We start from the raw sequence: 132,152 nt of genomic DNA on the forward strand, positions 1-132,152 counted from the left end.
TTGTCAACCTTTGCATGGTTGCTAACTGCAGCTAGTCCTTTTACTCCAGTAAGGTTCTCTGGAATTCCACACAGACCAAAACCACCAATCAGAACTGTTGCACCATTGGGTTTGTGTTTTACAGCTTCCACTGGAGTACTGGTAGAAAAATTGCAAACACGTCCCTGGGACCAGGCACCCCAGAGGCATGGGAAGAGGCACAGAACCACAGCCCACAGGAGAGTAGTTTGAAGGCAGCCATCTGTGAGCTGGAGCACATCTGAGTATGTCAGTGTGCCTGGCCCAGGTTGCCGCCAAGTCACTGGGAAGGAACCGCCTACCAGGTGCTTGAATGTGCATCCAGTAACATCCTTGAGGCTGCCTGTACAAAGGGCCAGCCACACACTGCCTGCTGCTGGTTTATAAATAAGTGAGGCTGGGAGGGGTCCTCACTGGGGAGTGGAGGCTCTTGTCACAGTGTGGGCTGGTTGCAAAGGTTCATGGCCTCATAGTGGCCGGTTACTCTCCTGGATCTTGATGTGTTTGAGGCAGCTGTGCTGAAGTGCCCTTGGCCCTGCAGCCCCTAGGCCAGCCTTTCAGCTTTGATGGGGTGCAAATGGCCATCTTCCACTAGGTCAGCAATGATCCTTGGCCTGGGGTTCAGTGTCCTCCAGGGATGGGGTGGGGGTGTCCTGAGGGGCTTGCTACTTTTCCAAGCCATTGTGCTGTGAATGTGTGAGCTGAGGAGGGAGCATGCTTTTCTTCCCATGCCAGTGCAGCATTTTCAATTCTCAAGTTGACCTAATTTTTATAGACTGGACATGTACCACATGGACATACTGGTACAGTAGGCCAAGTGCCTTATGCTGACCATCTCTATATGCTGCCCAGTTTGCTATAGTCCCTTGACTGGTCAACTTACAAAGGTTCTATAGTAGTTAAAGTGAACACACTGCCTGAAGGAATTTACATGTTCAAAGCAATCCCTATAAAAATATCAATGTCCTTGTTCATGGAATTAGAAAAAGCAATTCTTAAGTTCATAAGGAACCAAAAAAGACAGAAAAGACAAAGCAATCTTCAACAAAAAGAAAAAAATTTGGAGGCATCACATTGCCTGACTTCAAATTATACTAGAAGGATATAGTGGCCAAAACACTATGGGACAGTGCATATAAAAATAGTCATGTAGATCAATGAAACATCATGGTGAACGCAGAAATTAAGCCACATACAGCTAACTGATCTTTGACAAAATTGACAAGAAGAAACACTAAGGAATATTTGACACTCTTTCAACACATGGTGTAGGAAAATTGAATTCTCATATGGAAAAGAATGAAGTTAGACCTATGTCCCCACCATATACAAAAATAAATGAATTAAACACTTGAATGGGAGACATGAAATTTTAAAAATGGGAGAATAAAACCTGGGAAAACTTTTCTGGATGTTAGTCTAGGCAAATAATTCATGATTAAGACCTCAAAAGCACAGGCAATAAACAAAAATTTTAAAGTGAGACTTAATGAAACGATGAAGCTGCACAGCAAAAGAAATGATCAACCTAATTAACAGAAAACCTACAGAATAGAAGAAAACATTTGCAAACTATACATCTGACAGTGAACAAATATCCAGAATATACAAGGAACTCGAACAACTTGACAACAACAGAAAACTGTTACCCCCATTTAAACCCAGCCCCGGCCAAAAACTGCAAAAAAAATTAAAAAATAATAATAATAAATAAAAAAAGACAAAAGATTAACATGCCAGGGAAAATTTAGAGTAAAAAGAACTCTTATACACCATTGGTGGGAATGAAAATTATTGTAACCTTTATGGAAAACAGTATGGAGATTTCACAAGGAACCAAATTAGAACTACTGTATGATATAGCAATCCCACTTTGGGGTTCCTTTGTCTTTTTATTAGATCATAACTGTGTACATTACTGCATGTATGGGGTACAATGTGCTGATTTTATATATCGTTTGGAATATTTACATCAAACTGGTTAACATAGAGTTCACCTCACTTATTTAATTTTTGTGATTAGACATTTATACTTTACTATTATTTGGCATGTACCCTTGCAATATGCACAGTATGTGAGGTCCCACCAATTACCTCCTGCCACCTATCCACCCCACCCCCTACCTTCGCCCTCCTCTTCTCTCCTTCTTTCTGGACCACAATTGTGTTTTATCTTTTGTATGAAAGTGTGGGTGATTATATATTGATTTCATTATAGTATTGAGTACATTGTTTTTTTTTTTTTGTTTGTTTGTTTGTTTTTGGTCCATTCTTGAGATATTTTACTGAGAAGAATATGATCCAGATCCATCCCTGTAAACATAAACCTGGTAAAGCCTCCATCTTTTTAATGGCTGCATAATATTCCCTGGTATACATATACCATAATCCACTTTTGGGTGTCTTCCCAAAGAAAAAGAAACCAATACATTAAAAGGACACCTGCACTAATATGTTTATCCAACATATTGCCATTATAGTAGCAAAAATATGGAATCAACTAGAGTGTGCATCAATGGCAGATTGGATAAAGAATATGTGGGGTATATAAACAATGGTATACTATTGAGATGTAAAAAAAAAAAAAAATGAAATCATGTCTTTTTCAGCCATATAGATGAAATGCAGGCCATTACCTTAAGTGAAACAACTCAGACACAGAAAGACAAATCCTGTATGTTCTCACTTGTTAAGTGAGAGCTGAATAATACATGTACACAGGAGCAGAGTGTGGAACAATGGATTTTGGAAGGGGGAGGAAGGTGGAGGATAGGAGGTTGCTTAGTGGGTACAATGTGCATTGCTTCAGTGACATGTATATGGAAAGCCCTGACTTCACCACAATGCATTATATCTATGTAACACAATTGTACTTATACCCCATGAATACATACAAATAACAATAAGTGGGAAAGAGTTAAAAATACAGTAAAATTGAAAAAGAAGACATACTGACTTCTTCAGTTCTATACTCACCATAGGTGAGATAGGCCTAAAGCCGTCAGAATCAGTATCCTGAGCAAAATGTCAATTCTAGTATAAATCCAAGGAAAAAAGCCTCAATAGAAGATAAAGAGCTTTATGCAGATCTTTGTATGTTGATTAGTGAGTGCTCTCCTTCTTGCATTTGAAATTATTATGTTTCCGACAGTGTTTGCCGAGTCCCTTTAGCGAGATGTTATAAATTACCTATATGGCTGCTCCCCTTGTGCTTCCCATTGTGTACACCTCCCTGAAGTCGGGTTTCCTTGTCCTTATTCCCTCAGGCAGGTAATATTCCAGACTTAGGTGCAATAAAATCCTAACCTGAAAGAAGGTCTAACGGGGTTTAAATTTGTCGAGTCTCAAAAATGAGTGTTGTCAGTTGGAAAAAAAAATAGATGAAATAACCATGCAGTTAAACTATGAGTCTCTTACCTGAGAGCATATATATAGACAGAAAATGTGACAAGTCAAAAAATATTCAGGTTTGGAATAGATAAGTCTAGAACGCCAAGCAGTAAGAATAAAATTCTGATCCTCAGATGTTTTCCTCTACTCCAAATCATAATTATAATTCATATTACTATGATGATTTATGTACATACATAATTTCAAATTATTATTTGTATAACATGTTTTTCTAGTACATGTACTAGCATGGCCATATTTGTATATTTTTAAAAAATCTTGAGTTATTTCTATTTCCATTTCCTAGATGTTTTGCGGCTTTAGAATCATGCTTCCACTTTTCTTGCACCCTTCAATGAACCTCAAAGTCACTATGTGGGGTACCAAAAAAGATAAAGATATTATTGAACTCAAAGATTTTACTGCCCTGAACACATACACCAATGGTTTCACTGATTGTGAATTAAGACTTTCTGAAGACTCCCAATTATTAAAAATAAAACTTCATACCTTGTATTTTTGGCCAGGGCCAGGTTTGAACCCACCACCTCTCGCATACATGGGGGCCGCACCCTACTCCTTTGAGCCACAGGCACTGCCCTCATGCCTTATATCTTTTATCAGATTCCCAGTGGTTGGAATTTATTTCCTTCCAACCTCAAATACATGATCTTTTATTATGATTCCTGCCGCGCCCACGGCATTACCGCTGAAGCGAGGCGGTGCTGACCGGCGTTTAGAACGCCGGTAAGGAGGCTTGTGCTCCACGGAGCTTCGCCCCCAGCGACCCCTGCACAAACGGCATCAGAAACGGTGCTCTACGTGCCAAGTCGCCCGCAGGAGCTTGAACGACCGTGGCAATCTTTAAAATTTATCACTTTGTTTTTCTTTAGCATAGGTCTGTGTGCTCTGACACTAATCACAATGTACTTTCTCAAGGCTGGACCCCCTATTGCACTGCAAGATGAGGTAAGGCACGAGCTTGCTAGACTCAATGCCGCCTATAAGTCAGGCACTAAGACGTTTAAGTAATAAATACCTTCACAGTAAATACCAATGATTTCAGACAATGTATAGATGTTTTATTAAAAGAAGAATCATTTATAACTAGAATAGACAATGATCATATACAAATCAAAATAGTACAATCACGCAAAGACAGGGAAAGCAGGATAAACAGAAAAGTAAGAAATTATGCCAGCCTTCCCTTTGTCTTGAGCAGTTAGCAAGAAAATGTAAACCTTGTTATCTCTGGAAAGAGGAAGAAGCAAACAACTTCACAACCATGCTGAGACCAGCTCTTTTATAGTGAGTTAAACTTTGTACTGTTTAGTCTGGAAATGCTTTTAACTGTTATCAACAAAAGACAAAGCAATTAAATTGTTGTTGAAAATGTCTCGAACAATCAGAGCTTACCTAAGCATGAGAAACTGCAAACATAAAGGAAAAATCTGTAAATGATTGTAACTCTCCCACTAACTCAAAATAACTCTTGTGTATAACGCCCCCTGCCTGTAAGAAAAAGTGTATAAATACTTACATACTTTCACAGTAAAGTTACAGCTGCATACTCCAACCCGTGGTGTGTCAGACTGTCATTCCTGCGCCGACCTCTCAACATTCCTCGCTCCTTCTCCCTGCTCTCCCTCAGACTGAAGCCCACCGACTGGGTGGTCCGTGGCAGATTCCAATTTGCTGGTCATTGTGTACATTCATCTCTCTCATACGAGACCATATGAGTATGTGTATAGACATGGTCTTAATTTCTTTTCACATTACAAACAAAGTAATGGCAGCATACACATCTGCCTTTCAAAATTTCTGAGTAGAAGATGATGGAGGTTGACATATTTGGACATTAGCTCTTTTTTTGTTTCCAGATACAAGGCAAAAATAAAAATGGATGGCTTTCAAAATGATTTTTGAGCTAGTAACTTGATAATTTAACATGTATTTAACTTAAGTATATCACACACAAATGTGCATAATTTATAAATATAAAACAGTGAATTTTTAAAAGAAAACATTCAGAAAACCCTTTACTATTGTCTCATATGTCTGCATGTGGTCATTATCCCCTTTCTAAACTTTAAACATTTTACATTACTTCTATTGCCATAAATTATCTTTGCCTATTTTGAAACTTTACATAAGTTGAGTTACAGGAAGTACTCTTTTATATAAGGCCACTTATAATCAACATTCACATTTGTAGAGGTTTTTTTTTTTGTATGTTACATGTAGAAATAGTATATTGATATTTTTACTGTAAAATGGTATTAAAATTTGTTTCTATGATTATACCATGATTTCATTTATCTTTGGCTTTCTCAGTAAGCAGGCTGAGAAATAAAGGCTTCAAATATACATATATACACATACATAATATTTCTTTTACTTTTTAAAGAAAAAACTAAGAATTTTCTATGCAGATCTCAGTTTTCAATGCCTTTATTAAAAGGAATCCACAGACTAAATAAAGAACTTTGATAGCTAACATTTTAAACATTAATAAAGGTTTATTTCTAGTTCTGAAAGAGCAAAATTATTGAGTGAAGTCATCAAATACAGAAGTGAATGTCAATGTAACAATAATTGAATGGAAGTAAATTAAAAATAAAAGGCATTATAAAATTTAAAGACACAACAGAAAAAACAAGCTCCTTTCACTTAATTCCATCTCTATCAAAACAAGAAAAAAAGACAACACATCTCAACCAAAGGTGTTGAATTCTAAATGTAGTATTTTCTCTTAATATAAAATGATAATTTGAAGAATTATCCTACACTTCATTCTGCCTCTTGTCTTGGCAACATTTCAGGGTGGAAGAGAAAGACTGCAGTTCTTACAAGGCCAGGCCTGTGCTTGATTCGTCTCTATAACTCCATTATCTACCACAGCGTCTTTGCCAGAGTGTTCAATAAATGCTCTGAGTGAAGAAAAAAAGTGTATATGTGTGTGTGTATATATATATATACACACACATATATATATATATATACACACACATATATATATATACACACACACACACATATATATACTTACATATTTTTTCCTTATACATGCACATACATACTAGGGAAAACTGATATAAGTATTTAAGCGTCTACTGTCAGCAATGGATACAAGACAATCTGCTTTTTATATTACTATAAAATTCTACTAATTCAGTATTAATCTGAATTTTAGTTATAATCTAATGATAATTTGATATTTCGCTCCATGTGGATCTAATTATAATTTAATAATTTTAGATTTTAAAATGAATGAGAATGCTTTAAGCACCTTTTTTTCTTATTATAGCTACTACCTGATCAGATCTAAAATTATTCTGGCTAGAATACAGTATATATAAACAAACACGTATTTGAGTGAGCCCTACAAACACTCATAGGTGGTTTAAAATTATTAATGGAACAGGCCCATTTAGGATTGGTGGACATAGATAAATTCTAGCACCGTAATATTTATATTTTGAAGGGAAGAAAATTAGTACTATGTACCAGGCATTCAACACACAAAAATAGAATTGTGTTAGTCTTCGTGTCTCATGTTCCATAATCACTTTACTTATTTACTCTTCTAGACCTATCTAGAAAGCTCAATGTTTTCATGTTTAACTGCCCCTTGAAACCAGCGAAAGCAAAAAGAAAACTTTAAGACCACCAGAAAATCTAAAATACAGTAAATAAGTACTATAGTAATACTCTTCTAATAACATGAGGACTACTAAGATAATTTTCAGATTTAAATGAGAAATTTCATTCTAAAATGAGGATAGAAAGGGAGAATACAAAACGCAATTATTAAAAAAACATGAACCTTGATTCAGATATAATTGTTCTTTCAACAAGATCTGGACACTTTAATTTAAAATTAACTAATAAATCTCAAATCTGTATTGTTTTTAAGATTATTTTGTTTAAAAATAACACATTGCAGACTTGGTTCCTCCCCCTCTGCTGGAAGCTCCAGTGCTTTGTATTCCTTCATTTTTTTTTATTAGTATTAGATCATAGCTGTGTACAGTAATACAATCATGGGGCACCATACACTGGTTTTATAAACAGTTTGACTCATTTTCATCACACTGGTTAACATAGATGTTGGTGTGGATGTGGAGAAAAGGGAACACTTCTACACTGCTGGTAGGAATGCAAATTAATACATTCCTTTTGGAAAGATGTTTGGAGAACACTTAGAGATCTAAAAATAGATCTGCCATTCAATCCTATAATTCATCTACTAGGTATATATCCAGAAGACCAAAAATCACATCATAACAAAGATATTTGTACCAGAATGTTTACTGCAGCCCAATTCACAATTGTTAAGTCATGGAAAAAGCCCAAGTTCACATCGATCTACGAATGGATCAATAAATTGTGGTATATGTACACCATGGAATATTATGCAGCTTTAAAGAAAGATGGAGACTTTACCTCTTTCATGTTTACATGGATGGAGCTGGAACATATTCTTCTTAGTAAAGCATCTCAAGAATGGAAGAAAAGGTATCCAATGTACTCTGTATTCCTTTCTATCTAATAAATCCTATCTTAAAACTGAAAAAAGAAATAACACATTTTAGAATTAAAATTCCCATTGTGCTAAAAGGGAGATTGGGAAGGCCATGAGAGGCCAACTAAGGTCTGTACAACTGGATAGAAGAAGAAATTGGGTTGACTCACCAAGCTCTGTCTCCTTAAGCTGGACCCTTGCTTTGCACAGGCCTGTCCCAGGCACTGTGGGGGAGCTATGCCTCATCATAGGGGTGGAGGCTGAGCAATCAGCAGCCCAGAAACCTTTTGGAAGGATTTTCTGAAAAGGAAGCCCAGGAAATGGACCCCTAGAGGTGACGTCACTTCCTAGGCAATAGACCCCAGCAGAACCTGCAACCCTGGGAACCAGAAACTCACATTCCAGAGACAGCTCCCTCCCAGCTCCTTTGGCAGGAGTTGTCCAAGGGATGTTACTGCTCTTTCCTGACTGCCCAAAGCCCTGGGCTCAGGAAGCCCTGATGGGAGTCTTTTCTAACACTGAAGGTTGTGGCTCAGCTCTCACCAGTGACATCTCAGGTATTTTGGCAGGAAGGGCCCAAGATAACACAGGATGGCCCAGGGCAGGCCAGGACAGATGAGACCACCTCTCTGATCTCACCTGGGAAGTCCCATCACATTTTTCTGCGAGAAGAAGTGGCCACAGGGGTAGCTGGTCCTAGGTGTGAATGGGCAGTTGGGGTTAGGGCCCTGGTGGCCCATCATGCTCATGCCCAGTCATGGCTGGCAGGTAGGGGTGCTGGGTGTTGCTCTTCAGCCCTAATGCTCTTCCTGAGCCCTCAAAGTCTTATTTTCCTTCATTCTGGGTTGGAGATCAGTACAGACTCAAGTCTGTCTGTGATCTGCAGAGCAAAGGGTAACATGTGCAGAAGGAGCAGGAATGAAAAAGAAAAAAAAGGGAAGAAGAAGAAGAAAGAAGGTAGAAGGAGAAATACCGGCAGACAGAGCCATCACTGTCATGCCTCCTGGACCAGCTGCAGGTCATCGTGCTTGCACAGCTCCAGGCAGGAGACTGTGCAGGAGCTGACTAGGGGGTCACCATCACCCACAGAATCTCCTTGGGTGAGAGTCAGATACACCACACAGCCACCAGGAGTCAGCTCTGGCTCAGCCTCCTGCCAGATGCTATCCTGGAGATCTTAGTAACTCCAAGGTGTGGGGGAGTGAGGAGAATGTAACTAAATGTGTATTGTTCATTTGCATTCATTTTGAAAAGGAAACAAACAACAACAACAAAAAAAAAGACACAGGGCAGGAACTACAGGAAAGCCATCTTAGGGGAGGTTTCATTTTATTTTATTTTTTTGTTTTTATTTTTTTATTAAATCATAGCTGTGTACATTAATGTGATCATGGGGCACCATACACTTGTTTCATAGACCGTTTGACATTTTTTCATCACAGTGGTTAACATAGCCTTCCTGGCATTTTCTTAGTTATTGTGCTAAGACATTTACATGCCACATTTACTAAGTTTCACATATACCCTTGTAAGATGCACCGCAGGGAGGTTTCATTTTAAAAATAAAGACATCAAGTTAAAGGGATTGGATGGGAAAGTAGCAGTGAGGGGCTAGGAAAGATGACACAATCAGTAATATTTTCCTACAGAGCAGGAAAGAGGGGAATATAGTTGGACAAAATCAAGGAGACAAGTTTTCAACTTAAACAGATTTGTCCCTCGTGGGATTTACTCCAATGATATTTGTTGACTTTGTGACAGTAACTTGAAGCATTTCTTTAAATCACCAGGGTAGTAAGAGGTGAATCCATTTGAAAAAATTCATGGGGAATGTGAGAATTTACAAGATTCAAAAGTCTTGGGGCAACATCTGAAATTTTTATGAAGATAACAAGACATGTTAGGACACCAAATAAATTTAATGGTCATTGGGTGACTTGTGATGCTATAACTAAAACTGGTTGACTTTTTTTTTTTTTTTTTTTTTTGTAGAGACCAAGTCTCACTTTACTGCCCTCGGTAGAGTGCCGTGGTGTCACAAGGCTCACAGTAACCTCCAGCTCTTGGGCTTATGTGATTCTCTTGCCTCAGCCTCCCGAGCAGCTGGGACTACAGGCGCCCTCCACAACGCCCGGCTATTTTTTTGTTGCAGTTCGGCCGGGGCTGGGTTTGAACCCACCACCCTCGGCATATGGGGCTGGCGCCCTGCTCACTGAGTCACATGTGCCGCCCAAACTGGCTGACATTCTAATGATGTCCTGTGACACAGCCATGGGAAGGGTAACATTTGGAGTCAGTTGGGACTGGAATCCTGATCACTGGAAATGGTGAAAATTGGAGAGGCATGATAATTTTGTTATTCTACGTGTATGTCAGATGCATGTGAACCTGAGCAGAGCTGGGGGTAATGTGAGAGTGGTGGAGACACTACTCTGGCGGGGGCACATGGGCATGAGGAGTGACCATGTGAGGATGTAGTGATGAGACAGGGTCTCTGATGGTTCATTTCAGAAGGGACACATTCAGGTCATACATCTACTCAGTATCTGTCCCCTAAGATGTGTGAGTATGGATCTGAAATTTTGGGATGATAGAGCTAAGTTTATATTCTAGGTCTGTTATTGTCCAACATGAAAGTTTGTTAAATACACCTTCTGAATATTATTGACATAACATGTTAAATGGATATCTAATTCATAACTGACCAGGTTATTATAAGGATTAATAAGAAAATGCATACATACCAGTCATAGTTTCTCAACTGATACCACTGGAATTATTTTCTCCATTTGGAACCTCGGCGTCAAAGGGTTATCATCCAAACCCTGCTCATGATACATTATTATTTCTTCCTTCATGCTATATATCTCATAATTAACACTGTTTCATAAAGGACTTCAGATATCAAAAATCTATTCATAAACATAAATTGTGAAATGAGGTAATAATCCTACTAACATTCTTTTCCAGCTCTTCCAGTAGGAAGAGCTATATAAGTCAGTGCATAAAATAAAAAAAATATTTGTTTGATGATACTGTAATGATTGTAATAAATCAAAACATAGACAATGGCCAACAGTACTGGTAAACCCAAATAATGTCTGTTTAAATTTGAATCTATCATGGGCACTTGGTTACTCCCTTGACTCCTGATGGAGCTGGAACATACTCATCTTAGTAAAGTATCTCAAGAATGGAAAAAAGGTATCCAATGTATTCAATATTACTATGAAATCAGTATATAATAACCTACACATTCATAGGTATAGAAGGCACCTGTGAGAAATACTTTGGCAATAAGAGATTGGGGAAGGATTTAACATCATTGGGTCTCATTAGTGAGATGCACGAGAGCATGAAAGAATGCTCATCATTGGTTAGATGTGCATAGGTGACTATAGGATTACTTCTATAAATAGCTTCAGGAGAAGTTAGCAAGGGCTCGTCCTTTGGCTCCTATTCTTGCTCAGAGGATGGCTGATCGGTGCTCTCCTACTAAGACTGCTGCTGAGATGCTCACTTCTGCTCATATTGACTGTGACTTCTAAGTGCTTTGGCACTCGAGACCTGAACAAGACCTACCCTGAGTAAACTGGCACAGCAACCCACATCCAGACACTTAAGTGGGCTGGCCGGAGACCTAGGGTCCCGGCTCCTATGAGGCCCTAGGTTGGGATGAAGACACGGCATCTTGGGCTCCAACATGTAGGATTGGTAAAACATAACTATAGTCCCGAAAAAGGAGGGAAGAGGAAAGAGAGGGGAGGGGTGAGGAGGCTGGGAGGAAGAAGGGTTTTTGGGGGATCCAATCTAATGTGCATAAAGCAATGATACATTTCTATACTATTAAGAATAGGTATGAATGTTTTTGCCACAACAAATAAGTAAGCAAGGAGACGGTTATGTTAATCAGTTAGATGGAAGCATTCCAAATTGTATATCAAATCAGCACATTGTACCCTGTAAATGCATTAATGTAGACAGTTATGATTTAATAAAGAATTAAAAAAATAAATTTGAATCTATTACTACATATTATTATACTAGCTATAAAATACAAATAACCTAACTCTCAACTCCATTGAAATATCAATGACAACTTGGTGGTTTGGTTGCTAAGCAGCTGGCATGAGGGCAGTTTGTATATGGAAACGCAGCAATACTGGCTTCAACTGCAAAATTCACTGAATAGTTAATAGGCCAAGAAACATTATTTAAAACATAAATAAATTTTTATTATAAAGATATGGTATAAATTATTTTCTTTTCGCAAAGATTCTCCCATGTGATACATTGAATGAAAAACAGTACACCATTTAAACAGCCCAGTAAGAACATTTTATTATCTTTCTGATTATGGAACTTTTTTCTGTAAAATTTGTATATATTCTCATGTGCTTTTCCAACTAGAACTTGGTTTACATTTAACACATCATATGATTAAAGGAGAAGATATGTCGAATCCAGATGCATATTCAGAAGCAGCTAGGAAATAAAAAAGAATTTTTGACTAAAAGATTTCATAATTAACTGAGTATAAGTCAGTAAAGAAGAATTAAGAAGTTATCCAATATTACAGAGGATTAAAACTATATCTGCACAGTTATGTTAGTAATGAAAAATTATTAAGAATAATATGCCTAATGCTACATATTAATTATAAATTGATTATCACTGTGGTTAAATTATCAGTTTCTCCTTTTCTCATTCTTCATTCATCTATTCTACAGTCCTATGCTAAGGTACTGTGGCAAGCATTGAAATTACAAGACATAATATAGTCCATCCCTCAACAAATGTCTACAATAACCTGAAAAAAGAGCTAGGCCATTTCCAGAGTCACAGACACCATGACAGGCACAAATCAGGACAGTACTGAAACATGCACACAGAAGCCATCCTAGTTCTGTGTCAGCATCACAGGCTTTTTGGTGGAGACAATATGTAGGTTGCCTGAAGAACGAGGGAGAGGAAGAAGCTACCGCACGCAGCTGATGGGGTGGGGAAAGAACATGGGGAATCCTAAGTGGTTTAGTTGAGCCAGTTGCTAGAACACAGGGGCAGAGCACAGTAAGTCCTAAGAGATAAAGCTGAATAACTTCACATAAACCAAATTGATTTAAGTATTTTTATTCCCATGCTAAGGAATTTGGTACTTTTCCTAAGGGCAAAAGAAAACTAATGACAAGTAAATGACCAGACATTGAAAACGTCACCTGTCAAGTGACTGCTAATGAGCTATAATGGCTTGACTAAGTGTTACTACATGTGTCTGGGGACTTTGGCCTTAAATCACTAGGTAAACCTGAGAAGTTGGTGAGTCCTTTGCTTTCCAGGAATAGCTTCAGTGTGCTGAGAATCCCTCAGAAATGGCAAAAGTGAAGGAAGTGTAGAGCCAGAGAAAAAGATGCATAGCCTTCCCTCCCGAGATGTTTAAAGCTGTGAAACACGAATTAAACGAAGCATGTGTACACTCTTCACGATGAGTGTCTATGTGTTCACAGTTTTCAGTAGATTTGTGTGAGAAAAAAAAAAATGTAATGTAGTATCCTTTGACCACACAATAAAGAGTGGTGCCACTTGCTCTATCAAGTTCATTTCAGAAATCAATAATTAATCTTAACTTAATTCATAAATTTTGGCAACAAATCCTAGATCTGAAATAAGACAAATATTATATATAATGTTAAATTTAAACAAGAGATATTATCATGGGAATGACACATTTCTTTTTTTTTTTTTAGAGACAAGTCTCACTTTATGGCCCTCGGTAGAGTGCCGTGGCCTCACACAGCTCACAGCAACCTCCAACTCCTGGGCCCAAGCGATTCTCATGCCCCAGCGTCCCGAGTAGCTGGTACTACAGGCACCCGCCACAATGCCCGGCTACGGAATGACATATTTCTTATAAAATGCGTCCTTTAAACAAAAAATTTCGAAACTAGATCTGACGAGCATTTTTAAATAAAAGAATAATCACATGAGTGAAAGTAAATTGCAGCTTATTTTAAGTTTACAAACTGTTTTACGTAATATAGAACATCAAAATGTAATGCTATTTATAATAATCTGATAAAATACAGTTACCATAGGTTTACTATTGAATATACATCATTTCAGAGTCCTGATTTTTCTATTTATTAATATAAAGGTCAAACAACTCAAGTCATACTTTGTAATCTATGTATTTTTTTTTGTTAATTCTGAGCAAAACTCTGTTATTTATAAAAGTTGAATCAGTTTTTTCACTTTAGTTGATTTTCTCTTAAAAATGATCTTTGCACTCTCCAGTTTTAGAAAATTAGAATTTTTAGGTATGTTCAAAGCTAATAACTTTTCATCTCAGAATCTTAAACATATACATGAAGTGGCATTGTCGTAATGTCCTATCCAAATTCTACTGACAAAAGATTAAGTGTAAATATTATGCCATCTGTGCTATTATTAACCTTTCCTTATTCATACAGATACAAACACTTCAGAAAATTTGCTTGAAGAAAAGAATAAATACAGGTTAAAGCTCATTTTCAAACTTAGTTTCTTTGATTCAAGACTTTGTGTAACAGGATTAGATGCAAAAGTATAAATAACTTGTTAATCATAACTTTGGTTTTTTTCAGATCAGAAATAACTACCTTTTTTTAATATTAGATTAATTACAGTTGTTAGGTAATTTATTAAATGTGTGAAACAAACTATATTGCAAGTGTCTCCATCTTCAGTATTCTTATTTAACTCTTGTATAAAATGTGTTCTCTTACTAAGTGCCAAAAATAGGATCTCAAATACTCTACTGAATATAGTTAATGTTTTGTGTTGATAATATAATATCCAAGGGATTTATAAATTATAGATATAAAGTCAATTTTTTTGATATGTTATAAAACATTTCGTAGAGATTGGGGGTCTCACTATCTTGCACAAACTAGACTCAAACTCCTGGCCTCAAGTGATCAACCCACCTTGGCTTCCAAAAGTGTTGGAATCACAGGCCACTTTGCCCACACGACATAAGTTAAAATGGTTTCCTAATATTTTCATAGATTGTTTTCCATAACATTTCTGTGATAATATTATTGACAGGATTATAAAATACATAATGAAACCATACTAACTAGGTCTTATAAAAGTAAAACTTTAATACCAAATATAAAGAGAAGCTTTTACAGAATGAATACTCACATTACCATCAATAAAGACTATGTAAAATGTACATCCTTACATGACTTGAATTAAGGAACTACTAGTGTAATCTTATTAGCTTTCCCCAGGGAGCTCTTCTTTTAAATATTCGCTAGTTATGTGTGGATTTTTTTTAACTCCTTTATGCCTGATTCACAAACTGTTTTATATACATTTTACTCATATAAAAATGAAATACACTTCTCAACAGATTGCTTACTTCTGTGCTAAAGGAGTGTTTTCTCTAGATGGAGAATACTTTTTATATAACATATTTAAGGAGAGGTCATCTTTCCTCCTAACTCTTAGCACGTGGTCGAAGTAGTTGCTCTTATTCCAACCCTGGAATCAGTTCTCTTCCTGCCTCTCATTGGCTTTTGAATACTTTCCCACATAAGTGATGGCAAGGACAACTGTCCTTGGGAAAGAGACACCAGGTCAGATGTGAGAGCTCACAGGGAAAGAGACAGACCCAGGCCAAAGGGAAGGAGCATCTCTGGGAGGGCACCTAAAAGCTTCAAGAAAGATCTTGATTTTTTCATATTTTATTTATTTTTTATTAAATCATAACTATGTACATTTATGGGGCACAGTGTGCTAATTTGATATAAAATATGGAATGCTTACATCATACTGATTAACATAACCATCACCTCAATTATAAATTGTCAGTCCAATTCATAATTGCCAAGTCATGGAAGCAACCCAAATGTCCATTAACCCAGGAACAGATTAACAAATTGTGGTATATGTACGTTATGGAATAAGAGCTTGATCTATGATGACTCCAGTCTTGCACTAGATGATGGGAGGCTGCAGTTATTTTGTCTGTATTCACAAGTGAAAATTTTCAAATATTAAAGGACTTTTAAAAAGTCTCTCTCACTTTATTTATTTATTTATTTATTTATTTTTTTGTAGAGACAGAGTCTCACTGTACTGCCCTCAGTAGAGTGCCATGACGTCAAAGGACTCACAGCAACCTCTAGCTCTTGGGCTTACGCGATTCTCTTGCCTCAGCCTCCCGAGCAGCTGGGACTACAGGCGCCCGTCACAACACCCGGCTATTTTTTTGTTGCACTTTGGCCGGGGCTGGGTTTGAACCCGCCACCCTCGGTATATGGGGCTGGCGCCTTACTCACTGAGCCACAGGCGCTGCCCTCTCTCACTTTATTTTTATGTTCCTATTAAGTCATGTATTTTTCCTCATACTTCTCTTAATAGAAATGCAGAATCATTGTTCCCAAGTGAATTATTTAATACAGTGCCTGGTACAGATGACAAAAGCTAAAGGGGGAGAAAAATATCTCGGTGACATTGATCACTGACAAGGTACCACCAATGGTTTGTGAAGTGTGTGGAGCAATATCTTAGGAAAAACTGATGACTGCCAGAGGAAATAAAAAAGCTTAATGAACTGCTAATATTTTCATACATAATACTAAGTCAAAAGCTATCTTAGCTCCCTATGGAGTACAATGCACCAATTATTTGTAGGAAAAGCACTGCCCCTATCTCCATGTTCTTTCTGTTTATTTGCAGGTGGAGATTAGGTTTCAGGTGGCAGGGGTAGCTTGAAGTCCAATATTAATATGAGGAGCACATTTGCAACTTTGTTTCTAATTTTTCATTCTTAAATATAGGAATATTGTAATATTATGTACAGAACACAAATGTATCAGCAAATTTTAGCTAATTAAGAAGATTCTCTCATAACTGGTAACTTACAATCTATGTCCCAGGGAAATCTAAGTGTCCAGAGAGAACACTGTAGGATTAAGAGTCAAGGAAGTCACACCTAGAGAGGCAGCATGCCTCCTTTAGCCAGACGACTGTGTTTCTGTTTTGTATAATACGGTTTCATGCATTTTTTTAAAGAAACTTTATATTTGTAAAAAATTCCAAAAACCCATAAAACACATTAATGTAATCAGCCCCCTCAATTCATATTAGAGGCAACACTGGGTCAGAGAGATTGTAGTTTGTCTAAAGTCAAAAAGGAAATTAGCGTCAGCCCGGGAATGGGCTTTAGGTCACCTCCTTGAATGTGGAGTTCTTTTTCAGCTACTTTTCTGCACATTGATAAAACCACACAGATTTTTAAATATAACTCAGAGAAAATGGAAGGAATATACACATTTAAAATAAACATTCCTTTCCTTCTGAAAAATTATGGGAGAATATTTCCTCCAAAATCTTCCCTTTCACTGCATCTGTACTTATACATTCTTTCATCATTATTCTATAAAATGATACATTATCTGACTTTCCTGGTAAGAGCCAATGAGGACATTTTATATTTGCAGAGTATTTAACACTCATTTTCTTTTTATATCCAGTAGTTCAATTTCATGACTCGGAAGTACATAGACCCTGATCATCTCATGTTTTGTTTTTTAAAAAAACAAACACTAAGTAAGCCAAATAATGAAGAAAAATTTGTAAGCTAGTATTTTGCCATTTAAGTATTAAAATCATCATGAAAATTAGTTGCTATTTGTTTTTGTTCAAACAAATGTTTTATGGTTTTTGTAAATTCTTTTTGAGACAGGGCCATGCTATATTGCTCAGGTTGGAGTGCAGTGGCTATACACAGGGATGATCACCGCACGCCACAGCTTGAACTGCTTGGGCTCCAGAGCTCATCCTGCCTCAGACTCCCACAGGAATGTGTTCCTGTGAACGGCCTTTGTAATGTCCCCCAGAGTAAAAATGGCCAAACATTAGATAAGCAATTTAAATTGGGACAAGACAGTTGAAGTAACTTTTTCTTTATGGCCTCTACAATTGACACAGCTTGTCATCATCGGATCCATTTTGAGATTTGCAGAAATGAATTCTTACTATGAATAAAATAAAATGGCTGTAATACCAGGTTCTTGTTACATCTCCAAGAGAAATGGGAACCATGTGTTCCTTTACAAGAAATTCTGAGTAGGAGGAATTAATTGATTCTCTTTGGTTGTCATTGCTATTTACACATCTTTGATACTTTTGCCATCTTGGTCTTGGATCATTCAAGCAATGGTCAAATAGAGAGGCATGGATAAACTTCATTTTAAAAGCTCAATTAGTTGCTTGATTTCACTATTTAAAAAGTATAATACAATTGCCCAGAAATCTATACATTTTATGAAACTTGATACAAAACCGCCATAAGTTCAATGGTAATTAAGGACATATGGTTATGTAATAAAGTAAAAAAAAAAAGAAATTAATTAGAAACAGAATTAATATTTCTTTGTATTACAGGCTTATTGAATTCATAAAAAGTGTCTATGTTGGATTCCTATAGGTAGTAAACATCCTATGTGGTTAAAGTTTTGGATGGCAAGCATTCCCTTGTGATTAGGGGTGGAACACTTTAGGTGGTGCAGGAAACCTTGAAGTGTTATGAAACACAGTCACAGTGAAATCAATTACAAAGTAACTCAGAGCACCTATGGGTATTCATTCGATTATTAGGCAATAATGTTCAATGCCCTAAATGTAATTTAAATGTAGCTTTTTAGAAAATGTAAAATGCATACAGTAATGCATTTATGGGGTACAGTGTGCTGATTTCATACACAATTTGGAATGCTTACATCATACAGGTTAAGATCTATCTCTTTATGATTTAATAAAAAAATTAAAAAATAAAAAATGTAAAATGCATCAGTTTAGTTATATTTATCCCATCAAGGTAACAAATGGGTATCTCTTGAAAATGAGAGCACCAGGGACTTAAAAGAAAATTTCTGTTTCTTTTCTTAATTAAGGTAGATAATTATGATCTTTGCTTAACATGTTAAGTTAATTAAACAACTCGGCATTTCCACAAATTAAAAAGAAAAGTTACGTCAGAAATTTGAAACTCAAAAGAAAAAAAGATAACATAACTAACTTTGGTTAGGTAGTTCACTAGGCTGTTATCTGAAATCTCTGGGCTTGAGGCAGAAGATCACCAAGGTTCCCTTCAAATAAACTTTCTGTTGAAAACTACACTTTTTAAATATTTTCAATACAAGTGAATCTAGAACTGACCTTATGGCAAGAGTGATACATCAAGATCTGTTACTCTTTTTTTCATCAAGCAAATCAGCAGTGTCTTCTGTTAGATTCTGATGAATTCTATGAAGATTGCAAAAGATGAGTGGTTAGTATTTCATTTTTCCTAAAGCTTTCCTAAGTGGCTTGCAATTTAATATTAAGAAGTTGGCACAAGTGTAAATAAAATTTCCATTTAAACAGTGTTTTGTAACTGAAAATGTGTCAGGGCAGGCCTACTCTGTGCAACTCTAGTTATAAAAGCATTCTAAATAAGAAAATAGTTTCTAATAAGAAAATAGTTCAAGTGCAGAGGGGAGAGGTATGGCTGTCAATGATGTAAAGATCAACAGGGTACGCTCGCTGCCTTCTGTAATGGCTCTCTTTATAATAAACACTTGAGGGTATCATTAGAAATACTTATGTTTAGAGAGCAACTATGTGCAATAGGGAATATATCAATTTGCTTGACTATACTAAACATTCCACAACAAAAAAGTTAGAGAAAAACTTATTCTCTTAAGCCAGTACAAAGATTAAAAAAAAAAAAAAAGTTCCTCAAAGACTTCTTCAAGCACTTGCTTTTGCCACCCTTTTACATTTCACCCACTATATGGGGAAAGTTAAGTATTGGGCACTGAGAGATAATTCAGAGCAACAACTTCTAGGTGAGAATGAGATGGCTGAGTTGGTGATCAAGAAGAACTTCAGCAAGCACCGGTGGAAATCAGCTGCTAACATTGTTACCAAGGCATGAGTGGTGGGGCCTAACCTTTTGTGTGTCTTCCATACCTCAGGCTGACCATGGCATTATTTTTAAGAACTTCGTGAATTATCCATCCTTTATCTCTGTGTTAATCAAGTATGCAAGTTTTGCAAATCTGCCTTTGTGTTGAGTGGAAAAACTATACCAGAAATTTTTTCTCAATGTGCCCACTAGTGCCAAGACCAAAGATCACAGCCAAGAAAAGTTAATTTTCCAGGTGCCAGAAGATGCTGAAAGAATAGTTGTAGTACTTGACTATTTGGGTTTAAGTTGTAATCTTCATTAGATTAATGAAACTCGTTAATATTTTTACCTAGTGGAATGGTGGCAAGAAATTTATAACAATATCACTGTCTAAATTATAAAGCTACAAAAATATCTAGCTGAAGGAATAAGAGATCAGGTTCACTACATAATAATTCATAGGAAAAAATTTCATATAAAATCATAAAAAGGGAGAAAAACAAACTGCTCTGAATGAATATTTCAAAATTAAGTTCACTAAGACCTGTTTTTATTTCCAAATAATTTCATGAGCTTCCCTCCCTAAAAAATTATGCATTGAGGAAAATTAATGAACTTAATTTATTTTCTATGATTTTGTGTTTTGACCTACTCTCTTAGTTTTTTGTATGACAATTTTCTAATTTTCAATTCTTTTAGATAGAGTTGCTTGTATTTCCGAAATGTGGTTTCATTGATTTCTTCTCGAGAAGTTTCTGTTACAGAGATTTCAGATTCCAGATATGCAATACAGGATTTCATCTGAGCTCCTGCTGAAACAATATGCTCTAATTTTCCTTGAGATGATGCTCCAGTCTAAAACAAATTGAAAGGATACATTTTAAAGAATTATAATATGAATAGTTATTGTATATTTATTTTTTAATGTGTTGAGTCAGTGATGCCCTGAGTAAGTTTAAACATGGGGAGAAAGCATACATTGCAAATGTTCATCATCAAGATCAACTAAGTTGGCAAAGCACCTATAGCTCAGCAGCTAGGGTGCTGGCCACATACACTGGGGCTTGTGAGTTTGAACCCAGCCCAGGCCTGCCAAACAAGGACAATTATAACACACACACAAAAAAAATAGCTGGGCATTGTGGTGGGTGCCTGTAGTCCCAGCTACTTGGGAAGCTAAAGCAAGAGAATTGCTTAAGCCCAAGAGTCTGAGGTTGCTGTGAGCTGTGACACAAGGTTACTCTATTGAGTGAGACTCTGTCTCAAAAATAAAAACAACAAAAAAAGTAAGCTGTTAATATAATTCAATATTAAATATAATTGTACAAAAGGAATCATTATGTTAGAACTCATGTAATATGATCATTCAAAGAATATTAGAATCAATTTAAATTTTAAAAATGTTAAATAGTGTATCTTAAGAACAATTCAAGAGTGTGGTCTAATTTCTAAATCACAGCTTTTTCTTTCCTGTGGATCTATGTTAACTTCTCTTAATAATCAAATGATTTTCTTTTTGTTTTATTTATCAAATAGTAACTGTGTACACTAATGCATTTATGAAGTAAAATGTGATTTGATAGACAACGTGGAATGCTTACATTTAAATGATTAACAGAACCATCTCCTCGCTTACTTATTTGATGTGGTAAGGCATTCGTACGCTTTTCTTAATAGTTTATAAATGTCTCATTGCATTATGTAAATTAGGTTATTCTTCTTAGTAAAGTATCTCAAAAATGGGGAAAAAAGTATCCAGTGTATTCAATACTAGTATGAAATCAGTATATAATCACCTACACATTCACAAGGAGGTCAGGAGCAGTGTAGGACCAGCATAGAAAGCAGGTGCCTGCTTGCAGAGGCTGGCCGACCCTCTGGCAGAGGGGTAAAGACAGGAAAGTACTGTCCTGCAGATTTTTTGGACTTGGGTGCTCACCATAGCTGCCTTGGGAGAGCCTGCGTGAGAGAGTGAACTTGAATGGTGCCCAGTGGCAGGGATTGAACTACCAGGCAGGGTGTAACTTTGATTAGGTTGGCTGCCATCAGAGGGCTGTCATTGTGGGAGGGCCACTGGGAAGAAACAGCCTACAGGGTCCCAGCACGTGACTGGCTGTGGTGTACCTGATGAGCTGGGTAGCCATCCTTGGGGTGAGGTGGATGGTTCTCACATCCCAGAAAAGCCACTTTTTGGCCAAGGGGCACTGTTTGGAAACTTGAGGTGTGTATCCTAAAAAGTCTGGTAAAAGCTTCAGGCCCCCACCCTGCTATGACTGAATGTTAATGAAACCACCATGCCCTGACTGAGGGATAATAAGTCAGAAAGAAGGAAGTGGGTTTCCTCAGCAACTAGACAGTGGCTTCCCACATCCATCTTATATAGCAGAATCAGCATGTTTGTTTTGCATCTCCAACCCCCAGAGTGCCACCTGAAGTCCAGGTAATATATTGCTATCTGTATGTATATTTAAAATTTTTTCCTTCTAATTTTTTTAAGTTTTTCTTTCCTTGTGTTTTATTTTTTCATTTTTAATTTCTTGTATAATAAGGATTCCATTTTATGTTAGCATTTCTTTGCTTTTTAAACTTACTTTTCTATTTTTTCTTTCCTTCCTTTTTCTAGATTTTTCTCATCTTTCCTTCATAAATTTTTCAAATGATAACTAAGGTATCGCTCTATCCCTCCTTTTCCCCACAAAGTTTATAATTTTATTTATTTTCTTTATTTTATTCTCATCTGCTTTGTTCTCTTTCATTCTGTATTTTATTTATGGGACAGAGCCTTGCTCTGGGGCCTAGGCTGGGGTCCATGGCATTGGCATGGCTCAAGGAGGCCTTAAAACCTGGGCTTGGGTGTCCTTCTCACTTTAGACTTCCAAAGGACAGTATTAGTAGGTACCCCCAGTGACACAAAGATGTTTTGCTTTTGCATATGTTGGAGGCAAGGTCTTGCTTTTGGTCAGGCTGATAAGGAGCTCTTGACTGTGGAGAACCCAACTTCCTTGGCCCCTCAGAGTCCTGAAATTGCATGTATGGGTCAATGCACCCTGTTGAACACCACTATTACTCCCGTATTTCTATTCCTGTCCTTTCTTTTCTTTTTCTTTCACCCTTATTTTCTGTTTCTTTTCTCCTTTCTCATTCATTTCTCTTTTCTTCCTTTCGTCCCTGTACCAAAAGGTCACTCCAACATTCAAGCACAGAAACAAGAACATTTAAGAAGGAGGACGTGATAGGAAAATGTAGGGGAAGGATATGGATAAAGAAGAAAGCACATAATGAGCAAAAACCAACAAGAAAAAAAATCTGGCAACACGAAAAACCAAAACAGATCAACCCTAACCTCAAGGGACCATGAGGCAGCTACCATAGAGGATCCCACCTAGAAGGAAATTATGGAAATAACATCAAGGGAATTTAGAGTATGGATGGCAAAAATGATGAAGGGAATTGAAGGGAAAGCGGATAATCACTGAAGGGAAATCCAAAAATTGACTTAAGAAGTGAATAAAAGATAGGAAAGAGGTACTAGACCTTAAAGAAATAAAGGAGTCACCCAGGGAAGTTAAAGATGCAGTAGAAGTACAAATAATAGATTAGACCATGGAGAAAGAAGAATCTCAGAGCTAGGGGATATGTCTCTTGAGCTAACTCAGGCATTTAAAGAGGCAGAAAAGAGTAAAAGCAGAGCTTAGAGAATTATGGAAATTCATCAAGCACACAAATACACAAATTAAAGTGATCCCTGAGGGGAAAGGAAAATAACCCAAAGGTATAGAAGCCCTTCTAGAGCATATTGTCAATGAAAATTTCCCAAGCATCACCAAGATTCTGACACAGTCCTCTTAGATGCATATCAAACTCTGGTTTATCTCAACAGACACATTGTAATGAACCTGTCCAAGGTCAAAATTAAAGAGAAAATTCTGCAAGCAACCAAGAGTAAGCACCAATTGAATTATAAGAGCCAATCCATTAGGGTGACAGTGAACCTTTCAGCTGAAACTTTGTAATCCAGAAGAAGGTGGTCATTGACATTTAACTTTCTTGAATATAACAATTTTCAGCCCAGGATTCTGTATACTATGTTTTAAATTTGACAGAGAAATCAAATCTTTTATTGACATGCAAACATTGATGAAAACTGCCAATACACGTCCAGCTCTGCAGAAATACTCAGACCCATTCTCCATACTGACCATCACAATGGACCTCCAAGAAAAGTAGACACCCAGAAACTGAAGAACAAAACGTAGCTTCCACATTGGTGCAAAAAATAAAATTAAGCAATGGACCTTCACAAAATAAGGTGAATAGAACTCCACGATACTTAACAATTCTCTCAATGAATGGCTTGGATTCCCCACTGACAAGGCACAGACTGGGTGACTGGATAAAAAAGCACAATCCATCTATATGCTGTCTCTAGAAACACACCTAATGTTGAAGGACAAAAGAAGACTCAGGGTGAACCAGCAGTTAAGTAAGCGAGGAGATGATTACCATTTGCCTGAATTATTGTTTTCCAGGCCTTCATCCTGAGTCTTGTTTTATCCTTCAACATGTTCAATCACCACATTATACCCCATAAATGCATTAAGGTACACAGTTATGATTTAATGAAGGAAAATATATTTAAAATATTAAAAAACTAAAGGAATGCCCCGGCAAGCTCCGCCCTCAGGGTCGCAGAGCTAGAAACGGGTGGGAGCTGGTAACCCAGCAACCAAGTAGCCTATGGGTGGGGTCTGAGCCGCCTTGCAGCCCTAACCCTCAGGGGCAGAGTGAGACCTGTTTTGGCACCCTGGGTAAGTGGATAGCCACTTCAGCAGTGATTCCAGCAAGAAAGCTGGGAAAGCTTCTGCTCAGCAAGTTTGCAAGTTCAAAGTGCCTTTTCACTGGGCTGAAGAGAGATTTAGGGTGTCTACCTGCTGGGGTTTGAGAAATCAGCTGCCTCCAGTCGTATCAGAACTGTGACTAACATCTCATACCCCATAAGACCACGTGTTGCCCAGACAATATTCAATAACATATACAAACTGCTTTGTTTTTGGTTGTGTATTTTTTCTTTTTTTTTTTTTTGTTTGTTTATTTTGACGTTGTTGATGTTCTTTTGTTTTTTAATTTCAATCTTTTCCATACAGATCCCTTTTTCTTTCTCAATTTTTCTAGTTTAATTATAATTTCCCATTGCTGCCTTTTTTAATAACTACAACTTCATTTTTGCTAGTGTTTCTACCGCTATCATTTGGTTTTTCACCCCATTATATCCCCGTAAAGTTTTCTGTTTGCTTGTTTTGGTTTGATTTATAGCATTTTTGTCTTTCCTCTCTACTTGGTGGAGGTGAGGTACTGTGTCTGATCAGGTTAGCAAAGAGCTGCTGACCTCAAGGGAACCACCCAACTGGGGCACCCCCAGAAGGTGGGGGTTTTTTAAGGTTGTGTCAAAGTACCCTACTGTACACCTATATTGCCCTGTCTCCCTCTTTCTGTGCCTCTCTTCTTTTTGTCAATATTCCTTATCCCCACCCCCTCTCCTTTCTCTATCTATCTTTTTTTTTTTTCTTATCACTCAGTCCTCCTTTCTTTCATCCCTTTTTTGCTCTTCAATCTTATCACCCTTCTGGTCCTGTAACCCTTAGTCCACAGGCACAAGATCTTAAAGAGCAAGAGGAAGTGAAAGGAAAATTAGGGCAAGGAAACAGATAAAAGAAATCACTCATGAGGAAGAATCAGCAGAAAACTCCAGGCAACATGAAGAACCAGTCCAGAACAACCCTGCCAAGGGACCATGAGGTAGCTACTGCAGAGGATTCCACCTATACAGAAATGTTAGGAATGACAGAAAGGGAATTTAGAATACACATGTTGAAAACAATGAAAGAAATGATGGAAACAATGAAGGAAACTGCTAATAAAGTGGAAAATAACCAAAAGGAAATCCAAAAACAGAATCAAATCAGAGACGAACGATATGAAGAATATAAAAAGGATATAGCAGAGCTGAAGGAAATGAAACAGTCAATCAGGGAACTTAAAGATGCAATGGAAAGTATCAGCAACAGGTTAGACCATGCAGAAGAAAGAATTTCAGAGGTAGAAGACAAAGTTTTTGAGATAACTCAGATAGTAAAAGAGGCAGAAAAGAAGAGAGAGAAAGCAGAACGTTCACTGTCAGAATTATGGGACTTTATGAAGCGTTCCAACATACGAGTTATAGGAATTCCAGAAGGGGAAGAAGAATGCCCCAGAGGAATGGAAGCCATACTAGAGAATATTGTAAAAGAAAATTTCCCAAACATCACCAAAGATTCTGACACACTGCTTTCAGAGGGCTATCGGACCCCAGGTCGCCTCAACTCTAACCGAGCTTCTCCAAGACACATTGTGATGAACCTGTCCAAAGTCAAGACAAAAGAAAAGATTCTGCAAGCTGCCAGGAGTAAGCGCCAGTTGACCTACAGGGGCAAATCCATCAGAGTGACCGCAGACTTCTCTAATGAAACTTTCCAAGCAAGAAGACAATGGTCATCTACCTTTAATCTACTTAAACAGAACAATTTTCAGCCCAGAATTCTGTACCCTGCTAAGCTAAGCTTCAAAATTGATGGAGAAATCAAATCATTTATGGATATACAAACATTGAGGAAATTCGCCACAACAAGACCAGCTCTACAGGAAATACTTCAACCTGTTCTGCACACTGACCACCACAATGGATCAGCAGCAAAGTAAGAACTCAGAAATCAAAGGACAGAGCCTAACCTCCACACTGATGCAAAAGATAAAACTAAGCAATGGACTCTCACCAAATAAGACGAATAGAATACTACCACACTTATCAATTATCTCCATAAATGTTAATGGCTTGAATTCCCCACTGAAGAGACATAGATTGGCTGACTGGATTAAAAAACACAAGCCATCCATTTGCTGTCTGCAAGAAACACACCTGGCTTCAAAAGACAAATTAAAGCTCCGAGTCAAGGGTTGGAAGACAATTTTTCAGGCAAATGGAATTCAGAAGAAAAGAGGAGTTGCAATTTTATTTTCAGATACATGTGGATTTAAAGCAACTAAAGTCAAAAAAGACAAAGATGGTCACTTTATATTGGTCAAGGGAAAACTACAACAAGAAGACATTTCAATTCTAAATATTTATGCACCCAATTTAAATGCTCCCAGATTCTTGAAGCAGACCTTACTCAGTCTGAGCAATATGATATCTGATAATACCATCATAACAGGGGACTTTAACACACCTCTTACAGAGTTGGACAGATCCTCTAAACAGAAATTAAACAAAGATATAAGAGATTTAAATGAGACCCTAGAACAACTATGCTTGATAGACGCATATAGAACACTCCATCCCAAAGATAAAGAATATACATTCTTCTCATCACCCCATGGAACATTCTCCAAAATTGATCATATCCTGGGACACAAAACAAATATCAACAGAATCAAAAGAATTGAAATTTTACCTTGTATCTTTTCAGACCATAAGGCACTAAAGGTGGAACTCAACTCTAACAGAAATGCTCGACCCCACCCAAAGGCATGGAAATTAAACAATCTTCTGTTGAATAACAGATGGGTGAAGGAAGAAATAAAACAGGAAATCATTAACTTCCTTGAGCATAACAACAATGAAGACACAAGCTACCAAAACCTGTGGGATACTGCAAAAGCATTTTTGAGAGGAAAATTCATCGCTTTAGATGCCTACATTCGAAAAACAGAAAGAGAGCACATCAACAGTCTCACAAGAGATCTTATGGAATTGGAAAAAGAAGAACAATCTAAGCCTAAACTCAGTAGAAGAAAAGAAATATCCAAAATCAAATCAGAGATCAATGAAATTGAAAACAAAAGAATCATTCAGAAAATTAATGAAACAAGGAGTTGGTTTTTTGAAAAAATAAATAAAATAGATAAACCATTGGCCAGACTTACTAGAAATAGAAAAGTAAAATCTCTAGTAACCTCAATCAGAAACGATAAAGGGGAAATAACAACTGATCCCACAGAGATACAAGAGATCATCTCTGAATACTACCAGAAACTCTATGCCCAGAAATTTGACAATGTGAAGGAAATGGATCAATATTTGGAATCACACCCTCTCCCTAGACTTAGCCAGGAAGAAATAGACCTCCTGAACAGACCAATTTCAAGCACTGAGATCAAAGAAACAATAAAAAAGCTTCCAACTAAAAAATGCCCTGGTCCAGATTTCTTCACTCCAGAATTCTATCAAACCTTCAAGGAAGAGCTTATTCCTGTACTGCAGAAATTATTCCAAAAAATTGAGGAAGAAGGAATCTTCCCCAACACATTCTATGAAGCAAACATCACCCTGATACCAAAACCAGGAAAAGACCCAAACAAAAAGGAGAATTTCAGACCAATCTCACTCATGAATATAGATGGAAAAATTCTCAACAAAATCCTAGCCAATAGATTACAGCTTATCATCAAAAAAGTCATTCATCATGATCAAGTAGGCTTCATCCCAGGGATGCAAGGCTGGTTTAACATACGCAAGTCCATAAACGTTATCCACCATATTAACAGAGGCAAAAATAAAGATCACATGATCCTCTCAATAGATGCAGAAAAAGCATTTGATAAAATCCAGCATCCTTTTCTAATTAGAACACTGAAGAGTATAGGCATAGGTGGCACATTTCTAAAACTGATTGAAGCTATCTATGACAAACCCACAGCCAATATTTTACTGAATGGAGTTAAACTGAAAGCTTTTCCTCTTAGAACTGGAACCAGACAAGGTTGTCCTCTGTCACCTTTACTATTCAACATAGTGCTGGAAGTTCTAGCCAATACAATTAGGCAAGACAAGGAAATAAAGGGAATCCAAATGGGAGCAGAGGAGGTCAAACTCTCCCTCTTTCCTGACGACATGATCTTATACTTAGAGAACCCTAAAGACTCAACCACAAGACTCCTAGAATTCATCAAAAAATACAGTAATGTTTCAGGATATAAAATCAATGTCCACAAGTCAGTAGCCTTTGTATACACCAATAACAGTCAAGATGAGAAGCTAATTAAGGACACAACTCCCTTCACCATAGTTTCAAAGAAAATGAAATACCTAGGAATATACCTAACGAAGGAGGTGAAGGACCTCTATAAAGAAAACTATGAACTCCTCAGAAAGGAAATAGCAGAGGATATTAACAAATGGAAGAACATACCATGCTCATGGATGGGAAAAGTCAACATTGTTAAAATGTCTATACTTCCCAAAGCAATCTACCTATTCAATGCCATTCCTATCAAAGTACCTACATCGTACTTTCAAGATTTGGAAAAAATGATTCTGCGTTTTGTATGGAACCAGAAAAAACCCCGTATAGCTAAGGCAGTTCTTTGTAACAAAAATAAAGCTGGGGGCATCAGCATACCAGATTTTAGTCTGTACTACAAAGCCATAGTGGTCAGGACAGCATGGTACTGGCACAAAAACAGAGACATAGACACTTGGAATCAAATTGAACACCAAGAAATGAAACTAACATCTTACAACCACCTAATCTTCGATAAACCAAACAAGAACTTACCTTGGGGGAAAAACTCCCTATTCAGGTGTTGGGAGAACTGGATGTCTACATGTAAAAGACTGAAACTGGACCCACATCTTTCCCCACTCACAAAAATTGATTCAAGATGGATAAAGGACTTAAATTTAAGGCATGAAACAATAAAAATCCTCAAAGAAAGCATAGGCAAAACACTGGAAGATATTGGCCTGGGGGAAGACTTCATGAAGAGGACTGCCATGGCAATTGCAACAACAACAAAAATAAACAAATGGGACTTCATTAAACTGAAAAGCTTTTGTACAGCTAAGGAGACAATAACCAAAGCAAAGAGACAACCCACACAATGGGAAAGGATATTTGCATATTTTCAAACAGACAAAAGCTTGATAACCAGGATCTATAGAGAACTCAAATTAATCCACATGAAAAAAGCCAACAATCCCTTATATCAATGGGCAAGAGACATGAATAGAACTTTCTCTAAAGACGACAGACAAATGGCTAACAAACACATGAAAAAATGTTCATCATCTCTATATATTAGAGAAATGCAAATCAAAACATCCCTGAGATATCATCTAACCCCAGTGAGAATGGCCCATATCACAAAATCTCAAAACTGCAGATGCTGGCGTGGATGTGGAGAGAAGGGAACACTTTTACACTGCTGGTGGGACTGCAAACTAGTACAACCTTTCTGGAAGGAAGTATGGAGAAACCTCAAAGCACTCAACCTAGACCTCCCATTCGATCCCGCAATCCCATTACTGGGCATCTACCCAGAAGGAAAGAAATCCTTTTATCATAAGGACACTTGTACTAGACTGTTTATTGCAGCTCAATTTACAATCGCCAAAATGTGGAAACAGCCTAAATGCCCACCAACCCAGGAATGGATTAACAAGCTGTGGTATATGTATACCATGGAATACTATTCAGCCATTAAAAAAAATGGAGACTTTACATCCTTCGTATTAACCTGGATGGAAGTGGAAGACATTATTCTTAGTAAAGCATCACAAGAATGGAGAAGCATGAATCCTATGTACTCAATCTTGATATGAGGACAATTAATGACAATTAAGGTCATGGGGGGGAAGCAGAAAGAGGGATGGAGTGAGGGGGGTGGGGCCTTAGTGTGTGTCACACTTTATGGGGGCAAGACATGATTGCAAGAGGGACTTTACCTAACAATTGTAATCAGTGTAACTGGCTTATTGTACCCTCAATGAATCCCCAACAATAAAAAAAAAAAAAAAAAGAAAAAAGAAAATATCAGTAAGAAATAATGAAAGTGGCAGAGCCTTAAATTCAAAACTGAGAAGTTGATATAATGATACATTTTAACATATGTATGTGAATTGAAAAAGATCTGCTTTGGCTGATTGATTTGATAATTGGTATTGCTGATTAAAATTAGATGTTTTATATAAAAAAAAAACAAAAAACTAAAGGAAATCAGAAAAGGAGGGGTTGCAAGTTTATTTTCAGAGACAATTGTATTTAAAGCAAAAAAGTAAGTAATAACAAAGAGGGTCACTATATACTGGTCAAGGGAACAATAGAACAAGAGGACATTTCAATTCTAAAAGTATATAACACCCAACTTATATGGTCCCAGATTTATGAAGCCAACACTAATTGTCTGAACAATATAATATCCTACAACACCACAGTAGCTAGGGACTTTAACATTCCTCCAAGAGAACTGGACAGAGCCACTAAACAGAAACTACACATAGAAACAAGGAACTTGAATGCTATCCTAGATCAGTATGCTTAATAGACATATATAGAACACACAACCCCAAAGCCAAAGAGAATATGTTCTTCTATCAGCCCATGGATCATACTTCAGCCCACAGACACAAATCAAACCTCAACAATTTTTTTAAAAAATTTTAAATAATACTTTGCATCTTTTCAGTCCACCAGGGAATAAAGATAGAAATCGATTGCAACAAAAACCTTCATCCACACACAAAGTCCTGGAAACTACAAACTTTATGCTACATGACAGTTGAATCAAGGAAGATGAAAGAAGGAAATTATTAGATTTCATGAACAGCATGACAATGAAGCCACAGATTCCCAAAACCTGTGGGATACTGAAAAAGATGTCATAAGAGGAAATTTATTGCATTAGATACCAACATATGAAATATAGAAAGAGAGCACATCAACAGCCTAATGAATCATCTCAAAGAAATGGAGAAGGAAGAGTAATCCAATTGCAAACCTAGCAGAAGAAAAGAAATAACCAAAATTAAATTAGAAATAAATGAAGTTGTAAACAAAAGAATCATTCAGAAAATCAATAAAATGGAAAGTTCGTTCTTTGAAAAGATAAATAAAATCAATAAACCTTTGGCCAGATTAAATAGAAAGATAGCATTAAAATCTCTAAAACCTCAATCAGAAACAAAAAAAGGGGAAATAACTACAGATACCACAGAGATACAAGAGATTATCTCTGTCTACTACAAGCAACTCTATGCCCAGAAATTTGACAATGTGGACGAAATGGACCAATACCTGGAATCACACTGTCTCCCTAGACTTAACCAGGGAGAAATAGAGCTCTAGAACAGACAAATATCAAGCACTGAAATTTAAATAACAATAAAAAAGCTTCCAACAACAAAAAGAAAATCCCTAAACCACATGGCTTCACGAGAATTTGATCAAATCTTCAATCAAGAGCTTATACCTACCATGCAGAATGAATTCCAAAACACTGAGAAGAAAGAAACCTTCCCTAGCATGTTCTCTGAAGAAAATATCACCCTGATACCAATACCAAGAAAAGACCAAACTAAAAAGAGAACAACAGACCAATTTCACTAATGAATATTGACAGAAATATACTCAACAAAATCCTAGAAAATAGATTTTATCTATACATTTAAAAAAATTATATGTCATAATCAAATCGGCTTCATCCCAGGGATGCTAAGATGAAGCTAGTTTAACCTACACAAGTCCATAAACATAATTCACCATATCAATAGAAGCCAAAATAAAGACCATAAAATCCTCTCAATAGATGCAGAAAAAGCATTTGGCAATATTCAGCATCTTTTTCTAACAAGAACACTTAAGAAAATAGGCAGAGATGACACATTTCTTAATTGGTTGAAGCCTTCTGGGACAAACTCACAGCCAATTTCACACTGAATAAAGTTTTCCACTTAGAACTGAAACTAGACAGGATGTCCACCATCACCACTGGTATTCCACATAGCTCTGGAAGTTTTAACTAATGCAATCAGGAAAGAGAAGGACATTAAGTGGATACAAATGATGGCCCAGGAGGTCAAACTTTCACTCTTTGCCAATGTTATCATTTTATACTTAGAGAACCCAACTGATTCAACTACACGACTCCTGGGAGTGATCAAGATATAGAGTAATGGTGTGGAGTATAAAATCAATGTGCTCAAATCAGGAGCCTTTGTGTATGCAAATAACAATTAAGATGAGAGGCAAACAGGGACACAATACCCTTCAGAGCAGCTTCAAAGAAAGTGAAATACCTGGGAATATACTTAACCAAGGACATGAAAGATCTTTACAAAGAGAATTATGAAACCCTAAGAAAAGAAATAGCAGGAGACATGAATATATGGAAGAATATGTCATGTACACGACTGGGAAGATTTGCATTGTTACAATGTTTATAAAACCCAAAGTAATGTATGGATTCGATGTAATTACCATTAAAATACCAACATCATACTTTGAAGAAATGGAAGAAAGAGTTCTGCATGTTGTATGGAAACAATAAAAAAACCCATAAAGCCAAGGAAATTATTAATAATAAAAACAAATCCAGAAGTATCACTCTACCAGACTTTACATTATATTGTAAGTCCACAGTTATCAGAACAGCATGGTACAGGAACAAAAATAGAAATACAGACATATAGAACAGAATAGAAAACCTAGAGATGAAACCAGCTTCTTATTGCTATCTGATCTTTGATAAACCAAACAAATAATCACTATTCAATAAATGGTACTGGGAGAACTGGATAATTCACATAAAAACTGAAAGTGGACCTGCACTTTTCGTCAACTTACAAAAATTGAATTCAAGATGGATAAAAGTTTAAATCTAAGACATGAAATGATAAAAGTCCTAGAAGAAAGTGTAGGGGAAAACTTGATGACGTAGACCTGGGGAAAGATTTTATGTAGACTCTGTTGGCAATCCACGACAATACCAAAATTAAACAAATGGGACTTAATTAAGCTGGAAAGTCTCTGCAGAGTTAAGGACACAAAAACTAAAGCAAGATGCCATTAATCCCCCTCCCTCCCTCCTCTTTCTCCCCTTCCCTATTCTTACGTTGTAACTGGGTTATAGTTTTCATATGAAGGTCCTACATTAGTTTCATAATAAGGGTGAGTACATTGGGTACTTTTTCTTCCATTCTTGAGACACTTTACTAAGAAGAATATGTTCCAGCTCCATCCATGTAAACATGAAAGAGGTAAAGTCTCCATCTTTTTTAAGGCTGCATAATATTCCATGGTGTACATATACCGCAATTTATTAATGCATTTGTGGATCAATGGGCACTTGGGCTTTTTCCATGACTTAGCAATTATGAATAGGGCTGCAATAAATACTCTAATACAAATATTTTTGTTACGATGTGATTTTTGGTCTTCTGGGTATATGCCCAGTAGAGGGATTACAAGATTGAATGGCAGATCTATTTTTAGATCTCTGAGTGTTCTCCATATCTCTTTCCAAAAGGAATGTATTAATTTGCATTCCCACCAGCAGTGCAAAAGTGTTCCCTTTTCTCCACATCCACGCCAACATCTCTGGTTTTGGGATTTTGTGATGTAGGCTAGTCTCACTGGAGTTAGATGATATATCAAAGTAGTTTTGATTTGCTTTTCTCTGATGATTAAAGATGATGAGCATTTTTTTCATATGTCTGAAGGCCGTGTGCCTGTCTTCTTCAGAGAAATTTCTCTTCAAGTCCTTTTCCCAGCCTGCGATGGGATCCCTTGTTCTGTTCTTGCTAATGCGTTTGAGTTCTCTGTGGATTCTTGTTATGAAATCTTTGTCAGAGACATAACCTGCAAATATCTTTTCCCATTCTGAGGGCTGTTTGCTTGCTTTATTTCCTGTGTTCTTGGCTGTGCAGAAGCTTTTCAGTTTGATCAAGTCCCAATAGTGTATTTTTGAAGCAGCTTCAATTGCCTGGGGGATCCTTCTCATGAAAAACTCGCCCAACCCAATTTCTTCAAGGGTTTTCCCTGCACTCTCTTCTAGTATTTTTATAGTTTCATGTCTTAGGTTTAAATCTTTAATCCAGTGAGAGGCTATATTGGTTAATGGTGAGAGGTGTGGGTCCAGTTTCAGTCTTCTACAGGTTGTCAGCCAGTTCACCCAGCACCATTTGTTAAATAGGGAATCTTTTCCCCATTGAATGTTTTTAATTGGCTTGTCAAAGATTAAATAACAGTAATTAGCTGGATTCATCTCTTGGTTCTCTATTCTGTTCCAGACGTCTGCTTCTCTGTTTTTGTGCCAGTACCATGCTGTTTTTGTTTGTTTGTTTGTTTGTTTTTGTGGTTTTTGGCCAGGACTGGGTTTGAACCCACCACCTCTGGCATATGGGACCAGCGCCCTATCCCCTTGAGCCACGGGCACTGCCCAGCATGCTGTTTTGATCACTATCGATTTGTAGTATAGTCTGAGGTCTGGTAGAGTGATTCCTCCTGCTTTGTTTTTTATTTCTGAGTAATGTCTTGGCTATTCGAGGTTTTTTCTGATTCCATATAAAACTAAGTATTGTTTTTTCAAGATCTTTAAAGTATGACCGTGGAGCTTTAATGGGGATTGCGTTGAAATTATATATTGCTTTGGGTAGTATGGACATTTTAACAATGTTGATTCTTCCCAACCATGGCATGGTATATTTTTCCATTTGTTAACATTCTCAGCTATCTCTTTTCTTAGAGTTTCATAATTATCTTTATATAGATCTTTCTCTTTGTTAGATAAACTCCAAAGTATTTCATCTTCTTTGGCACTACTGTGAATGGGATAGAGTCCTTAATTGTTTTTTCAACTTGACGATTGTAGGTATATATAAAGGCTACCGATTTATGAATGTTGATTTTGTAACACGAGACGCTGCTGTATTCCTTGATCACTTCTAAGAGTTTTGTAGTAGAGTCCCTAGTATTTTCCAGATATACAATCATATCATCTACAAAGAGTGAAAGTTTGTTCTCTTCTGACCCTATGTGGATACCCTTGATCGCCTTTTCTTCCCTAATTGTGGTGGCTAAAACTTCCATTAAAATGTTTTTTTTTTTTTTTTTTTTTTTTTTTGAGATGGAGTCTTAAGCTGTCGCCCTGGGTAGAGTGTAGTGGCATCACAGCTCACAGCAACCTCCAACTCCTGGGTTTAAGCGATTCTCCTGCCTCTGCCTCACAAGTAGCTGGGACCACAGGCGCTGGCCACAACACCTGGCTATTTTTTGGTTGTAGTTGTCATTGTTGTTTGGTGGGCCTCCACTTTGGATTCGAACCTGCCAGCTCAGGTGTATATGGCTGGCACCTTAGCTGCTTGAGCCACAGGCACTGAGCCTACTTCCATTACAATGTTAAAGACCAATGGAGACAATGGGCAGCCTTGTCTGGTTCCAGATCTGAGTGGAAATGATTCCAATTTAACTCCATTCAATATGATATTGGCTGTGGGTTTGCTGTATATGGCCTCTATCAGTTTAAGAAATGTCCCTTCTATACCAATTTTCTTAAGTGTTCTGATCATGAAGGGATGTTGGATGTTATCAAAAGCTTTTTCTGCATTGATTGAGAGAATCATATGGTCTTTGTTTTTTTAATTTGTTTATGTGCTGAATTACATTTATAGATTTAAGTATATTGAACCAGCCTTGAGACCCTGGGATAAAACCGACTTGGTCATGATGTATGATTTGTTTGATAAGTTGCTGGATTCTGTTTGTTAGAATCTTGTTGAATATTTTTGCATCTATATTCATTAGTGATATTGGTCTACAATTTTCTTTTTTTGTTGGGTCTTTTCCTGGTTTGGGGATCAGGGTGATGTTTGCTTCATAGAACGTGTTGGGTAGTCTTCCTTCTTTTTCTACCTTTTGGAACAGGTTGAGTAATCTTCAAGGGAATATGTGAATCCTAGTAAAAGTGGAATGTAAAGGTCTTAGCCAAATAACTAAGAGAATGCCACGAAAGCTATGTTAACTAGTGTAATGAAAAGATGTCAAACGGTCTATGAACCAAGTGTATGGTGCCCCATGATCATACTAATGTACACAGCTATGATTTAATAAAAATAAAAAAAAAATTAAAGCAAATAAAGAACCTTTGGAATGGGAAAAGATACTTGCAGGTTATTAATCTGACAAAGGGTTGATAATTAGAATCCACAGGGAATTCAGATTAATCAACATAAAAAGAACAAACAATCCCATCTATCACTGGGCAAGAGTCATGAACACAACCTATGAAGAAGACAAATGAAGGGCTAACAAACATGAAAAAAATCAGAAATCATCACAGAAATACAATCATCACAGAAATACAATCTAAATCACAGAAATACAATCAAAATCATTTTTAGATATCACTTAACCCCACTCAGAATAGCTTACATCACAGGGTCCCAAATGAGATGCTTGTGCAAATGTGGAGAAAAGTGAACATCTTTACACTGTTGTTGAGATTGCAAACTAACAGAGTCTCTTTGGAAAGAAGTAGGGAGAGTCCTCAAAGAACTCAAATTATACCTCCCATTTGATCCCACAATGCCACTACTAGGCATCTAGCCAGAAGAAAAAAATAGCACCTTATCATAAAGACATCTGCATTTGATTATTGCTGCTCAGTTTACAATCACCAAGATGTGGAAACTACCCTAGTGCCCACCAACTCATGAATGGATTAACAAACTGTGGTATATGTATACTATGAAATACTACTTAGCCATAAAAAGATGGAGAATTTACATCTGGATAGTTAGAAAACATTCTTTTTAGTAAAGTATCACAAGAATGGAAAAGCAAGTATCCAATGGATTCAACAGTAATATGAAGCTGGTAGACCAACTAATACATGCCCCCACAAAACGAAAAGTCATTTTAACTCCAGTTGAGCTAAGGGGGGAGGAAAAAGGGGGAGAAGGGAATGGGATCAGTGTGGTCCCACCTAATGGGCACATGTAAGGACATAGGGCACATCTCCCCAGAGTGAGAAACAATTATAATAGGGACTTTCCCTAACAAACTCAAAAACAAAACAAAACAAACCCCCACAAAGTTTAAGACTTCTCTATAATAAACATGCCTTTTTCCCTGTTTCTTGCAGCTTTTCATTTATTTTTATTTTTTATTTTCTATTTTAAATTTTATTTATTTCTGTTTTAAACTTTCTTTTATTTGAGCCAGGGTCTTGCTCTGACTCTCAGTACAATGCCATGATCATAGCTCATTGCAACCTCTAATATGAGGGCTCATTTTATTTTCTCACTGCAGCCTCTTGAATAGCTGGAACTATAGGGAAGCATCACCACACCCACACCTGGATAATTATTTTTTCTTTCTTTCTTTCCTTTTCCTTCCTTACTCCCTCTCTCCCTCCCTCCCTTCCTTCCTTCCTCAATTAAAAAAGAGGGTCATCAAGGCCATATCTTTCAGTCTTAGTTAGCTTTACCTCTCAGCACCACCTGCAGGTCCTTCCTTCCTTTCCTCCTTCCCTCCTTCCTTCCTTCCCTCCCTCCCTCCTTTCTTCCTTCCTTTCTCTCTCTCTCCTCTCTCTCTCTTTTTTCTTTTCTTTTCTTCCTTTTCTCTCTTTCCCCTCCCTCCCTCCCTTCCTACCTTCCTTCCTTTCTTTCTTCATTTCTTTCTTCTCTCTCTTTCTTTCTTTTTGTTCTCACATTACCTAGGCGTGTCTACAGCTCCTGGTTTCAAGTCTCCTACAGTGCTTAGATTATAGGCATGAATCACCTCTTACAGCTTTTCTATCATCCAGTTTCTCTCCTTGCTTTGAACTCTATTTTTTTTTTTTTTGAGACTAGGTATAACTTTGTCACACAAGATCAAGTACAGTGCTACCATCACAGCTTGATGAAGTCTCTAATTCCTGGGCTCAAGTGATTCACCTGACTGGGCCTCTAAGGAGCTACGACTACAGTTTCATATCACCATGATGGGCTAATGCCTTTATAGTTTTTGTAGAGATAGGCCCAGGCTTCAGGTGATCTTTTTGCCTTGGCCTTTTTACTTTGGCCTCATAAAGTGCTGGGATTCCATGGCATGACTGTGTATTAATATTCCTTAATACACAGTCTCATCCAGAGATCTATTTTTCATCACTTTTTTAAACTAAAATCTTTTACAATCCTACACTTCCAATTTAAAAAGAGGGCCGTCAAGGCCATATCTTTGAGTTTTAGTTTGCTTTACCTCTCAGTACCACCTGCAGGCACTGACTAGGCCCTTCCCTGTGCTCCTGGACGAGCATCTACCCTGAAATCTCCAAACCTGAAATCCAAAATGCTTCAAAATGTTATTCATCTTACATATAAAGATGACAGCACAAGTGGAAAATTCCACATCTGAATTCATGTGACAGGTTTCAGTGAAAACACACATCTTTGTTTCATGCAAAATTTAGTACTTAAAAATATTATATCAAGTTACATTCAGGCTTTGTGCATAAGTTGTTCATGAAGCATTAATGAATATTGTGTTTAGACTTGGATCCCATCCTCAAGATCTTTTATTGTGTATATATAAATATTCTAAAATCTGAAATATTTCTGGGCATTTGGGGTGCAGAATGTACAGCCTGTACTAGTAGAGAAAAAAAGTTCCTTTTAAGTATGATAGAAAGTAAGAGATTGACTTACTGAACTTGCAGATGACACATATTTCTCAATGCAGTCCAGTGCCTTTCCAAAGTTTACTTTCATTTTTGAATTTTCTTTTTCAAGGCTAAAATACAAATTGTAAAATAATTCTTATCACAGATAAATTTTTAAAATGCCATAAAGCTTGTGAACAAATATCTAAAGGCATAATTAGAGAATTTCTCAAAGTTTAACAAAGCAGATGATTTGGCAAAGGTATTTTTCTAGGTGTCTTTTTGGAAAATGTATAAAATTTTGAAAAAATATACAAAGGCATGCATTTCAAAATAGCTTAAAGTTGAAACTTTCCTTGGCTTCACACAAACATACTTATTATCTGAACAGACACAATCTCATATTACACTGCTATTTGCTTTATGAATACTCAAGTTATTTTGTGTGCTGCTTTTAACTGTACCTTTGCATGCGGTCTTCCATCATCCTTTTACATTTTATAGTCTCTGCTAACTGATCTTCCAGAGATTTCTGCACCTAAAACAAAGGACTAAAAATAATTTACACTTGGAAAAACAAAGTGTCCACCAATGGATTAATGGATAAATGAAATGTGGTATACATAAAAATATTATTCTTGGGCTATGACAATGTTTTTATTAAAATCTTACTACCCAAATCATTAATTTTAGGAATTAAGTCAATTTCTTTTGTAAAGTCAAGGGGACTGGCACTACTTGCAATAAGTATTATCACTATGAAGGGGATAGATATTTTTATCAGAGACGTTTTTCATATTGTCTACCATATTCTTATACGCAGGCTGTCCCTGACTTGGGATCCTCCAACTTCCTATTGTTTGACTCCATAATGATGTGAAGCCATTGCAAGTTTGACATTATGATGATGGCCACCTTAATTTTTTTGACTTTAAAATGATATGAAACACCCCAATTTCAATGTATGTTGAATTTTGATTCATGATCCTTCCCAGGCTAGCAATATGTGGTATGAGGGACATATAATGCTTTATTAGAGACAGACTTATATTAGATGATTTTTTCAACTGAAGGCTAATGTAAGTGCTCTGAACATGTTCCAGGTAGGCTAGGCTAAGTGAGGATGGGTTTATTGGGATATAACCCCACTGAAAGTCAGTGAGCATCTGTACTACAGGTTGAGCGTCTTAATATTAGAACCTAAAATCCAAAATGCCCCCAAATCCTAATCACTTTTAGGTTCAAAATGACATTCCAAATGGAAAATTTGACATCTGACTTCATGTGCCATGTTGCAGTGAAAACATCTCTGCTTCATGCACAAAATTATAAAACATTACATAAAATTATCTTCAGGGTGTGTGAATATGGTGTATATATTACAAATAAATTTGTGTTTAGACTTGAATTCCCTTCCCAAGATATTTCAATAGGCATGTACAAATATTCCACAATCCAAAACATTTCTAGTCCAAAGCATTTTGAGTAAGATACACTCAGCCTATTCTGCCCCAGAACTAAAATAAGAGATTAACTTACGAAACTTGCACTTGACAAGTCTTTCTCATACTGGTTGAGTTTTTCGGCTTGGTCTTTGACAGTAAGTTTTAATTTGGAATTTGCCATTTTGATCCTAAAATATAATTTTTAAAATAATTAATGTCAGATAATTTTTTTAAATATCATGCAATTTTTGAACAAACACTTGAAGGTATGTTTATGTGAATCCTTAGATATTTGAAAAGTAGATGATTAAACAACTATATCATTTTTCTAGCAATGTCCATGCATAATGTGCAAAATTTAGAAACAAAGTAAAAAAAAATATGCATTTCAAAATAGCTTAAAGCTGAAAATTTTCCTAAGATTCACACAGATATAGTTACTATTACAACTAGCACTAGTCTCAAACTGTAACACTTATTTTCTTTATAATACTCAAGTCTTTTTATTTTTCTTTTTTGCTGCTTGAAAGTATACTTTTTCCATTGGTCTAGCATCTTCTCGGCATGGTGTCCTTCCTCTTTGAGTTGATCCTCTACTTCTTGAAACTAAAACAAAGATTAGAAAAATGTTTACACTTGGAAATGACCCACATTTCCCTCACTGGATGGACAGCTAAAAAATGTAGCATATAGAAAACAAAGTTTTTAGACTAACACACTATTTGCGTTAAAAATAATAATGATCTAGTACAAATCTGCTCATCACCTGAAGAGATTTTTGTAGCTAAATTTCATTGGAACCCTGACACACCCCTTCATTCTGCATATTATTTATAGATACTTTTCTGCCATCACTGCACAGTGGAGCTGTTGCAACAGGAATCTTCTGGATCATAAAACCTAAAATATACTATTTGGCCCTTCACAGAGAAGGTTATCTACTCCTGTTACAGGATGAAAACACAACATTATTCTTGCTTTTACAAATTATATTGTATTACATAAATACTATTAAATACTCAATGAATACATTATTCTTAATTTTACAAACTATATTGTATGAGATAAATACTCAAATTTATAAAATTGATAAAATGGGGAAAGAGAAGATTACATTATGATAAGCATGTATATTTTGTATTCTAAGATCACAACATCAACTTTTATTATTTTATTTTATTCACATTTAATTTTATTGTAACAAGGCAACTTATATACTTTCAGCATCTAACACTCACCATTATCTTTCCTTTTAGGAAAAGGAAAAGGACTTTTAAAAATAAATGGGAAGAAAAGTACAACAGAGAATGTCAACCCCAAAGTTAAGTCGCAAGGCTTAAGTTTTCACTAGGAGAGAATTTAATTTAAATGCGTCGCCTTAAACTGTGAGGATGACTATTAAACTTTGCGATTAAACACGACAAAAGAGAGGCCATCATGTTAAAATTACCACTTAACCTACCCAGTCACATCAAAGCCATGTTTTACTAACCATCGTGACCAGATGTTTATTTATTTATTTATTTTTGTGAACATGAGGAAGTAGACAGGCACAAGTTGGTAAATGCTAACTGTTCATATTCATAGACACATTGTAGTCTCTGAGCCAATTTACAGGTAAAATAGACAAAAGGCTAGAACTTTGTGCACTGCTACACAGGGGGACAGCACCCTTCAGCTTCCCACAGAGCAAGGGGACCAGGTTTTCCTTTTTCTCTCACATCTCAGTGGTGTGTATGCTTCAGATGACAACCAGATGTCTCATGGAATAGTTTGAGAGGTGGACCTTTACAGAGGCCAAAAGATCTGGGTTTGAGTACTGGCTCCACCAGTACTAGCTGTGTGACCTTTAGCAAATTAGCAACTTGGTTTCTTCATCTACAACATGAACAGAATAGCACTGATTTCCTCATGTGGGTGTTGGGAAGACTGAACTGGGGAATACACGTAATGCACTTAGAAAAACATGAGGCACATGGTGAGTGGCATATAATATTTACTATTAACATCTTGTTGTATTTTATGTTCTAATTTTATAGTTTAGGCAGGTGACATGCCAATGAAAATGGTCCCCGACAGCTGCACTCAACTGATCTCCACACTACTAAAATGGGCAATAAATGCAGAGCATGACGCCCACAACAGTCCCAAATTCTGAGATAACAGTCACCAACTCCAGTAGCCAGCATTGTTCTCGTCCACTCATAAGAATTCATAGTTTACTTATCTCCATAGCAATCAGTGGGATGCATGACCATGAACTGCAGTGCACAGAGCATCTTCTGGAGTGAGTTGTATGGAACTTACATGACCCCAGGCAATAGCCTCAACCTGAAAACACTGGACTCCATTGATAAATCAAGGTGCCTTGATCACTTCATTCCCAGCAACTGGATATGATGGGCTGCTCTAGCAAGCATTCTGATGATCAAGTTAAGGTCATGTGCTGTGGTAGATCAGAAAGGCCAGAGCTTTTCAGTTGGAAAGGCAATTATCAATCTACAAGTCCCAATTCTGACTTTGTAATGAAGGAATACTAATTTAATTTTTTTTTCTATAGTGAGAATGACATGAATATTTTTTTTTTCCTGCTGGTTGCATCTACATTCACTTATTTATTTGGTTGAACACTTTCCTTGGAAATTAAATTAGTACTAGCAGGAAAGAAGCAGACTGGTTTGGCCCTAACTCATTAAAACAAACAAAGAAACAAAACAAAAAACAGAAAAACATTTTCTTGCTACTGTTGAAACAGCAATGAACAATAAGAAAGAACTACAGGAAATATTTCAAACTTTATCAATATTAAATAAGATTACATGAGGAGATAAGCAAAGACATAGAGTACTTTCCAGATGTATATCTTTGAAGGAGATAAGGAAATCAAAATATAATTCCTTGGTATAGAGAATATTTTCAATGAAAAGGCCATTTTTGATTAGAATGCACTAGTCTCTCCTCTATAAAACCTGAATAACTTGATTTAGAATCAGAAAAGGGGCTGCTGGAGTCCTTATCACATAGGCCTGGCCCTAATGTCCTTTGAAGCACTGAGACCTGTCTCTCAGGTTAAACTGCAACTCAGTCTGTTTCCCTCCATCTACCCATCATCCCTCGCAACCACTTGCTACACATATATTTTACAGTTTCTCTCCCCCCTCCCTTCTAAAAGGCATCTTTAAAAGCCACTGACTATCACTGAAACATTGGGCAATCATTCATACCCCCCATGTGCATGGTATTTGGAAATAAACCTTTCTCTTATTAATCTACTATAACTGTGAGTTGATCTTTTCAGCAAATCAACCTAGGGGAAAAGGGCAAGTTTCCCTGAGACTCCCCTTCACCTTCTTTCCATATAAATTCCTTAATTCCCCAATTACAAACTTCATTGGGAAGATATTGCAATGGATAAATCACAGCTAGACATATTTACAAAATACTTTTCACTAAATTCTGTTAAATACCATCTATTAATTATAAAATAACTTGGAAAAAGTCACTGAAATATATATCCCAAATAGAGAAAATTAATAACAATAGCAAGAAAGAGTTTTTTCTGTTTTTTTAATAAAAAAGTTCCAATTTTATATTTTATTGCTTAAAATATATTTAGAATAAAATTTTATTATATCAATTATCAGTATAGTATAAAGTATTTAATTATATTCTAACAAATGTTAATCTAAAACATTTTCAATTTATATAAGGATAACTTATAGGCATATCAACTTTTGCTATTAAATAATAGCTGTGTACATTAATGCAATTATGGGGTACAATGTGCTCGTTTTATATGCAACTTAGATATTATTCTCACCTTAGGCAAATTTATAATTGAACAAGATGACTCCTCATGAAAAAATAAAAGCCCTCAGAATGGGAGAAAATATTTGCAGGTTATACCTCCGATAAAGGTTTAATAACCAGAATCCACAGAGAACTCAAACGTATTAGCAGGAAAAGAACAAGTGATCCAATCACAGGGTGGGCAAAGAACTTGAAGAGAAACTTCTCTAAAGAAGACAGACACACGGACTACAGACACATGAAGAAAAGCTCATCATTCTTAATCATCAGAGAAATGCCAATCAAAACTACTTTGAGATATCACCTAACCCGAGTAAGAGTAGCCCACATAACAAAATCCCCAAACCATAGATCTTCGCATGGATGTGAAGAAAAGAGCACACTTCTACACTGCTGGTGGGAATGCACACTAATATGTTCCCTTTGGAAGGATGTTTGGAGAATACTTAGAGATCTAAAAATAGACCTGCCATTCGATCCTATAATTCCTTTACTAGGTATATACCCAGAAGACCAAAAATCACAATATAACAAAGACATCTGTACCAGGATGTTTATTGCAGCCGAATTCATAATTGCTAAGTCATGGAAGAAGCCCAAGTGCCCATCAACACACGAATGGACTAGCAAATTGTGGTACATGTATAACATGGAACATTATGCAGCCTTAAAGAAAGATGGAGACTTTACCTCTTTCATGTTTACATGGATAGAGCTGGAACATATTCTTCTTAGCAAAGTATCTCAAGAATGGAAGAAAAAGTATCCAATGTACTCAGCCCTACTATAAAGCTAATTTATAGCTTTCATATGAAGGCTATGACCTAACTATAGCTCAAGAATATGGGGAAAGGACCAAGGGAAGGGATGGGAGAGGGGAGGTTATGGTGGACGGAGGGTAAGGGGTGGGGCCACATCACGGTGCATCTTAGAATGGGTACAAGCGAAACTTACTAAAGGTAGAATACAAATGTCTACATACAATAAGCATGAAAATGCGATGAAGGCTACGTTGAACAGTTTGATGAGAATATTTCAGATTGTATATGAAACCAGCACATTGTACCCCTTGATTGCACAAATGTACACAGCTATGATTTAATAATAAAAAAATTAAAAAAAGCAATGCAAAATGAAGGACTAACTTATTCTGCACAGAGTAGATAACAAGTACTAAAGAATAAAGTCAACGAAAGTCAGAACACTCAGAGAAAGTTTCATGAAGAAGGAAAAATTGTGCTCAGGTCTGAATGAGGTTAGATGATCAGAAGCTAAAAAAGCGGGAAGCACAGCATGAGCAAGGCAGAGAGATGGTCAAATCTGCTAACTAACTGAGGATGACAGTCAATGGCAGGGAAATAAAATATCCGCTTGATATCATTTAAATTAATGTTCATGGGACTATGATGCATTGGTGGCAAAAAGTAGAAACAAACCTACAGGTCCAGCAAGTGAAGAATCGATCACCAGTAGGACCACACCATAGAATAGTACTAGACCGTGAAAGGAAATGAAGTATTGATCCATACTACAACATGGATTCATCCTGAAAACACGCTTTGTGAAACAATCCAGTCACAAAGGACTAAGTAGTATGTGGCTCCATTTATAAGAACTGTCTACAAAATAGCATGGTAATGGCACAAAAATAAAGATGTAGATCTATGAAATTGGATAGAGAGTTTAGAGATGAACCCAGCCACATATGGCCATTTAATCTTTGAAAAACCTACAAAGAGCATGCAATGAGGAAAAAGATCCTTATTTAACAAATGGTGCTTGAAGAACTGGTTATCCACATGTAGAAGACTGAAACTGGACCTGCACCTCTCACCATTGACAAAAAATTGATTCTTCGTAGATGAAAGATTTAATTATAAGACACAAAACAATAAAAATTCTAGGAAAGAGTGGGGGAAAACACTTGAATACATTGGCCTGGGAAAAAACTTTGTGAGATAGACCCTCTTAGCAATTGCACCAAAAATCAATACCTGGGACTTGATCGAGCTTAAAAGCTTTTGCACACCTAAGGCTACCGCAAATGAAACCAACAGACAGCCTTCAAATGGGAGAAAGTTTTTGCATGTTATGAATCTGACAAAGGCCTAATAACTAGAATGTACACAGAACTCAAATTGAACCTTAAGAAAGTATAAACAACCCTCTCTATAAGTGGGCAAGAGATTTGAACAGAAACTTGAGGACGACAGACGAATGTCCATCAAACACTTGAAAAAATGCTCATTGTCTTTAATCACCAGAGAAATGCAAATCAAAACCACTCTAAGATATCACCTAACCCCAGCAATCCCAGAACTACAGATGCTATTGTGGAGATGGAGAAAAGGGATTCTTCTACCATGCTGGTGGGATTGCAAAATAATACAGCCTTTTTGGAGAGAAGTATGGAGGATCCTCAAAAATCTAAAAGTAGACCTACCATTTGACCCTGCAATCCCATTACTAGGTATCTATCAAGAATAACAAAAATCATTTTACCACAAAAACATTTGCGCTAGAGTGTTTACTGTGGCTCAATTCATAATTGCCCAGTCATGGGAGCAACCTAAGTGTCCATCAACCTATGAATGGATCAACAAACTGTGGTATATGTATACCATGGAATATTATTCAGCCATTAAAAAGATGGAGACTTTACATCTTTTACATTTACCTGGATGGAATTGAAATACACTCTTCTTAGTAAAGTACCATAAGAATAGAAAAGTAAATATCCAGTATGAAATCCATACCTCCATACCTATATGAAATCAATATATAAACAATTACATGCTCATAAGAACAATAAAACACTCTTATAGTCCAGTTTGTGGGTAGAGTGAAGCGGGGTGGGGAACGTTTGGCAGAATGAGGGAGGGCACGAGGAAAGATCTCACCTATTGTGCACATTGTGAGGATGTATAATATGCCCCTTGAAAAAAAATAAAATAAAATTTGATTGATAAAGTCTCCCTCACCCCCACCCCACCACCCCCAAAATGAACTGTCTAGATAAGCAAATCTATGGAGATAAGGTAGATGGTGCTTGCCCAGGCCTGGGGAAAGTGGAGGGATAAGATGAGGGTGGAGGTTATGGTTATAAGATGTGGGGTTTCTTTTCGCATTGATGCAAATGTTCTGAAATTGATTGTGATGATGGTTCCACAACCCTGTGAATATACTAAGAGACATTAAGTGGTGAACTGCATGGTATGTGAATGAGACCTCAATACATTTGCTTTTAAAAATCCAATGGCAGGATCTGGGTAATTTTCTTAATTCTTTATTTTGGATGTACCTCCTATCCAAGACCTGAATATTTCTGTGCTTTTACAATATAATTAAAGTGAAATGGAAATGAAGGCAATTAACTTTGCAAAGAGTTTATAAATTAACCTAAAACATTTTCATTTTATTTATTTATTTTATTTATTTTTTTTAGAGACAGAGTCTCACTTTATGGCCCTCTGTGGAGTGCTGTGGCCTCACACAGCTCACAGCAACCTCCAACTTCTGGACTTAAGCGATTATCTTGCCTCTGCCTCCCGAGCAGCATTTTCATTTTAGACAAGAATATAAAGGCCTTTCTCTATGAGTTAACCTGAAATCCATAAAATAAGTATGCACAGATTTTGTATCCATTCACAAAATTGAAGATATGTTCTGGAACATTTCATTAGACATTACCCTGATTTAATCTGGCTTGCCTCACAATGGCAATAGAGAAATCACTGAAAACTACTGCTTAACAGGAAAAATGTCTCACAACTTCTGTGAAAAATGATGCATAATCCTCGACTTTCCTAAGGGTATATATTATAAGAAAATATGGTATTTTTCTATGTAATTTTAAGGAAAAGTGGAAGAATGAAAGTCAGAATTTAAGAAATAAATACATGATAAAGATAATAAAATGGTACAAAACTACTCATAATGAAAATATAAAAAGAAAACTGTCACCTGCAGCTAGTATTCTAAAACACTTTATGTTATTGGATCAGCTCTAGATTAACGGGTGGCATGTTAATTATGTACATACTTGGTTTGTCATCTGACTTATTTTTCTCATTGAATGTTGGGTCTCATCTTCTAAATGAATGTGACAACGTGATGTAGTTTCTAGTAACGTCTCCGATCTGGATAGTTTTTGCATGGTATCACACAGTTCTTGGCGAAGTTGTCTCAAAACTGCCTGGTAAGATATTTTTGTTGCAGATATTATAAACACTTTATTATTAGGATGTGTTAATAATATTTAACTTTAACATATATACCTTGAAGATTATCATCACATACATTGCATTGACTCACCTTCTTTTCCTCCTGTGTACACATTCCTGTTGACCACTAAATTTGGCTAAGGACACTAAGGAAAGTGCTACCTCCCCCCCAAGTCAGTATTCTACTGCTCAGACAACAGATTCAGTCCTCTATTCATTCCTCCCCTCATGAATGTGAAATGCATAAGGACCAACTGAAGGCTTAAAAGGAATGTGAAATGCATAACAAAAGATTCATATGCATGTGGATGGGATAGTGGTGGCAAATTCTACCCTGTAAAATGGTTTCTTTCTTTTTGATTAGAAGCTCAGATCAGCCTCAAAGTTTCTCACAAATTCAGTCCTCTGCTCAAACTATCCCAATAATCCCTATTTTAGAATAAAAGTAACATTCCAATGGCTCCTGCAGGCCCTAAGTAAACTGGCCTCCACCTCCCTCCCTAATCACAACTCCTGCAACTCCTACCCCTACTCAGCTTCCTACTCACTTTTTTCTGCTTCGGCTCTGTCTTAAAATGAGGCAACATAAAGACACTAAAATTATGATTTCAGCATTTTTACTCTATGTCTATTAACAATTTATAACTTAAACTCTTAAAATGTTGTGACACACTGTCTTTACTCAAAGTAAAACATCTCTCAGTACTAACTTTTATTTGCTGGAAACAAGGTATGTTTCTAGGCTGATATCACAAATATAGATCTAGATAGTCTCACATTCAAAAAGATACGATGCTTAGTCACTACCAAACACCACTTCACTTTTCTTTTTGGAAGGTTGAAAAATGATTATTTCTTGATACTTACTTCTCTTTTCACTTTCTCTTTTTTATATTGGTACTGCCTTTCTTTTAAATGATTGCATTCATCAAGCAACTTCTTGTTTTTGTCCTCCAAAAGCAGACTGTACTTTTCATGCCCTACTTCAAGAGCCTTCACCACTGCAGCACACGGGCTGTCTCTGGTGTGTTTTGCCTTCTCTTTATCTGCAGAATCCTTGTGAACATCATCCAGCTGTTGTTGAAGTGACATAGTTTTACATTGCAGTCCGGACAGTCTCTGCTCTAAAGACTCCTGCTTTACAATGTACATACTCACTGTTCTTTGTTCACTTTGATACTTCAGTTGAATGTTCTGCTTTTCAAACTGTGCTTCCATCAGGTCTCTCTGTGCACCTTCTAGAGCAAAAGTCTTCTCTCGAAGAGCATCTTTCATGTGACAAAACTCAGCTTGCAGGCAACTGAATTTCTCTTCTGCATCACAGAGTTGTTGGAAAAGGGTTTCAGCACGAGAGTTCATATATTCCAGTGTACCAGACCATTCTTCTTTTGTTCTCCGGACAATGAAGGCAAGGTCTCTTTGGGAGACCTGACTTTGGTGACGCTCATGGTTAGCATCTGCCAGTCCGAGACGGAGGGATTGAAGTTCTACTTCTAGTTTTTCCTGGTTTTCTTTCGCTTCCTTCAGTTTGGCTTGTAGCACTTTATTCTCGTCTCGTAGTATGTTGAGCTGGCCACTATACTGGGCTGTTACTTTCATTAACCTTTCTTCACTGAGCTTTACAGCATTTTGAAGATCATCAGTCTTGTCTTTGATGATTTCCAAGTCCCGCAAGTGTTTCTTGTCTATCTCCTCATTGTTCATTTTCATTCTTTCTACTTTCAATCTTAGTCTGACAATTTCTTTGTTCAGGAGATCTCTTTCATGTTCAAGCCTTTGACAATTCTAAGTAAAAGAAAGGAAACTTTTAGCTATCACTCAATAAAATAATATATCACGATTTCCCCAGAAAGTAAATAATAACATGCACATTTATGAAATGAAAGGGTTGTAAAAAGCAGCTAACTGGGCAAAGAAGCTGGATCCAAACCTCAAACCTTATAGAGCATAAATTCCTGAAAGTTCAAATATTTACATGAATGCAATGAATCTCTGAAAGCAAAAAAGAAATCAGTAAAGAATTTTTATGAATCTCAAATTGGAAAAGGCTTTATTTGAATTACAACAAATCCAAATGCACAAAACTCTAATAACTGTGACACACTAGAAAGTTGGGTGCACACTCTGGTGTCTAACCTACATCCCCCTCCATAGTAGGAGCCTCAGCTCTGCGTACACTAGAACATGCAAAATTTGCTAATGTTCTTTAAGTTTTTTTCTGAGAGCATTCTATAGATATTCTGCTCTTCTAACATTTTTATCCTAAGTTATAACAATTATATCTATTGATAAATGACAAATCTAGGCATTGTGCAAAGCATTTCTCTATATATCAATTAACTCAGTTACTGATCACAATTCTGAAAAGGAGAGATTAAACGTATAAGCCCCTTGTAGGATTTTCCTCAGTCTTCTGATCCTAACCCATGAGGCTCATCTACCAAATCACAGTTACCTCTCTGGAATAAATAGATAAATGCAAAATAAGCCTGATATTTCAAAACACAAATGACAAATAAGATAAAATTTGCAGAGGTCTTCTTAGAAAATCATGAGATTACTTTAGATTACAATACATTTTGTTTCTTTCCTCTTCATAATGTTTGAAGTTGTAATAAATGTGAAATAGGGGAAAAATCACTGAACTATTTTACTAGGAACAAAACACCTAATAAGTCATCATTAAGTATATATTATGGTATATTATTTTAAAAAATTCTTTGTATTGAAATAAGATACTACTTGGATGCCAAGATTTATAATAAACAACTTTAGCTATAAATATCATAGTTAATTTTTAAGGCAAGATTTTGGTTTGTTTTATAACTAAACAATAAGCATTGAATCAAAGAGACATCACAACTAATAGTGATGAAGTAAAATAATAAATGTGATGTTAACCAAAGATTAATTTACCTCCAGATTATTTCTAAGGGTCCCCAACTCCACATTTTGGGCTCTCAGTCTGTGTTCCAATTCTTCTTTTATCGCAACTTCTTTTCTATGTTGCTCTATTTCTCTTGTTAACTTTTCCTTAATTTGTTCAAATGCTATAGAATCATTTTTTCTCATCTCTTCCATTTCTTTTAGTGTGAATCTGCAGTTAAATATACTTATCTTAAAATTCATTTTGTTAGCGAAAAGTTCATTTTGAGACCTGACTCTTCATCTATTCATTGATTATCTAATAAAATGTCTGTTTTCTTGAATATTTGTTTTTTCTAGTTCTAAGGTTTTGAATATCTCACTTCATTTTCTCCGAAAAGACATGTACACATGAAAGGTAGATGTGAAAGAACATTCTCCTAATTGGTAAGTTTCTGTTAGTTTAGTTACTCTTGAAAAGGATATTGAAAATTTTCAAATGTATAAGTTGAAAATTACTTTTTTACATAGTCATAATTACTCCCAAACTGGGACAGATCATGGAGTGTAAACTAACCAAAATTTACCATTTATAAATAAGTTTATGAATTCACTGGAGGGAAATGTTCATCTCCACAAAACAGCACAAGCATTCCTGAAAGTCACTGGCAGTGTAAGAGAACTCATTCCGATGTCTCTCACACAACATATAATTGCAGACTGCTATTTTTATATTTGCTACCCACGTGTTCTGTGTTTTAATTAAACAACGAAGAATAATATATGTTTTCAACACAAAAGTTTAAATTAATTTTATCTGTGTAGGAGAGATGTTGAACAAGCGAATCAGTAGTCACTTTCCATTTTCCTTTTCATTCCCTGCATTATGAAAACAAACTATGTAATTTCCTTAAGAAACTTCTTCTGGGTTGAAAAAGGCCAATTAAAACTCTGTTGGTTGAGTTATAAATTTGCATAAACATTCCTGAGAACCATTTCAAAATATTGATCAAAGCCATTTTCATAAGTTTACTTTAACCCAAGAATTCTATATTGAAGAATATGTTAAAGGCATATAATTTGAAAATTAAGACTTGTGTAAAAATGTTCATAACAATATTAATTATAATAGAAATATTTAAAATTCCAAATTCAATTTGTTAAATAAATGGAGATTTCCCTAAGGTGAACTTCTAATATAGTTATTAGAATTATGATTTAAAAGAATATACATTTAATTATCAGTAATTGTAATTACAATTAAGAACTTATTTTATTATTTCCAAGAATTTTATACCGCGGAAGACTAAGAAGACTTCTCTCCTATTAAATATCAGATGATATGTCAGCAATGTCAAAAATTCTCCAACATATAAATAAACAAATATTTCAAATAAATAGTTCCAAATAAATAGTTCAAATGTTTCTTTAAAGCTAGGATTTCATACCTCAAACTGTGGAGTTTTTGCTCCCATTCACATCTTTGATGGTATAACTGTAAGTTTATTCCTTTCGTTTTAGATAGCTTCATTTTTAGAAAAATAATCATAGTTTCCAGTGCTTTGATATTATCTGTAAGTTTTTTATAATAATTTTTATTACGTTCTGCATGGCTCTTACAGGGCAGAGCTGTGTTTTGAATTTCCAATTGGTTAAAAGAATCTGTATCAGGATGAAAAAAAAGAAAGAGAATACAGGAACAGTTTTTATATATAAAGGGCTTCACATTCTCACAGTCACTCACTCACACATTATACATATATAACTCAGTGGGTACAGTGGCGGACATGTGATACTGAGCTCTGCAGAACTAGACAGGACCTCTGCTCTTATTTAGCTTGAAGTAAAGTGGAAAAAAAAAAAGACAAAACAGTGACAATTATTAATTCAGATAGATTCTGTAAGAAAATTAGTATGTTATGTAAGAGAATTTAATCTATACTGGGCCCAGGGAAGATTTCTCTGAGGAAGAGATGACCATACGGACAGATGAAGGATGAGAAGCAAGCAGTAAAGTAAAGCAAGAATAAAAGCATGCTGGCCAGTCCATAGCATGTGCTGAAGTTCTACTGCAATCTCCTTCTAGCCAAGACAGAGGAACAGGTGTGAATTTTCCCCCTTACCCCCCCCAAAAAAAAACCCAGCCAAAATACATTAAACAGTTATTATTAAGACAGTAGAATTTAGGCAACAAAGACAAAGATCTTTGAAAAATAGAAAACAAGAGAAGGAAGCCTTGGGAATGCCCCAGATCCCTGCCTTAACAGAGTTTTCAGGAAAGCACACATGGAGAAAAAAAATAAAAAAAAAGAAAAAGCCTGACCTACACGCTACCAGACTCCCCTAATTGTAGTTGAGTAAGGAGAGTCTGAAAAGACCAAAGCAGGCAGTGATCACAGGATAGCAACTGAAGAGGAGAAAGCAGTATAGTGAAAGAATCCTGGAGATGTGTGGAGATTCCCCTCTCAGGTATTTATCAGAGTAGTCAACTGTGCATGTTGCTAGGAATTATTTGAGACTAAGAGAAAAATTATCTAAACAACATCAAGGTCAACCAAGCCTGGTGCTCATATAGTGCCAGGAAGTGTCCATTCTCATAATGAAGGATGGAAAAACACAGACTGCATAAGATAATCATGAAATAGGTCTTGCCTCTTGCGTAGGGTATTATCTCAAATTATAAAAGCAACAGCAGAAAGGGCCAAGCTGTTTTAAAGTAACGCAACCCTATCCCTATGTAAATCTTAGACATGGAAGAAATTAAAAATTAAAAAAACCTGTACTGATAGATGTGTAAATTGTAATGTCAGAGAGGCAGACTACACCAGATAGGAAAAAAAAAACAAAAAACATTAGATATCATGAAAGAAAATATTCACAAAACTGAGTTATTTGTGATCTATGAGAAACCTTTGATGAAAAAATACTTCTAATTATCCAAAACTTCACAAAACCACCCAAAGGGCACTAGATGTCACTAGGTTCAACAAATACAGACATATCACAGATTTACTCACAGATTTATCCACCTAATGTATATACATATAATGTTAGAAGAAAAACAGTATTTAAATATACAATACACATATAAAATAACATTGTGGATTGTTCTCTACTTCATAATAGGACCGTTCAACAGCATGCTGTGCATGTTGTTTTATTAATAATTCACAAACTTCTGTTACTTTTTATATTTCCATCAGTGTACATCCTGTTTGTTACATATGAAAAGATTTCCTCTGCTATTCTAACAATTTTATTTTCATCTTTTAAGGCCTTAGCCTGCTACATGAAGCCTTCATTGATTCCTGCTGTTTCACCAGATAAATAGGCACCTCCATCCTCAGGGCTGCCTTAGTACTCTAGTGTCATCTCTACTGCAATGTTCCTACCTAAACTGTAAGTCGTTTCTTGCCATGTCTCTAACCTTTGCCCCTATACTGTAAGCACAATATTTCAAAACTTCTGGAACAGTCTTTATCTGTTTTACTCAATAATTATTGATGCTGTAGCTGGAAGGAATATAAATAAAACTGTCAAAAATGAGTTTTCCAGCGATCATGTCTGAGTTGACACTTAGATGAGCCAAATTAAAGGGCGTAGGGGCCAGGAAAGGATGAGAGCAGGAGAGGAAGCAGAAAGCAAGAGAGAAAAAATCCTGAAAAAAACATATGTATATGTATTTGTCTACAGTAGAGGGATTGGTGAGCCAGGCATTCTAGAAGCTCAGGGATGCCAGAAAAAAATGCAGACAGGGAAGAGACAGCAGAAATCCTTCTATGAAATTTCATGGTGCTTGGATATTAATATTTCAAAGAGATATTAATTATCCCATTTTCACCGAAGTAAATCACTCTAAATTCTATATGGAAGATGAATTTCAGTAAAACACAAGTGAATGGCAGAAGATGAATTACAAGGAAATATTGGAAAATAAAGGCAATGTGGGCCTGAAATAAGTGAATGTTTCTTGGAAATATATTTGGATATCAAATATCAGTGCCCCATATAGGATGGATGTTTTTATCAAATAAATAAACACATAAACCCTGGTTTTGTATTTTAATTTTTTCAATATTAATAAAAAACATAATAAATATCTGTGGATATGCCTATGTAATACAAAAGCCATTAGGAGTATCATAACAGCTTTCAAAGAGTTTGATGTTGCAGCACTTATGTGATGGAATATTATAAAAATCAATATAAATTAAACCAAATATACTTGTGTCAATATGGATTGATCTCACAAATGCTGAGCAAATAAAAGAAAGTCACAGAATGACATATGAAGCCTCACAATTAAGTTTACAAACTCACAACCGTGTGCTTACGTTGGTAGTACTGTACAAGCCCCTCATTAACGTTTCATAACCTTGGTGTATCAGTGTCTCATGACTCTGTTTATGTTGACTGTCTTTCAGAATGGAGTTCATTATCAATGCTTTTACAGTTTTGGTGGGAGTGAAAACTAATGCAGCCTCTTTGGAAAGAAGTATGGAGAATCCTCAAAGAACTCAAATCAGACCTTCCAGATGATCTCACAATCCCATTACTAGGCATCTACCCTCATATCAATCTGAAATAATAAATAAAATAAGATGGCTCTAAAAGAAATGAAGTCTTTAAAAAAATCTAAACTAAATGTTAACAAATAAAATTCAAAGATATATTAAAAGGATAATACCTTATAAACAAATGAGGTTTATCCCAGGAACACAGGGTTAATTTTACATTCAAAAGTCCCTGTTATTCACCATATTACAAATCAAAAGTGAATTATAGGACCATATCAGTAGATGGAGGCATGAGAAAAAATTTAATACTCATTCTTTATTTAAAAACACTCTCAGCAAACTAAGAATATAAAGGAACTTCTTCAGCATGACAAGGAGCACCTGTGATAAACTTTCAGCTAACAGATGTCATGGGGAGAACTGAATGCTTTCTCTCTAAGACCAGGAAGAACACAGGAATGCTACTTTCAGTGCTGTCATTCAGCATTGCACTGAAGATTCTGGCCAGTACAGTGAGCCAGAAACAGGAATCAAAGGCATCCTAATTGGAAGGAAGAAGTAAAACGTGATCTTTATTTACAACCATGATCACATACTAGGGTGAGTGAACTCCAACCTGTGAGCTAGCTTTGTTTTATGATAACGCAGATGTTCATTAATGTCTGTATTGACTGCTCTATGACCACTCTCATACAATAATGACAGAATTGATGAGCTACATCAGAGTTTGTTTTACAACAGGTTTAAAATATTTACTATCTTTTTTATTTCTCAATAATTTTTTATTAAATCATAACTGTTTACATTAATGCATTTCTGGGGTACAATGTGCTGATTTTATATATAATTTGGAATGCTTACATCAAACTGTTTACTATAGCCTTCACCTCACTTACTTACTTATTGTGTTAAGACATATTTATACTCTACTCTTAATAGATTTGACATGTACCCTTGAAAACCCCCCAAGTTACCTGACCCCTCCCCTCACTCTCCTCTTTCCTCCTTCATTCTGGGCGATAGCTGTGTTTTATCTTTCATATGAAAGTGGGGGTGATTGCATATTGGTTTCTCAAAAGTACTGAGTACATTGGATACTTTTTCTTCCATTCTTGAGATACTTTACTAAGAAGAATATGTTCCAGCTCCATCCATGTAAATACAAAAGAGCTAAAGTCTCCATGTTTTTTTAAGGCTGCATAACATTCCATGTTATACATATACTACAGTTTATTAATCCATTCATGGGCGGTTGGGCTTCATCCATGATTGGGAAATTATGCATTGGTTGCAATAAACATTCTGGTGCAAATATCTTTGTTGTATAATGATTTTTGGTCATCTGGATATAGGAGAGGAATTGGAGGATCATATAGCAAGTCTACTTTTGGTTCCCTAAGTGTTCTCCAAACTTCTTTCCAAAAAGAATGTAATAGCTTGCATTCCCAACAGCAGTGCAGAAGTGTTCCCTTTTCTCCATATCCATGAAGAAAGTAGTTTGAGAAAGCAAAGCTTTGACAACATAGAGTCCATTTAGAAAATCTCAATGAATCTATCAAAGAGGTACTACAAGTCATAAATGAGTTAAGTTGATGATACAAAATCAACATATAGAAATCACCTGTATGTCCAAATACAATTAGCATTAAAATATAAAAGCAAAAATGTTTAAAATGTCATTTATAACAACATAAAATACAGATAAATGCAATAAAATAGGGAGGACATATATACTCCATAGCACAAAATGTTAGCTGAGAAAATTAAATATGACCTTCACAAATAAAGTAATGCACTTTATTCAGGAATGAAATAATTCATTATTGTTAAGAAGTCAATTTTCTCCAAATTAACCTATAGAAGCATCATGAGCACAACCTAATTCCTAGTAGGCCAGTAAGTTGTTTTCTGTTTGTTTGTTTTTGTAGAGACAGAGTCTCACACTGTTGCCCTTGGTAGAGTACTGTGATGTCACAGCTCACAGCAACCTTCAACTCCAGGCCTTAGGTGAGTCTCTTGTTTCAGCCTCCTGAGTACCTGGGACTACAGGCACCTGCCACAACTACTGGCTATTTTTTATTTGCAGTTTGGCCGGGGCCAAGTTTGAACACGCCACCATCGGTATATGGGGCTGGCACTCTACCCACTGAGCCACAAGCGCCACCCAGTAACTTGTTTTTAATTGACAAGCTATTCTAACATTTATGCACCAAAATAACCCTGAAGAATATAACCAAATTGAAGGGGTGCTTTTAGGAATTGTATGAACCCTTATTAACTAGAACAACATGAAACAGGCACAGCTTGAGTGTCCCTTATCCAAAATGCTTGAGAGCAAAAGTGTTTCAGATCTTGAAACATACGTACACATAAAATGAGATCATCTTGGGAATGAAACCTAAATCTAAACACGAAATTACACCTAGGTTTTATATACATCTTACAATAGTCTGAGAATAATTTTCTACAGGGTTTTGAATAACTTTGTGCATGAACAAAGTTTGTGTACATGAGGTCAGGTATGGAATCTTCCACTTGTGGTATTATGTTGACACTCCAAAAGTTTCACATGTACAGCTTGGCGCCAATAGCACAGTGGTTATGGCGCTAGCCACATACACCGAGGTTGGCAGGTTATAGCCTGGCCCAGGTCAAGTAAATAACAGTGACAACAGCAACAAAAAATAGCCAGGCATTGTGGCAGGTGCTTGGAGTCCCAGCTACTTGGGAGGCTGAGGCACCTGAGAATTGCTTAAGCACAAGAGTTTGAGGTTGCTGTGAGTTGTAACGCTATGGCACTCTACTGAGCACAACATAGTGAGACTCTGTCTCAAAAAAAGGAATAAATAAAAAAATTAAAAAAAATTCAGATTGAGGAGCCTTTCATATTTCAGAGTTTTGGAATAGGGATGCTCAACTTGTATAATGGCAGCCAAACTTAAGATGGTTTGACTTAGAATTTTTCAACTTTTTGATGGACTTATTGGGGGCATTAAATGGATTTTTAATTATGATGGTTTTATCAGGACATAGCTGTATATTTGAGGAGCACCTATAGATTAGTGGTACACAATAGAACATCCAGAAACAGACCAGCATGTGTACAGACAACTTGTTTTCAACAAAGGTGCAATGTCAATGCACCAGAGCAACAATGGCTTTTATGGCCTATGAACAAACTGGAGTTCCACATCCCCAAATTGAACTGAAATCCATACATCAAACCATGAACAAAGAGGAACTCAAGAAGGATTATAAGCTTAAATGTAACAACAAAAACTGTAAAACTTTTAGATGCATAGGAGAAATTATTTGTGACCTTGCACTAGGTAGACCATTCTTAAATAGGACAAAACAAAAGCCATTATTAAACAAACAGATAAACCAGAATTCATTGGAATACTATTAAAAAATGAACACTGGGAAACATTTTTTGGAACGTTTGGAAACATTCCTTGGAATGCAAACCAGGAAAGATTCCTTGCAAAAAACAAAGCTAGTAAAGAAACTGTATCCAGAATATATAAAGAACTCTTAAAACTCAACAAAGAGAAGAACAGTTTAATTTTTTAAATGGCAAGAAATTTGCAAAGACAGCTCATTGAAGATGTACAGATGACAAATATGCACATGGGAGGATGCTCAACATTATGAGTCATTAGGATGCTGTGTATTGAAACCAAAATAGTATGCGCAAAGCATGCACATCAGAATGTCTAAAATTAAAAACAATGATATACTGAGTGTGAGGATGCAGAGAGAATGGAACTGTCATGGACTGCTGTCAGGAATGGAAAATGGTACAAATACTATGAATACTATGGAATGTAATTTAGCAGGTTCTAAAATAAGGGAATATAAAACGCCAGGAGGAGAGTGCTGTGGGTGATGAATTTGTTAACTCTCTTATTATGGCCATGGGTTCACTTGTATATTTCAAAACTTACGATATTGCACATTTCTTCATATACTAATTACGCCTCTCTGAAGCCACTGAAAGCAGGAACAAACACCTAAGACAGTGGCCGAAACACACAAAGAAAGAACAGCCAGGCACAACTCTAGCAGGATAATGCTAGAGTTGAGATCTCTAATCTTATAATAATGAGAAGTGGTAGATGTATTTTCAACAAGGATTTTTAACACGATGGGATCCTCATTTTTAAAAGTACAGTAGGCCCTCCATAGTTGACCACCTCCCTGCATTGACCACCTCAATTTGACCTCAAGTTGACCACACATCCACCACACATACGTATCTGTACAGTAGGCCTATTTCCTTATGTTGGCCATCTCCATGTGTTGACCAGTTCGTTATAGTCCCTTGAGTGGTCAACTCACAGAGGATTGATGATATATATAATGGTTGCAGAGTAGAGCATGGCCTCAGGAGATGGGGTTGTGAGGAAAGCAGTTCTAAGGTTACCGTAGCATTCTGAGTGGGAGATAATGGCAACCTGATGTTGGGAAAGTGTAAGAGAGAAGTAGGGTCAGCAACACACGTGGGTGCCATTTACACTGAGAGAAGTACAGTGGGATTCTCAGAACGCTTTGACTGAGTTCATAACATAATGTAGTTCTCATTCTACATAAACATAAAGCACATTTCTGAGATTAATGTTACCATAATACATGTGTGCTCTACGGTGCAGTGCTAAGCAATGCATATGCTACTGTAGGACACATAAAAAGGTCTTACACTCATGCAATGGTCCTACCTTTATAGTGCTTTCCATGTTGTTTAGCAAGAAATGTCAAATTCTTATAATTAACGGAAGGAAACTCATAATCCTCTGAGGCTCCCTTAGATGACCAGGTTAAGTCATCATGGTCATCCATAGTGTATATTTGTTTTTTCACCTATAAAATAAAGAACAGTGCTTCAAAATGTCCCCCAAATGTTTACAGCATAGTCTAAATGTACAGAAGTGGTAGTTATCCATTTTCTTTTCTTTTCTTTCTTTTTTAATAAGTCATTTGTACATAGATCATAAACACATTTATGCCATTTCGGGATTCAATGTGTTGATTATTTGTACCACTTTACCTCTTTTATGTTTACATAGATGGAGCTGGAAAATATTCTTCTTCGTAAAGTATCTCAGGAATGAAAAAAATTATTTATTTTTTATATGAGCAAAACCACAGATATTTTGTAAAGTACTGATGTGTGCTAAAAGGATGACACTTTTACCTATGGCTATGGTTCCTTAATCAGTTTTTAAAGGAAATGTCTTTATAGCAAAAGACTCTTTTTATTTTAACTTTATATTTTCAAATTATGACATATTTGATGATTTTTTAATAATACCTTGTTCTTGTTCTTAGATGTTCTCTTTGTAGGCCTAAAAAACACAAATAATTCCTTTTAGCAAATAGGAAATATACAAAATGCAAAATATCTAAAACAATTGTTGTTTAATAAAATATCTGCTTTTGTCATTTATTTCTCCTACTTATAGAGTTTTTAGGGTTTTTAATACATAATGTAAAATCAATCATTTTCTACAAGAGGGATTGAAGTATAAACAGTAACATTAAGAGACAAAGAAAACATACTACATAACATCCTAACAAAGAATTACATTTAGATCAAGCCTTCTGAAAAAGAGAAAGGACAAGCATACTTCTTGCATTATTTGATAGAAATATACCAGGTGTTTGTCACTCTCTTTTTTAATAAATATGGTAATTTACAGGCACTAATACTTATTTTTATTTGAATTATCTAACATACTTATATGAGGGAAATTCTTTTTTTAATAATGTTAAATGTTTGTAATAATGTTAATAATGTTAAATTCAAGGCCAGAAGCTGTGGTTCACACCTGTAATCCCAGCACTCTGGGAAGCAGAGTCAGTGAACTGCCTGAACTCATGAGTACAAGACTAGCCTGAGCGAGAGTGAGACACTGTCACTAAAAATAGCCAGACATTGTGGTCGGGGCCTGTAGTCCCAGCTACTTGGGAAGTTGACCAAGAGAATCACGTAAGCCTAATAGTTTGAGGTTGCTGTGAGCTGTGACACCATAGCATTCTACCAAGTGTTACAAAGTGAGACTCTGTCTTAAAAAAAGAACAATAATAATAATAATGTTTTTCATCTGTACTTTCACAACTTACTATGTAACTATATGTAGTATTTAAAGCACTGTATATGTATTTAATTAATGTGAATCCTTACAGAGCTCTGTGATGTAGCTACCCTTTTAGAGATGTTATCATCCTGTATGGTTTTATAAAGGAGGAGACTAGGCTCAGAACACCAAGTAATTTGCCCAAGCACATACAGATGGTCAGTAGAGACCACACATTCAAACCCCAGAATTCTGGCTCCAACACATGAGCTTCATACCCTGTTGTGAAAATCAAATTTATTGTCAACTGCTCTTAAATGATAGGATAGTAGATAAATCCACATAATCATTCTTTTTACGGCCATAATTATAAACAAAATTTTCTAAATCTCACATATTTTTTAAAAACTAAAAGCCTTCATATGGTTGTATCTAGGCAATTAGAGAAACCTACTTTCAACAAGTTCAAAACTTATTTTTCTAAAGAAAATTCCTCATCAGCACGAAATTATCTATTCCACTGTTTATTCTTGTATTCAACAAATACTTATTGAGTACACAATACACGTCCATGACACTATTGGTACAAAGAAATGTGGTTTTCAAGCTTTATAAATTTATGATACAAAAAAGTGTTATCTGCGATAAACTGTCAATCATTTATTTTTCTATTGTACATAATCAAAATCTTCCCTTTTCTAGGCTATAAAGGTAATACCTTTGATAATTTAGAGTATCTCATAAAATCACAATGCTGCTATTGTTAATGTCATTATACAATGTATATTTTTATCTCCATGAGATAAACTTCATTGAGATAAAGGAGTGTATAACCAAGAGGTACAGAAACACACCTCTCGGTTTACCTTCCAGTTTGGGGCCAAAAATTTCTGTGAAAGCTGTAATGTTGCCACAATACTGTAGTGAGAACAGGGAAGACAATATTCTGGTTTTCCACTTAAACATCAATGTTAAATTTGGTGTTAAGCCCACACAATTGAACCATCTGTGCATGGGTTTTTGCTGGTGTCAGTCAGAAACAAAGGCAATCCGCAGTCCATGTTGGCCTTTCCAGAGCCACATGAAGAAAAAAAGATTAAGGCAAATGACGTTAGGGTTATTTGAGGCTACTTAGAAATTTGGCGTGTTCTCCTCTTGGTAACAAAATTTCTCCTCTGATATTTGGACCAGAGTTTTCTTTTAGCATTCCCTCCCTTTTTTTTAGAGGCCACGATTACTGCAGTGCTTGTGTGGGAGTCTGTCCCCACAGGGACACTTGAAAAACTTTTTCATGTCATTGAGCCAGTGGAGGTCGTGCTGCTCACTGACACAGGTCTCCAGCACATGGAGATCGGTGTAGGTGCCCATCTTGCATGTCACGACTAGACACTTCACTTCTCTGATGTTTCTCATCTTTTCTTCCATTTGTTTTTTTTTTTTTTTCACCAATGCCTCAAAATAGCATTTATGCAGCTCAGCTTCAGCCTCTTTCAGGACACCTGTGCACTTTGACTTTACTTTTAGAATTTCCTGAAATTACTCAGATTCCAGTCAGGCAAACTGCTCTCTCCTTTTCTTCATGGCAGGCTCCAATTCATCCTCAGCTTGGGAAGAAAACATGATGTTCTTTTCTACACATTTCACCACTCCCAGGGTATCCTGGGAATCCTTTTGTATCATTTTGAGGCTATTTTGGTGTGTTTCTTTAAGAAGCTGGCCTTTGCTCTTAATTTGGTGACAGCAGCCAAGTTTTTTGTTTCTGCTAAAGCACTCAGTTTTGGTTTTGGTGGTTGTGACTCATCAGAAAAGAGAACGTCATTTCCTTTTGAGATGCCACACCCCATCTTGGGCATCCACCTGGTCAGGCTGCCTTCCATCCTGGGGAAATCAGTCCCCATCCATGCAGATTGATCAGTGGGCTATTAAGATGAGGATGGCAGAGCCAGGCTCTTGACTTTATTTGAGCCTTGGAGAAATTGTCTCCAAAAAGCTTCTGATTTCCTTTCCCTCATCTACAACATTTGCTGCTTCTGTTGTTTTAAGAGGGCCAATGCCAATACAGACTGCATGGCAGGTTTGGGGCTTCCCATGATCCCTGTAGTCATGGCTTTGACTAAATGCTACCGGCTTCTGGCTCCACTCAGTGGCAGATCCCTCAATTCTTTGAACTCCTCAGAGCAAGACAAGCTCTTCTGGGGCATTCTGAGTATTTGTTTTGTTTCCTGAATGATCAAGTCTGCACCTTTGACAACCAGATTGCTCCGAGTGGTTTGAATCATCTTCGTAGGCACAACAGCTGCTGCAACTGAGGCCACATAGGACGCGGAAGAAACTCCTCAGTGGTAAAAACCATCTTGACATAGCCATTCTTCAAGGCTGGTGACTTTGCAGGCAAACTTCTTTGGAATTTATCCTCTGGATAAGGTGGACTGCAGGTCAGCCTGTTGTGCACTGAGTTTCCAGTACTGAGCCTGGATGTGATACTCAAGTATTCAGAGTTTCACAAATTAACCATCTGTGCATGAGGTTCTCCATTCTTTTTCTTTGCTTTATAGGTTTCAAGATCAAGAGATTCACCCATAATTAAGAGATTCTGGGGATGATCCATAGCTAAGGACACCTTCTCTGAGCCATCCTTGGGCTTCACGGGGTTACAATTGAGCAATCCTATAAAAGCACCTTGTTCTATCTTCAATTTTATTATTAATTTATTTATGTATTTATTTATTTTTATTGTTTGAAATTTATTAAGGGTACAAAGAATTATGTTACACTGATTGAAGTTGTTAGGTAAACTCCCTCTTGTAATTGTGTCCCACCCCCAAGAGGTGTGCCATACACTGTGACCCCTTACCCTACTTCCTCTGCCCCTCTCCCCATCCCTCATTTCCCTATCCCCCACCTTCTATTAGACCACTTACAGCCTTCATATTAGAATTGAGTACATTGCGTTCTTTCTTCTCCACTCTTCTGATGCTTTATGAAGAGGAATGTGTTCCACCTCCATACAGGTTAGTAAAAAAGATGTAAAATCTCCATCTTTTTTAATGACACAATAGTATTTCATGGTATACACAAACTACAGCTTGTTAATCCATTCCTTGGTTGATGGGCATTTAGGTTGTTTCCACAGTTTGGCAATTGTAAATTGAGCTGCAAATGGTCAGTGCAAATGTTTAGTACAATTTTTTTTTCCATGTGGCTAGATGCCTCATTAAGGAAATGCAGGACCAAATGGGAGGGCTAGTTTGAGTTCTTAGAGGATTCTCCATACTTCCTTCCAAAAAGGTTGTATTGGTTTTCAGTACCACCAGCAGTGTAAAAGTGTTCCCTTCTCTCCATATCCACACCAGCATCTGCAGATTTAAGACTTTGTGATGTGGGCTATTCTAATTGGGGTTAGGTGGTATCTCAGGGCAGTTATGATTTACATATTTCTGATGATCTGGGAAGATGAGCATTTTTCAAATGTTTCTTAGCCATTTGTCTGTCTTTGTCAGAGAAGGTTCTGTTTGTATCTCTTGCCCCGAGGTAGATGGGATTGTTTACTCTTTTCTGTTGATTAACTTGAGTTCTCTGTAGATTCTAGTTATCAGTCCTTTGTCAGATTCATGCCCTGGCAAATATCTTTTACCATTCTGAAGATTATCTTCTTGCTTTCCTTGTTGTGTCCTTAGTGATGCAGAAGCTTTTCAGCTTAATTAAGTCCATTTGTTAATTTTTGTTGTTGTTATGATGGGCCCTGAAGTCTTTGTCATAAAATTTTTCCCTAGCTCAACATCATCAAGAGTTTCCCCCTATGCTTTCTTCTAAGATTTTTATCATTTTGTGTCTTAGATTGAAGTCTCTTATCTATCTTGAGCCAATTTTTATAAGGGGTGAAATGTGTGGGGCAAGTTTCAGTCTTTTCATGTGGTTATGTAGTTTTCCCAGCACCATTTTTTGAAAATTAATTATTTTCCACACTGTATATTTTTGTTTGGTTTATCAAAGATCAGATGGCAAGAGGAGATTGGTTTGATCCATTGGTTTTCAATTCGGTTCCATATGTCTATGCCTCTATTTGTGTGACAATGCCATGGTGTTTTGTTTATGGCAGATTTGTAATATAGCCCAAAGTCTGGTAGGGTGATGCCTCTGACTTTGTTTTTATTACTAAGAATAGCCTTAGCTATATTGCTTATTTTCTGGTTCCATAAAAAATGAAGTACTATTTTTTCCAGTTCTTCAAAATATGTCAGTATTTTAATCACCATTGCCTCAAATTTGTAGATTCCTTTGTGTAGAATAGGCATTTTGGCAATGTTGATTCTTCCCAGCAAAGAGCATGGTATGTTCTGCAATTTGTTAGTATCTTCTATAATTTCTTTTCCTAGGGTTTCATAATCCTTTGTGAAAAGATAGTTCACCTCTTTTGTTAGGTATATTCTTAAGTATTTAATTTTCTTTGAAGATACTCTGAAGGGAATTATGTCCTTGATTTGCTTCTCAATCAAGAGAAGCTGAACAGCTTAGTTGTTACTGGCATATACAAGGCTACTGATCTTTGCAAAGTGATTTTATACCCTGAGACATTTCTGTATTTCCTGATAACTTCCAGGAGTGTTTGGTTGAGTCTCTAGGTTTTCTAAATATAAGAGTATATCAGCAGGAAAGAGGGAGAGTTGGACCTCCTCTGCTCCCTTTGGGATGTCATTTATTTCTTTCTATTGCCTGATTGTATTGGCTAGAATTTCTAGAACTATGTTGAGTAATAGTGGTGAGAGTGTGCATCCTTGTCCGGTTCCAATTCTCTTTGGAATAGCATTCAATTTTACACCATTCTGCATGATGTTAGCTGTGGATTGATGTCTTCAATCATCTTAAGAAATATACCAAATATGCCTATATTTTAAATGTTCTTGTTAGTAAAGAATTCTGAATTTTAACAAATGCTTTTCCTGCCTCTATTGAGAGCATCATTTAGACTTTGTTTTTATGGATAGGATGTATTAAATTTATGAATTTACATATGTTAAAACAACCTGCACCCCTTGGATGCAATCTACTTGATTGTGATGCATACTTTTTTTGAAATGAGTAGCTGTAATCTATTAGCTAAGATTTTATGGAGTATTTTTCCATCTATATTCATTAGTTAAATTGGTCTGAAGTTCTCCTTGTTTGTTAAGTCCCTTCCTGGTTTTGGAATCAAAACAAAAGTGATATTTGCTTTATAGAATGTGTTTGGGAAGGCTCCAGCCTTGTCAATGTTTTGAAATAGGTTCTTCAGTATAGATAGAAGCTCATCTGTGAAGGTGTGATAGAATTCTGTTGTGAAGTCATCTGTTTCTGGGCTTTTGTTGTTGGTGGTGGTGTTAGAAGCTTTGTTATTGTTTCTGCACACTCAGCATTTGATATCTGCCTTTTCAGGAGATCTATTTCTTCCTGGTTAAGTCTAGGAAGATGGCATGATTGCAGCTATTGGTACATTTCCTCCACATTGCCAAATTTCTACACATAATTTCTTGTAGTAGACGAAACTCGACCAATACCTTTCACCCCTTAAAATAATTGACTTAAGATGGATAAAAGATTTAAATCTAAGACATGAAATGATAAGAATCTTAGAACAAAGTGTGAAAAAAGTTCTTGATGATGTTGGACTCAGGAAAGATTTTATGACAAAGACCTCAGTAGCAACATGTAAAATGAACAAATGGGACTTAATTAAGCTGAAAAAACTTCTGTCCAGCTAAGGACACAACAGGTAAAGCAAATAGACAACCTTTAGAATGGTTTTACACATGTTATGAATCTGATAAAGGTTTGATAATTAGAATCTACAGAGAACTCAAATTAAATCAACATCAATAGAGCAAACAAATTCCATCTACTACTGGTCAAGTGATATGAACAGAACCTTCTCTGAGGAAGCCGATGAGTGGCTAATAAACATATGAAAAAATATTCATCTTCCCTGATCAATAGAGAAACGCAAATCAAAACCGCCCTAGACATCATCCAGATCCAGTGAGAATAGCCCACATCACAAAGTCCCAAAGTTGCTGATATTGGTAATGGGGAACACTTTACACCCTAGCAGGAACTGCAAACTAATGCAACCTTTTTGAATAAAAGTATGGAGAATCTTCAGAGAACTCAAATCGGAACTTTTATTTGATCCTGGAATCACATTAATAGAGATATAACTACTCAGAAGAAAAAAAATATTTTTTAATAAAGACATTTTCACTAGATTGTTTACTGCAGCTCAGTTTACATTTGCCAAGATTCTGAAACAACCTGAATGTCCATCAACTTAGATATGGATCAAGAAACTGTGGTATGTGTACACCATACTTCTCAGTCATTTTTAAAACAGAGAGTTTACATCTTTGATATTAACCTGGATGGAGGTGAAATGCATTCTTCAGTAAAGCATCAGAAAATAGAAACACAAATATCCAACATACTCAATAATAGTATAAAGCCAGTAGACAATCTAATACATGTCCACATAAGAGAAAAATCTCGTTTCAGTTCAAGTTGGGAGGAAGGGGAACAAGGGAACGGGCAAGAGAAGGTTGGAGGGAGATTGGTGTGCTCCTACTTAATAGGCAGAATGTAAGGGTACATGGAACACCTCTTGAGTCCGGGACACAACTACAAGAGGGACTCTACCTAACTAATGAAAATAATGTAAACAAATAATTGTTTATATCCTCACATTAACATGAAATTAAAAAAAAAGAAACAGGAAAAGAAAAGACCTGATTATCATTTTGTCCATGTATATAAATAAAGACCAAAAATGACTGAAATTTCAAGGGAGGTATGTACTGTGTGATAAAAGTCATCCAAATTTAGTATATTTTATACTCATTCACTATACAAAGTAAATATTTATGTTAAAATTTTGAATTCCATAATGGAAATAAAAGGGGAAAAATTGCAAGAACAATCTTATTGTATAAATAATGTAACATGAGATCTGTTGAATAATGTGATGTGGTTCATATTGAAATGCATAATCTTTTAAAAGAAGACTTGCTGCATTAGTAGTACTGGGTTTTACCACAAGAATCAGTAAATTAGCACATGTGAGCCAAGCTCAGCCCATTGCCTGCTTTTGTCAGCAAAGTTTTATTGGATCACAGGCATGCCGGTTCCTTCATTTTCTATGACAGATTTTGGACTATAACAAAATCCATATGGCCCACAAAGTCTAAAACATATTTACTCTCTGGCCTTTTAAAGGAAAATTTGGCCAAGACTAATTTTATTAGATTAAACAACCTCTGATTTAATCATTTTTACACTTTATTGAAATGTATATATGGAAAACGAGTGCCCATGTGCAATCATTTGCTGATTTTCAGACTAATTTGAGGTTCCAATAGTTGAGCACTCATGTATTGAGAACAAAACCAAAAATATAATAACCTCCAACCTTCTTGGTTATAAGCTAGAATTCCAACAACATGTAGCTGCCTTTTGCAACTCAGCAGATATTTAAGCAATTCTATCAAAATTTGGTTATATGTATCACTAAACTAAATACTTTAGCATACTTTCATTGGGAAATGATTAGTATACTACAGATTCACCTCATTTTAGATTAGTATACTACAGATTCACCTCATTAGTATACTACGGATTCACCTCATTTTAGAAAATCATTGTATGCAACATTACTTTATGGGTGTGGTGTTTAAGTATTTCCTTACTGACACGTATTTAGACTATCTCCAACTTTTGATATGACAATGTTATAATAAACTTCTGTAATACACATATATAGATAACGTAGTTATATAAAAGTCCTTGACATACATAATTAATACTATGCATTTTAACATAGGTTATATATATATATATTAGGTACATACATATTGGTTTATTTTATGTATATATCATAGATAACGAATGTTCTTAACACGTTTGTGTGTTTACATGGGTCACATTGTCCTGTAGGATCTAGCTGCAGAACTGGACCTCTTAGATTCAATGAATGACATATTTGAAATTTGATGCCCATTGCTAAATTAACTGTCAACGTGGATTTACCGGTTTATCAACAAATAGTGCAAGACAATAAATTTTCTACACATTTCTCAGCACTGCTTTTGTTAAACAAAAATATCAGCATGACTGAAAACAATGATATCCCATTGTTTGTAAATTTGCATTGTTCTAATAGCAGGCAAAGGCTGAAAATCCTTAGGTTAAGTATACAACTGGTTAATTGTGAATGTTAGTCCAAATTAAAATTAGTTTTCTTGTACAGTAATAATTATCTACTATGAAACACCGCTACAGGCTCACCTGTCCCACTTTTCTTTCTCCTTCCTAGAAAACTGCTGATTGTAGGTTTCTCCAGCCTTTCTTTTTTGAGTAAATCCATCATCATCACTGTCATCAGTTGCAAAATCACAGAGGTATTTAGATACTTCTATCTCATTAGCTTCACACTTCTTCCTTTGTTTTTTAACCTTGATGAAAAGTTTAATAGAAGGGATAATTGTTACTACTTTAGTCCATAAAAAGAAATTTTTTGTTTTGATTGATTTTATCACTTTACTTTGTTATGATTAGAGCCAGCAAAATATTTTGTTATTACTTTAATTTTAGCATTACATTTGAGTATTACCACATAATTGTGAGATATAATTATAACTTTGTTATTTAAATTGTTTGGAGAATCTGCTTTATATCACTTTGAGTGAGTCAAAAAGAATTTTTCAAAATTTCAAAAAGGGCCGTTCTTAACTTTGTCATTCCCTTTTCCTGTTGGTATTGAATGAATTTTCACCCCATTTGAGTGTCAGAAATTGAGAAATAAAAAGACAAACAAAAGATGCCACCTTCTATCCTTTCATTTATTTATTTATGTACTTAATTATTTATCTAAAAGTATTATGGGGGTACAAATAGTTTGGTTACGTAGATTGCTTTTGTAATGTTTCAGTCATCGATAGAAGTATGTCTTTCACCCAGAGAGTGTTCACTGTACCTGTTAGATAGGTTTCTGCGTCCCCTCCCCCTGTCACCCCCTGCTTCATTTCTATTGAGGTTTACTTCACATGTGTGCCCATCAATTTAATTCCAATTTAGTAGTAAGTACATGTGATATTCATGTTTTCATTCTTTAGATACTTCACTAAGGATAATCGTCCCTTCTAATAGGTCCCTAGTTATATCCACATTGTTGCAAAAGATATTAAGTCATTCTTTGAGTCTTAGTATTCTATGGAATACATGAACCATGTTTTATTAATCTACTCATGAATTGATGCACATTTTGGTTGATTCCCCATCTTTGTAATTGTGAATTGTGTTGCAATGAACACTTGAGTACAGGTATTTTTTGATAAAATGACTTCTTTTACAAATTTGGAGGCATCACATTACCACCTTCAAACTATACTACAAGTATAAAGTAACCAAGACAACATGGTTTTGACACAAAAATGGAGACACAGGCTGATTAAACAAGACAAAATACCCATATACAAAACCATCCACATATAGACACCTGATCTTTGACAAAGCAGGCAACAACATATGTTGGGGTATCTCTCCCTTTCAATAAAAGGTGCCAGTAATATTGTATTTGTATAGCCATATGCAGAAGAATAAAATAGGATCCATACTTCTCACCACTCAAAAAATTAATATAAGATGAATCTTATTTGATCATAATGTATGATTTTTTTTCTTTTTTTATTAAGTCTTTTGTACATAGATCATAAACACATTAATGCCATTTTCAGTGTGTTGATTACTTATACAAATTGGGAGTGCTTACACATCATATTAATCAACGTATCTTTCACCACATTTACCCAATTATATTATAAGGACATTTGTGGTCTACACATGATAGATCCAACTTGTACTTGCAATGTGCTCCATAGGTGTGGTCCTCCTTCTATCCCCTACTCTCCCTCCCACTGCCTCCCTTCCCCTCTCCCTCCCCTTCCCTCCTTCATCCTAGGCTAAAGTTGTGTTTCATTTTTCATATGCAAGTGTGAGTGATTATAAATTGGTTTCACAGTAGTACTGAGTATATTGGATACTTTTTTTTTTTTTTTAATTTGGCCGGGGCTGGGTTTGAACCCGCAACCTCCGGCATATGGGACCGGCGCCCTACCCGCTGAGCCACAGGCGCCGCCCTATATTGGATACTTTTATTTTCATTCCTGAGATACTTTACTAAGAAGAATATTTTCCAGCTCCACCCATGTAAACATAAAAGAGGTAAAGTCTCCATTTTCTTTTTACTGCTGCATACTACTCCATGGTATACATATACCACAATATATTAATCCATTCATGGGTCCATGAGCACCTGGGCTTCTTCTGTGAGTTGGCAATTATGAATTGAGCTGCAATGAACAATCTGTTGCAAATATCTTTATTGCCAAATGATTTTTGGTCCTTTGGATATACACCTAGAAGAAGAATTGCAGGATCAAACGGTAGGTCTACATTTAGATCCCTGAGTGTTCTCCAAACTTCCTTCCAAAAGGAACATAATAGTTTGCATTCCCATCAGCAGTGCAGAAGTCTTCCCTTTTATCCACATCCACGCCAACATCTGTTGTTTTGGGATTTTGTGATGTGGGCTACTCTTACTGGAGTTAGGTGGTATGTCAGAGTAGTTTTGATTTGCATTTCCCTGATGATTAAAGATGATGAGCATTTTTTTCATGTATCTGTAGGCCATGCATCTGTCTTCTTCAGAGACGCTTCTGTTCATGTCTTTTGCCCACAATGAAATGGGATCACTTGTTTTTTGCTTAGTAAGAAGTTTGAATTCTCTGGATTCTGGTTCTTAGACCTTTGTCGGTAGTATAACTTGCAAAAATCCTCTCCCATTCTGAAGGCTGTCTATTTGCTTTACTTAGTGCGTTCTTGGCAGTGCAGAAGCATTTGATTTGATCAGATCCCAATAATGTATTTTTGATGGTGCTTCAATGGCCTGGGGTGTCTTCCTCATGAAGTATTCTCCCAGGCCAAGTTTTTCAAGCATTTCCCTTGCACTTTCTCTAAGAATATTAATAATTTCATGTCTTAATTATGAGTTTTTTAACCAGTAAGAGTAAATTTTTGTTAAAGGAGAAAGGTGTGGATCCAGTTTCAGTCTTCTACAAGTTTCCAGCCAATTCATCCAGCACCATTTATTGAATAAGGAATCTTTCCCAAAATTTATATTTTTAATATGCTTATCAAAAATGAAATGACAATAAATGTCTGGGTTTACCTCTTTTTTTGCCTTTTATTTATGTATTTATTTATTTTTTATTGTTAAATCATAACTGTGTACATTTGTGCAATCAAGGGGTACAATATGCTGGTTTCATATACAATCTGAAATATTCTCATCTAACTGTTCAACATAGCCTTCAGGCATTTTCATGGTTATTGTATATAGACATTTGTATTCTACCTTTAGTAAGTTTCGCCTGTACCCATTCTAAGATGCACCGTCGGTGTGGCCCCACCCATTACCCTGCCTCCACCATAATAACCCCCCTCCCTTCCCCTTCCTTGGCCCTTTCCTCATAGTCTTGTGCTTTAGTTGGGTTATAGCCTTCATGTGAAAGCTATAATTTAGTTTCATAGTAGGGCTGAGTACACATCTACTTCTCTATTTTTGTACCAGTACCATACTGCTTTGATCACTATCAATTTATAGTATAGTTTGAAGTCTGGAAGCATGATACCTCCCAATTTGTTTTTATTTCTGAGTAATGTCTTGGCTATTTGAGTTTTTTTTCTGTTTCTGTATAAAACAAAGTACTAATTTTTCCAGGTCTTTAAAATATGACAGAGGTGCTTTAATAGAGATTGCGTTAAATCTGTAGATTGCTTTAGGTAGTATAGACATTTTAACAACATTGATTCTTCCCAGCCATGAGCAGGATACATTTTTCAATTTGTTAACATCTTCAGCTATTTCTTTTCTCAGAGTTTCATAGTTTTCTTTATAGAGACATTTCACATCCTTAGTTGGATACACTCTCAGATATTTCATCTTCTTTGGGACTATTGTAAAGGGAATGAAGTCCTTGATTGTTTTTTCCCTGTGACTATCATTGGTATATATAAAGGCTACAGATTTATGAGTGTTAATTTTGTATCCTGAGACCCTACTATATGCCTTGATCACTTCTAGGAGTTTTGTAGTTGATTCCCTTGGATTTTTCAGATATATAATCATATCGTCTGTGAAGAGTGACAATTTGATCTCCTCTGGTCCTATTTGGATCCCTTGATTGTCTTCTCTAGCCTGATTGTGGTGGCTAAAACTTCCATTACAATGTTAAAAAGCAGTGGAGAGAGTAGGCACCCTTGCCTGGTTCCTGATCTGAGTGGAAATGATTTCAATTTTACACCATTAACTATGATATTGGCTGTGGGTTTGCAGCAAATGGCCTCTATCAGTTAAGAAATGTTACTTCTATACTTATTTTCTTTCTTTTTTTATTGTTAAATCATAGCTGTGTACATTTGTGCATTCAAGGGTTACAATGTGCTGGTATCATATACAATCTAAATTATTTTCATCAAATTGTTCAAAGTAGCCTTCATGGCATTTTCTTAGTTATTGTATGTAGACATTTGTATTCTGCATTTAGTAGGTTTTGCCTGTACCCATTATAATATGTACCGTAGGTGTGGCCCCACCCATTAACCTCCCTCACCCTGAATTCCCCTCTCTCTTCCTCGCCTATGGCCCATTCCCCAAATTCTTGTGCTACAGTTGGGTTATAGCCTGCATATGAAAACTATAAATTACCTTCACAGTAAGGCTGAGCACATTGGATACTTTTTCTTCCATTCTTGAGATACTTTGCTAAGAAGAATATGTTCCAGCTCTATCCATGTGAGCATGGAAGAGATAAAGTCTCCATCTTTCTTTAAGGCTGCATAATATTCCATGGTATACATGTACCACAATTTGCTAGTCCATTCATGGGTCGATGGGCACTTGGGCTTCTTCCATAGCTTGGCAATTATGAATTGGGCTGCAATAAATATTCTGGTACAGATGTCTTTTTTGTATTGTGATTTTTGTTCTTCTGGTATTTACCTAGTTAAGGAATTATAGGATTGAATGGCACCTCTATTTTTAGGTCTCTAAGTGTCTTCCAAACATCCTTCCAAAAGAAACATATTAGTGTGCATTCCCCCCAGCAGTGCAGAAGTGTGCACTTTTCTCCACATCCATGCCAACATCTCTGGTTTTGGGATTTTGTTATGTGGGCTACTCTTACTGGATTTAGGTGATATCTCAAAGTAGTTTTGAGTTGCATTTCTCTGATGATTAAGATGATGAGCATTTTTTCATGTGTCTGTAGTCCATGCGCCTGTCTTCCTTAGAGAAGTTTCTCTTCCATTCCTTTGCCCACAGTGAGAAACTGGCTGGCGATCTGTAGTAGACTGAAATTGGATCCACACCTTTCACCATTAACTAAGATAGACTCCCACTTGGTAAAATCTTTAAACTTAAGACATGAAACTATAAAAATACTAGAAGAAAGAGCAGGGAAAACTCTTGAAGGAATCGGCCTTGGTGAATATTTAATTAGGAGGACTCCCCAGGCAATTGAAGCAGTATCAAAACTACACTACTGGAACCTGATCAAACTGAAAACCTTCTGCACAGCCAAGAACATAGTTAAGTATAGCAAGCAGATAGCCCTCAAAACGGGAGAAAATATTTGCAGGTTAAACCTTTGACCAATGTTTAATAACCAGAATCCACAGAGAGCTCAAACGTATTAGCAAGAATAGTTGTCTATTTTTTGAGACTTTGGAAAAAAGAAAAAAGAAAAAGAAGTTAACTGATGACCCCATACTGAACCTCAAAGTCAAAGCATTCTATGATAGACACACTCTTATCTCACAATATGAATGTTACTTTTTTTTGCATTCTTATTATTATTGCTCAATATTTTCTGGCAGCAATAATCTGATCTCTTCTATGAATGTTTTTATCTTTGCTCGTTCTTGATGACATTTTTGTTTCTAGTCCTTATTTTAATCAATGCCGTTGTTTTTAAATTTTAAGTCTTCTTAATTTTGTGCAGGCAAAATTGGAAAGCAAATAAACACATTTATTTGTATGGAGAAAATAAAAGAATTAATGGAGTTGATAGAAAGGGAATTTAAAATATGGATGATAAAGACACTAAAAGGAATGGGCAAGAACATGGAAAGAAAGAACCAAAAATCTGATGATTGATACGTAGAACATTGAAAGGATATGGTGGAGATTAAGGAAATGAAGGAAACAATCAGGGAATGTAAAGCTGCAGTGAAAAGTATCAAAAATAGGGTATACTATGGAGAAAAAAGAAGCTCAGAGCTACAGGATAAAGTTTTGACTTAACCCAGAGAGTTGATGAGCAGAAAAGAAAAGAAAGCATAACATGTGCTTAGAAAACTACAATACTCCATGAATTATTCAAATATATGAATAGGGATTCCTAAAGGGGAAGAAGATTGCCCCAAAGGAATGGAAGCCATTCAGGATACTATCATAAAGGAAAATTTCCCAAGTTTCACTAAAGACCCCCACACACCCCTTTCAGATGTATATCATACCCTGGGTAATTTCAATGCTAACAGAGCCTCTCCAAGACACATTGTAATGAACCTGTCTGAAGTCAAGATGAAAAAAATTCTTCAAGCAGCCAGTAGTAAGCATCAATTGATCAAATTAGAATTCCAAGCAGTAACCCAAAAGATGTCTCAAGAATTCAGTGAATTCTATACCTATTTTCTTAAGTGTTCTGATCAAGAGAGGATGCTGGGTATTGTCAAAGCTTTTTCTGCATCAATTGAATCATATGGTCTTTGATTTTTAATTTGTCTATGTGATGTATTATATTTATGAATTTATGTATACTGGACCATCCTTGGGACCCTGGGATGAAACACACCTGGTTGTGGTGTATAATGTTTTTGATGTGTTATTGTATTGTTTCCTAGGATCTTATTGAATATTTTTGCATCAATATTCATTAGAGATATTGGTCTCTAATTTTCTTTTCTTGTTGGGTCTTTTTCTGGTTTAGATATAAGCATGATATTTGCTTCATAGAATGTATTGAGAAATATTCCTTCTTTTAGTATGTTTTGGAAAAGATTAAGTAATATAGGTACTAGTTCCTCCTTAAAGGTTTGGTAGAATTCTGATGTGAAGCCATCTGGTCCTGGGCTGTTCTTTTGGGGGAGATTTCTTATACTTGATGCTATTTCAGAGCTTGTTATAGGCTTGTTCAACATTTGCACTTCTTTCTGGCTAAGTCTAGGAGGGTGGCATGTTTCCAAGTATTGATCTCTTTCCTTCAGATTTTCATACTTCTGAGAGTAGAGTTTTATGTACTATTCATTAAGGATTTGTTGGATTTCTGAGGAGTCTGTTGTTATTTGGCCTTTATCTTTTCTGATTGATGAATAGGGGATTCTACTCTTCTACTTCTTGTTAGGTTAGCCAAAGGTTTATCTATTTTATTGACCTTTTCAAAAAACAACTCTTTGATTGGATGATCTGTTGTACGATTCTTTGGTTTTCAATTTTGTTTAGTTCTGTTCTAATTTTAGTTATCTTTTTTTTCTTCTGCTGGATTTAGGGTTGGAAATTTCTTCCTTTTCCAGTTGCTTGAGATGTCCCATGAAGTTATTGACTTCCTCTCTTTCCATTCTCTTGAGGAAGGCTTGCAATACTATATATTTTCCTTAGGACTGCCTTTGTGGTATCCCAGAGGTTCTGATAGTTTGCGACTTCATTATTGTTTTGTTCCAAAAATTTGGTAATTTCCTTCTTAATCTCATCTATGACCCAGCTATCATTCAGCATGAAGTTATTTAGTTTCAATGTTTTTGTATACATGTGAAGATTCCTGTTTTTACTGAGTTCAACTTTTATTCCATGACGGTCTGAGAAAATACGAGGAATGAATTATATTTTTTAAAATTTGCTGATGTTAAACTTGTGACCCAAGATGCGATCAATTTTGGAGGATGATCCATCGGCTGATGAGAAGAATGTGTATTCAGTTTAATTAGGATGAAATGTTCTGTAGATGTCTATTATATGTAAATGTTGAATGGTTAAGTTTAGTTCTAAAATTTCTTTGCTTAGCTTCTTTTTTGTGTGAGGATCTATCCAACACTGCCAGAGGAGTGTTAAAGTCTCCATCTATTAATGTGCAGGGGGAAATCAAATTGTTCATGTCAGCTAAAATTTCTCTTATAAATTGAGTTGCATTCTGCTTGGGTGCATAAATGTTGATAATTGAAATCTCATCATGTTGAGGGTAGCCCTTAAGAAATAAGAAGTGACCATCATTATCTTTTCTTACTTTGATTGGTTTAAAGCCTATTGTATCTGAGAATATAATTGCCACACCTACTTTTTTCTGATTTCCATTTGCCTGAATTAAAGGTGACCATTCCTTCACCTTTAGTCTATGTTTATCTTTTAAGGATAGATGAGACTCTTGAATGCAGCAGATGTCTGGACTGAGTTTTTCTATTTAGTCAACCAACCTGTGTCTCTTTAGAGGGCAATTTAGTTACCAATTATCACATAAATTGGATTTAATTTTTACCAAGGTACATTATTTGAACATTCATTTTTTTTTATTAAATCATAGTAGTGTACATTAATGCAATCATTGGGCACCATATACTGCTTTTATAGACTGTTTGACACACTTTCATCACACTGGTTTACATAGCCTTTCTGGCATTTTCTTAGTTGTGTTAAGGCATTTATATTCTACATTTACTAAGTTTCACATGTAACCTTGTAAGATGCACCACAGGAGACCACCAATCACTCTCCCTCCACCCATCCTCCCCCTTCCTCTCCCCCTTCCCCATATTCTTAAATTATAACTGAGTTATAGCTTTCATACGAAAGCTATAAATTAGTTTCATAGTAGGGCTGAGTACATTGGATACTTTTTCTTACATCCTTGAGATACTTTGCTAAGAAGAATATGTTCCAGCTCCATCCATGTAATAAACATGAAAAAAGTAAAGTCTCCATCTTTCTTTTTTTCATTTTTTTGAATATAGGCTTCTAAAGTGGTATTTTTTTTCTGCTTTTGCTGTATCCCACAGTTTTTTTTTTTTTAACTTGTATCTTCATTGTTGTTATATTCAAGGAAGTTAATAATTTCCTTTTGTATTTCTTCCAGCACCCAACTGTCATTCAGCATAAGGTTGTTGAACTTCCATGCGTTTTTGTGAGGTTGAACGTTTTTGTTGAAGTTGAGTTTGACTTTTAGTGCCTTGTGCTCTGAGAAGATGCACAGTAAAATTTCAATTCTTTTGATTTTGTTGAGTGTCATTTTCTGTCACAGGATGTGATGATTTAGGAGAATGTTCCATGGGATGATGACAATAATGTATATTCTTATTTTGGGGATGGAGTGGTCTATATACATCTGTCAAGCACAGTTTTGCTAGGATCTCATTTCAATCTCTTATATCTTTGTTTAATTTCTGTTTAGAGGATCTGTCCAGCTCTGAGAGAAGTCAACTAATTCTTTATAGATGGGGTCTTCTGCAGTAGGTGCCTCATGGTTCATTGTGGGGGATCCTCTGTTCTTATTTTTCAGGTTGCCTGAATTTTTCTATTGTTTCCTCCTCATGTGTTCTTTCTTCTTGTTTACCTCCTTATGCTCCTTTTTACTTCTCACTACCTCGTTTGTTTTAAAGAGAAGTCCTTGCTCTTGATGACAGTATGTTGCATGATGACAGTATGTTTCTGGGGCATCAGGTCGTGCTGTGGGTTCTTCAGGAGACAGAGAGCACAGCAGCAACCTCTATCATCCTAATTCCAAAATTATTGCCTTGGGCAATCACCTGATTGTTTTCTCAGCATTCAGATGCTGCTGAGTTGGGATCTTAAAGCTGGCTAGAATCCTTCAGGGGCAGGTTTCACAGTGCCCCCTGACTCTAGTTCCTATAGGTTGCAGGAGTCCCTCAGCCTGCCCCAATAGATGAGTTCTGATCTTGGCAGAAGATATTAAGACAACAGTGCTTTAGGCTCCTGCTAAGACCTTGTCAGGACTTCCCACAATGGCAGCCACCTGGCGACCGAGAACTTCTCATTATAGCTGCCTCACCAGGCATAAACCTATGGCACATCCACTCCAACCAGCATTTGAATATGGTTAGGCTGTTTACTGTTTGAGCTTGCCTTCTCTTCCAAGCTTTCCACTCAACACACAGCTTGCCCCAACAACTGAAAATTCAAGAAAGGCTTCCTTCTGCCACAAACCTCTGTGGGTGGCCAGCTGATCCAAGCCAGTCTCAATTACTTACCTAATTCATCAGATTTCCACCTCTCCAGATCATAAGCTATATCCATCTCACCACCTCCTCACTGTGCTCCCTTAGCTAGGACTCTGGGTAAGGTCTTCATGCTAGGTATAGCTGGGTACTCTCTTTTTCCCCATTCGTTCTAGGAGAACTCAGCTGAATGATCTTTCTGGTTCCCCAACTTGCTCCATCCCAAGCCCAGAAATTCTTTACCTCTATTCCAAAGACAAAGGCTATCTGAGTTTTCAGGATTTTTAAATATTTTAACTAGTTAAGAATATATTTTAAAGAAAATATTAAATTGTGACCTATTCAGTCTAAGATGTTAGTCCAAAAGATTATTTTATTTGGACTATTCTACATTGCAAATACCATTCAAAATACCATTGCAAAAGAAAGCAATAGTAAATCAGAAATCTAAAATTAAATAGTTTCATACCTGTGACTGTTTATTTTTATTTCCTTCATGACTTTCTTTCTCTTCATCTGATGACATCTGCAAGGCTGGCTCTACTGATAGACCATACATTTAGTTAAGTGGACCACAGTTCAACAAAATTTACATTGTTTGATAAAAAGGGGTAAAAAAGTAATTTATGTGTAAATTGAGAGTTTATGTTAAGCTTAATCTTTAGCCAAATATTTACTTCCGTAAAAAAAATAAAATAAAACACTTCTAATTATCCAAAACTTTGCAAAACAACCCAGAGGGAACTAGATGTCACTAGGTTCAACAAATACAGACATATCAAAGATTTACTCACAGATATTTCCACCTAATGTATACGTACATAATGTCAGAAGAAAAACAGAATTTAAATATACAATACACACATATGAAATAACATTGTGGATTATTCTCTATTTCATAATAGTACCATTCAAAAGCATGCTGTGCATGTTGTTTTATTAATAATTCACAAATTTCTGTTGCTTTTTGTATTTTCATCAGTGTACATCCTGTTTGTTACATGTGAAAAGATTTACTGTGATATTTTAACAATTTTATTTTTATCTTTTAAGGCCTTAGACTGCAACATGAAGCCTTCATTGATTCCTGCTGTTTCTCTAGATAAATAGGCATCTCCTCCCTCAGGGCTGCCTTAGTACTCTAGTGTCATCTCTACTTCAATGTTCCTACCTAAACTGTAAGTCGTTTCTTGCCATGTCTCTACCCTTTCCCCTGGACTATAAGCACAATATTTCAAAACTTCTGGAACAGTCTTTATCTGTTTTACTCAATAATTATTGACGCTGTGGCTGGAAGGAATATAAATAAAACTGTCAAAAATGAGTTTTTCAGAGATTATGTCTGAGCTGATATTTATAATGTAGGATGAGCCAAATTAAAGGGCATAGGGGCCAGGAAAGAATGAGAGCAGGACAGAAAGCAGAAGGAGAGAGAGGAAACAATTCCTGAAGAAACATATGTATATGTATTTGTCTGCAGTAGAGGGATTGGTGAGCCAGGCATTGTAGAAGCTCAGGAATGCCAGAAAAAAATGCCGACAAGAAGGGATAGCAGAAATCCTTCTATGAAATTTCATGGTGCTTGGATGTTAATATTTCAAAGAGATATTAATTATCCCATTTTCACTTAAGTAAATCACTCTAAACTCTATATGGAAGATGAATTTCAGAAAAACACAAGTGAATGGCAGAAAATGAATTAGAAGGACATATTGGAAAATAAAGGCAATGTGGGCCTGAAATAAGTGAATGTTTATGGAAATATTTTGGATATCAAATATCAGTGTCCCATATAGGATGCATGTTTTTATAAAATAAATAAACATATAAATCTTGGTTTTGTATTTTAATTTTTTCAATATTAATAAACAATACAATAAATATCTGTGGATACACCTATATAATACAAAAGCCATTAGGACTATCATTCATATATATAGGAATATATATATAAACAAGCTTTCGAACAGTTTGATGTTGCAGCATTTATGTGATGGAATATTATAAAAATCAAAATAAATTAAACCAAATACACTTGTGTCAATATGGATTGATCTCACAAATATAATACTTAGCAAATAAAATAAAGTCACAAAATGACATATGAAGCCTTGACAATTAAGTTCACAAACTCACAACTGTGTGCTTACGTCAGTAGTACTGTACAAGCCCCTCATTATGGTTTCATAACTTTGGTGTATCAGTGTCTCATAGTTGTGTTTATGTTGACTATCTTTCAGAATGGAGTTCATTATCATTGCTGCATGATTGTGTGCTGTTATGAGAATTTCAGAACCTGAATTAGAGCGATGAATAAATGTTAATCTTGTTAAACTTAGCAAGCCTGAAAGGGAAGTCAGGGACATGTTAGTTTGCAGATAATGCCACAAAAAAATCAGCAGTTTGCAAATAGATTAAATAGTTTTCTGAAGGGATAAAAAGCAGCATTGAAGAAGAGAGGTAAGGGTGCCCAGTAATAAGAATGAAAGTCATGAAAACCTTACAAAAATTCATTGAATTTTGCATCAAAACTATTAGCTGACTGTGAGAAGCATAGCATATCAAGTAAACATCAAGAGAGAAACAGGTAGGAAAGTCTTTTTTTTAATTTATTTTATTAGATCATAACTGCATACATTACTCCATTTATGGCATATAATGTGCTGATTTTATATATAATTTGGAATGTTTAAATCAAACTTGTTAAGACAGAATTCACTTCCCTTATTTAATTTTTGTGTTTAGACATTTATACTCTACTATTAAATATTAACAATATATTAAGTATTGTAGAGACATTTATATTCTACTATTAGTTAAGCATTAATACTATTAAATATTAAATATTAAGTATTAATTAAATATCAATACTATTTAATATTAATACTAGTATTAAAATTTGTAGAGACATGCATATTTTGCTGTTAATATTACATTTAATATTTTATTAACAGTAGATTATAAATGTCTAAACACAACAATTAAATAAGTGGGCGCTGCCTATGGCTCAAAGAAGTAGGGAGCCAGCCCTATAGACCAGAGCGGGTGGATTCAAACCCGGTCCCAGCAAAAAACTGAAAGAAAAAGAAAATAAATAAGTGAGGTCAATGCTATGTTTTTTTTTTTTTATTTTAGTCAGCAAACTTTTAATTACGTAAGAAGAGTGTAGCATAGTAGATAAATGTAGTATAAAGTCTGTTTGAGAGGTCAATATACACACATACGTCTGTCATATCAATAGTTGGGTTATACGGATTAATGGAATCACACAGGAAATTTTTTTAAAATACCCAAGTCAAACAGGGGAGGGCAGGGGTGGGAGTTGAATGCTATGTTAACCAGTTTGATGTAAACATTCCAAATTATATATAAAATCAGCATACTGTACCACACAAATGCAGTAATGTGCACAGTTATGATCTAATAAAAAAATCAGGAAAATCATAATGGAAAATCTTGACAAGAAAAAACTTGAACAAAATGATTCCCAAAGTAGATCACCAGTGGAAAAATGGAAAGGAGAGTCAAATTTTGACAAGACCTTACAGAGAAGAAAGATGAAGTTTTGAGCCATGTTATCACTGGTGATGAAACACAGGCATACCAGCATGAACTGAATAAAAGCATCAAAGTGCACAATGAAAGTCAGTCTTCTCCACAATCAAAACATTCCTTTAGTTCTAACAAAATGTTAAAATGATATTGCTAACCTTCTTGATATCAGAGGGATTGCTCATTAAAAATTTTCAACAACTGCACAGTTAACAAAGTTTACTATTTGTAAGTGCTGAAAAGGCTACATGGAAAAGTTAGATGAAAATGACCTGAACTTTTTGCCAAATCATGGTTCTTGCATCAGGGGGGCAATGGCTCTTGCTGTGTGACAATGCACCAAGTCACACAGCACCATCTGTGGGGAGCTTTTAGTCAGTAAACAAATAACTGTATTAGAACATCCTCCCTACTCATATAATCTGGCTCTCAATGACCTTTTTCTTTACCCAAAGATGAAGGAACATTTTAAAGGAAGATATTTTGATAACATTTAGGACATCGAAGATAATACAATGTCAGTGCTGATGGCTATTCCAGAAATAAAAGTTCCAAAATTGCTTTGGAGCCTGGATGAGGCACTGGTATTGGTGCACAACTTTCCAAGGGAAGTACTTCAAAGGTGACTGTGGTGATATTCAACAATAAGGTATGCAGTGCTTTTTCTAAGATGAGTTCACAAACTTCATCATCTTATTTTGAACACAGTGTATATATCATTTATATGAAATTTTAGGACATGGAAACAAATTATGATTTTACACCTATGTCACCTATAAAGTAAAACATTTTCAGCGTATGAGTGCAAGGTAATAACATACAGCTAATTCTAGGTGTTGGATACTTCACTCAATTATTTGTAATAGTTTGAGAGGACCCTAAAGCCAAAACATTTAGTACTGCCATTTTAAAAGACTATGTCTTTCAAATAGCCATGGAAGGACAATTTATTATTTTCCTTGTTTTTAATAATTAATGATGACACACATGCACATAGGTTCTGCTAGTCAGACATTTAACTGCCGTAATATCATCGGTGTAACAATAGGATAAAATAACTAAAGTTAAAAGAAGACCAACTTGTTAGTATAAAGCATTCCACTATGTAAAGTCAGAATTTCATAAATTCTTTGAAACACTAGACAATTGTGTAGTTTCATAGTTCATCTCTTTCCACTCCCTAACAAAACAGGAATTTTAAGTTGAAAATTAAAGAAGGAAGAAAGATCCCTTGTCCCCAGGATTTTGAAGTTACAGTGAGCTATAGTCATTACACATAGCAAGAACATGTATCCATTTCCCTCCCCCCAAAAAATTACCTGATCTGGACAGTTGCACATTTTTCTGTTTTACTGCTTTCTTGCCATGGGAAACTTCCATCTTAATGGTATGCTGAGTGGACTTTAAAATAAAGGGTTTCATAAGTAATGTATATTTCATATGACACACAGTGAATAATTCCAGATGAAAAAAAAATGTGGTTACCTTCAACTGGCAATGTTTCTCAGAAAACCCTAAGAAAACAAAAAACACAGACAATCAATGTAAATGACAATATAAATGTAAATACGATAAAGCCAAACGTGCAGTTATGGAGAGTTAATATTGAGCTTAATCCTCAAGTTTGACTTTGTACATGATTATTTTAGCTTTGAAGTTGTTTTCCTTTTTCTTTTTTTATTGTGGACAGCAATATGACAGAAATAAACGAAGAAAAGTAAGGGAACATACATTTAATACAACATCCACTTAAGATTTCTAAAGTATTTCAGAGGAAAACCACTCAAACACGGCAGTGCACATATGGCAATGTGAATGGTGTCTTTAATCAGAGGAGCAAATCATACCCCTGAGAGAACAAATGACAAGACTGATGGCAGAAGCCTTTAGCATAGCTTTAATGCGACACAAAAGCATCATTTATGCACGTAAGTAATCATCTGATCTTTGTTTTGTTATTTATAAAGGACACACTTCTAATGACAGTAGGGATGAATCTATAATATATTTCTCTTAGAGAAAGTATTTTTAATAGAGCAGCATGGATGTACACTTGTAGAATAATAGTTAATATAAACATTCCCTTTGTTCCATATCCATGTAAGCTGCAGATACACCTACATTTCTTCTACCATCTACTTTTGCCATCTAAGAGTTTCATTACCCACTCACCTAAGGACATATAAAATACATCAAATAAATTATGAACAATACATTTCAAATATCAAAACATTTATCCCAAAAGAAAAAAAATTGAGATGTCACAGAATTATATGAAATTAATAACCTTTTACATTTCAAAATAAAAGCAATATTTGGTAAAAATAAGAAAGTTTTGAAAAAACATGAATACATACATATATATACACACATATATATTTAATTAAGTCACTTGGTCATAGGTCATAAGTACATTTATGCCAAATGGGATTCCATGTGTTGATTATTTGTACAAATTGGAGTGCTTACATCCTACTAATCAACATAGCTTTCACCTCATTTCCCCAATTGCAGCATTAAGACATTTGTGTTCTACACCTGATAGATCCAACTTGTACTTGCAATATGCTCCATAGGTGTGATCCCCCTACTAACCCTCCCTCTATCAACCCATCCTCCTCCTTTCCCTTCTCCCTCCCCTTCCCTCCTTCATTCTAGGCTAAAGTTGTGTTTCATTTTTCATATACAAGTGTGAGTGATTATAAATTGGTTTCACAGTAGCACTGAGTACATTAGATTTTTTTTCCATTTCTGAGATACTTTACTAAGAAGAGTATTTTACAGCTCCAACCATGTAAACATAAAACAGGTAATGTCTCCATTTCTTTTTTTTTTTTAATGCTGCAAAGTATTCCCTGGTATATTGGCTGGCAACTTGTAAAAGACTCAAACTGGACCAACACCTTTCTCCTCTAACAAAAATTGACTCTCACTGGTTAAAGGACTTAAACTTAAGACATGAAACTATAAAAAATTCATAGAGAGAGTGCAGGGAAATGCTTGAAAAAATTGGCCTGAAAGAATATTTGATGAGGAGGACACCCCGAGCAATTGAAACAACATCAAAAATACATTACTAAGATCTGATCAAATTAAAAAGTTTCTGCACTGCCAAGAAAACAGTAAATAAAGCAAATAGCGTCAAAATGGGAGAGGATTTTTGCAAGTTATATTTCTGACAAAGGTCTAATAACCTGAATCCACAGAGAACTCAAACATATGACTAAGAAAAAAAAAAAGTGATTCCATTTAAATGTGGGCAAGAGACATGAACAGAAGCTTCTATGAAGATAGGCACATGGTCTACAGACGCATGAAAAAATGCTCACCATCTTTAATCATCTGAGAAATGCAAACAAAAACTACTCTGAGATACCACCTAACTCCAGTAAGAGTATCCCACATCACAAAATCCCCAAACTCTAGATGTTGGCGTGGTTGTGGAGAAAAGGGAACACTTTTGCACTGCTGCTGGGAATGCAAGCTAGTACATTCCTTTTGGAAGGAAGTTTGGAGAACACTCAGGGATCTAAATGTACACCTGACTTTTGATCCTGCAATTCCTCTTCTAGGTGTATATCGAAAGGACCAAAAGTCATTTGGCAATAAAGATATTTGCACCAGATTGTTCATTGCAGCTCAATTCATAATTGCCAAGTCATGGAAGATAATTACATTTTTATAAAATTAGTTTCCTTTGGTATATCCTATTAATCTTTTAAGATCTTTAGAAAATAGCCATTTTATAGAACAAAAAATTTGTCTTAAAAAAGCAGCCACTGCTTGTATGCAAATTAGTCTTATTCGATAATGTAATATCAATGCAACATGCATCTCTGATGCCTGGCATTTGTGGAGAGGAGACATGCATCTCTCTGGTTTACCCCAATTCCAGCACTCTCCTGCTTCTAAGTGATCTCTGGGGCAGCAACAATCTATCTTGTGTGAGGGCCAGTTTCCTAAATCCATCTTGGTCAGTACTCTCAAATTTCCTCATCATTAACTACAAAATTACCTAGTTAATTTTCTTCTTTCCACTCTCTTTCCCTACCCAGAATGTCTCTTCCCTTCAAAAAGTATTCTGTAACCCTGTGGTCTCCATTGTTTTCATGGATTATTTCTGATATTTCTTCCCTCTTCATTTAGCAAAACGATCTCACATTTATAACTTGATTTCTTTGTTTCTTTGCTCCTTCTCCTCCAGCTAAACTCATGCTCAGAAATAAGAGCAAAATAATGCCTTTTCTTGATCCTGCTATGGTGAAACTGTTCTTCCGGGTTTTTTTTCCAGATTTCTCTATAGGCAAGTGTATACCCTTGCTACTCATGGGGATCCAAGGACCAGCAGCCTCAGCGTCACTTGTGTGTGTTAGAAATGAAGATACCTAGACCTACTGAATCACAAAGTGCATTTTTAACAAGGTATCCAGGAGATATCAGAAAGTTTGAGAAGCTCTGGTCTGCAGGGATTTGCGTCCACATTTCCTTACCTGAGCTTCCCCTTTAGAATCTCACCACCAGTCCCTCCGTGTAACATACTCCAAGATGAAAAGGCATCACAAATCATCAAGTTTCTGATGGACTTTTTATCAGGCTATACTTTCCAATATATCTTCATAACTAACCCTCTTCTCTCCATTCTAGCTTCCTTATTGTGAAGTATATGATACTACTGTTCAGTAAAGTAAAATAGTTTATATGCCACTGAATTATATACATTTGTGCCTGACCCTATGCTTCCTTTCCTCTGTGTTAGATGAAACACGCCTCTGCATGATCAGAGACTTCAGTCTTTCATGCCTCCCTAACAGTGAGGAACGTGGGAGCAGCGAGGGTATGTGCTCTTTGTCTCTGACACATTTTGAAACTGGGAGCTCACTTTATATTCTTGCCACCTTTGTAATGCCCTGTCCACTTTGCACTAAGAAATTACTATTTTTCCTATGTACTCAATTTTAATTTAAGGACAATTAATGACAATTAAGGACATGGTAGGGGTAGGGAAAGTGGAGAGCAGAGAGAGAAAGGAGGGAGGTTTGGGGAAAAGAATAGTAGAGAGCGGGGAGGAGAGGAAGGTGGAGCCTTGGTGTGTGCCACACCTTTTAGGGACAAGATAGGATTGCAAGAGGGATTTTGCCTAACAAATGCAATCAGTGTAACCTGGTTTCATGTACTCTCAATGAATCCTCAACATTAAAAAAAGAAAAAGAAATTGATTTCTTTTAAGACAGTATAAATGTTAATTTTTTTGTATTATTAATTGGCTGTCCTGTTTCTACAGTGTAGAAAAGGGTATTCTTTGAATAGCTCTAACAAATATAAATTTAATCTTTCTACTTTGTGATAGAATTAGAGCTAAAAATTATATGCCCAACCCTCTTCAAGTATTTTTTAAAATTGTTGAATTAATATAGGTATTTCTTTTGTTCAGCAATTTTATGCAAATGCCTAAATACAAAATGTTCAGTAAGTACTACAGAGGAAGGAAATGGCTTAGTATTTTACAAAGCTTCTTGAAAATCAGAAAAACTGGTAGCATTTGATTCCACCTCAAAATTTCTATAAGCAAACACTCTTAAGCAATGCCACCACATATAATCTACAATTGTAAACAAAATTTCACATTTTCTTCACACTGTATAGAAATACACATCACAAATGTGCAATTAGAATTAATACAGAATATTTGCAAAATGAACAAAATTTAGGCCTAGACCAAAAACATATTCCGATTTGTTGAAAATAAGTTGACTAGACATTATTTTATCATCTTACGCTAATTTACATTTATAAAAATTTTAATTAAACATACTAGATTGAGGTGCTAAGAATGTGTGCACTATCTATACTTAAAGTTAATGCCCTATAATTTTATAAATCCAAATTTCAAAAGGAAGGATTCTGTTTATTGAATAATGGAATCCTCTTTTGGATCACTTAGTTTCTATTGCCTATATCAGGCCTGTTCATATGAACGTATATTCTCACTACATACAGAAACACTATAGAGTCCCTTTAGGAACTGCAATAATCATACATGAATAATTACTGAGGATTAAGGTACCTAACAAAATTACTGAATTCCAACATGGTCTTTTTTATTGTTATAAACCAAGAGTCCCATTACAACACACTCCTAAATTCAGAGTTTTAGAATTACTGAAAATGATTTAGATTATTTGAGTAATTATACTCATACCTTCCGCTTACCCAAATAACTGCATAAAATCATGCTACATTAAACTTCCATTATAAAAACAAACCAATAGAGCAATGGACAACATGTCTGACTACTGTTATAAAAGGAATTTTTCCCATTATAATTTTGAAGGCTTTGTTGGGAAGCCCATTTCAGTAAATCAAGTAAGAGTCATGTATTGATTTGAAACTTCTTAGTTCAAAAGTTTACAAAGAGAAGTTTTTGTATAGATGAAAAATCCTTCTCCAAATTCATTTCTTACAGCTTCCTTATTCTTTATTTCTTCACAGGCCAAATTTTATACTTGATAATAATGTGAGGTTCTATATAATCACTACATGATAAGTTTACTTCTACTTATACACACCTCTTATTTGTATAGCACCCAGTAAACACTTTGACAATTTATTATTTCAAATACATGCCACCTCTTTGAGAGAAAATGGATTTTTTATTGGCCATTCCTTATCATAGAAACAAATTGTTAATTCTCTAAGTATCATTTATCATTTACTGTCTTTTTTAATTTTTTTTTTTTTAGAAAAAGAGTCTTACTTTTCACCCTCTGTAGAGTGCAGTGGTGTCACAGTGCACAGCAATCTTAAGCTCTTGGGCTTAGGTGATTCTATTGCCTCAGCCTCCAGAGTAGCTGGGACTACCGGTGCCCATTACAATGCCCGGCTATTTTTTTGTTGCTGTTTGGCCAGAGCCAGGATTGAACCTGCCACCCTCGGTATATGGGGCCAGCACCTTACTCAATGAGGCACAGGTGCTGCCCCCCTTAATATTTTATATGTTTATTTTTTTTCTTTTTTTATTGAATCGTAGCTGTGTACATTAATGCAACTATGGGGTACATTGTGCTGGTTCTGTACACAATCTGAAATACTTTCATCAAACTGGTTAATATAGCCTTCACCACATTTTCTTAGTTATGTGTTTAGACATTTATACTACCCTCCCTCCACTCACCCTATCCCTCTCCCCCTCTTAATTTTAAGAGTGTGCCTGAGGGTTCCCTTCTGACATTCCCAAATTAACAACAAGATATTATTCCAGAATCCACCTTAAAACTTGATTTTTTTTTTAAATATGGTGCTTTTCTAAACACAAAAGGCCATCTGAATGTTTCTTAAGAATTTTTTATGTTAGACATTCTGTCTGAATACGCTCTAAATCTATACTCAAAGGATGACTGGTTAACAACCACTGGTACTTTGAATTTCTCTACTGAAAAAAATCATGTGACACCACACATTGTAAATTATAGTAATTATAAATATCCTTTGTCAATAGAATCAGAAGGATAGACCATCTAACTGTTTAAAAACCTAAGCCAATGGGCGGCGCCTGTGGCTTAGTCGGTAAGGCACCAGCCTCATATACCGAGGGGGGCGGGTTCAAACCCGGCCCCAGCCAAACTGCAACCAAAAAATAGCCGGACGTTGTGGCGGGCGCCTGTAGTCCCAGCTACTCGGAGGCTGAGGCAAGTGAATCGCTTAAGCCCAGGAGTTTGAGGTTGCTGTGAGCTGTGTGATGCCACGGCACTCTACCGAGGGCCATAAAGTGAGACTCTGTCTCTACAAAAAAAGAAAAAAAAAAAACACCTAAGCCAATGAAAAATCTATATAATACAAGAAAGAAAACTTAAATTTAGGCCATAAGCAGATTTAACTAAGATTTAAAATGCACTAATTTCCTCATTTTAAATCTCTTCTCTTTCAATGTTATAATTCGAATCTCTTAAAACAAGAAGTGAATTAAAACACAATAATTGTTAAACCATTTTCCAAAAAATCAAGTATCCCTGCACCTTAAATTTTCTGTACTGTACCATTTATCAGTCTTTTGTGCAAGAGTTAGCAATTCATGGCACAGGGGTCACATTTTGCTTTTCCTGCTAAGTTAATGATGCTCATCAAACCTCATCCAAATCCTTTACATTTTTTATTGTTAGGGATTCATCGAGCGTACAAACATCCAGGTTACACTAATTGCATTTGTCAAGCAAAATCCCTCTTATAAATGTGTTCCTATTACTCTTTCAGCTGCTGCTTTTTATTTTCCCTCTTGTCTGCCTGCTCTGTCTGGGCAAGAAGGTAGTCACACATGGCTTCAGGTACTTCCTTAGTCACAAGTGTAAACAACAATTTTCCTCATCCACTATTCAAAGTTGGTTTGGCCTACTAAACAAGTCTGAAATTGGAGAAGACAACTTAGTCTTTGCCGCTGTTTGTTGCTGTACTCGTACTTCAGCTGCCTCTGCCAAGTACATCAATGTCTTTCTTTCTGGGCTTTCTCAAAATTTTACACCCATTGCATTTGTATACTGAGGAACACATTATTTTTGCCTCACAGCATTCATAATAGTTTTTAAGACAGCCTGATCATTTGCAATTACATCCTTTGCTATGATGTCAATCTGATTCTCCCTCCTTTCCTTTCCCTATCTTAGGCCTGAAGCCTTCTGGATTTCTGTCAAGGCATGTTTTTATTGCTTTTTTTCTTTCATTTTCATGTTCCAAATTATTATAATAACTAGTACAATTGTGGATGTTGTAAAATTCACTATTTGCAATGCAATCACAATATAATGTCAAACACAGTGATATTTTACACTTACAGGGCTTTCTAGGCCCAATGGAAGACACAGATGGGATTATACCATTGAATGGAAGCCTCGACTGGATCTGGATACCAAATATTCCAACGAAGTTAGAATAGCTTGCTACAGACACGTATGAAGACTACTGTAGCTGAGTAAAGTACTGAGCTGGAAGCACAGCATAGCCCACAATCCCTGTTCCCAGAGTTGTGGCCAAGACACTGCCAGGACAAGGCCTGGTGGCCCGTTGGTGAGGTTGGGCTGAATCTGTGGCAGTGTTGCGGCAGGCATGATGAGCCAGTCCTGTGGCTGGCTAGTAGTTATGATTTGTGAAGTTAGATTGATTGGTTGGGAGCAACTTGTTTGACAACCTAAGCCACGATAATTGGAACGGACTTCTGAACTGGGGTTGTATTCACAAGCAATGGCTTTGCTTGCTGGCTTTGAGTGTTTTTACTGGGATTCTATCTAGCTGGGGTGAGCTACTGGTTGTGTGGCAGTAACAAGTCAGACATAATAAAACTTGCTTCCAGGTAACTGCATCTTCCGGACATTGAGAGCAGTTTCCAGACGTGCAATTGCTTTAAACTTTGATGTGCTTACTCCCCTAACAGTGATGGTCTGCACAATTGATTCCACTGCCTTATTTGGTGATTTCTTTTTTTTTTTAATTTTTTTATTAAATCATAACTGTATACAATGATATGATTATGGGGCATCATACACTCACTTCATAAACCATTTGACACATTTTTATCACAGTGGTTAACATAGCCTTTCCGGCGTTATCTCAGGAGATATGGCTATTTTCTTTAGTGTCTGTGTTGTATAATTTAAAGGCGATCCAATAAAACCACTTTCAGATATTGTTGTGGTCTTTGATGGAGTTCTGGGAATAGACTGTGAAAGAACCCTACCTGCAATGACTGGAGGTGATACTTGAGTTGTTTGTCCTGTAACTGTTTTTCCATTACTTGGTTTTGCAAAGATCAGCTTCTTGATTACCGGACCAGAGGTTGGTATTTGAGGCTTCTTAGCAATCTGTAGTGTTTTTTACTGTTTGGTCTATAACAAGGGCTGTGTTACACTATTCATCTGTTGGCTTCCTGGGGTCAGTGCTGAGACTCCAATGACAGGTTTCAACTCTGGCCTTCTTCCCATGATTAACTATTTTAATTTGCTGCAGTGATAACTTACTATCTCCTGATAGGGCCTCAGTTGTAAATTTCTGAGTCTGCGGTAGTTGGCTTTGGGGTAGTTCTAGAACGAGACTTAACCAAAGTGGTTAAAATTAACTTCTGTTCATCTGGTTTAAGTTTCTGACTACCAGTTTAACATCAGCTGTCTGTGATACTTTGTTTAACATAATATGATGGACTGATACAGTCATAGGAGTCTGAGCACGAAATTTCTGAACGCCACTTGGAAAAGCTGGTTTCACTGTGGTGTTACAATTTGCCTTAGTAATTGTGGCATTCCCTGTAACTTGGTTAGTGTGCTTACTGTCCACTGTGATTGGTTCTGTGGAAATAGGCATGGCTGTAGAGCCACCAGTAAAATTTATGTTGACAATTTCTTCCACTTCTGTCTCTATGGGAATTGGGTCTTCCCCAGCTTCAATACTATGGTCACCAACTGAAGTCATACCAGTGTCCATTATCTCCTCTGGAAGCAAACCTTTCACTTTGGCAGGGACCACCTCCATGATCATTCTCCTGCTAGAAAGTTAATCAGGCACAAACCCAGCAGCTCTCTGGGCTCCCATCTGTGGCAGCAGCAGTAGCTGCCTTGGAGACTCAGGGCAGGGACTGTTCAAATTCACTCGCCCAGAACCATTCTACCGCTTCACCCCATAATACGTAGGCCCTTGCCACCCATGCACCCTCTCCAGAAATTGTATCATTTGACCAGCCTGAATCATGCCACCTGATCCTTTTCACTTAGTGTACTTCCTCCCTGTCTTCTTCTTCCCGGGAGTTCCCACCTGTGAGCTTAGGTGCCATCCGACTGGTCATAAAATCAATCAAATATTTTCCCTGAAAATCTGAATGCACAGTTAACCCTTTGCCAGGAGCCTGGATGCCTGAAAGTATACCCCCTGCAGAGCCCAGAGTGTTTGGTGAATTCACAGGCCCAGGCATTGTGTAGACCTCTAGATGGCATCACGGGCAGCGACTAGTGAGGAAACGGGGGCTGCAGAGAGAGAATGGTGTCTGGAGAGACAGGGATGTGGAGATGGTGTGCAGCTGGCAGAGGAACTGACATCCAAGTTCTGACATTAATGGGCAACTTTCCTGACTCCCTTACCCACGAGAGGGGACCAGAGTCTAGCCCCATGGGTTTGCTGGACAGAATGCCTGTGAATTCCTAAAACTGGATGCTTGAAACTCTGAACTCTTTCTCGTGAACAGTGATTGTACTCCCTGGGACAATCTGATTAGAACTTTCAACCTGGAATGTCTACCTGGGGACCCTCCAAAGTTGAGTTGTAGTTGTTTTGTAGTGGAGAGTTATAGATTCTCCTCCTCTAGCTGTTACTAGTGTGGGGGAGGTGGGGCAACCCAGATGTTGATATAGTTCTACAGCTGAGATTCAACAGGATTGACCTTTCACAATGGTCAAAGGCTGTAGGGGAAAAGCCACAATCACAAGCTCCAGGTCATTGGTAATGGACTGCTTAGCACCAGTACCTGAAGCCACCAAACCAAACTCCCCCCACAAGTTTTAAAGGCAATATTGGAGAAAATACTCCTGAGGAAGAACCAGTGGAAGAACTTTGGCAACATGAAAAATCAGTGAAGATCACCTACACCAAGGGATGAAAAAGGAGATACAACAAAAGATACTATTCATAGAGAAGTGGCTCAAATGTCAGAAACAGAATTCAGAATATGGTTGAAAAATAAGACGAATAGAGTGGAGGAAAAGATGAAAAGAGACATCCAAAAAACTGTTCAAAAGTTGTTTCAAGAAACTAAAGAATTCAAAGACAAAGTCGCCAAGGATATGAACATAATGAGAAAGATATAGCAGAGCTTAACGAAATGAAAAAAGTGTTCTAAGAACTTTGAAATACAGTAGGGTTCCTCACTAATTGAGTTTAGCAGGTAATAAAGTGTATCAGAAATTAAAGACAAGGCTTTTGAATGATACCAATTATTCAAACAGGCAGAAAACAGGAGAATCAGAACAGAACATTCTCTGAAAGAGTTGTGGGGCCATTCCAAAAGATCAAACATCCAAAGTATAGAGATTCCTGAAGAAGAAAATGATGATCCTTAAAGTACAAATGCTTGACTCCAAGATATTATGAAGGAGAATTTCCAAAGCATTGCAAGAGATACAAAATTTCAGATAGTAAAAAGTTTCAGAACCCCAGCGCAATGCAATCCAAATAAACCATTTCTTAGATACATTGTATTTAAATTTGCCAAAGTTAATATCAAAGAAAAAGTCCTACAAACAGCCAGGTGTAACAAAAATCTTACCGACAAAGGGAAAAATACTAGGTTGACCGCACATCTTTTAGCCAAAACTTTTCAAGGCAGAAGAGGATCATCATGCACCTTCAATCTCCTAAAACAAAATAACTTTTAGCTCAGAATCCCATATCCATATAAAATGAGTTTCATTTGTGATGGAGAAATCAAATACTTCACTGATACCCACATGTTGAGGAAATTTGCCATAACAAGATGAGCTATCCAGGAAATACACAGAACCATTTTCTGTAATGACCAGCACAGTTGTCTACCACCCAAAGAAATACACCCAGAATTTAAACAACAAAGCCTAGATTTCACAATGGTCAAAGGGTTAAAAATATGCACTAGACATTTGAAAAACAAAACAACCAAAATACTACCATACCTATCAATTATCTCAATTAATGTGAATAGCCTAAATTCTCCCCTAAAGGCACAGAATGGCTGACTGGTTTTAAAAAACTAAGGCCAGTAATTGTTGCCAATGGGGTCTCATCTTACCTCAAAGGACAAAGAAAGACTCAAAGCGAATGAATGGAGATCAGGCAAATGGACATCAGAAAAAAGCAGGGATAGCAATCTTAGTTGCAGATATACTTGAATTAAAACAAAAACAAATAACAAAATGCAAGGACAGATACTAAATATTTGTCAAGGGCAACAATCAACATGAATAGCTTTCAATAATTAACATTTATGTACCCTTTCTGAATGTTCTTCTATTTACAAAACAAACCCTAATGGATCTGAACAATATGATATCTTCCTGTACTATAAATAACTGGACATTTTAAATACCCCTTTAGCTATTCAGGATAGATCATCAAAAAAAAAAAACAACTAAGAAATAATGGTCTTAAACTTGACACTCGAAAAAAATGGACATAACCGACAACTACAGAATCTTTCATCCTAATAAAACAGAATACACATTTTTTTCACCAGCCCACAGATCATATCTTCAAAACTGATCATATCTTCAAACACAAGTCTAACCTCAACGCATTTAAAATAATACCAATTATACCTTCTAGCAAAAGAAATATTCCTACTCAAAGTCGTGGAAGTGAAATAACCTTAGTATAAATGATAGCTAGGTCAAAGATGAGATTAAGAAAGAAATCATCAGATTTGCTGAACAAAATGATAATGAAGACACAAACTATCAAAACCTGTGGGATACTGCAAAGGCGGTCCTAAGAGGGAAGTTCATAGCATAAGAAGTCTTCATCAAGAAGAGGCTGAGGCAAGAGAATCGCTTAAGCCCAGGAGTTGGAGGTTGCTGTGAGCTGTGTGAGGCCACGGCACTCTACCGAGGGCCATAAAGTGAGACTCTGTCTCTACAAAAAAATAAATAAATAAATAAATAAATAAATAAATAAAAGAAAACAAGAGGAGAGCAAGTCAGCAACCTAATAGGCTATCTTAAGCAACAGGAAATGAAAGATAAATACAACTGCAAACCCAGCAGATGAAAAGAAATAACCAAACTTAGAGCAGAATTAAATAGAATTGAAAACAAAAGAATCACTCAGTAGGTCATCATAACAGAAAGTTGGGTTTTTGAAAAGATTAATAAAATTAATTAACCTTTGGCTAGACTAAGCAAAAGAAGAAAAATAAAATCTCTAAGAACATCAATCAGAAACAATAAAGGGGGGGAACCCAGATACCACAAAAATTCAAAAAATTCTCAATGACTACCACAAAATAACTCTATTCTCAGATACATGATAATATAAAGGAAATTGACCAATACCTGTAAGCATATCACTTCCTAGATGGAACCAGAAAGAATTAGAAATTTTGAATAGACCTTTATCAAGCACTAAACTATCAACTATACAAAATCTCTCCAAAATAAAAATTCAAACGGTTGCACATCAGAATTCTATCAAACCTTCAAAGAGGAACTAGTACCTATATTACATAACCTATTCCAAAACATAGAAAAGGAAGAAATCCTCCCCAACACATTTTACAAAGCAAATATCACCTTGATCCTCAAAACATGTAAGGCCCCAACAAAGGAAGAAAAATATACATGAATATCATTAATGGATATCGATGCAAAAATATTCAATAAGATCCCAGCAAACAGAATTCAGTGACACATCAAAAAAGTTTTATACCATGATCAAGTTGGTTTTATCCCAGGGTTATGAGTTTGGTTCAACATACATAAATCTAGAAATATAACATAGCGCATAAAAAAATAAAAAAAAAATATCACCACATGATTCTATCTATTGATGCAGAAAAGGCTTCTGATAATCGAGCATCATTTCATGATTGGAACACTTAGGAAAACAGGGTTAGATGGGACATTTCTTAAAATGATAGAGGCCATCTACAGAAAACCCACAGTCAATATCAAATTGAATGAAGTAAAATTGAAAACATTTCCACTCAGATCTGGAACTAGACAAGGATAGTGTCTCCACTGCTATTCAACATCCATTTCAATCAGGTAAGTGAAGGAGATCAAGGGTATTCAAATGGGGACAGAAGAGGTCAAACTCTTGCTTTTCACATATGACATGATCTTATACCTGGAAAACCCCAGGGAATGAACTACAAAGCTTTTAGAACTGATCAAGGAATACAGCAGTGTCTCAGGACACAAAATCCATGCCTAGAAATCAGTAGCTTTTATATATTCCAATGATAGTCAAACTGAAAATATAATCAAAGATTCTGTTCCTTTTACAGTAGTGCCAAAGATGATGAAATATCTGAGAATTTATCTTACAAAGGATGCAAAAGAGCTTTATAATTATACCATGGAAAATATTCAGCCATAAAAAAATGGAGACTTGTTGGAACAAAGTTTTCTTAGTAAAGCATCAAAAGAATGGAGAAGCAAGAATCCAATGTACTCTATTCCAATATGAAGGCAGCCCCTAATACAGGGGCGGGGGCTAAGAGAATGAGCAAGTGGGAAGAGGGGTGGAGGGAAAGGGCTGGGGTGGCAGGGTATGTTACACCTCTTGTGCGTGGGGCACAACTATAAGAGGGACTTCATCTAACAAATGCAATCAGTGTAACCTTATTCTTTGTACCCGCAAGGAATCACAAACAAACAATAAATAAACAAATAAGTGAATAAATGAATTAAAATGGAGACTTTACATCTTTTATTTTTACCTGGATGCAGTTGGAACATATTCTTCTCAGTAAAATATCTCAAGAATGGAAACAAACAAACAAAAAAAAGTGTTCAATGTACTCAATACTATTATGAAACCAATATATAAACACTTCTACTCTCATATGAATGACAAAACACAAATACAGTCTAACAAGAGGAATGGGAGATGGGAGGGGAAGAGGGAAGGTGATAAGTGGGAAGAGGGAGGTTATTTGCTTGGATCTCACCTAAAGTGCATAATGCAAATGTATACTTCAAAATAACTGAAGAGTAAATTATGTCTTACCATAAAAAATAAATGAAGTGGTGGTTATGTTAATCAGTTTGATTTAAGCATTCCAATTGTACATCAAATCACCATATTATGCTCCATAAATGCATACAGTTATGATTTAATAAAAAAATTAAAAGAACACGCACAACTTATCACCATTTCACTTCTCTTTCTTCTCCTTGTATGCATGCAATTGGTGACTTTCCTTGGCTCTTACAATATATCAATGCGTTTTAAGCAAATTTTGTGTCAAATAGCTTTTTCAGAAATATACAATTGTTACCTTCGACTTGTTCATTCACTGTATTTTTTCCTTTTTGATTAGAAGCCTCAGACGAATACCCAAGATCCTTCTTTTTACGATTCTGTGAGATGCTCTGTGAAAATTAATAACAACATTGAGTTTGAAATAAATTAAAATACTAAGGTCCTTGAAGATTTCCTAATCACTACCTTAAATTAAAGTATTAAGGTTCATGAAAATTTCCCAATCAGAATTTTTTATGAAAAAGCAGTTATAATAAAAGCAGTATCTGTTTAAAAGCAGAACACTGCAATTGAAGACTTCATATTTGGTCTCCAGATGAAACCTGTATTACATCTGTTTTTCATGGCTGATTCTGTGAACTAAAGAGGGAGCTAAAAAAAAAGAAAGAAAGAAAGACTCACCTAATATTCAATGGTTAATTGAGAAAATATAAATTTATATGCCTATGTCAACAAGGAATTTTCTTCAAAATACATAACTCTAATCTTCACTCCCCACCAAAAATAAGTGAACATTATAAGAACATACAATATACTGACTATAATACTTACAACATTAAATAAATTGATATTCCTTATTCTAGAAATATGTTGGTGATAAATTAGTATTGGCCAAATGGGAACCTTTGGAGTATGTCATTATGAACATAAACTGAACATTATCAAATCTTCTTTATTTAGGTAAACAATACTTTAAAACGAATTTATATTTTTCAAACTTTAGATTGATATGAGGGCATAAACTTTTAGATTACATTGTTTTCATTTCTAAAATAATTTTCAATTTTTAGTTGAGCCCTTCACCCAGGAGACATGCTGAACACTTTGACATTCTGCACATTAGATCGGATCCCACCAATCACCCTCCCTTCATCTTCTCTCCTCTCTGCCTCCTCTCTTCTCCATCTCATGAGACTAGCATTTTTGTTAGATGTGGGCTTGTAGTTGTTTATATATTGGTTTCATATTAGTATTGAGTATATTGGATACTTGCTTATCCATTCTATTTTTTATAATTTATTAAATCATAGCTGTGTACATTGATATGATCATGGGGCATCATTCACTAGCTTCACAGACCATTTGACACACTTTCATCACACTGGTTAACATAGCCTTCCTGGCATTGTCTCAGTCACTGTGCCAAGACGCTTACATTCCACATGTACCAAGTTTCACATATACCCTTGTAAGATGCACCGCTGATGGAATCCCACCAATCCCCTTCCCTCCACCACTTCCACCCTCCCTCCCCTCCCTTTCCCCCTTCTCCCTATTCTTAGGTTGTAACTGGGTTATAGCTTTTATGTGAAAACCCTAAATTAGTTTCATGGTAGGGCTGAGTACATTGGGTACTTTTTCTTCCATTCTTGAGATACTTTACTAAGAAGAATATGTTCCAGCTCCATCCATGTAAACATGAAAGAGGTAAAGTCTCCATCTTTCTTTAAGGCTGCATAGTATTCCATGGTATACATATACCAAATTTATTAATCCATTCGTGGATCGATGGGCACTTGGGCTTTTTCCATGACTTAGCTATTATGAATTGGGCTGCAATAACCATTCTGGTACAAATATCTTTGTTATGTTGTGATTTTTGGTCTTCTGGGTATATGCCCAGTAGAGGAATTACAGGATTGAATGGCAGATCTATTTTTAGATCTCTGAGTGTTCTCCATATATCTTTCCAAAAGGAATGTATTAATTTGCATTCCCACCAGCAGTGCAGAAGTGTTCCCTTTTCTCCGCATCCACGCCAACATCTCTGGTCTTGAGATTTTGTGATATAGGCTAGTCTCACTGGAGTTAGATGATATCTCAAAGTAGTTTTGATTTGCATTTCTCTGATGATTAAAGATGATGAGCATTTTTTCATATGTCTGAAGGCCGTGCGCCTGTCTTCTTCAGAGAAGTTTCTCTTCAAATCCCTTGCCCAGCCTGCGATGGGATCCCTTGTTTTTTTCTTGCTGATGCATTTGAGTTCTCTGTGGATTCTGGTTATTAAATCCACAGAGCTCTGTTTTCTTGCTTTACTGTGTTCTTGGCTGTGCAGCTTTTTAGTTGGATCAAGTTCCAGTAGTGTATTTTTGACGCTGCTTCAATTGCCCGGGGGGTCCTCCACATAAAATACTCGCCCAGACCGATTTCCTCAAGGGTTTTGCCTGCACTCTCCTCTAGTATTTCTATAGTTTCATGTCTTAAGTTTAAATCTTTAATCCACTGAGGGTCTATCTTTGTTAATGGTGAAAGGTTTGGGTCCAGTTTCAGTCTTCTGCAGGTTGCCAGCCAGTTAACCCAGCACAATTTGTTAAATAGGGAATCTTTTCCCCACTGAATGTTTTGAATTGGCTTGTCAAAGATTAAATAACATTAAGTAGCTGGATTCATCTCTTGGTTCTCTATTCTGTTCCAGACATCTACTTCTCTGTTTTTGTGCCAATACCATGCTGTTTTGATCACTATCGATTTGTAGTATAGTCTGAGGTCTGGTAGAGTAATTCCTCCTGCTTTATTTTTATTTCTGAGTAATGTCTTGGCTATTCAAGGTTTTTTCTGATTCCATATAAACAAAGTATTGTTTTTTCAAGATCTTTAAAGTATGACAGTGGAGCTTTAATAGGGATTGCATTGCAATTATATATTGCTTTGGGTACTATGGACATTTTAACAATGTTGATTCTTCCCAGCCATGAGCATGGTATGTTTTTCCATCTGTTAATATTTTCAGCTATTTCTTTTCTTAGAGTTTCATAGTTCTCTTTATAGAGATCTTTCATGTCCTTTGTTAGATAAATTCCCAAATATTTCATCTTCTTTGGCACTACTGTGAATGGGATAGAGTCCTTAACTGTGTTCTCAACTTGACTATTGTTGGTATATATAAAGGCTACCGATTTATGAATGTTGATTTTGTAACCTGAGACGCTGCTGTATTCCTTGATCACTTCTAAGAGTTTTGTAGTAGAGTCCCTAGTGTTTTCCAGATATACTATCATATCATCTGTGAAGACCAAAAGTTTGATCTCTTCTGACCCTATATGGATACCCTTGATTGCCTTTTCTTCCCTAATTGCAGTGGCTAAAACTTCCATTACAATGTTAAAAAGCAATGGAGACAATGGGCAGCCTTGTCTGGTTCCTGATCTGAGTGGAAATGATTCCACTTTAACTCCATTCAATATGTATTTGTCTGTGGGCTTGCTGTAGATGGCCTCTATCAGTTTAAGAAATGTCCCTTCTATACTGATTTTCTTAAGTGTTCTGATCATGAAGGGATGCTGGATATTATCAAAAACTTTTTCTGCATCGATTGAGAGAATCATATGGTCTTTGTTTTTTAATTTATGTGCTGGGTTACATTTATAGATTTACATATATTGAACCAGCCTTGAGACTCTGGGATAAAACCAACTTGGTCATGATGTATAATTTGTTTGATGTGTTGCTGGATTCTGTTTGTTAGGATCTTGTTGAATATTTTTGCATCTATATTCATTAGTGACATTGGTCTATAATTTTCTTTTCTTGTTGAGTCTTTTCCTGGTTTGGGGATCAGGGTGATGTTTGCTTCATAGAACGTGTTGGGTAGTCTTCCTTCTTTTTCTACCTTTTGGAACAGGTTGAGTAATATAGGTACTAATTCCTCTTTAAAGGTTTGGTAGAATTCTGACATGAAACCATCTTGTCCCGGGCTTTTCTTTTTAGGGAGGTTTTGTATGGTTGATGCTATTTCCAAAGATGATATGGGCCTGTTCAACATTTCCACTTGATTCTGGCTAAGTCTTGGAAGGTGACGTGCTTCCAAGTATCGGTAAATTTCCTTCAGATTTTCATATTTCTGAGAATAAAGTTTCTTGTAATATTCATTAAGGATTTTTTTTTTATTTCTGAGGAGTCTGTTGTTATTTCGTCTTTGTTGTTTCTGATTGATGAGTTTAGAGAGTTTACTCTTTTTATCCTGATTAGGTTGGCCAAAAGTTTATCTATTTAATTGACCTTTTCAAAAAAACAGCTTTTTGATTTATTGATCTGTTGTATTATTCTTTTGTTTTCAATTTCATTTAATTCTACTCCAATTTTGGTTATTTCTTTTTATCTACTAGGTTTTGGGTTGGAATGTTCTTCCTTTTCCTGTTGCTTGAGATGTCCCAGTAAGTTGTAAACTTCCTCTCTTTCCGTTCTCTTGAGGAAGGCTTGCAGTGCTATAAATATCGCTCTTAGAAGTGCCTTTGCGGTGTCCCAGAACTTCTGATAGTTTGTGTCTTCATTGTTGTTTTGTTCCAAAAAATTAGCGATTTCTTTCTTAATATCATCTCTGACCAAGCTATCATTCAGCATAAGGTTATTTAACTTCCATGTTTTTGTACGAGTATGCAGATTCCTGTTGTTACTCAGCTCAAGTCTTATTCCGTGGTGGTACGAGAAGATGCATGGAATAATTTCTATTCCTTTAAATTTACTGAGGTTAGATTTGTGACCTAAGATGTGATCAATTTCTGAGTAAGTTCCATGAGCTGATGAGAAGTATGTGTATTCAGTTTTGTTGGGATGAAATGTTCTGTAGATGTCTGCTAAATTCAAATGTTGGATGGTTAGGTTTAAATCTAAGATTTCTTTGCTCAGCTTCTTCTTGGAGGATCGATCAAACACTTCCAAAGGAGTGTTGAAATCTCCGACTATTATGGAGCTGGAGGAAATCAAGTTGCTCATGTCTCTTAGAGTTTCTCTTATAAATTGAGGTGCATTCTGGTTGGGTGCATAGATATTAATAATTGAGATCTCATAATATTAAGTATTACCCGTAACAATTATCAAGTGACCATTCTTGTCCTTCCTTAATTTTGTTGGTTTAAAGCCTATTGTATCTGCAAATAAAATTGCAACACCTGCTTTTTTATGATTACCATTTGCCTGAAATATGGATGACCATCCTTTCATCCGGAGTCTGTATTTGTCTTTTAAGTTAAGATGTGACTCTTGTATGCAACAAATATCTGGCCTGAGTTTTTGTAACCAGTCAGCTAACCTATGCCTCTTTAGAGGACAGTTTAAGCCATTCACATTAATGGAGAATATTGATAAGTCTGGTGAAGTTTTGGGTATCGAGTTTTTCAAAAGCCCAGTGGCCATTTTTAATCCTTTCGCTAGTGTCGAAATTGGAGTTTCATCCAAAGTTTATGAGTGAGTTTACTTTTGTGGTATAGGATTGGGTTGGTCATTATGGAGGATAGGTCTGAGAATATCCTGAAGAGCTGGTTTGGTTATGGCAAATTTCTTCAACATATGAATGACATTAAAGTATTTAATTTCTCCATTATAAATGAAACTCAGTTTAGCTGGATACAAGATCCGGGGTTGAAAGTTATTTTGCTTTAGGAGATTAAAAGTCAGTGAACACTTTCTTCTGGCTTAAAAAGTTTCAGCAGAGAGATCTGCAGTCATTATAATATTCTTCCCTTTGAAGGTAACGGTTTTCTTTCTCCTGGAAGCTTTGAGAATTTTCTCCTTCATATTAACTTTAGTGATGTTAATTATGATATGCCTGGGGGATGTCTTATTGGGGTTGAGTCGTGCTGGGGTTCTGAAGCTGTCCGCTATCTGAATTTCAGAATCTCTAGGCATGTCTGGAAAATTCTCTTTCATAATTTCATGCAGAAGGACCTCTGTGCCCAGCGAGGCCACTTCATCTTTTTCTGGAACTCCAATGATTCGGATATTCACCTTCTTCGAATTATCCCAGAGCTCTCAGAGAGAATGATCCGTTTTTGCTCTCCATTTCGCTTCCTCTTTGAGAGTTTGGGAGTGTTCAAAGGCTTTATCTTCCATGTCAGAAATCCTTTCTTCTGCTTGCTCCATTCTGTTGCTCAGGGATTCTACTGTATTTTTCATATCTTTGAGGGCTGCAAATTCTTGCTTCAGTGTGTCTAAGTCTTTGGTGGTTTTGTCTTTAAATTCGTTAAATTCTTGAGACAACTTTTGAATTTCTCCTCGAATTCCTAATTCCACTTTATTAATCTTGTCTGAAATCCAAATTCTGAATTTGATTTCTGACATCGCAGCCAGTTTTTTATGAATGGGATCTTCAATTACGTCTGCCATATCTTTCCTTGGGGGGGTTGATCTATTCTGATTATTCATGTTATCAGAGTTTTTCGCTGATTCTGCCCAATGATTGTTTTACTCCCTTTGATTTTCCCCCCCTGGGGCTTTGTTGAGGGCCTGTACAGTGTTGTGGCCTGAGAAACTGGGGCCCCGTTTTGTGTGGTGGGGCTAAGTGGTTCTGTCTTGTTTTCAGTTGGTTTCTGTTCCACCCTAGTGAAACAGATACTCTGGATTGAAGTCTCAGCTGTGGAGAAATATCAGCAATTAAGTCACCCCACCCCACATTGGCAAACAATTGGAAAAGAAAAATCAAACCTTCCTACCACTGTGCACCCACGGCACCACCTGATTTGTCCTCAGGCGATTGGTTCAGTTCAAAAGATCCAAATAAATTGTCTCAGTCTGCACCTGTCTCGGGTGAGAGAGTTTAAGAGGTCTCTGGGAACTGGATCACAGGGGTCTGGTGACTACTCTGGTATGGTTTGCTCCAGTGCTGCGTGGAGTCAGGAGGAGCCACCCAGCCAATAGATCAGTCTTTTAAGGTTGCTGCCTCCTTCCCCATCTTTCACCACTGTCACACCCAGCAGCACCCAGCATCTTGCACCCACTGTCACTGATAGCCCTGCAGTTGGCTGATCCAGTTGCCTGTAGTGAACCGGTACTCCAGGAGTTTGCACCTGCCTGAATCACAAGGAAGACTGCTAGGGCGCTGCATTCAGCCTCTCTCTAGCTGGAGGAGGTGAGGCCTGACAACCTTGGACACTTGATGAAGGTTGGGGGGTTTTCACTCAGGTCCAGTCTCGCCCCTGATTAATGTTACTAACAGAACAGAACAGACCAAATTTTCGGTTCCCCTGCAGAAGAGAAGCTGAATTGAGTTTCAAATCAGCTTGTCTTTGCTCTTTTATTGTCTGTAGGCTGACGATCCCCTGAGGGCCAGGTGCATCTTAGGTTCAGTAAAACGTACCTCTGGGTCAGCCCTGCCCTGGGAGTTTCCCTGGTTTGCAAGTTCAAGTTGCCTCAGGCAAACCCTATACTCACAGTCTCTGGTTGCCCAGGGAGACGGGGGTGTGGCTTCAGAATATTCAGTAGTGAGCTGTATTGCTAGCAAAAGAGGGCTGCTGTTTTATGCCTCACGGAACCGCTGCTCCAGTGCAGCACCCCTCTGGCCAACTGTCCTCTCTCTGCTCCCATGCCCCAGAGTCTGCACCGACTGGCTGCAGCCCAGCACTGTCTACACCCCTCGAGCAATCGCACAAGAGTCTGGACCCCTGGGGGACAGGCCTCCAGACCTTGGAGCGAGAGAAGAGGGGACCGCAGGGAGCACTGAGAGCCCGGGGTTATGGGCAGAGAACACACACAGTTTTACACAGTTTTATGCCTGGCCGTATTGTCACCAAAAGATGGCAGTTGCACTGTGCCTCAGGGGACTGCCGCTCCGGTGTGGTCCCCTCTCCGCCGACCGTCCTCTCCTCACTCCCGTGCCCAGAGCTGGTGCCGACCAGCTGCAGTCAAGGCCTTGTCCACACCCCTCGGGAAATCACCTAAGACTCTGAACTCCTGGGGCACTGGCCTCCAGACCTCAGTGTGAGTGGAGGGGAGCGCTGGGAGCTCAGAATTCCAGGTAGAGACTATACACAGTTTTATACAGTTTTATGCCTGGCAGGAGAACGCTGTGGCACCCTAGTAGGGGAGGTAGGTCCAGTTGTTAGAGGGTCTGTCCCGTGGAGTGCAGTGGGAGGATCTTTGAACTCTGCCCGATTGTTTGTGGGGCACTCTGAGCTGTTCTCATGGGGGAGGGGACTCCCATCCACATGGTGATGGATTTTGTACCTTTTGTTTGTATGTTGGGGTCGCAGCTCACCTCAGCGGGGTTGATGTGCGTTCTTCAACCTTCTCTCTTAGTGCAGCTCAAATCCACTAGGTTACTTGCTGAATTTTTGTCCTTTAACTCTCCTAATGGACGGGAGCCTCTGTGGAAAGCTGGCTTCAGTCTGCTTATCCATTCTTATGATACTTTACTAAGAAGAATGTGTTTCAACTCCATTCAGGTTAACGCAAAAGATGTAAAGTCTCCATCTTTTTATGGCTGAATAGCACTCCATGGTGTGTGTGTGTGTGTCTGTATATATATATATATATATATATATATATATATATATATATATATATATGTATATATATGTATATGCTGTATGCATCTCTTTCTAAATTAAGATATAAATTTAATAAAGCATAGCAAGACTTAATAAAAAGGGAAGAATAAGAACATTTGCTTTTGAAGCATATAAAACATGCCAAGCACTTACTTGTATTTTGTCTTTTCTACACATTATAATAATAAAAATAAAAATCATGGTGACCCCAGGTTCTGCTTTCTGGTCATTTCAAGAAGTTCAGAATAAAATGGTGAATAGATGTAATTAATACACCATGCAAAAGTGGAAAATCAGAATGGACCAGAGAACTGAAAAAGGATAAAAGCAACAGTGACGAATGAACATCTACTTCATTTTGAACTTGAATTTTTCTTCTCCAAAGGTGGGGATTCTACTGGTAACATGTCATCCTCATTCTTACCCTTTTGCATATCCTGCCATATTTCTTCCTTTATAAACACAGATGCTTTTGATGATCTGTCACTATGTGGTGGGGAGGGATGCATATTTTCTGATTCAGGTTTCATGGTTTTTACTTTTCAGCATCTCTGTCCTCATCTAATGCCTCAGGAACACGTACAGTATGTACTGGTTTTCCTTCATTATTAGTGGATATAGCAGCAGAAATATTGCACCTTTTTGTTTGAAGCACACACTTCATTTCCTTTTAAGCCACAAATTTTGGATTTCTTGACTGAGGTACATTTCTGATGTCCAATTTCCAAAAAAAAATTGTTTTGGCCATTTCAAAATCAAGCTTATTTATGTTCCTTTGTTTCAACTGTATATTCTGAGCTCCTTGCTTTTTTAGTGTGTGTGTCATTATAATATTATCCTCACATGCCCAGTGCTGGGACAGAGACAAGATGGCTAACTAGAGGCATATTTTGTGGAAAGTCTCATCCAGAAGGAGGGAAATTTTAATGAAGTAACCCAGAGTAGTGTAATTGGGGGCTAGATTGCAAGAAGAACCAAGGGGTTCAGTAACCCTGCACAGAAAAACTGCGAGGACCAAGATGAGTAAGAGGAAGGAAGAGAACTGAGGAGAGTTAGATTGGATCAGTCTAGAGGATTCCAGAAAACAGAAGGGTAAGGGTGAGCCTTCTCCCACCTGCAGTCTTTCTGCAAACAGCAAAACACACCATCACTTGCCTGATAAGGAAGTCCCAAGAAGGATAAAACATCCCACTATTTTTGCACCAAGGCATATCCACTTCTGAGTCTGTATCCTGCCTGGCAGAATAGAGAGCAATTTTGGCACTAGCTTCCTTTCAACCACAGCCCATACCCTCTCTTTTTTGGGTTGCCCAACAGTCTGCCCCCACTGCAGAACTCTGCTTTCCAGTGGCAGCAACTAGAAGCACTAGCCCAGCCCAGACTGGAGGGGGGTTTGACCCACCCACTGGCAACAACAGGTGAAAGTGCTTTGGACCCTACCCACCCCTCAGAGCAACTGAGGGAGCTAGGGTTTACAGAGGTTGCTTTCTCTGTCACCAAGAATCATCAGGGTGTTTATCAGGCCATGTGGACTCTGAGAGATATCTGCATTGTGTGGCCCAGTGAACTGAGCATGCCTCAACCCTGTTGGAGGAAATGGTGGCTTGGCTGCACTGACAATGCATGACAAGGTCCCTCCTAAGTCTCCATCCTGCTAGGGGGGAACTTTCCCTGTCCATTGGGATGGCATTTTCTAGCATCTGTGCCTAGCAGGCCCCTCCTGGAGGTTTGGCCCCTGACTCCACTCCTGCCAAATTGAAGGTGGATGGGCCTAGTCTCTGACAGGCAACCCAATCCGGGAAAGCCTTGGAAGCAGATGGTAGGCCCAAGATCTCCTTTCCCTACCATAGTCAAAAAGCCTCCTCACTTTGAATCTGTCACAGCTGGGACTTCAGAGAAAAAGAAGAGTTTGTTTGAATAGTTAGGTGTAAAGTAGAGTGAGCAACTTCACATACAGGAGCCTCTGGATCTGACTTCAGCCCACCAGATTTAGTTTTAGTCACCAAGGATCTGGACACAATTATAGCAGAGCTTAAGAAATGGAAAGAGGCATTCAAGGAGATTCAAACAGTATGGAGTCTCAGCAGTAGAATAGAACATGGAGAAGAAAGAATCTCAGAAATGGAAGACAAGAATTTTGAACTAACCTAATCATTCAAAGAGACAGGGGAAAAAAGCAGAACAAAAACAGCTTTCTCTGAGCAAGTTATAAAACTACTCCAAAAGATCAAGCATTCGAATCATTGGGATTTCTGAAGGATAAGAAGAGAGTGAATGGTAGGAAAAAATATATTTCAGGCAAATGGAAATCAGGAGAAAGTAGGGGGTACAATTGTATTTTTAAATATTATGAGATGTTTATTAGATTTAAACCAATAAACAAAAACAAAGATGGATGCTATTCTCTGGTCAAGGGAACAATATAACAATGAGACATTTGAATCCTAAATATCTATGCACACAACTGAAACACTCCCAGACATTTAAAATGAACCCTAACCAATTTGAACAACATGATATCCTGTGAAACCATATTAAGTGGGCATTGCAACACACTTCTGACAAAACTGTACTGACTCTCCAAGCACAAACTAAACAAATAAACAAGGGAGTTAAATGTGTGCCTAGAACAATTGGGTTTTACAGAAATATACAGAACATAAATCCAAAAACTACTGAGTATGCGTTCTTCTCTCCAGCTCATGGATTATATTCCAAAAAAATGGACACAAATCAAACCTCAACAAAATCTAAAGAAGAGAAATTATATTTTGTATCTTTCCAGATCATTAGGGAATAAAGGCAGAACTCAACTAAAAAAAAAAGATCCTTATGCCTGCATGCCTGTACAAAGTCATGGAAATGAAGTAACCTTAGAGCAAAGAACTGGGTCAAGGAGGAGATAAAGAAAAAAATCGTTATCTTTCATGAAAAAATGACAATGAAGCCACACACTATCAAAACCTGTGGGATACTGCAAAGGCAGTCCTAAGGGTAAAAGTTATTGGATTAAATGTTCTCATTCAAAAAACAGAAAAAATGCAAATCAATAACCCAATAAACCATCTGAAGCAACTGGAAAAGAAAGAATAATCCAATCTCAAACCGAGTAGGAGAAAAGACATAAACTAAAATCAGAATTTAATGAAATTGAGAACATAAGGACCATTCAAAAGATCGGAGAAAGAAAAAGTTGTTTCTTTTAAAATATTAATAAAATCAAAGTACCCTTGGCCATACTGACTAGCAACAGAAAAGATCTCTAATAACTTCAATCAGAAATAAAAGAGGGAAAATAACAATAGAAACCACAGAGATACAAAACATCTTCAGTGACTCTACAAAAATCTATATTCTCAGAAATTCTAAAACGTAGAGGAACTGTACCAAAATGTGGACTCATATCATCTCCCCTAAGCTCAACCATAAAGAACTAGAAACTCTGAACAGACCAGTATAAAGCACCAGAACTGCAATAACAATAAATCTTTCCTCAAAAAGTCCTGGACCAGCTGGTGTCACACCGGAATTCTACCAAACCTTCAAAGAATACCTATATTGCAGAAACTATTCCAAAACATAAAGGAAGGAAACTTCCCCAACACATTCTATGAAACAAACATCACCCTGATTCCAAAACCAGAGGAAGAGCCAACAAAAAAGGAAAACTACAGACCAATATCATTAATAAATATTGATTCAAAAATATTCAATAAAATCCTAGCCAACAGAGTACAGCTACACATTAAAAAATTACACATCATGACCAAATGAGTTTTATCCCAGGGATAGAAAGTTGATTCATAAATCCATAAATATAATTCACTGTTTAAATAGATTCAGAAGGAAAGACCATATGAGCCTCTCAATAGATGCAGAAGAAGCATTCAACAAAAGTCACCATCCCTTTCTGCAAGAACACTTAAGAAAATAGGCATAGATGGGACATTTCCTAAACTGATAGACACCACCCCACAACAAACCTACAGAAAATAGCATACTGAATGGCGGAAAACTGAAAGCTTTTGCACTTAGAATTGGGACCAGACAAGGAGGTCCACTATCACCACTGCTACTCAACCTAGTGCTGAAAGATCTAGCCAATGCAATCAGGTAAGGGATGGATATTAATGGCATTGAAATAGGAGCAGAGGAGGTCAAGATCTCCCTCTTTGCTGATCATACGATTTTATACTTTGGAAACCCCAGAGACTCAACTACAAGGTTCCTGGAAGTGAGCAAGGAATAAAAAGTTTTAGTACATAAAATCAAGGTCCACAACTCAGGACCCTCCAGAATGGTATGCCAGTAACAGTCAAGGTGAGAATAAGGTCAAAGACACATTATTCCTTCACAGTAGCTTAAAAAAAAAAAAACAATGAAATGCTTGGGAATATACTTAACAAAGGATGTGAAGAATTTCTACAGAGAGAACTATGAAATCCTGAGAAAAGAAATAGCAGAAGACATTAACAAGTGAAAGAACACACCATATTCACTCACAGTTGAAAAGAATCAACATCATAAAATGTCCATACTACCCAAAACAATCTACAGATTTAATGCAATCCCCATCAAAGCATCAATGTCATATTTTGAAGATCTAGAAAAAATAATACTGTGCATCATATGGAACTAGAAAAAAAAACAAATAATAAATGTAATTCTAAACAATAAAAACAAATCTGGAGGCATTATATCACCAGACTTCGGGTAATGCTAAAAATCTACAGTGATCAAAACAGCACGATGCTGGCAAAAAAATAGGTACCTATGGAAGAAAACAGAGAACCTAGAAGTGAACCCAGCCACTTACCATCTGATCTTTGATAACCAAACAAAAGCATACACTGGGAAAAAGAATTCATATTTAATACATGGTCCTGGGAGAACTTGTTAGCCACAATGGGAAGACTAAAACTAGACTTCTCACCACTTACAAAAAGTGACTCTCATTGGATAAAATATCTAAATTTAAGACACTAAATGACAAAAAATCTGGAAGAAAGGGTGGAAAAAACTCTTGGCAAAATCAGCCTGAAAAACAGCTGATGAACAAGACCCCCTTGGCAACGGCAGCAATATTAAAAATAAACAAATTGAACATAACCATACTAAAAAGCTTCTGCACAACTAAAGGTACAAGAACTAAAGAAAACAGCCTGTGAAATGGTAGAAGGTATTTGCACACTATGACTCGGACAAAGAGCTGATAACTGGAATTTACAGAGAACTCAAACTAATTCACAAGAAAAGAACAAACAATCCTATGTCAAAAGTGGACAAAAACTTTCCTGAAGAAGATGGATGAATGGCCAACAAACACATGAAAAAATACTTATCATCAGATAAATGCAATTCAAAGCTACATGAAGGTATTACCTAATCCCAGTGGAATAGCCCACATCACAAAGTCCCAAAGATGCAGATGCTGGTGTGGATGTGGAGAGAAGGGAACACTTCTACACTGTTAGTAAAACTGCAAACAGATATTTTCCATAGCCTCTTTGGAAAGAATTATGGAGAATTCTCCAAGAACTAAAAGTATACCTTCTATTTGATCCTGCAATCCCTTTACTAGGTATCTATCCAGAAGAAAACAACATTTTACAATAAGGACATTCACACTAGAATCTTTATTGCAGCTCAATTCATAATTGCCAGGATGTAGAAGAAACCCATGTGCACATCAACCCAGGAATGGATTAAAAAACGGTGGTATATGTATACCATGGACCTCCTTTAAGTCATAAAAAAGAAAAAGATGAAAACTACATATTTTGCTTTTACCTGGATGGAGTTGAAAAGCATTCTTCTTAGCAAAGTGTGCATGAATAGAAAAGTATCCAATATACTCAATACTAATATGAAACAATTACATAAAGAACTACACACCCACAGGAGAGAAAAATACAATTGAGTTGAAATGGGAGGGCTGAAGGAGAGTGCATAGTGTGCACATTTGCTCTCATCAAATGTACACAATGTGAGGACACACAGCACACTCTGTGGGTGAAGGGATCAGCTCCAACCTGAATTTTCTTAGATATGCAAACAATGTAACCTAATCATTTTTACCCTCATAGTAATATGAAATTAAAAAAAAAAAAAACAGCAACAACAACATACCCAGCGTCCACCAGGGCTGTTCTCATATTCCCGATATACTGTGTTTTCTTTTAAATAAAGCTTAGAAGATAAGTGTCAAGTGTATTTCAGGGACACAAAGTAGAAATGGGATGAAAAGACATTTCTGAGACTGATGTGCTTTTGTTCAGAGAATGCATGAAGTATTTTAGAGATGGACACTTCAGGTGGATCGATTATCCTGACAATCAGGAGGAATCTGTAATTTTGCCAAATTACAATTTTTTTTTCTTTTTAATATAAGCTGTTACTCTTTTGGAGTTGTGTAGTAACTGCCTAAGGATAAACTGGACTTTTGTGTTATATGTATTCAAAAATTTAACCAAACCTTTGGTTTTACTCATTTTTCTTAAATTTTAATTTATTTCACCACTCTACTTTGCCTTGATCTATCCACAATTACTCTAACTTTTGCACATAAGGAAATCCATAATATGCAGTATATCCCCTCTTCCACAAACCCTATGTATTTCTAGTTTTTGAGAACTGTTTGCAGATGCAAACATAAAAGATTAATGTGTTTATTTTGTTACTTAGTTATGTTTTCTGTCAGGATACAGGTTTTCAAAATGATATGATCCTCTCACCCAAATATGGGCAAAGATATTCAGAAAATAAGTAAACTTTAACTAACACATTTCTTAAATCTGTATTTAGCTACTTTCAAATCATGGACTGCAACTAACAAGTGAAAAATTGTTTTCCTCAGCCTCCAATAGGAACTAGACAACTTTATCACTCTCTGTTTGAAATTAAGTTAATTTATTATATTTTAATCTACCAAAACTGAATAAGCAGGTAATTTTTTAATATTACAATGCCTTCCTTCCTCACTTAAAATGACTTTACCTTAATGCAATAGTAAACCTCTACATTGTACTTCAGTACTGTTCTAAAGGGCAACATTTGGAGACTTGGAAAGCTTTATGCTATTAGCAGACTAAATCAATGCAATCAGACATAAAAGTCAATTATTTAGCTTTAATTAAAATTATATAAAATAATATGACAGTGCTATGTTGTGACACAGCCTAACTGCTTAAGTCTAGGTCTAATACATCCTAATGTCCTCTAATGACAGTGAATAAAATCATTTTGATACTGTTTACTGATTTACTACATGTAAATATGTTATAAGCTTGGTATTGTTACCCCAAGAATAATAAGCCCCATTACCAAAGGCCTCATTCTTTTTTTTTTCTTTTTTTATTAAATCGTAGCTGTGTACATTAATGCAATCATGGGGTACAATGCGCTGGTTTTATAGACAATTTGAAATATTTTCATCGAACTAGTTAACATAGCCTTCATGGCATTTTCTTAGTTATTGTGTTCAGACATTCATATTCTGCATTTAGTAAGTTTCACCTAAGGCCTCATATTTTATGATACAAACTCTCTTCATAGACACAATATTTATGACTCAAATCTCTCCTTCAATATAGACACTGAAGTGAGTTAGGGATCACTAGGCATAAGAAATATTTAGCCTAAGCATTACTGACTGGCAACATAAAATTGTAAATTTGGAAACACTGTGAATGATTATTCTTTTAATGTACTCAGTGGCCACCACTGTAAAATTGTTCATAAATTCTATTGCTTAGCAATATGATTAAACAGCTGATGTTACCTTCCTTATCACGTAAGAAATTTATAATACAAGGAATATAATTATAAAAATTATAAAATACACAAAATCCCAGAAAACACTTGCCTCTATACCAATGGCAAATTTATCTATAATTTATTATTTATTTTAAACTTTGCAATAGTTGAATGGCTTTTTAAAATTTAATATCAAATTATAACCTATCAATTCTTAAATGCTAGTCCAAATTTTAATTTATTTTCAACTATTCTATGTTACCAATGCAAATAAAACCATAGTTAACCCGAAATCAAAATTTCAATTTTTTTATACCTGTGGATGATTATTTTTGCTTCCATCCTGCTTTTCTTCTTTTTCCTCTGATATTACCATAAAGTCTTGTTTTGCTGTCAAAACCATAAATTTAGTTAATATAATCTACTTAGAATGATCCAATCAAAGCTATAGCGTTTATAAAAGAAGAGAAAATTTTTTTCATTTTATAAATTGATAGTTTAAATGGAAATTAATCTTTAGAAGAGTATTTATTTTCTATAAAAATTTTCAAAATACACTCAGGGAGGCATCAGATGTCCCCAGATTCAAGGCATACCAACATCTCAAATATTCATTCCTCCATTTGTCTACCCAACATAAACGAACAAAATTTAAAATTATCATAAACATATGAAATATCACTGTATACTAGTCTCTACTTCATAATTGTATGTACAAAAACATTGCCAGTGTGTTCTTTATATTAATGGTTCACACAGTTGGCATTGCTTTTTATACCTTCATCAGTGTATATCCTGTTCCTATGTCTGAAATGTTCTCGTCTATTACAAACCCACGGCTAATATTATACTAAATGAAGTAAAAGAGAAAGCTTTTCCACTCAGCAACTGGAAGAAGACAAGGTTGTCCTCTATCACTACTAATCAGGATGAAAGTCCCAGCCAAAATAATCAGGCAAGAGAAGGAAATAAAGGGCATTCAAATAAGGGCAGAGGAAATGAAACTCTCCCTCTTTGCTGTTGATATACTTAGAAAACCCCAATGCCTCAACCACAAGATTCATAAAAGTGATCAAAAATACAGTAATATTGCAGGATACAAATTCAATGTCTGCAAATCAGTAGATTTTGCATATGCCAATAATAGCCAAAATGAGAAGTAAATCAAGGAAATAATTCCCTTCACCGTACTTCAAAGAAAATGAAATACCTTGGAATATACCTACCAAAAAGATGAAACACCCTTTAAAGAAAATTACAAAACTGTATGAAAAGAAGTAGCAGAAAATATTAATAAATGGAAGAACATACCATCTCATAGCTGGGAAGAATCAACATTGTTAACATTTCTATACTTCCCAAAGCAATCTACAGATTCAATGCAATCCCCGTTAAAATAACTTTGTCATACTTTACATATTTGGGAAAAATAGTACTTCATTTTGTATGGAACCAGAAAAAATTCCAGATAGCCAAGGGGGAATTCTTAGTAACAGAAGCAAAGTCAGGGTATCAACCTACCAGACATTAGGCTATTCTACAATGCCATCATAATGTAAACAGCATGTTACTGGCAAAAAATAGAGACATAGACATCTAGAACTGTATAGCAAATCATGAAATGAAACTAATATATTATAGCCACATTATCTTTAATAAACCATACAATAACATACACTGGGGAAAAGAATCCCTATTCAATAAATGGTGCTGGGAGAACTGGATATCCACATGTAAAAGACTAAAACTAGACCCGCATCTTTCTCCACTCACTAAAATTGATTCAAAATGGAGAAAGGATCTAAATATAAGGCATGAAACAATAAAAATCCTTGAAGAAACTCTGGGGAAATCACTTGCAGTTATGGCCCTGGGGCAATTGCAACAAAAGAAAAACAAATGTGACTTAATTCAACTGAATAGCTTCTTCACAGCGAAGGAGAAAACAACCAAAGCAAACAGACAACCAGCAGAATGGGAAAAAGATATTTTCATATTATGAATCAGACAAAACCTTGATAAATAAGTTGGGCATTGTGGTAGGTGTGGTAGTCCCAGTTACTCGGAAGGCTGAGGCAAGAGAATCGCCTAAGCCCAGGAGCTGAAGGTTGCTATGAGCTGTGACACCACAGCACCCTACCAAGGCAACAAAGTGAAAATATGCCTCTTGAAAAAAAGAAAAAAAGAAACAAAAAAAAATAGTTTGATAAATAGACTCTACAAAGAACTCAAATTAAGCAACAACAATAAGAGCCAACAATCACTTATATCAGTGGGCAAATGAGATGAACCGAACCTTCTCTAAAGAAGATAGATGAATGGATAAGAAAGATGAAAAGATGCTCATTGTCTATAATCATCAAGGAAATGCAAATCAAAACCACTCTGAGATATCATCTAACCCCAGTGAGAATAGCCCACATCACAAAATCTCAAAGATGTAGATGCTGGTGTGGAAGGGGAGAAAAGGAAACACTTTTCCACTGCTGCTGGGACTGCAAATTAATACAACCATTCTGGAAGGAAGTATGGAGAATCCTCAAATAACTCAAACTACACCTCCCTTCGATCTTGCAAACCCATTACTGGACATCTACCCAGAAAGGAAAAAAAAAATAATTTTATCATAAGAACATTTACACTAGACTGCTTACTGAAGCTCAATTTACAATTGCCAAATTGTAGAAACAACCTAAATGCCCACCAAACCAGGAATAGATTAACAAGCTGTGGTACATGTACACCATAGAATACTATTCAGTCACTAAAAAAGATGGTGACTTTACATCTTTTGTGTTAACTTGGGAGTTGAAATACATTCTTCTTAGTAAAGCATCACAAGAATGGAAAAGAAAGAAAGCAAGGTCCTCAATTCTATATGAGGACAATTAATTATGGGGTGGGGGATTTTGGGGGTGGGGGAGTTGGGGAACAGAGAGAAGGAAGCGGGGAAGGGGTTGGCAGCTCACAGTGCGTGACACACCTCTTGGGGGCGGGGCACAATTATAAGAGGGACTTTACCTAACAAATGCAAGCTGCATAACTTGGTCTTGTACCCTCCATGATTCCCCTATAATAAAATTTTTTAAATGAATAAAAAATAAAGGCAAGGGGTTAAAAAAAGAACCTGTAGCAATTTCTTTCTTTCTCTTTTCCTTTGCTTATTTTTTTCTTTTTTCTGTTTCATTTTTCCTACACTTTCTTTCCTCCATCCCTTCCTCTCTCTCTTTTCTTTCCCTTCCTCCCTCCCTTCCTTTCATTACAAATGATGTGAGAAAGCCACCACAACTAGTTGTGTAGAGTTTTCACAATGAATTTGTTCAGTAAGTACGAAACAACCATTTAATTTTTCTCATATTGCTGCTTTTATTATAATGAATCTCCTGCTTTATATACCTAAAATATGTTAGAAGAAGAGCAATCTTAAAAAAATATTTACTAAGTTTTTGTTTTACTCACTGGAGAAGAGTAAGGATGATCATCTAGTGAGAACTATACAGTGTAAAAAGGTTTTTCAAAACAGAAGACAACTAACAAATGCATTTTTAAAACTAAATTTCTATAAGACTCAATGAACAGTAAATAATGACATTTTATAAAAGATTCCCTGTGTACAGTTATGCTTAAAGTCTTTTAAATGGGGATTTTATCCATATATTAAAATGTCATGGCCTATGGAATTTAAAACAAAAATGTTAACATTTGTTATTAGTAACACTTCAATATTCTAACAGATATTTTAATAAAAATAATTCATAGTAAACATGGCTATATAAACTTTAAATTCTGTATTGCAATGAAAGGATTTTTATCAAAGAAAAAACCAATTACCTGACCTGGATATTTTCACATTCTTCCTTCCTACTGCTTTCTTCAGACTGGAAACTGTCATGTTAATAGTGCTCTGAATAGCCTTGAAAACACATTGTAACATAAATAATGAACATTGCACACAATGTGCCATGAATAATTCCAGATGAAAAAAATGAATATTATTACCTTCAATGGATGTTTCTTAAAAGACCCTAAAAAACAAAAGGAACATATAATCAATTTAAATGACAGTAGAAATGCAAATATGACAAAGCCAAACATACATTCATGGAAAGTTTCTATTGAGCTGAATCCTCAAGTAAGAAAATAATTTAATTACTTTAGGTTTTGGATCATTCTATTATTGTTATTATTTTTCTTGCTGCTGACAGAAATGTGACAGAAATATGTAGAAGAAAAATAGGAATATAATATACAATAAGCAGCTAAGATTTCAAAAGAAAGATTATGTTTCAAATAAGAAAATTTAAATAGAAAACTGAACGTATGCCAATGTGAGCAGTGATCTTTAATCAGAGGAAGAAACTATAACCCTAAAAGATAAATAACAAGGCTGATGGTAGAAGCCTATGGGATATCTTCAGAGCAACACATAAGAATTATTTATACCATTACACTATAAGTTCTTCAGTTTGTCGTGTTATTTAGGAAGGACACAGTTGGGATCACAATTTAGTTGAATGTATACTGCGTTTCGTGTTTTTAATTGGCAAGCATGTATATATTCTTGTAGAATAACAGTAGAGAAAAGTATTCACATTTTCCCATGCTCATGTGAACTAAGAATAGGACTACATGTCTTATGTCCTCTAGTTTTGTCATTTTAAAGACTTTCATTGACCCAATCAAGCGGTATATAGGATATAATGGAGAAATTACATAAAATAAGCTGTCATTATTAAAATATTTATCAAAAAGGAGAAAATGAATACCATAAAATTAATACAAATTTCATTAATAACCACCATAATTCAAGATAAATGGAAAATTAATTGAAAATAACAAAAAATTCAAGAAATAACCTATATAATTTTATCTTTTCTAAAATTTGTTTAGTGGAGTAGACATATCATTTTAATGGCTTAATGACTATTTCTATGTCTTAATGACTTAATAGTTATTTCTTTTTTAAGTTTAAAAATTAGCAAATTTTAATAATATAAAAACATCAGCAATCTCCCAAACTCACGTAAATCTTAAATAAGAAGAATCATAAATAGGATTATAGATTGTATGTAATACAATATTAATGGAATCTGTACGTTTAAAAAATACTTTGACATGCAGTCAGATGAATATTTTCCAGATTGAATTAGATGATATCTACCTGAAGCAATGTCTTTTATTAAAAAAAAAAAAAGATTTAAAATAATCACAACACGGAGCTATTTCTTATAAGAAGATTAAAGAAAAAACAAAGTTATCATTTGGTCAGCAAGTGATCTTCCTACGTACCCTCCTAATGGAATGGAAATCCTAGGCAAGATAATAGCTAAGTCCTTTTTAGGATACCATAAGTTCATATTTTTTGTTTCTTCTTTAGCTATCTTACAAGTCCTTTCCTTGTAGAAGTCATATAAAGAGGTCTGACACTTACAAGACTAATATCATCTGCTACATTGTGTTCTGTGTTCTTTAAAGTGATTGCAAGTTAGGAGAGAAATTCTGCTGATAAATTCCAGGTTTTGAATATACAACCACTTATCTATATTTGTTAAGATCTTTAAGGAATTTCATCTCTAAAATTGCCCTAAATGAGCATTTATGTACATTCAGGTTAATTTGCGTGTTTGTACTTGATACACACACAGAAAAGATGCTATATCATCCACATTTCGTGCATTCTTGGAACTGAGTTTCTTCTGTCTTCCATGAAATTCTGTTAAATAATATTGCTTTTAATTACATCTGCAATCTTCTTAAGGACTCTACCACAAAGAGTATTGTTTCAGGCATTGAAAATTTCATTAACTTTAGTCAAAGTTAATATTCCTATACTAGTATAATTTTTATTAAATCATAGCTGTGTATATTAATGCATTTATAGGGTACAATGCCTTGGTTTTATATATAATCTGAAATACTTTCATCAAATCGGTTAACATAGCCTTCACCATACTTTCTTAATTATTTTGTTAAGATAGTTGTACTCTACACTTAACAGATTTGACATGTATCCTTGTAAAATGTACCATAGGTGTGGTCCCACCAATTACCCTCCCTCCACCTGTCCTTCCCCATCCCCTCCCTTTCCCTTCCTCTTTTCCCTTCATCTTGGGCTGTAGTTGGGTTATAGTTCTCATATGGAAGTGTGGGTGCTTATATATTGGTTTCATAGTAGGGTTGAGTGCATTGCTATTTCTATAAAATAGCTAGTTCTGAAAATAGTAGTCAATGCTTATATATTTAAATTAATTTCCAATTAAATAATATCAATGAAACACAGATCTCTAATGACTGATAGCTATGGAGCAATGAAATGGGTTATTGTGGTTTGTCCCAAATCTAGCACTCCCTCCTGCTTCTAGAGGTATCTGGAGCCTAATCTTACCTCTGAGTGCAAATCTCCTGAATCTATCTGCAGTGAGTTCTCTCTTGTTTTCTCATCATTAACTGCATTGTTACCCAGCTAACACCCTCTAGCCTCCCTCTATCCCATTTAAAATGCCTATTCCTTTGCAGAGTAACCTTCAGATTTGAGGTCTCCATTCTCCTGCAGGATCATCTTCATCACATCTTTTCTCTTAGCAGAAATATATGATATCTATTATTTCAAAGTCTTCATTTCTTTGTTCCGTGCCCTCTAGCTGGAAACATGCTCAGACATAACAGAAAAACAATGCTTTTCCTTGATTAACACATCATGAAAGTGCTCTCCAATGGCTCTCTCTACAGATTTCTCTACAACAAAGTTTGCACACTTGCCACTCAGGGTGGCCCAACAACCAGCAGCACCAACATCACATGTATAAAAAATGCAGAAGCCCATGCCGACTAAATCAAAATGTGCATTTTAAACAAGATTCCCAGCACAGTTCTAATTTGACAGTTCTGATCTATACTGAGTGGGTATAACATATAACTTACCTGAATTTACCTATTTAGAGTCTAAGCTCAAGTTCTTCCCTATCACATCCTCCAAATAGAAAGGAAATCAAAAATAATACAGATTTCAGTGCAATCTTCATAAGGTGAGAGATGCCCTGAGCACTTGATAGATACAACTACTGTATTCTTCCTACTTCACAAACCTTCAATTACATGATAAAATGCTATGAAGTACCATCACTTTATATGACATGAAATTGCAGACACGTACGGCTCACCTTCTCTGCTTCCACTCCTCCACACTACATCCAACAGCTCTGCAGGACCAGGGCCCTCAGACCTTAATGCCTTCCCAACAGGGAGAAACATAGGAAGAACAGGGAAGTTTGTGCTACTTCTCTGAGTCATTTTGGCACTGGAAGCTCATTTTATTATATTCTTCTCACCTAAGACCTTGCTCTACCTTTTTAATTTTTTTTGAAACGCAATTGCTTTAATTGCATTTCAGCAGGGAGCCTCAACACCATGTAGGGAGGAGAAAATGGGAAGGTCTTGGTTTCTGAGTGCTTTTGGCTGGCCAAGTGTGGCTAGACACTGGGCAGAGGGCCTCCCTCTGCTGGGGCATTGTCTACCCCTGGTCAGTGACGGAGGGCAGCAGGAGTGCTCTGTAACCTTCCCGCCTGGCCTGGCCCTGGGAAGAAACAAGCTCTAGCCTTCCTCAGCAAGGCTGAGGTAATTGACACCCCACCCCAAGGGCATCTTCTCAGCCTTCTAAGCAGGAAAGAGTTTGTGTGCAAATTACATTGTAAAAACAGATTTTCACCTGAGGCAAACCCAGATATCCCCTCTGCTTAACATGCCAAGCCCAAGACTGGCAAGTAGCACAGAGGAAGGTTACGTCCTTCCTGTGCCATTCTAGGCCCAGAGAAACTGAGAACCCACCTGTTATCTGGCCCCCGGGCTGTTCAGAGTGCCAGCCTGCCTCAAGTTCTGACTGTCCCCCTCCTCTGGCCCTCACAGTTCAAACAAGGCCTGGCAGAAAGAGGGTTGTGTTCAGTTTCAGGTATACATATACCACAATTTATTAATCCATTCATGGGTTGATGGGCACTTGGGCTTCTTCGATGACTTGGCAATTATGAATTGGGCTGCAACAAACATTCTGGTGCAAATAACTTTGTTGTAAAATGATTTTTGGTCTTCTGAATATATACTTAGTAGAGGAATTGCAGGATCGAATGGCAGGTTTACTTTTAGTTCTCTAAGTGCTCTCCAAACCTCTTTCCAAAAGGAACATATTAGAGCTTGCATTCCCACCAGCAGTGCAGAACTGTTCCCTTGTCTCCATATCCATGCCAACATCTGTAGTTTGGGGGATTTTGTGATGTGGGCTACTCTTCCTGGAGTTAGATGATATCTCATACTGGTTTTGATTTGCATTTCTCTGATGATTAAAGATGATGAGTATGTGTTTATTTGTCTGTAGGCCATGCACCTGTCTTCTTCAAAGAAGCTTCTGTTCAAGTCTCTTGCCCACAATGAAATGGGATCACTTGTTCTTTACTTATTAATAAGTTTGAGTTCTCTGTGGATTCTGATCACCAAACCTTTGTTAGGAACATAATCTGAAAATATCTTCTCCCATTCTGAGGACTGTCTGTTTGCTTTACTAAGTGTGCTCTTGGCTGTGCAGAAGCTGTTTAGTTTGATCAGTAATATATTTTTGGGGTTGCTTCAATTCCCTGGGGGGTGCTCCTCATAAAGTATTCTCCCAGGCCAATTAACATATTGTTCTTAGTATAGTATCTCAAGAATGGAAAAAAAAAGTATCCAACTTACTCAGTACTATTAGGAAATCAATATATAATCCCCCACACTTTTACACAAATGATAAAACACAAATATAGCCAAGATGACAGAGGGAAGAGGAGGGAAAGGGGAGGGAAGGGAGGATAATTGCTGGGACCTCATCTATGGTGCATATTGCAAGGGTACATGTCAAATCTATTAAAAGTAGAGTATAAATGCCTTAACACAATAATTAACTGAGGTGAAGGCTAGGTTAACCACTTTGATGTAAACATTCCAAATTCTACATAAAATCAGCACATTGTACCTAAAATAAAACAAAACAAAACAAAATAAAGTCATTGAGAGAGAGAGAGAAACAGGTGTGTGCCATGGAGGCAATGGAAACTGCTGCCCTTATACCCCAAATCAGCATCACACATGCTCGGGTGGTATGGCCAGCCCTTTCCCTTGGTCCAGTCTCCCCTTTGGAGTCAAGGAGCGGGACCGCTTCCTCCCTTTCTTCAGGCTGTTGGCCAACAGCCCCTTGAGGCTGGCTGTCCATGGAAGGCTACAGGCTGCCCCCTGCACCCTTCTCTGTTCACCAGCACAGCTGTCACAGGAAGGGGGTCTTGGCCTCGCTGCTGTCCCCCTGGCTGGGTTTTGGCTTAAGCAAGATGAATCTGTAGAGGAGGTCCATTTCTGAACTCGCCTGGGCTGCTGCATAGCCCTCAGGAGTGTAGCTGGAGGCTTCAGCCATGTTCTGCTAATCTGTGTTGTGGTGCCAGTAGCATGCGGGGCAGCAAGGTGCTGGGTGTGTGAGGACACGAGTAATGTTCTGTTTCCTTGTTAAGCAGCCTCACATTCTTCTCCATCTCCAGCAAGACCCACTTGTGATGCTTGGCGATGGCCAGTGTGGCACTGTGGGCCCGCTGGTAAATCCACTCCCGTTCCTGTGTCTGGAAGGTACAGAGCCCTTCTCCAGTGTTGCACAAGCTGCCAGCCTCAAAGGTAAAGCATGTTGCGTCCCAGTCATAGAGATGCAATGAGACAAGCTTCAGACTGCTGTATCCCAGAGGAAGAAGCTGTTCTCCTGGGTGATCTGCAGTTTGTACTCACCATACACGTCCAGGTGGGGGCAGGGAGGCAGGAAGATGCCATGCGCCCCTGGGGCCAGGAGGTCAGGCTCTCCCTGACTGGTGTCATTCAGCCGATCCTAGACACTCCACAGATAGTGTCTTGCACCACTATTTAGCCTCCAGCTCTGGGTCCCAGGTGAAGGCTTGTGCCCAGTCATTGGTGAATGTGATGGCTGCTGCCTGCCGCCAGGTCTCCTTGGGAAGCCATGTAACATACTTGACATTGCTGATGTCAGTCACCTTGGGGCAGCCTCGCAGGTGCACTGACGTCTCATCTGGATACTTCTCCAGCCACAGAGGCCCCTTGTTGGAGGATTTGCAGAACACCAGCCAGCACCTCCGGTAGATTCCCAGCTTCCTGCTCTTCATCATGTGGCCTTGCTTGAGAATGTGACTGAAATCAGTTTCAATGGTTTCTCCCCCATCCCTGGGCACCAGGCTTGGTGAGGTGAGGGGAGGGATGTCCAGGGCCTGTCTTGGGGCACCTCAGATCACCACTTCCAGATACTCCTCTTGCTGGCCACTCCTGACCTCCCCGCCTCAGTATTATTCTAGCAGCTCCTTCACCAGGCGCCTATTGGGCTCCAAGCCGGGTCTGGAGCCCGCTGGGCGAGGCCTCAGGGCAGGAACATGCCCGCCTAACTGCTGGGGACTGCCAGAGCAGGCAGGGTAGTTACGGAGATGCAGCCAGCAGGCTCACGCTCCAGCTGAGACTCCTGCTCTACCTTTTATTTAGGAAGTATTTTATTGGACCACAATGACATTACATCCATCTGCTCCTTTTCTCTCCATGTACTCCCTGTACTGTCTGCTTTCCCTATTCTTCATCCCCTTTTGTAAACCTGTCCTCTTCTGATTTCCTGACTTTGCTGAGCTCTCAAATTGTATTGAGATGGGACTAAAGCTACAGCACCTTTAGTCATACACTGTGTTTCATCTTCACCTGTTGCTAACACCTGAGAAGAGATACAATTTAACACTATTTCGCTTCTTCAATTCTTTTTTTTTTTACTATACATTTAATAGGTCATTTTCCTTGGCATTTAGATTATGTTGGTGCTTATGTTTTTCAATAAACATTTTTTCAAATGACTTTTTCAATAAAATGCACTGCTTACCCTTTACTTGTTTGGGTACTGTCTTGGTTCCATTTGAATTGCCACTCCCAGAAGAACAACCAAGATCCTCCTTGGTAAGATTCTCTGATAAATTCTGTTAAAAATAACATCAGTATTGAGTTTCAATTACAGTATATTTATAATATGTGGCACCAAGATTTCCTAACCACTTCCTTCAAAAATGTCTGAAATTTCTACTCTAAAAACAATTAATTTTACCTTTAAATAAAAGAATGTCTTGAAAACCAAAGCATTGCAACCTTACATATGCTCTCTAGATGAACCTTACCTTCCACCTGTGTATGGCTATTGATTCTGTAAATGGAGCACAGGCAGCCAAAGGAAACATTAACTCATGTCATATCACAAGAAGGAACTATCTTCACCTTCCATAACATTACTTTGCATTCTCCACCAACGCAAACAAATGTTGCAAAAAGTTTAATACATGGGCTATCATACTTCTGGCATTACATCATTAAAATATTTCTTACTGAAGAAATATTTCAGTGTTAACACTAGATACCAGCATAATGGGCAACTTTGGAGTATGTCATGTTGAGTATAGGCTCAACAATGTCAGTAACTAAACAAGGCCTTGAAGACATCTAAATGTTTTGTGATACAATTTTTACTGATAGGTAAAATTGCTGAAGAAACAGAAAACCTATGATAAGCAAAACTTGCCTTATGGTTTATGTTTAAGTAAAAGCAAAAGAAGTATATATACCATGTAACTCCTTCCCAATTAGGAAACACCTTTAAGAAAGTATGGCAAGGCTTAATAAAAATTGAAGGATGGGAACAGAGAAGACGTCTTCTGGAAACTTCCAAAGTGTTCCAGTCACTTACTTGTACGTTTTCTTCTCTACACATTATAGTAATGAAAATAAAAATCATGATGAAGATGGTGACCCCAGGTTTTGCTTTCTGGTCGATGTAGGAGATAAGAGTAAAATGGTAAAAATATGTGATTAATACAGCATGACAAAGTGGAAAATCAGAATGGACCAGGGAACTGACCAAGGACAAAGCGGCAATGACAAGTGAAGCATCCACCTCATTTTGAACTTGAACTTTTTCTTCTCCAAACATGGGAATTCTACCGGTAACCTGCCTTCCTCATTCCTGACCCTTAGCATCTCTGGCTGTATTTCTTTCTTCATAAACACATATGCTTTTGATCTGTCTCTATGTGGTGGTGAGAGATGCAAGTTTTCTGATTCAGGTTCATGGTTTATACATAGTAGCACTGTTGTCCTCATCTAATGCCTCAGGATCACTTGCAGTATGTACTGTTTTTCCTTCCTCGTAAGTGTCTGTAGCAGCAGAAGCACTGTGTCCTTTCACTTGAACAAGCACACACTTCATTTCTTTGTTGTTATCAAGTCAGATTTTGCATCACTACACTGAAGCATAGTTCTGATATCTAATATCCAATTAATGATGTCTGGGCACCTATTTCTTGCCACTTCACTACCAAACTCTCGGTGTCCCTTAATTTCAACTGTGACTTCTGAGTCCCTTGTTTATTTTGGTGTCTGTATCTTTTTCACATGTCTCCTCACCTATCTTAAACACATGCCCAGAGTCTGTCCCCATTGTTACAATATTCACTGTATCTTTTTTTTTTCATTTCCATAAAGTTCAGAAGTTGAGTGGTGAGTATACTTCAGGGACACAAAGTAGGCATGAGATGGAAAGATATTTTTGTGACTGAGGCCTTTTTTTTGAGAAATGCCTGAAACACTATATAGGTGGACACTCCAGGTGCATCGGCCTTTTTCTTGAGAAAATACCTGAAACACTATAAAGATGGACACTCCAGGTGCATCTTTTCCTTCACAATCAGCTATATTATTTTTCAAAATAAATGGTGCTTTTTAAAAATTAAATCTTTTTCATCTTTAGTTTTTTGCTTCTATACTCTGGTACAGGACATGAACGATTTTTTTTTTAATCACTAACCATGTGGCTTAACTCATTTGACGTGGGATTTACCTAATTTCTTTATTCTCCTTTGCCTTGTTTGATCTGTACTTTCTCATACTTGTTTACACAAGGACACATATACAAGTATATTCTCTCTACCATAATTCTGATTACTTGAAACAAGTTTTCAGATGCAAACATGCAAGTTCAATGTGCTTATTTTGTTACTCAGTTGTATTTTCTATCAGGCAGCATTTTTTTTCCAAATAAATTTATCCTTACCAATCATGTGTGCACCAAGTTAGAAAATAAAACAGAAAATTCAAAAATGGAACAGGAAAACACCTCAGATCTGTATTTAGCTACTCCCAAATCATTGGATTGCAAATAAAAAGTTAAAAAAAATAATTTTCCTTAGTCTACATGACAGAAAAGTGTGAACTAGTAACTCAGCATTTTCATTCTTTGCCTATAATTCACTGATTATCTATTAAACCTACTTAAAGGTATTAGCAGAAGACTTGTAGTACTGCAAAGCCTTCCTCAGTTGAGAAACTTTCGTGCATATACCTTTGATAGCAGATCCCTACATTGCTTCTCAGTACTTTCTCTAAAGGTTAACAATGAGACACTGGACAAACTTTACATTGCCAGCAAAGAACATCAACAACAATCAGAAAGATAAGTGAACTTTCAAATTTTAATTCAAATAATATGACATAATATGACCGTGTTATGTTCTGACACAGGCAATCTGCTTAAGCCTACGTCTAATAGATTCTAATGTCCTCATAAAACAGTGGGTGAAGGAACCTTGATACCGTTTAAAGATTTCCACAGGTAAGTGAGTTACAAACTTGCTGCTGCATCCTCACAACAAAGTCCCATTCTGCAAAGTAGGATTCTCCTCAGAGGCACAGTCTAATGACCCCATTCCCTCTCTCAACACACACTGAACTGAGTTAGAGGCCACAAGCAGGAAGAAGTACACTAGCTGGCATGAATGACTGATGGTATAAAACTATGCTACAGTTTGGGACATTGGGAATGGTGACTCTTTGGACATGAGTCCAACTCAGTGGCCATCATGGTGAAATTACTCATATTTTCTCTTGCTTAGTAATATGATTCTTTACTTGGCATAACCTTCCTTGTCATGTAAGGTTATAAAATTGCAGAACAAGGAAAACACCAGGAACCCTCTACCTCTATTCCAAGGGCAAAGATTAGATGTAAGTCATTCTTTACTTTTGGAATCTTTAAGTTTTAAACTAGTGAAAAAACTTCTTAAAATTAAATATTACCTTCAGCATATGGATTATAAAATGCTATCCCAGTGAAAATGTCCCTTGGACTATGTCACATTACTCATGTAAAGAAAATAATATTAAACCAGGAACTAAAATTAAAATTTGTTGATACCTGTGGGTGGTTATTTTCACTTCCTTTAAGCTCTTCTTGCTCTTCCTTTGATATGGATACCGACTTTAGTACTGTAAATTTCATATATTTAGGTAAATGAGTTGCTTAGAATGATTTCATAAAAGCTATCATCTTTATAAAAATTGATAGAAAGCAAAATTTATTTTTATTTTATAAATTGAGGGTTTAGATGAAGGTAAATCTTTAGCAGACTATATACTTCTTTTTAAAATATGTCTAATTAGCTTACACATTATTTTTATTCATTTTTCTTTTCAGACAGAGTCTCATTCTGTTCCCTTGAGTCGAGGTCCATGGCTTCCGAGCCCACAGCAACCTCAGTCCCTTGGGCTCAAGCCATCTTCTTGCCTCAGATTCCCAAGAATCTGGGCCTACAGGAATCTACCTCAATGCCAGGCTAGATTTTCTATTTTCAGTAGAGATGGGGTCTTGCCCTTCCTTAGGGTGATCTCAAATTCCTTAGCTTGAGTGATCCACCTGCTTTGGCCTCTGAGTATTAGGATTACGGGCATGAGCCACCATTCCTGCCCTAACTATCTAACACTTTAAACCACTGAGAATGCTACTAGATAGCTTTTATGAGGATAAAAGCCACAAATATCATAAATTCATCCACTCAATAAAAATGGCAAAAAATTCATAAACAAAGCAAGATTTACAAATCTAGTAAAACATAAAGGTATCACTGTATACTCTGGTCTACTTCAAAATAGTACCTGTAACATAGTGTGCATGTTGTGTCACACTTTATGGGGGCAAGACATGATTGCAAAAGGGACTTTGCCTAACAATTGCAATCATTGTAACCTGGCTTATTGTACCCTCAATGAATCTCCAACAATAAAAAAAATAAATAAAAAATAATAGTTCTCAAATTTGCTATTAGGTTTTATTCCTTTATCAGTGTATGCCCTGCTCCTTACGTGAGAAATGCTTTCCTCTAATATTCTGACAAATCACCTTGCACTGTTAGACTGCTATATCAAGCCTTCACTGATTCTCGCATTTTCCCCAGATGAACAGGTATCTAGCCTCTCTTGGGGCTGCCTTACTACTTAGATTTCTCCTCTGCAACTTTTAATCCTGAACTGTGGTTCATTTATTTCCTTTTTGCTTCACAATATAATTTAAATAAATTTATTTTCTTTTTAAATTTTTTGATTTTTTGTCTTGTCTTTATCTGTTACAGAAAATTATAGGGCCATAAAATTATTGGTTATTTAAATTGCTTTTGAACCGTTTTTTTTCCATTTCTATCCCTTTGTCTTATAAGCCATTTAAGACAAATTGCTTTGGGTGAAATCTTCCAAAGTCCCATTAGACCAATAGTCTGAATCTTGTTTTATGTGGCTATTATTGGCTCTAAGTTTAAAAATATGTACATAAAATGCATCAAGGTTGGCTTTTCCAGAAGTCATGTCTGAGCTGAGAAGTAAAGGGTGAGATGAGCAAGGTGAAAAATTGAGGAGGCCAGGAAAAAGTCAGAGCAGGACAGAAAGCAGCAAGAGGAAAGAGAAGCCTGGAATAGGGTGTGCATTTGTCCAAAATAGAGGGATTGGCTCAGAGGGCACTCCCAGAGGTTCTTCGGTAGTGCTAGAGTAAGGCAGACACACAGGGAAAGGGCTAAAATGGAGAGTTGAGAACAAGTCAGATTGCAAAAGCCTTCTGTGAAACTTAAAAGTACTAGGATATTACTAATTTAGAAACATTTAATCATCCTACTGGCCCTGGAGAGAGG

General features: G+C 36.5%; 1 protein-coding gene and 4 pseudogenes across 1 annotated transcript; all 5 read right to left on the reverse strand.

The window, feature by feature from the left end:
* LOC128579488 (succinyl-CoA:3-ketoacid coenzyme A transferase 1, mitochondrial-like) overlaps positions 1-241 on the reverse strand; it is a 2,087-nt pseudogene extending 1,846 nt beyond the window's left edge.
* Positions 242-11,876: 11,635 nt separating this feature from the next.
* LOC128579468 (ankyrin repeat domain-containing protein 26-like) lies at positions 11,877-61,022 on the reverse strand. The gene is made up of 12 exons (XM_053581547.1): positions 60,902-61,022; positions 53,115-53,328; positions 51,718-51,898; positions 49,669-50,586; positions 48,621-48,773; positions 41,304-41,374; positions 40,863-40,956; positions 39,788-39,861; positions 39,370-39,454; positions 20,527-20,729; positions 19,142-19,228; positions 11,877-12,418 (listed from the first exon to the last, which is right to left on the reverse strand). Exons 1-11 carry the CDS (start codon positions 61,020-61,022, stop codon positions 19,162-19,164), a joined length of 2,181 nt encoding a protein of 726 aa, XP_053437522.1. The 3' UTR covers positions 11,877-12,418; positions 19,142-19,161.
* Positions 61,023-63,377: 2,355 nt separating this feature from the next.
* LOC128579469 (protein MCM10 homolog) lies at positions 63,378-85,495 on the reverse strand (annotated as a pseudogene).
* A 6,678-nt stretch (positions 85,496-92,173) lies between these two features.
* LOC128579480 (protein lin-54 homolog) lies at positions 92,174-94,624 on the reverse strand (annotated as a pseudogene).
* Positions 94,625-125,398: 30,774 nt separating this feature from the next.
* Positions 125,399-126,694, reverse strand: LOC128579482 (docking protein 4-like; annotated as a pseudogene).
* Positions 126,695-132,152: the final 5,458 nt, after the last annotated feature.

This window comes from Nycticebus coucang, unplaced genomic scaffold (assembly GCF_027406575.1).
Source record: "Nycticebus coucang isolate mNycCou1 unplaced genomic scaffold, mNycCou1.pri scaffold_57, whole genome shotgun sequence".
Classification (NCBI taxonomy): domain Eukaryota; kingdom Metazoa; phylum Chordata; class Mammalia; order Primates; family Lorisidae; genus Nycticebus; species Nycticebus coucang.

Bases quoted from the DNA above. Each gene is read 5' to 3' on its own strand.
- LOC128579468 (XM_053581547.1), bottom strand. From the start codon at position 61,022: ATGGATGACCATGATGACTTAACCTGGTCATCTAAGGGAGCCTCAGAG. The intron at 48,774-49,668 runs GTAAGTATCAAG...ATATCTTACCAG, and splicing joins AAGAGAAAGTGAAAAGAGAA to GCAGTTTTGAGACAACTTCG. The intron at 39,862-40,862 runs GTAAGTTAATCT...CCTTTGTTTTAG, and splicing joins ACTTGTCAAGTGCAAGTTTC to GTGCAGAAATCTCTGGAAGA.